The sequence below is a fragment of the Peromyscus californicus genome, unplaced genomic scaffold, assembly GCF_007827085.1.
Source record: "Peromyscus californicus insignis strain IS unplaced genomic scaffold, ASM782708v3 Scaffold_19__1_contigs__length_69161282, whole genome shotgun sequence".
Lineage (NCBI taxonomy): Eukaryota > Metazoa > Chordata > Mammalia > Rodentia > Cricetidae > Peromyscus > Peromyscus californicus.
Genome location: NW_026294491.1, coordinates 7,817,076 through 7,920,007, shown reverse-complemented (window position 1 = coordinate 7,920,007; position 102,932 = coordinate 7,817,076). Strand labels below are relative to the sequence as shown.

The 102,932-nt window shown below is 51.2% G+C and overlaps 3 protein-coding genes across 3 annotated transcripts; 2 read left to right on the top strand and 1 right to left on the bottom strand.

The window, feature by feature from the left end:
- The first annotated feature begins 7,105 nt into the window (after nt 1-7,105).
- Nucleotides 7,106-9,716, top strand: LOC128114024 (trefoil factor 2). Its single transcript, XM_052743864.1, has 4 exons — nt 7,106-7,184; nt 7,744-7,893; nt 8,774-8,920; nt 9,581-9,716. The coding sequence occupies exons 1-4, from the start codon at nt 7,106-7,108 to the stop codon at nt 9,592-9,594; spliced, it is 390 nt and encodes a 129-aa protein (XP_052599824.1). The 3' UTR covers nt 9,595-9,716.
- Nucleotides 9,717-24,697: 14,981 nt separating this feature from the next.
- Nucleotides 24,698-28,125, top strand: Tff3 (trefoil factor 3). Its single transcript, XM_052744415.1, has 3 exons — nt 24,698-24,779; nt 26,629-26,775; nt 28,067-28,125. The coding sequence occupies exons 1-3, from the start codon at nt 24,698-24,700 to the stop codon at nt 28,123-28,125; spliced, it is 288 nt and encodes a 95-aa protein (XP_052600375.1).
- Nucleotides 28,126-37,086: 8,961 nt separating this feature from the next.
- Abcg1 (ATP binding cassette subfamily G member 1) lies at nt 37,087-94,589 on the bottom strand. Its single transcript, XM_052744494.1, has 15 exons — nt 94,429-94,589; nt 87,684-87,927; nt 59,020-59,137; nt 57,585-57,717; nt 54,445-54,495; nt 49,809-49,954; nt 48,280-48,403; nt 47,834-47,948; nt 45,981-46,129; nt 45,768-45,869; nt 44,815-44,983; nt 43,464-43,564; nt 43,118-43,276; nt 41,403-41,521; nt 37,087-40,339 (listed from the first exon to the last, which is right to left on the bottom strand). Exons 1-15 carry the CDS (start codon nt 94,468-94,470, stop codon nt 40,111-40,113), a joined length of 2,001 nt encoding a protein of 666 aa, XP_052600454.1. The 5' UTR covers nt 94,471-94,589; the 3' UTR covers nt 37,087-40,110.
- Nucleotides 94,590-102,932: the final 8,343 nt, after the last annotated feature.

The following is a 102,932-nucleotide window of genomic DNA, read 5'->3' as shown; positions in this document are numbered from 1 at the left end:
AACATAGGAACTGTATTAAAGGGTCCCGGCATCAGGGAGGTTGAGAACCACTGCTCTAAGGGCTGTTGATGGTATCCATCTGGGGCCAGGAGGGTGCCAGGATGGCAGAAGGTTGGCGTCTGCTCAGTGTCTCATGAATCTTTCTCCCACCACACTATGCCTTAGCTGACTGTGTGGCATCTTGCAGACTTGAGATTGTGTCAGCCCCTTGCCTTCTTTAGAGGGCCACCAGCAGGCTCCTCCTGTCTCTGGAAAACAGTTACTCTTGATTAAAAAAACAAAAAACCCCAAACAACCAGCCTCTCTCTCCCCCTTGACCCCCGCCCCCTCATTGTTTCCTCTTCCTCATGTCTCAGTCCCCCTAAGATCCCTCAGCGGCTTCTGCCTTCTCTGCCAGTCCTTCTGTGCCATCTGCCTTCACAGGCTTCCACTGTGCCCACAGTCTCATGGGGTACCTCTGAGAAGCCCAAAAGGCAGGGCCTGGTAGGAGGGTCTTGTAGCTGTCAATCTTACAAGAATCAGATGAACAAGGGATTTGGGAGCCTCAATTTATCTGCCCTGGCTCTGTGGGTGGGTTTTGGACTTGCCCATGTGTCCCTTCTCCTTGGTCATAGCACCCTTTGCCCTTCAATACTGTAAGCTGTCACCCTTCCCAACCCCCCCCCCCCCACTCCTCCAAATCCCCTCCCTCAACCCTAGTCCAACCCTCCCACCCCTGCTCCGTGCCTGTGGAAACAACCCTGGGAGGGTGTCCCGGCTGTCCACGGGATAGCTTCGGCTTCCAGGTTAGTCAAATAGATTGGGGAAAGGAGAATCCCGTTGCTCCACAGCCCTGCTGGAAGGGGCACACCCCAAACCCTCTGGGTCTCCTGGAGGCTCTGAGGACAGGACACACAGTTCCTTGGTCACAACTGCCAGGTTTCACCCAAAGGCTAATGGCCAGTAGCCCCCATATTTATATATTTGCTCAGCATTCATTTATTGTTTGATACTCGGGCAGCTCAATAAAAAACGTGCTGAAAAAGGAAGAGCCAGTTCATTTCTCCAGGGTCCTGCCTGGGATTGCCCACTGGGCAGCCACTGTTCTCTGGTGCCCTCTGCTGGCCGACTCAGGGTGCAGTCTACCTCCAAGCTTCTCAGTAGCCAACCAGCTGCCAGCCACCCTGTCAGGTTGGTAACCAACCCAGCACCTTTTCGCTAGTGGAACTCATAAGGGTAATATTTATACCATGGACTTTTATTGAAATCAGATGTATTGATGAGTGAGGGATGTGCATTAAAATTTAAGTAAGTAGTCGGGTGGTGGTGGCGCATGTCTTTAATCCCAGCACTCGGGAGGCAGAGGCAGGCAGATCTCTGAGTTTGAGCCCAGTTTGGTCTACAGATGGAGTTCCAGGACAGCAGGGGCTACCTAGAGAAACCCTGTCTCAAAAGACAAAACTAATAAAAGGGAAGTAAATTCAGCAAGTGTGACAAATGCACACAATTGAGTAAATATTATTTTAGTCAAGTATAGACTATCATTTTGTCCCCTAAGCAGAGCCCTGTGTCTACTACCCTGTGTCCACTGCCTGCCCCTCCAGGAACCAGGTAATCAACTTCCTTTCTCCCTGGCTCCACCTCCTTTAGAGCTTCCTGGAGGTGTATCCTGCAGCCAGTGAATGTGCTTCTCACAGAACCCCACCCTCCTTGCATGTAAGGAAGCTTCATTCTTCACTGTCACTGAGCATCAGGGCATGGTGATGTGTTTGGATGGGCGTTGAGTGGTGTCCAGATCTCAGTTAGGAAAGAAGCTGCCAGGAGCCCCTGGGTCCAAGTCTTTGGACTGACTTTGGTAAATAATTGATCACTAGGATAAAATCCATCATTTTGAGGGCTCTGTTGAACTTGATAAGAGTCAGGACAATTGAGGTCGCACTGGTCTCCAGCCCACCAGCAATGGGTGTGGGGACCAGATGATCTCTGTTTTGATCCAGCCCTCGGCTTTATCAGTGCATGTGATAGGACAGCTCCCTTTCATCATAACTTACTTTTCTCAGTTAATGAATGGTGTTGGGCATCTCATGGGCTTATTTTTTAAGTTGTTTTTTTTTATACTATCCTCTGTCAAAGTGTGTAGATGTAACCAACCGTCTTATTAAATAAGAAACACAGAACCAATGCAAAGAAGAAAGCCAAGAGATCAGGGCTAAGAGCCTTACCTGCTTGCTGCAGCTAGTCTCTTCAGCCCAGAGACCTCTCCGAAAGAGACCTACTTCCTGTCTGTTTGTCTTTATATAGACTTTCTGTTCTGCCTTCTCATTGGTTGTAAAACCAACCACATGACTGCCTTGTCAATGTCTCTTGGCTGTATCCTTGAACACACAGAGATCTACCTAGCTCTGCCTACCAAGTTCTGGTATTAAAGGCATGTGCCACGAACACCTAGCTCTGCTGTGGCTTGCTGTTAGCTCTGACCCCCAGGCAACATATTTATTAACATAAAAATAAAATCACATTTCAGTACAAATAAAATATCACCATAAAAGTGTCTGTCTAGATAGTTCATTTTTACTTTCTTAACATGAAAACATTATTTTTAGTTGGTCATGCAGATACCAACGGCAGGTATGTGGAGTTCAGGGTACCTCTGAGGGGAGTTGGTTCTCTCTCTTACCATCATGTGAGTCCTGGGGATTGAACTCAGGTCCTCAGGCTTCGCAGCAAGTGTCTCTTCCCACTGAGCCATCTTGCCAGTCCCAGCTTATACATTTTTAATCATGTGCTAGAACTCCTCTAGCAGATCCCAGGGTAGTGGTTCACTCTGTAATGTTTGTCCTTGAGAGGCTGAGTGGGGGCAATGGCTGCAGAGTTCCAGACCAGGCCAGGTTTATACTAAACCCACAAACAAGTCCCCTATCACTGTGTGGTGAGCAGATATCTTCTCCTGCTCTGTGATTCATCCTTTTGTTTACATTGAAGTCTCTGGCAAAGAGTAAATCCCTCGAATTTTGACGAAATCCAGGTGTGTGTGTGTGTGTGTGTATGATTCCCTCTCTGCATCTTGTCTAAAAGCATCTTTCTAACACAAGGTGCAACACACTTCCTGTTGCATCTTCTAGTGGGATTGATGTCCTCAATGGCCACATCTCCTATGTGACACTGCTTAGGGAGATCTGTGGGTTTTTCTGTCATTTCCTCCAGGGCAGCCCCTGCAGCAAGGAAGGACTGCTTGGTGTGTGAAACTCTCGGGATTCCCAGACACTCTAAGCATGGAGACCCTGATGCTTGCCTGGCATCCTTCAGCCTCGGACTCTGCTAAACAATTTGGACACGTTCTGCCCATGTCCTAAACAATCAAGTTAATCTGAATTCAAAGACATGGACTAATTTTCTTTGGTGGTGGAAATTTCAAGATAAGATAACACTCAGGCTATGGCGCAGCTGTGGCTTGATACTTTTACCCAAATTTGAGAATCCAGAGCAAAAAGCAAAGCAAAGTGACAAGAACCAGGTGAAGTTTGGCAAGGAAAGAAATGCAATCATATTGAAAGTTGTACACAAAGCAAGGTTGCAGGAAGCATGCAATTGTCAAGGAGTTTAGTGCCATTCAAAAAAGCCCTCACACTCTGCACTGGACCAGGAGAGAAGGTGACTGAAGGGCAGGATTCCCCCCTCCAAATACTCCTGAGTGTATCGTGGTACACTCACTTGAAAGACTTCCATTAGAATGAAGAGTCAATGCAAAGGGAGTCGAGGACAGGAGAGATTCCCCAGGCCCTGCTGTTCAAACGGAGCCATGCAAGAAAAGGGTTCCCAGGTTCAGCTGTGCAGCACTTGGGGGTCGTGGTAGCAGTGGTCCCAGAGATCATGGCTACCTATTAGTCTTGGTCGCTGCTTTTATAAAATGCAGCATGTAAGAGTCATGGGACCATGGAGGCTTGTTCCAAGTTTCCAAGATAAAAATCCTGTGAGGCTAGGCGGGTGTCTCTAAAGAGAGGCAGTTATAATCCACAGAGGGGCAGCCTTGTGAAACCCGGGAAGATGCTGCCTTCTTCCTGTTGAAGAGGGGCCTCACAAGGAACTGATTCTGTGGAAACCTTCATCTTGTGTTTCCAAACTCCAGAAGTCTGAGGACACATGAGCGCTGTGAAATTCCGAGCCTGTGGTCTTTTGTCCTGGCCACCAGAGCAAGCTAACTCGGGCAGCTCATTGACTTGCAGAAGAGCTTGATTCTTTCAACACCTGCTTTGAAGTTCTGCTAGAATGGGCCTGCAGCACCCCCACTCTGGAATGAGTCAGTCAGTTCCTATGCTGTGCCTCTGAGTCTCTAACCCATCCTTGGGTGGCTCATAGACTTCTTCCTCAGGCAGGGCAGAGTCCACGTGATTCTAGACTATAAGAACCACAGCACATGTTCAGCTCAGCCCCCTGGCCACCATTCCTTCCTCAATATCCAATTTGTCTGGCCTTCATGTCAAGGCAGTTAAGAATTTGAATAAGAACTCAGGTGACTCCCATTCATGTTCTGGGGTTGAATTTTCTCCCTTCTCCTACCCAGCAACCCTGGTTCTGGCCCAAGCCTGGTAGCTCCAAATTCTCACATCTCTGCAATTTAACTAGAGAACTGTGCCAAGTTTGGTTTCCCTACTTCCAGGAAGAAATCGGGGAAGTGGGGAAATTTCCTGGTGGCTCTTCTATCATGCATCCTTGTCATTGGACAGTGTTTTAGAATCCAGTACTAGAGAGGTTAGTCTGGATTTCTTTCTATGTGGGCAGAAGGAGATGCCTGGCTAGTACCCAAGGAGCTCCCAGTTGTTAATATATCTGAATGGACAGACACCATCACCCTCAAGGTGTGCAGGGGGATTGGGAGTTGGGAGAAGGTGAAGAGTAGACGTGAGAAGAACCACATCCGTGCAGAATCATGGCTTCTCTAAGAGAATGCATGGAAGTTCTGCATAACCAAGTTCTAGAGTGGGTGTGAACCCCAAGGTAGGAGGCAGCCAGGTGCCGCTGGTGTTGTAGTAGTGTGATGTGAGCCCTGTGGAAGCCTGGCTGGAGGAGAAGGGGTGTGGATATAGGGAGAGCTGAGCGGGTATGGATTAGAGGGTTAGGATTTAGGAAGCAGTTGCTGTGGCAGTCACATAGAAAGAGCTAGAAGTGAGAACATACTGAATAGAAGACACCTGTGTTTTATCCTTGTAGAATTCAAGTTCTAAGTGAGAGGACATGGGCAGTCCTAGAGTGCAGGAGAAGATACAGAAGATAGAGAGCTGGGCATCCATAAGTCTGGATGTGATATGCAGTACTGAAGCCATTTGAGATGGTACCAAGATCAATGACATTGCCAGTGAGTCCATGATGCAGGAGGCAGGTCAGGGAACCCAAGTGGGGCAGGTACAGCTCAGAGCCTGCATCCCACAGGACCCACCAACTTTTGCCCAAGTAGAAACCGAAGCCTTGTGATCACCCTGAGCCTCTGGGTTGGGGCCACGGTATGGTTCTACAGATACGGCTGTCTACTGTTGTACCCTCAGCTCCACATCAAAACTGGTGCAATGGTTATCTGTAGGGCACAGGCCTCTACAGGGGTGTGTGGTGAGGGGTGCCCAAGGGGAGCAGCAGAGTAGGGTGACTGTCTCCTCAGGGGACAGGGGACTTCAGAAGGACCTCTGGCAGGGCAGGAGGAGTTGGGTTGTTATGTGGACCAGAGGGAGGAAGGAATGAGAATGTCTGAGATTATGGGTAATGGATCAGCTCATAAATTTGAAGATTGTCCTAGTTTGCTGCTGAAAGAAGCTTGGACAGCAAAGGGAGTATCTGGCTTCCACAGCTCTATCACAGTCAGTCATTGAGGGAAGTCAGGGCAGGACCTCCAAGCAGGAACCCGGATGTCGGAACTAAAGCAGAGACCATGTAGAAATGCTGCTTGCTGCCTTGCTCCCCATGGCTTGCTGGGCCTGCTTTCTTATAGAAGCAGGACCACGGTTTCCTCTTGCCAGATGACCCTGGCTCGTGTCAAGTTGACAACAAAACCAAACAGCCAACACCTAGCAAGAGTGTGAGAGCATGGCTGGGCTGTGCTGCAGAGAAATGGACTCCTGCTGGGTTTTCAGGACTGAGGGGAAGATCCAGGAGAGTCACTGAGGATTCAGTTCTACCCATAGAGCCTGGGATGAGACCAGGACTTTCAGATTCTGTATCCCAGTCACTGACTCTGTAGCCTGTCACCCACAGCTAGACACATCCCTTCAACCCCAAGGAACACACACAGTCCCTCTCTCCTCTCTACTCTGTCATTTCCCCTTTGAGTTCTCATGAACCCCTGGGTTTTGTTCTCTGTGTCCAGTTTACAAAGCCCTTCTCCAGGGTATCTCACTGTGGACATCTCATTGCTGGGCACCATCTGAGGGAACACAAAGGATCCCTGTGGGACAAAGGATGTCCAACTTCAGGGGTGATAAAAAAGAAAACTGCCTGTCCCAACTGCTCCTTTGGGCCCTGTCATCTGGTCTCTGTGGACACAGTCCTGAGGCTGGCAGGGAAAAAGTTGAGGGAGGGTATGCTTTGCATCAGGCGTGGAAACGAGGTACTGCGAATGTGCCTCCCATAGTCCTGTGATTCCCCAAACCAGGAAGCATCTTGTATGGAATGTCTTTCTCTGTGCTGTTCATTTCCCATATAGCCTCACTACCAATATTTTTTAAAAAAAATCAGACGTTACTATGATAGACACAAACTATATCCAGGCTAACACATGGCTAATCCCTTCCTGGGTGTGACCCTGAGAGAGCCCAGCTCCAACTGCACACGTGCCCCATTCCCCACATCAGTAACCTAGCAGGACCCAGCTTCCTGCCAAGGTCAGGGGGCAGCTATGCTTTTGGAGGCCAGCCTGACCCAGCCTGGAAGCCTTGTGTGACTGAACTCTCAGGATTTTCTCCCACCTCCTCCAGGCCTCCATGTGGAGCTATGTCAGCTCTTCAGCACAAAGGATCCAGAGGGCTGGGCCACTGGTAATGGGCGGTTCTCAGAGCCATTGAGCAAACAGAGAGGAGCCAATAAAACACCAGGCAGTGGGAATTGGACGTTCTGCAGGCTGCCCAGATACAGCAGAGCAGACATGGGACCTCGAGGCGCCCCTCTCCAGGCAGTGGTCCTGGTCTTGGGGCTGTATGCTCTGGTGGAGGGCGAGAAACCCTGTAAGTAAAAGTCCAGGGCTGAACCCTCTGGTGGGAGATGAAACCTGTTTGAGTCAGAGTGAGTGGTGGCTGTGGGTCACCCATCACCTGTACTAGGTGGGGTTTTTCTAGATGTTCCCTCAAAGGACAAAGGCAGGTGACAGCCTGCAAGGTGCTAAACAGCACCCTGCAGTCTGGGTGCTGCTGTGTGGGACTCAACCAGGGACTATATTCAGAAGGGCAAGGTCCACAGGTGTCAGCCTGGTTAGGAGGACAGCAGGGCCTGCTGCCCTGGGCCCATCTTGCTCACCTTCTACCCTGATCTCTGCCCAGGTCCACAGGGACATCTTCTTTACAGAAGGTTTGTGTGGCCTTGTTTCGTATTTTAACAAATGAAGCTGTTTCTATAAAATCCTGTGGTTTCCTCAGGAGCAAGTCACACAGCTCTAACGTGGGCAAAATAAGACCCCATGTCATTCCTGGGGACATGGGACTTTGGGGGTCCCTGAGGGCCAAGAGCAGGATGAGGCAGGCCTATGGCATCCTGGACAGGGTCAACCATGGGTGGATCTATCCACAGCTCCCTGTCAGTGCTCTAGGATGACACCACAGAACAGAAAGAACTGTGGCTTCCCGGGCATCACTACCGACCAGTGCTTCGATCTCGGATGTTGCTTTGACTCCAGCGTTGGTGGGGTCCCCTGGTGTTTCCACCCACTTCCAAAACAAGGTAAACTTTGGAGACCCAGCACCTCCTTCCAGCTATCAGTTTAGGGTCGGGCCCTGGCAAGGTCTAGAGCAAGTTCTTGGAAGCCTGGTTGTCTGTCTAGAGCTAGCCCAAGTTTATGAAAAGGAAGGCTTAGTGCCTCTGCTAGACCTTCCTCGACACCCCCATGCCCTGTATCTACACTTGCCTGTGAGCAGACCTAAATGTTTTCCACCTATATATAAAACCATAATTCCAAAGAAACTTTGGAAAGGAAATAGAGACATTGGGTAAGATGGCATCACCATCCTTGCAAACAGACTTCAGACTTTAAGAAGGGTGTTGAGGCTTCTGGCAACTTTTTTGGGAATGTATTTCAAGCTAGAGCAAACTGTGATTACAGTTTGTGTGTGTGTTCACCCAGGCATGGACCTTGCTGTTGGGACACACTCATCATGGGGAACTTTGTTCCCAAGGTTCAGTGTAGTTAAAAAAACAACAACAACAACAACAACAACAAAACCAAATACCAAAAAAACAGGTAGGTGGGTTACCATGTGTTAGGTCCCTTTAGCAATCAGGTATGTCAGGCCTATTCTGGGCTGGGCACAGTGGGCTACTCCCATTTTACAGAGCTGAGTACTGAGTCAAGAAAGGGTGATATGTTTTTTCCCAAGGTTCCAGTTCTGCAGATATTTCCACCTGTGCTGACCTCCCTACACTCATGTCCTCCGATGGGAAGCACAGCCAGTCCCTAGCTATTACTGTGCTGAGAGATACCAACCCAAGGAGCTCCTTGGGACACACTGAGTCTGCAACTCCAATGTCTCTGGGAAGGTGGGACTGGTGGCCCTCAGTGTGCGGCTAGCCTGACAGTCCTGTATGCTGCTCCCCCAATAACCAGAATCAGAGCAGTGTGTCATGGAAGTGTCAGCCCGAAAGAACTGTGGGTACCCAGGCATCAGCCCCGAGGATTGCGCTGCTCGAAACTGCTGCTTTTCCAACCTGATCTTTGAGGTGCCCTGGTGTTTCTTCCCACAGTCTGTAGAAGGTAAATGGTGGCAGGTGGGGGTCCACCTGGGGCCTGGCATGAGCTGCTCCTATGCCCTCCCACCTGCTGAGGACCCCTCCTGTGTGTGTGTGTGTGTGTGTGTGTGTGTGTGTGTGTGTGTGTGTATGTGTGTGTGTGTGTGTGTGTGTGTGTGTGTGTGTGTGTACATTTACAGGAGTGTGGAGGCTGGGGTTTGATATGGGATGCTTCCCTTAGCCCCTCTCAACCAGGTCCCTCTTTGAACTTAGAGTTCACTGATTGGGTAGGCTGGATGGACAGTGAGCTCCAGGGGTCTGTCTACATCCACCTCAACCCACTCCCAACAGGAAGGTTATAGACATGTCCCACCACACCTGCCTTTTTTTGTGGGTTCAGGGGATCGGAACTCTGACAATCATGTGTGGGCAGCAGGAGTTTTACTGATTGAGTCATCTGCCAGTGGTATGTTCTGTGACCACACACACTGGTCAACAGGCTCCTCTGGGAAATTTCTAGTGTTTGGGGAGAAGAGGCCCTGAGAGAATGCCGAGGCTTGGGTGTCATCCTTTCCCATTTTGTCCTTCCTCGGCACCTGTTGGTTATGAGCGGGACACACATCTGAGTGCAGGCACTTGTGGCTCCTTGGCATGCTTACCAACCACCCTGCTTTTCCACCTCCAGATTGCCATTACTGAGAGGTCGTGCTGTCCAGACGCTGGTTCCCTGGGAGCTGCAAGCCAGAAGAAAAAGGTCTCAGCTGGACTCCATCAATTTCTGAGTTTTCATAAACCATCCTGACCCTCTGCAGTGGCCAGAGACGGCATTTTTCCTAGTAAAAGAAAACTTTAAAACCTGGCAAATTTTATTTTGGTTTCATTGAGGTAGATGAACGATAGCAGTGTGTATGTGAATGTGTGAGTTTGTCTGGGAGTGTGTGTGTGTGTGTGTGTGTGTGTGTGTGTGTGTGTGTGTGTGTGTTTTTGTGCACTTGGGTGTGACTACATTGTGTGTACATGGGTATATGCACAGGTGTGTGAATACGTGCATGTTTGTGAATACATTGGTGTGTGCATGTGTGAACAACAGTGTATGAATGTGTGCATGCACATATGTGTAAGAGGTACATACTCAACACAATTTCATCCCCTCTGAGAGCAGTAAGCCCCTGGAGACACTTCAGGGCATTGCAGCAATGTCAGTGTTCTGCATCTGTGAACTTCAGAACCCACCATCTGTTCACTCAGTTCTTTTTAAAGAACTCAAAGGACTCTGACCTCTGACCTGAGAGGAGCAACACATGATTTGATCACAGTTCACCAAACCTGTCACTTTTACCAAATGCTCCACGAATACTCACTTTTGACATGGGTCCATGTCCACTGGTTGCCTCCCCTTCCTGATGTGAAGAAGAGCAGGGAGGGCCTGGAGCCTGGGCCTGCATCCTGAACAGTGTTTTTTGGCCTGAGAGCATCCTTAATAACAGCTCAAATGGAAGTTACTGAAAGAGGAAACAGTGTTTCCACGGGTCAGCTCTGGGCAGGGAGGCTCCTGCACAACCTTTCCTCACAGCGTTGTGTAAGGCATTGGTCCTAAACCTGTGGGCCGTGACCACATTGACAACGTCTATCTCCAAAGATATTCACATTACGGATCATAACAGTCATAAAATCACTGTTACCAAGTAACATCAACATATTTGGTTGTTGGCGGTCAGCACAACATAGGAACTGTATTAAAGGGTCCCGGCATCAGGGAGGTTGAGAACCACTGCTCTAAGGGCTGTTGATGGTATCCATCTGGGGCCAGGAGGGTGCCAGGATGGCAGAAGGTTGGCTTCTGAGACATTTTTCATCTCCTTTCCTTTCCCCAGCCCAAGGCAACTGGTTAGTACCACCCAGTGGCCGACTTCTGCTGCCTGGGGTAATCTGAAGGCCTGGACCACTGGTTTCCCCACTCCAACCCTCCTCCTTCTTGGGAAACAGCAGAGAAAGGAGGGCTCCCTTTCCGGAGCCCTCATACTCAGCTGTGGCCGTCCAAGAGCGGTGTGAGAGTTTGCTCTTCTGTTCCTATGAGAAAACACTAGCCAAAAACAACTTGGGAGGAAAGGGTTTATTTGTCTTATACATTCCTATAATGGTCCATTATGAAAGGAAGTCAGGACAGGAACTCACACAGGGCAGGAACCTGGAGGCAGGAGTTGATGCAGAGGCCATGGAGGGGTGCTGCTTACTGGCTTGCTCCTCCTGGCTTGCCCAGCCTGCTTCCTTATACCCCCCAGGACCACCTGCCCAGGTGTGGCAGCCCCCAACCCAAGCCGGGTGCCCCCAACACCAATCACCAATCAAGACATGCCCCACAAGCTCGCCCACAGGCAATCTGACAGAGACATCTTGTCAGTTGACCTTCTTCTGCAGAAATGACCCTAGCCTGTGTCAAGGTGACAAACACAGTCCAGCTGTCTCTGCTGGTCACAGGCTTGGCGTCTGCTCAGTCTCTCATGAATCTTTCTCTCACCACACTATGCCTTAGCTAACCGTGTGGCATCTTGCAGACTCAGATTGTGTCAGCCCCTTGCCTTCTTTAGAGGGCCACCACCAGGCTCCTCCTGTCTCTGGAGCAACAGTGACTCTTGATTAAAAAAACAAAAACCCCCAAACAACCAGCCTCTCTCTCCCCCTTGACCCCCGCCCCCTCATTGTTTCCTCTTCCTCATGTCTCAGTCCCCCTAAGATCCCTCAGCGGCTTCTGCCTTCTCTGCCAGTCCTTCTGTGCCATCTGCCTTCACAGGCTTCCACTGTGCCCACAGTCTCATGGGGTACCTCTGAGAAGCCCAAAAGGCAGGGCCTGGTAGGAGGGTCTTGCAGCTGTCAATCTTACAAGAAGCAGATGAACAAGGGATTTGGGAGCCTCAATTTATCTGCCCTGGCTCTGTGGGTGGGTTTTGGACTTGCCCATGTGTCCCTTCTCCTTGGTCATTGCACCCTTTGCCCTTCAGTACTGTAAGCTGCCTCCCTTCCCAACCCTCCCACTTCCCCCAAACCTCCTCCCTTAAACCCCCCTCCAATACCCCCCACACTGGCCCCATGCCTGTGGAAACAACCCTGGGAGGGTGTCCCGGCTGTCCACGGGATAGCTTTGGCTTCCAGGTTAGTCAAATAGATTGGGGAAAGGAGAATCCCGTTGCTCCACAGCCCTGCTGGAAGGGGCACACCCCAAACCCTCTGGGTCTCCTGGAGGCTCTGAGGACAGGACACACAGTCCTCGGTCACAACTGCCAGGTTTCACAAAAAGGCTCATGGCCAGTAGCCCCCATATTTATATATTTGCTCAGCATTCAGTTATTGTTTGATACTCGGGCAGCTCAATAAAAAACGTGCTGAAGAAGGAAGCCCAGTTCATTTCTCCAGAGTCCTGCCTGGGATTGTCCACTGGGCAGCCACTGTTCTCTGGTGCCCTCTGCTGGCCGACTCAGGGTGCAGTCTGCCTCCAAGCTTCTCAGTAGCCAACCAGCTGCCAGCCACCCTGTCAGGTAGGTAACCAATCCAGCCCCTTTTCGCTAGTGGAACTCATAAGGGTAATAGTTATACCATGGACTTTTATTGAAATCAGATGTATTGATGAGTGAGTGGTGTGCACTAAAATTTAAGTAAGTAGTCGGGTGGTGGTGGCACATATCTTTAATCCCAGCACTCGGGAGGCAGAGGCAGGCGGATCTCTGAGTTTGAGCCCAGCCTCCCTATGTCCACTGCCTGCCCCTCCAAGAACCAGGTAATCAACTTCCTTTCTCCCTGGCTCCACCTCCTTTAGAGCTTCCTGGAGGTGTATCCTGCAGCCAGTGAGTGTGCTTTCTCACAGAGCCCCGGCCTCTTTGCATGTAAGGAAGCTTCATTCTTCACTGTCACTGAGCATCAGGGCATGGTGATGTGTTTGGATGGGCGTTGAGTGGTGTCCAGATCTCAGTTAGGAAGGAAGCTGCCAGGAGCCCCTGGGCTCAAGTCTTTGGATGACTTTGGTAAATAATTGATCTCTGGCATAAACACTCATCATTTTGATGGGTCTGTTGAACTTGATAAGAGTCAGGACAATTGAGGTCGCACCGGTCTCCAGCCCACCTGCCATGGGTTAGGGGATCGGATGCTCTCTGTCTTCATCCAGCCCTCGGCTTTATCAGTGCATGTGATAGGACAGCTCCCTTTCATCATAACTTAATTTTCTCAGTTAACGAATGGTGTTGGGCAATCATGGGCTTATTTTTTAATTTTTTTTATAGTAGCCTCTGGCAAAGTGTCTGTCTAGATAGTTCATTTTTACTTTCTTAACATTAAAAAAATTATTTTTGGTTGGTCATGCACATACCAATGGCAGGTACGTGGGGTTTAAGGGACAACTGAGGGGAGTTGGTTCTCTCTCCTACCATCATGTGAGTCCTGGGGATTGAACTCAGGTCCTCAGGCTTGGCAGCAATTGCCGTTTCCCACTGAGCCATCTTGCCAGTGCCAGCGTATACGTTTTTAATTATGTGCTTTGGTTTTTTTGCTGCTCGTGTTTTTACATCCCACATAGAACTCCCTTAGCAGAGCCCAGGGTGGTGGGTCACCCTGTAATCTTTGCCCTTGAGAGTCTGAGGGCGGGTGGTGGCTGCAAGGGTGACGCCAGCCTTGGCTGCAGAGTTCCATGCCAGGCCAGGTTTACACCCAACAAACAAACAAGTCCCCTGTGTGGTGAACAGATATCTTCTCCTGGTCCATGAATCATCCTTTTGTTTACTTTGGCAGTCTCTGGCAAAGAGTAAATCCTTCTAATTTTGATGAAATCCAGGGGTGTGTTTGTGTGTGTGTGTGTGTGTGTGTGTGTGTGTGTGTGTGTGTGTGTGTGTGTGTGTGTGTTTCACTCTCTATGTCCTGTCCAAAAACATCTTTCTAACCCAAGGTGCGAACACTTCCTGTTACATCTTCTGGGGGGATCCATGTCCTCAATGGCCACATCTCCTGTGTAAGAGCTCTTAGGGAGATCTGTGGGTTTTTCTGTCATTTCCTCCAGGGCAGCCCCTGCAGTGTGAGAACTTCTTGGTGTGTGAAACTCTTGGGATTCCCAGATACTCTAAGCATGGAGACCCAATGCTCCTCAGAACTGCTGCTGGCCTGGCATCCTTCAGCCTATGAATCTGCTGGGACAGTCCTGTGGAGATGTCGTCTTCTGAGGGGTTCATCCATCTCACCCAATTTTTTGTTTTCAGGTTTACTGACTATCATGGTATGTGTGTGTGGTCACATGTGCCACATCATGTGCCCAGAGGTCAGAGGGCAAGTCTGTGGAGCCGGGTCTCTCCTTCCACCTTACACAGGGATCCCAGGGATCGAACTCAGACTGCCCAGCTTGAGTGGCAACGGCCTTTATCCCTTGAGTCATCTTGCTGGCCCACTGCTCTATTAAAATGTCAGTATTTCCTGGTTTTGTCAAGCCTGATCATAAAGTGACTATAACATTTCCACGTTATAGAGTTGACTGTTTTCTTTGGGAACAAACACACCATTAAATTCTGGGAATGTAAGAGGTTGTGTTATTTCAGGATTAGAGTTTGATATGCATAACCGTAGGCTCAGCTTCCTGATTACACTCTGTAAATATGTTATGTAAATACATTTTGTCCAGTTAGCTTCTCTTATCTCAGTGTTTTCTCTGCCGATGGTGCTTCTGGACCATTTCTATCCCAACCCCAGCATTCCTGGATTACTGGGCAGATGGGCTTTCTCCAGCCCCCACAGCAGGATGCTTGGTGTTGTCATACCTTGGCTGTAGACGGTCACATACAGCGTCCTTCTTTGTCATGTCCCATACTATGGTTGTTGTCATACCTTGGCTGTAGACGGCCACATACAGCATCCTTCTTTGTCATGTCCCATACTGTGGTTGCCTGACTTCTGCTTTGTCTGATATCAAAATCGCAGCCCCTGCTCCCAGCTCTGAGGCCTGGGAGCTCAATCACCGCTGGTTATTGGGTGTTTTAAAAACCTTGCTTGGTAATCCACTAAATGCTGTTTAATCAGCGTGGCTCTGGCAGAGCAGAGAGGGAATGGATTGCCGGTCAGGAAACACACAAGACCTAGTGAGGAGGAGAATGACAGACAGTAACCCTCATGGAGGTAAAACCGCAGAGGCGCCTAGGATTTTCCAACAGGCCAGTTCTCCGGCAAATTGACTCAAAACTCTTCTACAGCGTAGCAAAGTGTCTCCAAAAAGAAAAACAGGATCCTGATATAGATTATATTTTTGATGAAACGCCTCAACACTCTTTTCGTTCCATTTTATGCCATGCCACAACTCCCTGTCTGTGACTTTAGGTGATTTCTGCAAGGGTTTGAAGGTCTTCAATGGGAGGAGTGTTAGGTCAGGAAGGGTGGGCACCCCTGGCTCCTCATGCTCCCCAACCTTATCACCCAGAAACCTCCTAATGACCCATGAGTTACTTATCAGCTCTTCTGCTTTATAGCTCCATTGTTTGCCATGTAGCTGGGCACACAAGAGTATCAGTTATCATCTAAATAGCCCTCATAGCAGCAGAGGGAGCTGGTCCAGGATACGGCCTGCTGCTGCTTTACCGGGGTCTGTCAAGACAGAGTGCCAAGCAACTGTACAGCCTTGGAGACAATTTTCTAATCCCCTGGGAGCCCCATGGCTGCCCAGATTCAGGCAATCACTGATGACTAATGTCTGCCTTTACAGTACAGGGCTGGGGCACACACTTCCGATGTGTGTGCTGTGGGCCAGGGCATCAATGTTTATTACCCAAGCTTTATTTATTTTGCTCACTGTACCCCCTGCAAAGGCTACTCTCTGTCTTGTGGGTCACTGAGGTGAGCAGGGGGCAGCTCCACCTTCCCCTAGAAGAGGAGGCTCGGGAGAGAAACTCAAAGACAACTGAGGCCAAAGCTCTGCCCAGGGAAGGAAGTCACTGTGGTGTGAAGAGCGGGCCTTGGTCAGCACAGTGGGGTGAGTCTAACTGGCCCCACGGTAAGTGCCGGTGGAGTTGGCTGTATGAGATGGCCATAACCATATGAGTGACAGGGGCATGCTGGTCTCCTGTCCACCGTGTGGCTCTCCCACACATCCGACCACCATTGTGTTTTGTCTGACTATGACAAGTGACCTTGTAAAGCACCAAGCCCAATAAGTCCTTCATCCTTGGAGTCAGAGGTTCTCAACCTGTGGGTCTTGACTCCTCTAGTGACCTTTTCACACAGGTCACCTAAGACCATCAGAAAACGCAGATATTTATCTTACAATTAATAACAGAAGCAAAATTACAGTTAAAGTCATGAAGTAGCAATGAAAATAAGTTTATGGTTGGAGGGTCACCACAACAGGAGCAACTGTATTAAAGGGCCGCAGCACTGGGAAGGTTGAGAACCATTATTTTAAGTTGTTTCAAGGATTTAGACACATGGATGACCCAGTAACTAAACAGAGTTCTTTGCTTTTCCACCTGTCTCAAAGGAGGACGTGAGTCGCCCTTTGAGGGGAAACCCTTCTCGTAGACCCAACCACCTGCTTCACTCTTGGAGGGTTGTTTTTTTTTTTTCTGTGACGTCTTCTATAAATACGAAATTATGATATTGGCATCTAGTGAGATTTGTCTTGCCTTTCTTCTGTCAGTTATCATGATTACCATCTCCTTCTTCCTTTTCTTCCTCCTCCTCCTCCTCCTCTTTTCAAAACATACTTTAAATACAGCAATACAATTCACATACAAAAGGACAATAAATAGAATGATTTGATATAGTTTTAAACAGAAGGAAAAGGGGAATCTTCAGGTTATAAAACTCCTCCTCCTAGAACAAATTTTTTAAAAAATCGCTATTTTTTTTCTAAGTGTGCCAGCCAGTGTGACAAATGTATCCAGCGGCTAGTCGTATCTAATTCCTATCACACTAATGGTCACTGGAATTAAAAAGAAACTTGGCCAGTTACATTCATCAACCCTGGTGGCAGCACCAGGTGGCATAGAGGGGCAGTACCCCGCTAAACAAACGTGAACGGTCCAGGCCGTAACTGCTGGGTCTCGGCTCTTGAGAGGGTGCTTCCAGCCTGGGGCTCTGTCGGCACATAGCTGAGTCTTAGTCCTCTGGATCGCCCCGTGTCCCGTGCCTTAGTACCATCTCCTGTCACTTACTTTTCTTGTCTCTCTATCACACCCCCTCCGCTCAGCAGAGCCAGCTCGGGGCCACCTTAGCTTCTCCCTGATGAAGTGATGTGCTAGTCCCAAGGCCACAGAGCCCCGTTCTTTCCTTTCAACCTACTGCACATGTTGTCAAATGAACGCGTCAACCACCCAATCCTTCCCAATAGATCAAGCTACCCGAGGGCGGGGACCCTGTGGGTGGAATTGCTACCTGGGGTCAGGATTTGAGATGCCCTGCCACAGCCAGCATTTTATCAACAGTGGCCACCAGGTCCTCTTCAGTGTCTTCCACGACACCTGGCTGAAGACTGCACATGGCGATGGCTATAATAAATATTGACTGTTTGTCTTTTGCTCAATAGTATTTCTGCCAGCAGAAACTCAGCAAATATTAACTCACTGGTAAAACTCCCCAAGTCATATAAAAACCAGTTGGCCACGAGGGCTCTGGGTGTGTGGCTAATCTGTGAGGGACCTTGGTGGGCAGGTGTGGAAAACGGGCTATTAGGGCCTAGAGACCATGCAGGTGCAGTTGTGATCAGGAGTGAGTTGACCCCAGGTCTCACAATTGGCTTCAGTTCTGTGGTGGGGTTAGCCAGCAGGTGAGTGAGTACCAGGAGAGAAAGCGTCCTGGAGACACGGGCATTCCAGTGAGTGGGAAGAGATTCAAGGTCATTGTCTCTTAATGAACTAAGAGTCACACAGCAAAGTGGTCAGAGTTCCCAGTGCAGCAGCCTGGGAGGTAGAAGCTGTGAGGCAATCTCCCTCAAGCAGAGGAAGCCAGCAAGCCTGTCCTGAAAGCCAGTACAGAGCTGCCTGACATGAGGCCCTGTGGTCACTGAAGGACTTAGTCTAGCTGGACACATCCTACCCAAGGTTTACTAAGCCGTTCCTTAGTCCTTGCTCCCCGCCAGCTCAGGAATGCAGCCTGGGCTCTGAGCAGACTTGATGCGTCAGCTAATACAGTCTAAGACAATGTCTTAGAAATACACCGTTGACCAGTTAGTGGCAGCACAAACATCATGCGGGCCACTCTCATACACAGACTAGACGGCACACTCACTCAGTGTGTTCTCGTGATTCCATGGACGCAGTCAACACGCGATGAACCAGCGTAGCACAGCATGCCACAGCAAATGCACTCTAGTTAGCAGAAGGAATACACTTGTACTAGCTTCCTGTCAACTTGACACAAGCTAGAGTCATCAGAGAGGAGGGAGCCTCGGTGGAGAAAACGCCTCCATGAGATCCGGCTGTAAGGCTTGGGTCTCGTCCTGCATCTTAAGAGTTATACCTGAGTTTTTTTAACCTGTTTTCTTCAGCATCCATTAGCGAATGGGACCATTTTCCTTTTGTTTCTGGGCCAAGGAGTGCCTGATGCTGGAGGTCAGGCATCCTGCACTTGATGGCTGAGGAAAGAAGTAGGCTTTACACCAACTTCACCACAAACACGTGGATGGCATGACACCAGGACATTTTCAACTCCATCGGCCTCCCATGCGGCCGGCCGGCCTACTGTCCTGCTGCTGCTGCTGCTGCTGCTGCTGCTGCTGCTGCTGCTGCTGCTGAGTGCATCATTTCCCAGGGCATGGTCATCAGAGGATGACCCGGCTGGTCATTCGAGGCTCCCTGGCTCCACCGCCTCCCACTGTAGTTGGGATTTGTTCAATGTAAACTTTAATTGTTTCAAGTGTATTTCCTCAAACAATGTGGACCGCAGCGGCCATCTACAGGGATCCTGGCTTTTGCTTTAACTGTCTTGATGCCTCGTAATAAAGAAATGGAATTCTGAAAGTGCTTTCTCTGCCACTGTCCTTATTGGCGTCTCCATTGCTGTGACAAAACACGGACTACAAGAGATTTGGGGAAGAAATGACGTCATCTTACACTTTAGAGTCCGTCATCAAGGGAAGCCAAGGCGGGTGGAACTCAAGGCAGGAACTTGCAGGCCTGAGAGATCACAAGGGGACAGAGGCTTCCTGGCTTGCTTCCCTGGCTTGCCCAGCTTGCTTAATTGTATGGCCCAGGCCCACCTGCCTAGGGACAGTACCGCCCACAGTGGACCGGTCCATCCTACATCATTTGCAGTTAAGAAAATGCCTCACAGGCATGCCACAGTCGGGTGGAGGCAATTCTTCAGTTGAGGTTCCCTCTTCCCGGGTCTGTCAGAACAACTGGAGCTAATGATGACAACCATTTTCCTCCTCCCTCCCAGAAGCAGCTCCGAAGATACGGTGTCTCGTTCCCACGCCTATTTATAAGCATCAGATGGTAATGTTTGTGGGGTTTTTTTTTTTTTTGGTTTTTCGAGACAGGGTTTCTCTGTGTAGCTTTGCGCCGTTCCTGGAACTCACTTGGTAGCCCAGGCTGGCCTCGAACTCACAGAGATCCACCTGGCTCTGCCTCCCGAATGCTGGGATTGAAGGCGTGCGCCTCCACCGCCCGGCTCTGCTTTTTTTTTTTTTTTTAAGTGACCAGAAATGATGTGTAATGTTTTCCATTTATACTCATATTTAATTTTTGAAACCCCTGTGTATCAATAAAAGTAGATCTGATACATTCACACGAACATGGGTCTAACATGCCTTGGATTCTCCATCGACAGGCAATTAGGTGTGTTGTTTTCAATTTCTTCCTATGGAAACGCAGGCTTCTTCAGCGTAGATTGTTGTCAACGTGCCTGACACAGTGGGAGTCGATCACACTCTCAACGCACCCACACCCGCGTGCAGGCAAAGGTGTGCCGACTCTAGTGTTGTGACTCTGAACTGCGAACTGAAGCTGGCCTCTTAGCTGTATTTATAGTGTATTTCTCTTTTTGTGTGTGTGTCTTTTAAAAAATCATATTGTGCTTTCCCTATTTTTAATGTAGGTTCTTTACAAATTACCGATCAGCGATCTGGGTTTCAAGTGTTTCCGGTAAAGGTTCAGAATGTCCACGATGGTGTGGAAGCAGACAGCTCCTGAAGCACCGCTCTGTATGCAGTGTTAGAGGTCATGGGGTCGTCCGACTTTTCATCCTGAAAAGTCAGCGTAGTCACCACGGAGGGAGAGACAGACATTTGAGGCTGACCTCCACCAGAGGGTGGGTCAGCAGAGGGGAGGTGAGCAGAGGGCGGGTCAGCAGAGGGGAGGTGAGCAGAGGGGAGGTGAGCAGAGGGGAGCCAGCAGAGGGGAGGTGAGCAGAGGGGAGGTGAGCAGAGGGCGGGTCAGCAGAGCGCGGGTCAGCAGAGGGGAGGTGAGCAGAGGGGAGCCAGCAGAGGGGAGGTCAGCAGAGGGGAGGTCAGCAGAGGGGAGGCCTGCAGAGGGGAGGTCAACAGAGGGGAGGTGAGCAGAGGGGAGGTCAGCAGAGGGCGGGTCAGCAGAGGGGAGGTCAGCAGAGGGGAGGTCAGGAGAAGGCGGGTCAGCAGAGGGGAGGTGAGAAGAGGGGAAGTCAGGAGAGGGCGGGTCAGCAGAGGGGAGGTGAGCAGAGGGGAGGTCAGGAGAGGGCAGGTCAGCAGAGGGGAGGTGAGCAGAGGGGAGGTCTGCAGAGAGGAGGTGAGCAGAGGGGAGGCCTGCAGAGGGGAGGTCAGCAGAGGGGAGGCCTGCAGAGGGGAGGTCAACAGAGGGGAGGTCAGCAGAGGGGAAGTCAGGAGAGGGCGGGTCAGCAGAGGGGAGGTGAGCAGAGGGGAAGTCAGGAGAGGGCGGGTCAGCAGAGGGGAGGTGAGCAGAGGGGAGGTGAGCAGAGGGGAGCCAGCAGAGGGGAGGTGAGCAGAGGGCGGGTCAGCAGAGCGCGGGTCAGCAGAGGGGAGGTGAGCAGAGGGGAGCCAGCAGAGGGGAGGTCAGCAGAGGGGAGGTCAGCAGAGGGGAGGCCTGCAGAGGGGAGGTCAACAGAGGGGAGGTGAGCAGAGGGGAGGTCAGCAGAGGGCGGGTCAGCAGAGGGGAGGTGAGAAGAGGGGAAGTCAGGAGAGGGTGGGTCAGCAGAGGGGAGGTGAGCAGAGGGGAGGTCAGGAGAGGGCAGGTCAGCAGAGGGGAGGTGAGCAGAGGGGAGGTCTGCAGAGAGGAGGTGAGCAGAGGGGAGGCCTGCAGAGGGGAGGTCAGCAGAGGGGAGGCCTGCAGAGGGGAGGTCAACAGAGGGGAGGTCAGCAGAGGGGAGGTCAGGAGAGGGCGGGTCAGCAGAGGGGAGGTGAGCAGAGGGGAAGTCAGGAGAGGGCGGGTCAGCAGAGGGGAGGTCAGCAGAGGGGAGGTCAGCAGAGGGCGGGTCAGCAGAGTGGAGATGAGGAGAGGGCAGGTCAGCAGAGGGGAGGCCAGCAGAGGGCGGGTCAGCAGAGGGGAGGTCAGGAGAGGGCGGATCAGCAGAGGGGAGGCCAGCAGAGGGAAGGTGAGCAGAGGGGAGGCCAGCAGAGATGAGCCATGGAAAGCACCAAATGCTCTGGACCTTCCTGCCAGAAACAGAGGCTGAAGTGGCCTCAGAGCCTCTGGCTGCTGTAGAAAGGACCAGGAGAGATGGTTCACCTGACAGAGTCTTGGCTCTCCAACCTGGACGCCCACGAGTCCAAGACCAAGGTGTTGGCAGAGCACTGACCTCTGCATGGACTCTGGGCAGGAGACTTTGTTTTGTTGAGACCGGGTCTCACTACACAGCTCCGGCTATTCTGGAACTCACTGTGTAGACCAGGCTGGCCTGGAACTCACAGAGATCCACCTGTCTCTGCCTTTCCACTGCTGGGATTAAAGGCGTGCGCCACCATACCCAGCTCAAGGGCAGGGGACATTTTTGCTGCTCTTCACTCCTGGTGGCTGTTTCTTGGCACTCCTTGGCTTGTGAACTTGTCCCTCCTGCCTCTGTCCCATTGTTACATGACCATCTTCTCCCATGTTGCTGCTCACATTGTCCTGTCTCTGTATCTTTTCCTCCTCTTAAAAGGTGTCCATCAGTTGGAGTTATGGCCACCTTTACTCCTGTATCATGCTATCACTGTTCACTGAATTACATCCACAAGAACCTTACTTCTAAACAAAGTCACAGGCCAAGGATACTGACCAACCCAGCACATTTGAAAATCCCCATGACACCACCTTGGTTCACGGAGAGAGGAAGTCTGGTACCCTAGAGAGGCAGTGGCTCATCTGGGTTGCTGGTGGGCAGCCCTCGTGCATAGGGGTTCCCCATGCCATCTGTCCAGGGCTTTGATCCCACACCTGCAGTTTTGCTTTTGTGAACGTCTGAGAAAAGCTGTGTGCCTCCTGGTCTGGTAGGGAAGGGCTCTTGGCTTCCCTGAAGATTCAAGGCCACTGCAAGGCCGCAGACTGGCTCCTCTGAGGTGGCTCCTGTCGCTGGGTGGTAAGAGCTATGAACCTGCAGGGGAAAGGCGGGGCGGTGTGTGTGTGTGTGATGCAGTGCCCTGCTGCTCGGCTGTCAGCTGCTGTGTTTTAGACTTATCTCTGTTCCAGAAGGTGTCCCTGGGAGATGATTCCGATGCCACAGCCCCGCCCACCTACAGACGTCTGGAGCCAGGGATGGCTGTGGGGAGTCCCCTAGGGCGGCCAAAGCCAGGGCCCTGAGTATTCTCTAAGCTGGCCATTGTTTTCCTAGAACACCAGGAACTATGCCTTCCTGACAGTGGTGGGTGGATACTGTCTTCATACTCAAGGCTGGGGACGCAGCCCTTCGGTGGGGCTCACCTTCTGCAGCTAGTACGTCACATTTACATTTATCCCCAAAAGACAAGGGCACCCCCTGAACCCGGCATGGTTGTTTGCTTCCCCCAACATCCACATCTAGGTCCTGATGACTCAGAAGGGCCTGGGAGGCCAGAGAAGAATTCACAGGGAGGGCGGGCCACGCCTAGCGCAGCTGCAGAACGAGTGACAGAGCGAGTGACAGGTGGCCAGCAGGAATTCCTGGTGACGACGACGAAGCTGCCTTCATCCTCCACCTATCTGCTGGCTCCAACAACCAAGAGTGGTAACTTGAGAAAAGGGAGAGGTGGCACCATATTCAGCCTTCACCTGCCTCAAGGACTGTATTGTTGTGGGATGCTGATAAGTGTCCCCAAGCAGGCAGTGCCACTCCCGATGCCCTTCTGACCCTTACTCATCCAGTGAACTCATACCCAGGCCTCAAAACCCAGGTAGATCTCGCCTCATCCTGACAACTCTTACATGTCACAGCTCCCGACTTAGTCCTTTTCACTCCTCTCCAGGCTGTGATGATCCCTGTGGGCTCTGCTGGTTGTCATGAGGTCTCTGGTCTTTGATCCAGACTCTGTGTACTTCATGCTCTCCCCATATGGGAGGCTGCATCTCTGATGCCAGGACCAGCCTTCAGGCTTCCACTGGCCAGTCAGTGAAGGATGACTCCTGGACACCCCTTTAGGGATCCATTCTCATACTGGCTCAATGCAGATGCCAAGTCTGAGCCGTCAGATGGAGCCATTTTACAGGATGATGTACAAATGTGCTAGACGGTTTCTCAGGTGGTCCCTGTGAAAGCACATGGATGTCACAATGCTGGTCGGTGAGGACCAGGCAAAGGAAGATCCCCGTTGAACTAATGGCTAGCCCCAGCTGCTGGAGCAATTTCATGTGAACTCTGTCAGACTTGAGAAACTGTCTTGTTCCTTCAGAAGCCAGGTCTCCTTGTCCCAGCCTCAGCCTCACACGCTGTTCAAGGCTGGTTTCCAATGTCGACCATTTATTGAAAGAAAGGCAAGGCAGACTGGACAAAAATGAAGAGTCTGAACCTGCTTGGGTTAAAAATCTGCTTAGGAGGGGCTGGAGGGGTGACTCAGTGGTGAAGAGCACTGGCTGCTCTTCCAGAGGACCCAAGTTCAAGTCCCAGCACCCACATAGTGCCTCCCAATTGTCTGTAACTCCAGTTCTAGAGGGTCTGATGTCTCTTCTGACCTCTGCATGCCCCTGCATACGTGCAGGTACACACACACACACACACACACACACACACACACACACACACAATTAAGTAAGTAAATTTAAAAAAATCCACTTGACTCTAGAGACCAGAGGTGCTGAAAATAGATGTCTCTAGACAGAAGGGGGGGGGGGCTTTCTACTATTTTATTTAAAAAACCAAATGTATACTATTTTTATTAAAATACATTGAATAAATGCATTTTAGGTATTTATTAAAGCATAGCTAATAATAATAAATGGCTTTTCTGGGGAAAGCGTAGAGCTAGAGTTTCCACCTTTAAGAGTGATAGATGCTGGAGACTCAGGGACCCAACATAGTTGTCATATGCGTTCCAGGTGTCAGTGGTACTGTGAACTAAGTGGCCCAGGGTCCTCTGCATTGCTCCTGTAAGGTGATTGAGACCACGAGACTAAATGTCCCTTGCAGCCTCACAGACCCTTCTTCCAGACTAGGTTCATACAGTGATTGACAGACCCTGCTTCCAGGCTGGACTCTGCAGTGGCTGTCCCACCCCTTCTCATTCCTCCCTCCCCACTCCATCCCCCACCTTAGGATAGGGGAGGAGTCTTCTGGAATTCACAGGACAGAAGGTGGTGGAGCTAGAGGCCAGAGTCCACAGGACCCAGCAAACATATGGGTATAAAAGGGCCTTTCTTGTGACCCTGCACATCCTGTGTGCTGATCCTAAAGCTTGCCTGCTGCCATGGAGACCAGAGCCCTCTGGCTAATGCTGCTGATCTTGCTTGCGGGGTCCTCTGGGGTAGCTTCGGAGTATGTTGGCCTGTGTAAGTACCTATCTGCTACCCTTGGTACTAGGCTGGAACCTCTCAGCAGGGGGAGGGACACAGAAGACCTACCTACCTTCTACATCAATTTAATTTACCAGGCACACACTTTCTTACAGAAATCCTACAGAGTGTCTCTTTGTGTCCCATTTCACAGTCAAGTTAATGGAGGCTCAGAGAAATTGAACATACTTCTCTCCTCTTCAGAGTCTGCAGCGGGGTTGGAGCCAAAGCTGGGGTGGGAGGGCTGGCAGGTGCTCATCCTTTCTCATTTCCTTCTTTGCTGGAGATTTCTGAACAGTGGTGGTCTTTACACACCCTCCCGGCAAGTTACCAGAACAAAAAAAAAGAAAAAGAAACAGTTGAGAAGGCAGTGGAAGCTCCAGATGGTTTACAGAAACCACTGAATCACAGTGCTGGGTGAGAGGTGGCCAAGCTCAGAGACATGGGGTATGACCTTCACCAGGCCACAACTGACCAGGGTGGAGACAGTAGGTCTCCTGGGGAGCTGTGAAACTCTGCGTGTCAGCTGTGTAAGAGCATCTCGGAGCTGGAGCCGGGTTGAAGTTTCAGAAGGTCCCTTAGGGCCCTGGGTCAGGGTCTGGAGTAGCCGAGGAAGGCGTGATGGACCCGCTGCAGTGGGGGAGATGAGGAAGGTTGCTGGGTTTCCATGTTCGTAAGGGAAATCAGTTAGCCGATGAAAGGAGGCAGGCTTTCGGGGCACGTATGCAGAAGCGTACGGTCTTGAAGCAGGAGTGCAGGAGATGGAGAAAGCTCACAGCTCAGACAGGACAAGCTAGCCAGCCTGTGGTGGAGAGCTACAGCAGAGACATTGGAGTAGTTCACATGGCGATCTTCCCCATGGGACGCTTTCCGCTGGGGAGGGGACAGTTCTTTTTTTTCCTTTTTTTTTTCTTCATTTTTCTTTATTAAGAAATTTTCTACTCACTCTACATATCACCCACAGTTCCCACCTCCTCCCTCCTCCCTCCTCCCACCTCCCAGCCCTCCCTCCCAAGCACCCCCACATCCCCACATCCCCCAAATCAAGGTTTCCCATGGGGAGTCAGCAGAGCCCTTCACATTGAGCCTAGGCAGGTCCAAGGAGGGGACAGTTCTTATGGATCAAACAAAGAAGGGACCCTTGTTTTAAGGTTCAGGGGCCCCTGGATTCCTGGGAGCCTGTCAGCTGGAGGGCATTTAGCCCTGTTTATGATTTCCTGACCAGGTGTGATGAATAAGCCAAAAGAGGGACCCTAGGCAAATGGCCAAGTTCTTTGGGTTAGCATTCAGTGGTGCGGGCAGACCACAGTTATCCTTCTAAATCCACGAGTGCACGGCAAGATCAAGGGCCAGCCTGGGCTACATGAGATTCTGTCTCAAAAAAAAAAAAAACAACCCAAGATTTATCCTGAGTCAAATATGAGTGGCTACAGCCAGGAAACTCACCACGCAAGGCATTCCCTGAGTACACTAATGGGGACGTCAGGGCTACAGCAGAGGGGGCGGGGTGCTTCGGGTGCTATCTGATGGCATTCTTAGCTTTGGAGTTGGTGGCAGCTAGGGGTCTGTTAAGGCAACACATCCCAAAGGTCTCACCTGCTAGTCGAAGGATGCTAGGCGTAGCGGTGGTTGGAACCAGCGACAGCCGGGGATGATTTTAGCTCAGTATTCCCACTTTCCACTGTCAGTTCATTTGATAATGAACTGCTTTTCTTTAGACATCCCCCACGGGGCAAGACTGTGGCTATCTTTGAATTCAGGAGGAAGGGTGGAGGGGGTTCCACAGGAAGCAAGAAAGTGGCCCCACACGTGCCGTCTGGCAGCTGACTGGGTTTTGTTTGGACAGCTCCAAGCCAGTGTATGGTCCCGGCAAATGTCAGGGTGGACTGTGGCTACCCCAAAGTCACACAGGAGCAGTGCAACAACCGTGGCTGCTGCTTCGACTCCAGCATCCCGAATGTGCCCTGGTGCTTCAAGCCTCTGCAAGAGACAGGTAAGCTCAGCTGGTGGTACCCAGGGCAGCCCTGTCCTCCCACGTGGCTGGGCCTTAGCAGGAATCAGCATTGTCACTGTGCCTTGGTGGAAGCCTCACATGGGAGACCTCATATCAGGGGCTTTGTGCCCGGGGCAGCTAGTGGCCAGTGGCTGGTCCTTTCTATAAAATATAAACATGCGTTCTGAGGGCCAGGGAGATGATCCAGTCAGTAGAATGCTTCCCACACAAGCATGAGGTCATGAGTTTGATTCACGAAACCATGTTAAAAAGCCTGGTGCGGTGGTCCATGCTTGGACCCTCATCACTGGGGAGGGAGAGGCATACAGATCCCTGGGCCTTGCTGGCCAGCTAGCCTAGCCTAACTGGAGAGTTTCAGGCCAGTGAGGGACCCCCATCTCAATAAGCAAGGTAGGACTAGTGAGGTGGTTCAGCAGATAAAGGTGCTTGCTGCCCAGACTGATGACGTGGATTCAATTCCTGAAACCCCCATGGCGGCCGAAGAGAATTGACGCTCCATCAAGTCGTCTTCTGACGTCCACCTGTGCACTGGCATGCCTCCCCTGCACATATGCACACACACGGAGTAAATAAATGTAGATATACACATACATGAACACACACACACACACACACACACACACACACACCAAAGCAGATAGCTCCTGAGGAACAACACCTGAGAATCTGACATTTGCCCACTCTTCCCCCAACACACACACACACACACACACACACACACACACACACACACACACACACACACACACACACTCGGTGGAAACTGGTGTGAAACATGGACACCATGGAGCTGTGGAAATGGGCTGATGCTGAGCCTGGTTTTAGCAAGCTAGCCATCTCTAGTCCCTATAGGACATGCTCACAGCAGACCAGTAGCCAGGTGACTGTGCTCATGCCCAGGCTCCTCCCCACTCTTGTTCCTGCCTCTCTTATCCCCTCCCTGGGTGGAGCTGGTTGCAGGGCAAGGACCCTGAGAATCCCTGGGTAGGGCCGTGTGCAAACAGCAGATGGCCAGGCACCCGGGTGGCTTGACAACCCTGTTTTACCCAGGCTGCAACCTACCACATCTTGGGGGGGGGGGGAGGCATCTACTGTGAGCCATCTGTCACATCCAAATGCTGGCTCACCTTCTAAGAGGCTGTATCTCTACAAGGCATTGTCCTGGGCTGGCACTTAAAGGAGCCAGATGTGCTCTTTGGCCTGGGTGACAGATGGCTGAGCCCCAGCTGAATGGAAGTGTGCCGTGTACAGGCTCCTTCTCCTTCCGCAGAGCCCAGGAGGACTGAGTATAGTCAGGAGCAGTGGCAGGAGCTGGCCACTGCCCCATGATTGGCAGGTCACTTGCCTCTGGCTCCCTTCCAGGTACCATTTCACATGCCCTCTGCCAGGACCACTGGGGGTCCAGTCATCTGGTTTGGCGGTGCCAGGGAGGATGCACAGTGTCTCTTGCAGGCTTTGGGGGGCACATGTTTCCCCTGTGACCAGGGAAGAAGGCAGCCAGGTGCTGGCCTGACCAGGTAGCCCTGGGTGGGGATGACCGGACTCACCTTGACCCTTTCCTTCCTTCCTTCCCAGAATGCACATTTTGAAGCCACCCAGGCTCTGGGAAGGGGGCTCTGCACCCTGGACACTTGCTGGCGGTGGTGGCCGAGGGCAACACTCATCCCTTCTCTGCTCTCTCTGCTGCTGGCCAATCTAGGAGCCTGGAGTCCTGAAGAATAAAGACCCGAACTCAGCACAAGGCTGCTCTGATTGCTGAGACCTCTGCTCTTGCGTTTATTTCTGCGTGCCACTCTTGGGGTGGGGGTGGGGGGGTGAAGGGTCACACTTCACTGGGGAGAGGGTGTCCCAGGCCCATGGGCAACTGACCCTGAGTTGTCATAACACACTAAGAGCAAGAGCCTCAAGCCAGGAGCCCTCTGTTGTTGTGATGAGACACTCTGACCCAAATCAACTCAGGGGCAGAAGGGTTTATCTGGCTTATACTTCCAGGTCACAGTCCCATCCCTGAGGGAAGTCACAGCAGGAAATTGAATCAGAAACCATAAAGGATGCCTCCCGCTGACACAGTCTTGGGCTCTTGCTTAGTTGACTTGCTTATAAAGCCCAGTCCCTCCCCATCGCAAGGCACAGCCCCCCCCCCCCCCCGCCCCCGTGTCTAGGGATGGTGCCGTCCACAGTTGTCTGGACCACTTTATATCAATTAACAAGTAAGACAATCCCCACCCCACCCCAAGACAGGCCAATCTGATCTGGGCAGGGCCTCAATTGAGACTGCTTTCTCAGGTGACTCTAGGCTGTGTCAAATTGAGGTAGAGCTAACTAGGACAGTAGGCAGGGGGAGCCTTCTACAGCACATTTCCTCTGTAAGATGAGAAAAAGGACAAGGAGAAGATAGAGGAGGACAAGGAGGAGGAGGAGGAGGAGGAGGAGGAGGAGGAGGAGGAGGAGGAGGAAGAAGAAGAAGAAGAAGAAGAAGAAGAAGAAGAAGAAGAAGAAGAAGAAGAAGAAGAAACACCTCTTCTGCAAGATTTACAAATCTTTATGCCTTCCTTGTGAAGAAAGCAAACTAAGAAAGCCATCATATATTCTGGCCTGGTTTGTATTTATCTACAGTCAAATTTAACATTGGCCACACTGTAGGTGGCATTTTTTTTTCTAATAGACAGCAGTGGTCTCACATCCCTGCCCAGTGTCCACAGCCTCTAGGCTGTTGGTCCCCCTCTCTTCATTTCCTGGTGAGGCTTTTCTCTGCACTCACTATGGGAAGGTTTGAAGGTGGAATCCCCTGGATGTGCTGTAAGGCTGATCCTTAGCCCTACTCCCACAGGGGACCCTCGTGAGGCCACACCATTCATGCTACTGTATGCCCCAATTACAGACAACATTGCTTCTCACTAAGCTGAGGTTCCGTGGTTTCTTCTTCTTGGAAAAGACCTTCGTCCCCTGAAATACCACTGCACTGGGAATGATGATTCAAGGTGATTTTGGGCCAGTCACATTGAAAAAATATCAGACTGTTACAGTGACCGTGACACCCAGGATGCCCAGGGGAAAACAGTGGGAACCCACTCCTTATAGGACCATCAGAGTAAACTCTGGAGACACGTTTGAGCCTGTATGGTAGGCAAAGCTCCTGCCTCCTTGGCTCCTACTTGCTTTTATAAATAAAGTTTTATTGGAAGCAGGGCCAGAATTACAGTGTAAAAGTAGGACACTTATCCAAGTGCAGAATTTTGACATTTTGTTCATTGCATATTTCTACATTACTTTTGATTTTTAAAATCTTGATATCTATCTTGATGGCTGATTTTTCTGTGCATTTCCATGCAAAGTGAACACTTTACACCACACTTGACCCTGGTCCCCACCCTGCTTAGTGACCTTGGACTTGGGGCCCTCACCATTAGAGCTCTGGGCACATCAGAAGTGAGATGTCACTGCCCTAAGCTCACATACAACAGGATACAACAGGAAGTCTTCCCACAGGCACTGTGTCCCAAAGCCCCAACATAGAGGGAGGTTGACAGGGTGTCTTTGTTTAGAACCCAAAGGGGCCCCTCTTGCTGTCCACCTGCAAAGCTCGGGAAGGACACTTTTAGGTTCACATCACCCTTAACTACTAAGCCATGTCTCCAGCCTGAATTTCAGTTTTAAATGGGATCTCAAGATATTTTCTTGACCACTGAGCTCTCTGGTGTCCCCTGCACACTGTCATGTGAGGTAAGTGCCTGGCTTCTGTTGCTAGAGTTTTTCTGCCTGGCCCACAGTCAGGGCAAATCTCTCTCACCCGCCAGTCCCAAGCCGCTCAAACCCGATCAAGTAAACACAGAGACTTATATTGGTTACAAACTGTATGGCCGTGGCAGGCTTCTTGCTAACTGTTCTTACAGCTTAAATTAATCCATTTCTATTAATCTATACCTTGCCACGTGGCTTGTGGCTTACCGGTACTTTACATCCTCCTCGTCCTGATGGCGGCTGGCAGTGTCTCCCTCTCCAACTTCCTGTTCTCTCAATTTTCCTCTCTGTTAGTCCCGCCTATACTTCCTGCCTGGCCACTGCCAATCAGTGATTTATTCATTGACCAATCAGCAACACATTTGACATACAGACCATCCCACAGCAGGCTTCCTTCACTCTCGTCCCTGCTCTGCTTGGTGCAGGGAGGGACCCAGGGGAACTGGTCAGTAAACCCAAGCATAGGGGCAAGCTTCTTGAGTGTCCCATTGCAGAGATGTCACCTCAGTGTCAAGAAACCCGAATAAAGAGGTCCCGGAGAATCAGAGAACATGGTCACAGAGGCCCCCATGAGGGAGTCAGCAGTCCCTGGACCTGCTGTGATGAATGGAGAGACAGAGGGAGAAGCCCCAGGCCAGGGTCAACAGCGCAGGGCCTTCCAGGCTGGCAGGATGGGCCAGGTTCTGTCTCCTTACCCACAACTGGTTGACTTTGGAGGTTAAGCACCCCAAGCCTTTAGAAAACCTCTCCAACTTGTAAAGTCCGTGTTTGCATTACACAAATAAAATGCAAAGAGAGCGGCTATTTGTAGCGGTCCACGGGATCTGAACTTCACGGTTCCAGCTTGGCTGAACTAACCAACCTGTCATTGTTCATCCACACTGGCCACCCTCCTGTCCGAAGCTTATAGAAGAAACCCACATCTTGTCACTCTCCGGTCCTTAGTCAAGCCAGGAGGTCGCTGTCACTCTGAGGGGAGCACCCCTTCTCTGTGGGACAGGTGCACTGGACTTGCTTTGCTCTCCTGGGGGTGCAGCAGGCTTGGTCCCCACCTCCCTTTTCTTGCACCACCCACCCGTCTTACCTCTGCCTGGCCCTCCCTGTCCATGGGAACTCAGGATGCTACCCTCCTTCCTCAGGGTCTTGGGGAGGGGAGGAGGTGGGCTCAGCTGAAGACAATCTGGCAACATTCCAGGAGCCTTGGCGCTCACACTAGAATTTCTGGGAGTGTCTTCCAGGCCTAAATGGAACCCGCTGTGAGTCCACCAGGACTGAATCACAACCATGAATAAAACTCACATGGCCTCACACTGCCCTCTGCTGGCAGCCTGGAGTGGCTGCTGCGTCTCACCTAGCTTCCTAAAATTCCCTGCCTCCTGACAGCATCCAACCCGGGGCCAGTCATTTCCTTGGGTGGCTTTGCACTGTGTGGTGTCCTAGGCTTGTTTATATCCTCTGACACTGTCACTTGAGCCAGCGTGGTGCTGAGACCTTCCTGGTTGTGATTGATAAGCCCAGGGTCACCCTACAGCATGCCTGTGATCTCCTGTGGGAGCCGTGGGACACACGTCGGCCAAAGACAGGTATCTCCCATCCAAGCCCATTTTTGTGCTGCTACCTATCTAGGGCTTGGGGTGGATTGGGGCTCAGAGACATAATCTCATTGTATTGCCCTGTGGGTGTTTGGAAACTTGGGGTGCATTTCTGAGTGTCATGGGAACATGGGGACAAGGCTGGCTTTGAGTAGATACAAGGTCAGAGATGGCGGGAGTCTGCAATGTGCCAAGTGTCCTCCCATAGGCTGCTGTCTCTGTCTGCTCATGGTGGCTGCAAACCTGTTGTCATGATTTGAACCCAGGCCTTGCTCTGTGCTGCATCCTGACATAGGTTATGTCCTAATTTGCTCCTCCGTTGCTGTGATAAACACCAGGACCAAAAACAACCTGGGGGGGAAAAGGTTGATTTGGTTTAGACGTTACAGTCCATCACTGAAAGAACTCAAGGCAAGAACCTAGACACAAGAACTGAAGCAGAGGCCATGGAGAGATGCTGTTAATTGGCCTGCTCCGCATGGCTTGCTCAGCCTGCTTTCTTATATAACCCAGGACCACTTGTCTAGGGGTGGCACCACCCACAGTGGGCTGGGCCCTCCCATAGCAATCGGTAATCAATAAAATACCCCACTGATTTGCCCACAGGCCAATCTGAGGGAGGCATTTTCTCAACTGAGGCTCCTGTTCTGGTGGAAGATCCACCCCAACTCCCCTCCCCCATCTCTTTCCCCAAACCCGCCCCCTCAAAGCCCACCAAACACGACTTCTCCCTCAGAGATGCTCAAGACCACTCCTACAGGGTATTTAAACTGCATCCCAGAAAACAGACACGTGGTTTTTCGGTCTCTCGTCCCTGTCTCCTCTCTGGAGAATCACCTGGGAACACTTTACCCATTAAACCGGGGCTTTTTCTGATTTGGTCTGATTTGGATTGCTGTGTCGGCAGAGAGGCTTATAGGGATGCAAAATCCTTTCAGTTTCCTCTTCCCAGACAATTCAACCTCATGTCAAGCTGACAATCAATCAATCAATCAATCAATCAATCAATAAATGAATGAATAAATAAGGAGGAGCCAGGGAAGGCTGTTTTTGTTTTCTGGCTTACTGTGTCCTGTATTTACCTCACATGGAGCTACAGGCAAGGTGTCCATTCCAGTGTAGTGATGCCCACACGACACAGTTGCCCACTCAGCCTGCCAGGGCTCCTGCTTTCAGTGATTTTGTACAGGGGCTCTGGCACCCAGGTCCCTCATTACATCCTCTAGGGTGTGGACATGCCAGTGCATATTCATTAGAGAGCTTACCCTTCACTTCTCGTACTTCATAGGAATGTATGTAGTTTTCAAAAGTTTGTGTGCAGACCTGATTATGGAATGTGATGTGGAGGGGAAGGGGTACCGTGTGTGTGTGTGTGTGTGTGTGTGTGTGTGTGTGTGTGTGTGTGTGTTAGCTGGGGTTCTCTAGAGGAACAGAATGCATGTATATTATAGAAGGGGATTCAGTAAATTGGCTTATACCATGGAGGTACTTGGGAGTCAGGGACAGAAGGGTCACTACAAATTCAAAGCCAACCTGGTCTAGACAATGAGTTATAGGCTGGGCAGGGCTACATAGTGAGACCCTGCTTCAAGCAAGCAAAAAAAAAAAAAAAAAAACCAAACAAACAAAAAACAAAAAAACCCAACAAAATAAAATAAAACAAAACAAAAAACTCAAACCCAAAAAATGAATGGTGTGATTATCAACCACCACCCCCCGCCCCGCCCCCAACACACACACACACTATCAGTTTCCCACTCAGGCAGAATCTGAGTTTCTGCTCTGAGATTTGAGTGTGCGCTGCCAGAGGTCCTGCCCATCGCTTCTGAGGTGGCTCGTGCCCTTCCAGGCTGCCCGTGTTCTATTTCTAGCCTTGCCTCTGGGCACAGCGATTACTAGCTGCTTTTCTCTGCAGCTGTCCTTGCCCGCATTGGCCTGGTCACAGCAGCCTTTCCAACTTGTGGTCCCACCTCCCTAACCCTGCCCCAACCCTAATCTGCTCCACACACTGTGAGTGTGCGGCCCCAGTGACCACTAGAGGGCACCCTTGAGCACTCACATGCATTTGTCATTGTCCTTTCAAAGCAGGATGCATCTCACCCAGCAAAGGATGTGGCACTCAGGTCCCCTAGGAGGGGAGACTGTGCTGGTGACACCCCAGAACAGTTTACCGGGAGCTTTCAGAGCTGCTGTGTGTGCTTGGGGGAGGAAGGTTTAGACCTTCCTAATGGTCCTCAACCTTCCTAATCTGCGACCCTTTAATACAGTTCCTCATGTGGTGGTGACCCCCAACCATAAAATTATTTTCATTGCTACTTTATAACCGTAATTTTGCTACTTTGATGAATCATATGTAAATACCTGTGTTTTCCAATGGCCTTAAGCGATGACCCACAGGTTGAGAAACACCATTTTTGACCAGCACTGCTGCATTGAGAGAGATCTCACTGCAGGAGCTGTGGGTTCATGCCAAGGTTTACTGTTCTGTCTTTGGTGTTGTGTTGGATAATCTTATGTCAGCTTGACATAAACTAAAGTCATTTGAGAGGAGGGAGCCTCAATTAAGAAAATGCCTCCATAAGATTGGGCTGTAGGCAAGCCTGTAGGGTATTTTCTTAATTAGTGAGAGGGGAAGGCCCAGCTCACTGTGGGTGGTGCCATCCCTGGGCTGGTGGTCCTGGGTGCTGTAAGAAAGCAGGTTGAGCAAGCCATGAGGAGCAAGCCAGGAAACAGCACCCTCCACGGCCTCTGCGTCAGCTCCTGCCTCCAGGATCCTGCCCTGTTTGAGTTCCTGTCCTGACTTCCTTCAGTGAGGAACAGTGATGTGGAAGTGTAAGCCAGATGAACCATTTCTTCCTAAGTTGCTTTGTTCATGGTGTTTCATCACAGCGACAGAAACCCTAAGACAGGAGTGGACTTGTGCCCTTTGCAAGATCTCAGGGTGGAAAGGCTGTTCCAGAATGAGTCTCGGTGACATTACTCCTGAGCCATGTCAGTGGACCTGAAAGACACAGTGGTGGGAGTGTCTTGGTAGCATCTTAGGCACAACTCTGAGTTTGAGAGCCCCAGAGTGTACCTGTGCCTCCCTGACACCTGAAGCCTTACAGAGCAGGGCACAGGCTTGTGTAGCTCTGCATTTATATCCAACACGGGGACCTTTCTGCTTGTTCTCCTGGCTCTCAGCTTTGCAGTGATCATCTGAGCTGGAGGGACCTGGGGCTGCATCCAATGATGACCAGGAGGGAGGAGACATGTGGCTAGACTATTGTCTCCCTTTGATGCTAGGAGATAGTCCTGAGGATACAAAGGCATCAGGGTCCAGGCTTTCTTACAGCACCCAGGACCATCAGCCCAGGGATGGCACCACCCACAGTGAGCTGGGCCTTCCCCTCTCACTAATTAAGAAAATACCCTACAGGCTTGCCTACAGCCCAATCTTATGGAGGCATTTTCTTAATTGAGGCTCCCTCCTCTCAAATGACTTTAGTTTATGTCAAGTTGACATAAGATTATCCAACACAACACCAAAGACAGAACAGGGCCTAGCCTGTGTCCCTTGGAATCAATCATGCAAACTGCACATAGAATTGGCTTCCTCGCTGGCCTCTAGCACCCTGCAAAGGCTGCAAATACCTGCTAGAGGAAGGGTCTGTGTTGGCATAGAGACAATGGGAAGTGGAGCTCAAGACCAACTCTCTTCTCTCCAGGATGCAAGCAGGAAAGGGAAGGGCACTGAATGGTCACTGGGAAGCTTAAGACTCACACGTCAGGAGTGTGGCATCTCCGCATGGAATCTCGGGTACCTACACTCAACTGGTCCAGTTGCGATTATCCATGGCCAACCACGATCAGAAAATATTGAAGCTACTTTTGGAGGGCAAACCATATTTGCCCCACTTTAATTACAGCATATTGTCAAGACCACTCTAATTATGGCTAATGCGGTTAATCTCTTGCTGTCTTTAATTGAGAAATAACCTTATCATGGGTACATCAGAGTACGTCTGGGGGCATCTGCAGCAGCCCTGAGATGCAGGCATCCCCTAAGGGTCTGAGTGTATTCCCTCAGAGGGTTTATTTCAGAACTACCACAGAAGGCTCAACCCTGTAGTGTGAGGTGACCTCAGGAGAACAGGTGGCCTGGTGAAGCAAGAGGATGCAGGGAGAAATGAACAGAAGCACAGAACCAGGAGGGCATGCTTATGCCCGGGCCACACTCAACAATGAATAGGACCGCACACCCTCACCAGGCCACACTCACCATGCTCACTTGGCACCCTTCCTCCCATGTTGTAGGACACCGCAGGAGCCACTGGCCTGTACCTTTCTGACCTACCTATCAGGGTCTCTGTTCTGTGTCCTAGAGGTGGGCGCAAGGTGTAGGTGGAGACCTTGGCCATAGGCCACAGCTGCTCTTTAAAGATGAATTCCAGCAGATCACCTGGCTAAGAACTGAGGGAGCCCAGATCTCAAGCAGCCCACCCTCGGCCACGTGAGGCCTGCCTGACTGGCTAGCAGCTGCTTCCCAGAACCCGAGCCTAAGCCTGAAACCTCTCTCTTGCAGAAGCAGAGCCCTGAGCAGGGCACTCCCTGATGTAGCTGCCCCAATCCTGGGACATGAGGAGAAACGGGCAGTGCTGTCTTGGCTATGCCTGTGGGGTTGCGGTGGTGGCGGCCTTCATGCTCCAGTGGCTTGAGTCTCACCTGGTGCTGCTGGAGACCATGGCCACATGATCAGAGCAGAGGACACGGGTCAGGCATCGAGGGGAACACAACCTAAGGAGAGATGCCTAGAAAGTGCTGGAGAGAGCAGGCCGACTCTACAGTGAGTGGGTCCCACCATGCAGCCAATCAGAACTCCGACCAGGCAGACGCATGCATCTTCAGACAGTGCACCCCATGGATTTGACTCAGGGAGACACAAACCACTAGGAGCATTTGACACCGAATGCATGTAAAAATTTTATATAAAATATTTTATTAGCAGTCTTTATTTCTTCCAAGTATCTAACTTTGTATCGACACAATCCGCTCCTCAAGCTCCCCTGCTGGGTTCTGCTGGCCTTTCCATCACACTCTCATTTAGCTGGTGTTTGTCAACAGCCTCGATGGGTTTTCCATTGGCCTTCCGTCTCCTGTGCCACAGGCATGGATGAATTTTCTCTTTCCTCCTTGGAGTAAAGGTAATGGGGAAAGGCTCAGAGGCTGGTGTGCTACTGACACGAAGCGGGGGAAAAAAATCACAGAATAATACTATCTATCACGTGTGGGAGCAGGCCTGCGCGTGTGCACATACGAGCGTGCCCATGAGCGTACGTGCAAATTCATGTGTAGACACCCGAGCACAAGTACGTGGACACCAGTGTCTCTGACCTGAGGGGAGGGTCTAGCACCTACGGTGTGCAGCGCTCATGGGCTCACCTCCTCTCTGGAAGAACCCCTGGAGAGTTCAACTCTCTCATGACAAAGGGTAGACGAGGAAGCAGGAGAGGCTGGGGGAGGAGGCAGGATGGGATGGACAGCGGAGGGGGCTGGACAGAGGACAGCAGCACCACCCATGCACCCAGCCTTTTCTGAACCTCAGCCCGGCAGGGCCCCGCAGGCCTCCCTCTCTGACGAGGTCCCTGCAAATGCTGTCTCTGGACTTCGGTTCTTACCTCTGCTAACATGAGGAGGTGGTATAGCCTTTAACCTGATGGAATCCTTCAATTGAGGGCACTCAACTGGGGATAAAAGGAAGGCCTGGGTCCTTAGAGTCACATGGAACCCAATTGCAAGGGAAGTCTGACTTTAACATCAGTGTCAGGAAGGGTGCACACTGTCGGATACCTCCTACCATGACGGAGACAAACGGACAGAGGAAGAAAAGGGAATGCTCTAGAAATCCAGACCGCATCTCTGGAATCCAAGCTATATGTGGTGGTAAGCAGAGCCACACTCCAGGGCACCTGCGGACACTGGATGAGGGACAAGAATGTAGCATCCCCTAATATGGTTGTTAGCCCTCCTCAAGTCTGCAGAACAAGTGAGCAATGCTGTCCTGTGGGGTGACTTCTGACCCCTTGCCTGTTCTGGCCAGTATTCTTTAACAACTGCCCTCGTCACCCTGCCCGTCAGCAGCCTACCAGCTCTTGTATCATGAGCTCAGACTCCACCCAATGGAAGGACCCCATCGCACCCTCATTTACTTAGGGATGGCGATAAGCTGTTCACAGTAGCCAGGAGAAACCTGGACAGGAAAGAACTCCTCCAGAGGATGAGGCACTCTCCCAGATTTGAAACATGGCCCACTCTGCCTCTTTGACTGACAGCAGAACAGTCTCAATGGAGAAAGTCAGCCCCTGGCAGATCCTGCTGAGCATGACCCAGTACACTAACCCATACTCGCCCAGCGTGAGTCTCAGATCTGACCACCCAACTCCCATTCCTTTTAATGCACACTTTCCCCTCGGTCAGTAGGCATCCTCTCTGGATGCAATGTAATGCCTAACATCTTGAAATTAAATGAACACTTTTTTTTTTTAATGAAGACTTTTTATAAAGGCGAATCGTGTCCCTGGTTAAAAGCTGAATCTAGAAGGCAATGCCATGTTTGTATAGAACAAGCAAACCGAAAATTACATTGTAATATGCATTTCAATTGTGTTCTCTATAAAAGATCTAGGAGTGAAAAAAATAAAAAGAATCTCTAAATATTTTCAAAGCACATCCATGCGTTAAGTAAAATTCGGACCCTTATCGTTCCCTACAAGTAAGATATGAAAGCTTCAAGGCCACGACCGAGGGATCTCAGGACCTGTCAGAACATGATCTAGTGCAGTTTCTTACTGGTGTGGAAACCGGGGCTCACAGGGGTAAACGGACCTACCCATACAAATACATAGGCTTTCACAGGAGACTCCATCCCAGAGTGGTAGTGCTCCAGAAGCAAGCAGCTGCGTTTTCCTAAAGGGGACATCCATGGCACCTCCCCTTCCTATTAGCCGGCCTGCCCCTCGCCGATGCCCCACGGCCCCCCCCCTTCTTATTTCAAGGGACACACCCAATGTGTCCCCCAGGCCGGCTTCCCAGGCTCAATGGAGGTAGTTAATGTGATTCATGAAGAAAGGGGGAAAATGTTCTTTAAAAACTGACAAAGTTAATCTACGTATTTCTTGGGCAAAATGAAAGTGGCCAGAAAACTAGGAAGAAATCATCTATTTTGCTTAAAATTGAAGCACATGAAAAAGGAAGGTCCGGAAAGGGCCTGCCAGCATCTCCCTCAGCCCCGTCGGCATCCTTCTCAGGCCCTGCTGGCCCAGCGCAGCTGCTGTGGTGCTCTCCCTCGCCTGGAGCCCACGTCTGCCCATCTGTGGCTGTGTCTGTGAGTCCCACTCGGTGACTATATGGGACTCTTCTGTTTCTAAGCAAACACACCTCTCACACCCTGAATCAGTCCTCAAGAAGTACTGGAAAGATACAATCTCTCAAAATGAGTGAAATTTATCGACTTTGGCTCGGAAGGTGACTTCATCAGAAATGAACTTTAGCTCATCAGAGACGAATTTTAGAAAGATGAGACCATAAGAAATGACAGTCATCCAGCGGAGTCCCGCCATGTGTGGACTTTTCCCCACCAAGATATCCACCTCTCCGGGGGACCAACATGGCCAACACTCCTCATCCAGGAGGAGTCTGCTGAGGAAGCCTCTTGTCCCCAGCTGGATCGCAGGATGACACTCTGTGCCAGCTGGATTTTAAATCCTGCATGTAAAAAACCCCAACCGTCCTACATCTTCCTAGTTAAAGCTAGAAAAGGAAAAGAACAGTTCCAACCCGGCGGGCAGAGGTGCTGAACACTGGTCACCATCGACCTGCGACCTGCGTGGCCTCCAGGTTGGGTTGGGAGAGTCTGTGTCACCAGGAGCAGGCACACCGCTGCCTCCCAGCAGTGCCCTTGGGCACAATGTCTGCTTTGCCTCCTTGCTGGCCTGCGGGTGTTTTACCTCTCGGCCCGGATTTTGTATCTCAGGACAAAATAGGCAATGAGCCGCAGGGAGACGAAGAAAATGCCTAAGACGATGAAGTCCAGGTACAGTTTGGCATTCTCCACATCCAGCTCCCGCAGGATGGCCTCTGACTTCTGGAAGTGGCATGTCTCGGCAATGTCACAGTGCAGATCCTCCCGGTCCAAGCCATAGATGGAGAGGATGACCCCCTCGAAGCCATATCTAGGGAGAGGAGCGCCGGGTGTGAAGGGCATCCGTTGGGGAAGGTCACTCTGCTGGCTCTCCACCCTCAGGGGCCCCCTTCCCTGAACTGCTTCCTGACCTCATAGTCATCTTCCTAAGACAACTCTCTAGAACCCTCCTACCCTTGTCCCCAACCCTGTTTCTTCCAAGGCCACCAGGGAAAATGTAAAATGGAATGAACCGTGTTTTATCCATTCGGGCAATAAAAAAAAAAAAAAATATTTGGCTTCCTTCCAGTCCTGCACACCTTTTCACTGCTATGTCTAGCTATGGGTTGGATATCCTGGCAAGAACACCGGAGCATTTAAATCCAGCCCTTTTGGTCCAGTCTTGTCTTGCAGGACAAAAGCACCAATCTTCAGAAGAAAGGCGCTGGTCTCCGGTTTCCCAGGCTTGGCAAGCGCGCGGGCAGCTGAAACTCTGTACAAGGGCTTTGTGTCTGTCTTGTTCTCCTGAACAATGTAGCGGGGGCCTATGCTGACACTCCAGGAAAGCAGCACTTGTTCCCAGGGCGGACCTTCGTGATCAGGGAAAGGGCTGCAGCTGGGGGTGGGGGTGAGGACACAGGCCCAAGTCCTAAGGATGGACACTGACCGCCCAGGGAATGGCTGGCCAGTGTGCAGGGCCACTCAGCAGAGGGGTGGGATTTTGGTAGACCCTGTACCCAAAGAGCCAGAAAACACCAGTTGGAAGGCACTGGGATGTGTCAGCGAGGGCACAGTGCACCTTGTTGTGCCTTGTTTACATTTTATAATCAGGATCTCATTGTGGCATTTTTTTTTTTTTACATAAAATATGGGCACACCCTTGGAAATGCCCAGAATGTGAGGGCATGCCAAAGCATCTTCAGAATAGGAGTCTATATGCACTTGTGTGTACTGGAAGGATGAGGGACAAAACTAAGGAAAACACAAAGGCATATTCTTGGAGTCAGGATGCAGATTCAGTGGACAGCCAAGTGGTGGTTGTTCTGAGTCCCTCCTCCAACACCACTCACTCGGTTCGGGGGGCTGCCCTTCCCACCACCACTGCCCACACGTACCTGACATAGGAGATATAGGACATCCACTGTAGGTAGGCTGGGATCGTGTCAAAACTGACGAAGAATCCCGAGAAGAGCAGGACGGGGATGGCCGTCACAGGACCCACGAACGTTGCGACCTGGAAGCGAGACAGGGACATGAAGAGTACTCACTAGATGGGACAGAGGATATCCCACCCAACCCCGTGACCCTGAGGACATCCCCTGTGGTTGGAGAGGAGGAATCTCAAAGGGCTAGAGTCTCACTGGGCTGGCCAAGACCAGGATGGTGGCCGAGAATGTCCCCTGGCAGGGCCAGAAGTCAATCTCCTGAAGAGGGGCCCTGAAACCCGAGCCGAGGAAGGGGACTGAAGAAAATGAACATTATTTCCTGAGGGCAGAGGCCAACACTTTCTGGGAATGGTCTCTGAGGGGCTGTAGTGAGAATTTATAGCTGTCACCGATGCTGACAATCAGGTAGGGCCACCTCTTTAGGGTTTCCACCTAGAGGTAGAGATACTGTCACCAACCTACAGTGACACCAAATGCCAGAGCCAGGTTTCAAGGACCCCATGGGACCCACTGGAAGGCCCCTCCTCTTGAGTCTTGCTGTCCCTGAGAGTGAAGAGCAGCACCTGGCAGGCTGGTAAGCAGATGTTCCCACTGGCCAGACTCTGAGGGAAAGATTCTAGGGTGAAGGTGTGATGTGCATGTTGTGTGTGGTGTGCATTTTGTATGTACATGAGCTTGAAGGACATCCATCACCCAGTCAGATATACCCTCTGGGGTCCACAGCTCTTGGGGGAGAGGCAGAGAAGGGTCTGAGAAGGTGAGATGGGGGGGTCAACACAGGGGATAAAGCCATCTATGAAAACAGTATGGTTCTGATGTCTGGGTGGCACTGGCTGGGTATATGGGCTATACTGAGATAGGAGGTCTACATGGGGGTGACATGTTATTCTGTGGGCCTGATTTGGGACTGGTATGTCCCAGGCCGTTCTTCGGAGTGTTGTCTTCTTGTGACAACGCCATGAGGCAGATACCATGGCTGCTCCCACCTCTTAGTGAGGACTCTGGACCCTGGAGGCCAGGAAGCCATTGTTGAGGACACCGGAGATGAACTGGGAAGTATATGGCACCCAGAAGCCCTTGGAACATGGCTTGGAACCTCAAGAGCCTAAAGTAGCTTTGGCTTGTTAAGGATAGGGAGGCAACTGGAGTTGGAGATGAGACCAGGTTTCCAAGAGACAGAGAAGGGCTATATGAAGCTCAGGGTGAGGTACCCACCACTGGCGTGCCAAAGAGTGGTCCAGTGGACCTACAGGGGCCAGCAGAGAGGGATGGAGAGCTTGGCCTCTAAGACAGCTGTATAATGCCAACCAAGTAAGGCATCTCTGGTCCTTAGTCTTCCCTACCTGGAAAATGGGGTCCTGGGGTATACTTGGTACTAGATATGCTGACACTCAGAAAGCACTGTAGGGTACTCATGTCTAGGTATGTGCAGGGTGTAGGCACGGCCACTCGGCACGTCTCCTACTTCTCAGTAAGAATGCCATCCTGACCACTGGGGGCAATGTCATTTTATCTCCCCTGTGAGTGGCAGCTTTGTGAAAAGTTCTGGAAGTTCAAGACAGAATCGAGGGCATGGGGATCACTGAGCCTCAGAGGGGAGTGGTCTCCTTAGACCGAGGAGGCCGAGGGAAGCCCAGTGCTGTTCAACACCTCCTTGGCTGTACCTGCAGAGATGTGGAGGCAGCTCCAATCAGCAGGCCCAAGGACTGGGCCACCAGGGAGGTCATGGTGCCAAGGGCAGCGAACAGCACGAAGCGAACAGCGTCTGACGGCTGTGACGTCATCCAGTACACGATGCTGCAGTAGGCCACGGGAAACATGATCTGAAAGGACAGAGCCGGCGTCCCTGGGTGCTCCGCTTGTCCCGCCAGCGGACAGTGGCAGACCCCACAGATCCCACCAAATTCTGCTTTGCCTCTCGGCAGAACACTAGTGGAAACCAGTCCTACCCAGCTCTGTGGGTGTGGAGAATTCCGGTCCCCCAGTGCCAGTCACTAGTGGCTCACATACCTGGAAGGGGACATCAGCCATGGTCTTGGCCAGGTAGTAGGCCTTCAGGCTGTACCAGTAGTTCAGGTGCTCTCGGAGGAAGACACTCATCTCGAGGGGAACTAGGAGATGAAGGTAGAAGAGAATGGTAGGGTGGGCACAGCCAAAGAGTCAGATGTGCATATGAATGGCCTTGGGCTGAGTCCTAGCGGTTCTGACCTATGTCACAGTGTGGGCCAACACTCCAGTACTCAGACTTTAAACAAAAGATGGAACCAGATTCATTGGTTTGGAAAAAGAAAATCACTAGCCATTTTTCTAATCTCAAGAGTTATGCAGTGGGCTGAATGAGAAATGTCCCACATGGGCTCATGTATGTGAACACTTGGTCCCCAGTTGGTGGTGCTGTTTGGGGAGGTTATGGAATTTTTAGGAGACGGAGCCTTGCTGGAGGAAGTGCATCACTGGAGGGTGGGATTTAAGGATTTATAGCCTCAACCTACTTCCTGTTTTTGCTCCCTGCTTCATGTGGCCAGATGCCGTGCCTTCCCCGCCATTATGGATGCTGGCTCTGGAACTGTACACCCAAATCAAGGCTTTCTTCCTTCATTTGCTTTTGGTTGTGATATTTTTATCACAGTGGCAAAAAAGAAACTGATTCAAGTGGTCACATGAAGATCCAGAGTGGACCATGTCCCTGAGAACACCAAGTGTCCCCGTGGTGGCTAGCAGGACCGTTCTGACCAGCCCTATCCCTGCTGGGTTCATCAGATCTGTAACCCTTAGCTTTCTGCTTTTGTACCTAGCAGCCCAGAGTGGCCACAGCTGGCCACCCTCGGCTGCCTGAATAGCTGAACTCCACTGGTCAGGTGGGGACAGCCAGCAAGCCCGATCTGAGGGTCTCTTGAGGAGCAAACTTTGGGGAATTTCTCTCCATTGCCTTCCACCGTGCCCAGCTGCCTTTCATTGAAATTTGATCATTTGTACTAAACACGGTATTTTCATGAGTATGTGTGAGTGTGAGTATATGCCATATGTGGGCAAGGACCCACAGAGACCAGAGGCATTGGATCCCCTGGAGATAAAGTTTATAGGTGGTTGTGAGTCATTCGACATAGGTGATAGGAATCAAGTCCTGGTCCTATGAAAGGGCAGGCAGTATGTGCTCCTAACCACTCAGCCATCTCCTTAACTCATTATACAATATCTTCTTATCCAATAGCAAATACAAGACAACATGTTTTGTCAACATACAAAGGTTGAGTTTGAAGCATCAAGGCACTGTATGCCACAGAAGTCATGCCTGGTCAAGACAAGGCCCCAGCCCCCACGCCTCGGTAGGCATCCCAGCAAGAAGGGAAGGGACACTCACAAGTCAGGACCGTGGGCATGAGGGCTGCAAACATGAGGAAGAGCATGGAGAAGAAGAGGAAGCCGGAGTTGCTCAGGACCTTCTTGGCTTCGTTCCCGATCCCCAGGTACAGCAGGCCAATGAGCAGGCCGATCCCGATGTGCGAGGTGATTCGCAGGTGGGTCAGGACCTAAGGGCAGGCACAGCTCTCATCCAGGGCACAGGCGTGAGCGAACAAGCCCAAGACCACTGGAGGCATCGGTTGTGACTCCCATGACGGCAGATCATATGAGCCACCTTCCCTTTCCTTCAGGGAAATAATCATAGGTGCACACGCACACACGTCCGCATGTACACCCACCCCCGCCCCCCACCATGTCAAGTCATGTACCACAGAAACAGATCACTATGCTTTGTTGCTTTTCCTCAAAGCTGGCAAACAAGGCTGGTCTCCCTCCAGAGGAGACAAAGCCATGGTGGGGATGACTCTGCTGGAGCCTCTCATCCTGAGCTGTGGCTTGGGCTGCGATAAGCATGGGCCCATGCCTGGTAAGTTACAGATATCCCAGATCAGGGCCCTGAGGCTACACTGGACTTCAGCCTCCCCAGGCAGGCTGCCTCGTGCCCACTGGACAGGTGGTACAAGCAAACTTGCGTCATCCCCTGCCTCCCTCTCTGCATGATCCCAATCCTCTGCCTTTCCTCTAGCACTTCTATGCATGCCCATATTGGGGTTATCCTTTGTTTGGGGTTTGGAGTAAGAAGATAGATGGGGGCCACGCCCACCTCGACCCACAGCACATACATGACACCAGCAAGACACACACTGGGTCTTGTGGACACAGGTACCTTGGGGCCTTTTGTTAACTGCAGCGCAACAGTGAGAGCTGACTGATACAAACTGAGGAACAGCAACCTCAAAGTGTGTTTGGGGTGCGTGTGTGAGGAAACAGACCTATCGAGGACATGCTTACCGAGTCCCGCATGATGCTGAGGAAGGTCCTCTTGAAGAGGATGCAGAATTGGGTGAGGCAGCTGGCCGAGAAGCTGTGGCAGCCTTCCATGGAGGCCGAGTCCTGAGGACACACAGCGAAGGGGGTGAGTGAGCCTCCTGCCCATCCTCCTTATTCAGGAAGAACCCTGCAGGACCCGTCTCCAGACCACTCCCATCCCTTCACCTGCTTTACCTCCTCAGCAGGCCGGTGCCAAAGAAATGGGTTCACGTCTGTGTCGCCCCCGAGATCCCTCTTATAGTCAGAGTCACACATGCCCTCCCGCACGGCTCTCACCAGGCGGCTGTTCTGATCACCATACTCGCCTGACGCCACTTCCATGACTGCAGGAGACACAGAAAAGGTGACGTGAGACAGGGACTCCTGGGAAGAAGCACGGCAGTGCTGATGGGAACCGAGGGTCTCGGTCACTTAGTGCTAGCAAGGTCTATACGGTAATGAGAGTGCTTTACAATGAGTTATGGTGGTTCCTGAGAGCCACGGCAGTGGGTTGCTGATTAACTAATCTTTGTTCACAACCCCCCCGCCCCAGTAAGCCATGCATGGTGTCAGGAGACCAGAAATGCAAACACACAAATGTGCATCATGCTGTCGGCTCACCCAGGATGCAAGGAACTCATGCATCTATGCCATGACCATGGGTACAGCGTACACTGAATGCCTGCTCTGGACCAGCATGGGCTAGAGTGTGAGGAAGCTGGGCTCCTTGCTCATGTGCTAATAAAAGGGGCAATGAATGGTCCATGGGGAAGGACTGCCCACAGCCCACAGGGTCCACTGCTCTGAGGCTGGGGACCATGGGCCACACCCCTCACCTCCAAGCAAGCAGCTTCTCCCCTGGTTTTCCTTACTTGCTTCCTCTGTCCATCCTGGACCCCGTCAACGTTCCCTCTGCCTAGACTACTTCTGTGGCTGCTGACTGGTCCCCACTCACCCCATGGTAACGACAGCTTGTTGCTGTCTAGAGACCTCTGTGACCGGTTCCTTCCTCCACCACCTCCCCACATAGCACAGCCCTCATCTCTAGACCCTGCTGCTGATGTCCAAAGACCCCTCCTCTCCTGGATCCTGCAGCAAACTAGCAACTCCTTTTCTAAGTGGCATAATAGGCTGAAGCCAGGACACATCGGGCCCCTCCGGAAAAGCGTCACTTGCGACACCAAGTAAGTCCCCAGCACTGCCGGTCCATCTCTGGACTCCGTGGGGGTATTCACACTACTTCTAAGTGCTGCAGGTCCCGCCTTTCCTTCAGAGGCCCGTCGGAGGAGAGAAACCCCTGGGAAAGGGCCTCCTCAAATCACCAGACACCTGCCATCTTCCCACGACCCATGGCATCCTCCCTCCTGCTTGTCCTCTCTGGCTTCCACTCCCTTCCCCTGCTCAGCAGGACTGCCTGCCTGCTCTCCTCTCCTACTCTCTCGGGAGGGAATAAGCCAGCTACAAACAAGATCTTTCTCTTGGCTTTTAAATATGCCCAGTTCTTCCCTTTACGCAGCATTTTGCCTCACCTGTCTCCTCCTGTCTTCCTCCCCCACCTTGTAGCAGTATGCTTCTTGGGGGTGAGGAACATTCCCAGGATCAAGGACCCCTGAACACAATTTGGGAAATGACATATGGAGCCCTGGGAGCTGAGTGGCCAGATGTTTGAAAGAAATACAGCTGTGGGAGAAAAGCCACACAGGAGGGTTGTCCAGCTGGGGTCTCTGAGTGGCCCTGAGAAGCAAGGTGCTTACAGAGAAGTAGTCATGGATGTAGCGTTGGTCCTAAGTCTAGTGGCCAGCGTCCCCATAGAGGGGATGCCTAAGAGGCAGAGGGCGAGGCCAAGCGAAGACAGGGCAGAGCCTGGTCACTGGACAAGTCCTCCTGGGAGAGAGGCCTGCCTGAGGTTCTCACAGGTACCACCACAGGACGGCCCCGTCCCATTGGTGAGACACGGCAGTAACTCCAGACTCAGGCATCAGACCTCAGTGGAACACACAAGACTGGGAGAGATTCCCTTTCCTTCCAGCTGGGTGGGCTCTACTCACCAAAGTCAGCAGGGTTGTGGTAGGTAGGGCAGTTCAGACCCAAATCCCTCAAATATGGCACGAGATTCGAGACCTTCCCCCGGTATACACACTGTCCTTGACTTAGGACATAAAGCTGAGGGGGAGGAAGAGAGAAAGGCATCATTCGCAGCCTCCCCCTGTGTAAATCAATGGAGGCTCTCACTTCGTCAATCATCCGTCAGCCAGTCTGCCCATTGGCCAGCCAGCTTGTCAGTCAACCGGTCAGCAAGTTATTCAACCAGTCAGTCAGTCAACCAGCTAGTTAACCAGCCAGTCAGCTAATTACCCTGAAAACCGGTAGAAAGAATAAGGATCCAGGATCTAATTTTCCCAGGCTACCTCAGTCCCATGAGAGATCTTGGGATGGAATCTGGGATGGAGACTGAGGTCAAGTACATGGACAAGGGTGGGGCCCATGGACCTACCTGGTCAAAGAGCTCAAAGAGCTTGGCGCTGGGCTGGTGGATGGTGCAGACGATGGACCGGCCGCCCTGGGCCAGCCCTTTCATCAGGGACACCACCTGGAAGCAGGAGGCGCTGTCCAGGCCACTGTAAGTCAAAGACACCACGAGATGCTGAGCACGTGAGGGACAAGCCTAGTGCCCCGGGTCTTGGGGGGGGAACTGGGCAGTCTCTGCTGAGGGAGGGCATGTCGTAGGACCTGTGGCTGCACCCCAAGGTCATGCTCTTCTCAGCCTGGGTCACTGTTCAAGGGTGGCGGCACTTTGGTGGGAGCTGTGTGCGCTGTATGTCACCCCTGGCAAGAACGCGGAAGCCCAGCAGATTCCCGAAGGACTGGTGGTGGAATGGGGGAGGGGATTCCCCACCTGCCTTGGCAAGAGATATCAGAACTGTCTGGGTAAATACTGGGCTCCAAACTAAGCAGTGAGGCCTGGCAGTCAGTCGTCGCAATCCCACACCCTTTGGCCCACTTGGGGGCTGTTAGAGGGAGTGGGCTGGGCTGTGGCTGGGCTCCTTCTGAGGTTTTATTGACTATATTGATGCCTTTGGTGCGGAGGCGGCATCTTGAGGCGTGCAGGGTTTAGCCAGGATCTGGCACTCCTGGGTGAATTCTCCTCTCTCCTGCTTGCACACTCCCAACCCGTCTTGTTTCTACTACGGAGCTCCCAACAAGGGGAAGAGAGTCACAGTGGGGACCCCTGAGCACTCGCTGTGCCCCAGGGCAGGGAGCCTGTGAGAGGCAATTTGCAGGGTTCTTGCAGCTGTCTTTTGGGCTCTCCTAATTACCATCCACTGTGGCCCAGGCACTCAGCGGGGCTGAGGTGGAGGTGAACCCTCCCTGGGATGCTGGAGAAGGCTCTCAAGTTCAGTGGGCATCCACGAGATGAGCACACAGTGGGGAGGAGATGACCAAGTCTGGATAAAGTCAGTCAGGACAAACCCCGTGCGGCCAGCCTACTCTGTTGGGAATGCCCAAATACAACATGCTTGGAAGAAAGGTGGGCTGACTAACTAGTGACCAGTGTGCTCTGGAGTCAGGACTGGAGACCAGCATCTCCCCAGATGTAAGCAGCTGTGTCCAGGACAGAAGTCAGGAATCCCATGGTCACACAAAGGCAGTGAGCCACTCAAAATGGAAGCGGGTACTTAAAACACAACACAGCAGGCCCCTTCCTCAGAACACGCCACCACACTAGCCTTCAGGGTACTATACCACCGGTGACTCGGGAACAAGCGGGAGAGGGACACTATGGGGGGCTGTTTCCAAACTCCAACCATCTCTCCACATTCAGTACCCCACGATCCACGCACACACAAGCCTCTGAGCCAGTGGCCTTGTCCTGCCATCCCACAGATGGGGCAGTGTCTTGTAGCTCCTCCAAGGCCATACCAAGATGGCAGGGCTGCCGCTAAGAACCCCAGAACAGACTCTAGAAGGGACTCTTGCCTGTCCTTCCCTGGTCACCAGTGCAGACACCAGACACAGGCTTACCTGGTGGGCTCATCGAAGAACATGACAGGAGGGTTGTTGACCAGCTCCAGTGCGATGGCCAGCCGCTTCCGCTGGCCCCCCGAGAGGCTCCCCGTCCGTGTATTGGCACAGGGCAGCAAGCCCAATGCCGTCAGGATCTCCTTGACCTGTGGGCAACAAAACCACATCTCTATTAGGAAACACCCTTCCAACCTCATGGCTATAAGGAACACATGCTGAGCTCTGTGGGATACCCTGCCCTGCTGGGCACCACCTCACTAGTCCATACACAGATGTCTACACTGCTGGGCTGTCCCAGGCCATCCCAAGTGAGTGGCAGGTGCTGTCTCTAAACCTGTGGTCCTGACTGGAGAGACAGGCAGAATTGTCGAGAGGCAAGAAGTAGCATTGGGAGTTCAAGTCAGGGGTTGGAGTCTTTACTCAGCCTCCGGCTGGTGACTCAATGTCATCCTTTACTTCTAAGCCGAGCCTAACATCTGGTGTAAAAAAAAAAATGTCCTATAAATATCTGATCAATGGATAGATTAATAAACACAAAAGTGGATGGATGATCGGGTCACTGACCATCAAATGCAGTTAACGACGGCAAAGTGCCCTGTTGGAACACTTGGCACACAGTAAGTACCCCCCAACAGTTATCACCCATGTTTCTCGTCTCACATGGAGCACGTGAGCAAATTCCCTCCAAGCTCCCTAACACACCCCCCCCCCCCCCGAACTAGTCCTGTCAGGAGGCCACTTGAGACTGTGAGCAGGTGAGTGGCTCAAGGCAGCAAACGGATCTGTGTTGTAAGTGACACAGTGGCCACCCTGTGCTCAGGGCCCTGGGAGGAAGGCTGGGAATAGAGACAGGCAGTTAGTTGTGTGCAGGGTCCTCTGCTTGTCCCGGGACGGTGACCTAGTGTTGTCTCCGGGAACAAAGAGGTCAGCAGGCTCTGGGGAAGTAGAGGCTCATCCATTTGCCACATCCCTGCCAGGCTTCTCTCCAGGGGGTTCAGTGATTCCCTCCAGAGTTTGCCCAGAGGCAGGACAGCTCTGAAGCATCCAGTCCCTGGTGGCCACAGCAGAAGGACCTTGGCCAGTGGCTTCTCGGGGGAGATGAGGTCATCCAAGAGGGGGAGAACTCATAAAGAAGAAAAATTTCCACTCTGGACTTCTGAATTATTTATGCGTGGCCAGGACAGACTGAAACTCGGGTGGCGGAACCACCTGGAGCGGGTGCAGTGTGGGGCTAGGGACCCGGGATCAAGTCCTGTTCTGCCTCTTCTTGCCGATGCCTTCAACCCGGCACTGCTGTCTCCTGGAATGCCATGCCTCCGAGAGATGGATGTCAGCCTGGGAACAGCTTCCGTGTGGCTGTCCGGGAAGGACCAGAGAGGCAGCACCACAGTGGACCGGCCTTTCTTGTTGGCATTTTTGCCTCTTGCCACAATGTCTGCTGGTCTTCCAACACAAGGCTTCCAGGCTCTTGCAGACAGCTGGCTGAGCCGGCAGCGTGGCTGGGGTCATTTCCTCTGTGGGGACATTCCATACACTAAGCGCACCCCCTTTTCTTCACTGTCATGGAAGGGAAGTGGAAATAGAGGCCACCAGCTGGTGGCTGTCCTTCTGACCACATGACCATACCACCATCAGGCCTGGCCCATTCTCTCCAGCCTTTTCTCAGAAGTAATACTATCCAGGTTGGTTTTGGTTTAAAAGTAGTCAGAAAGAAAAAAAAAAAAAACCAACAACAGGGTCATTTTTTAAAAATATGTTTCCCTAAATAAGCAAACAAAAAACAAAGCAAAACATCCCCATGGTCACTTGTAATTCAAGTCCTCCTGGGACCTCACTGTCTAGGGATGGTCTCAGCAGCCCGAGACTGGCCCATGGCAACCTCCCTCTCGAGGAAGCAGCTGTACCAGAGAGCTCCTCAGAGCCAAGGTGCCTTTTCTGGGAAACAAGGGAGTCTGTGAACAACATACTCCATGATGTACTAGAACACTCCATTCCATTGTTCTTCCACGTGCTATACACGGCATTCACCGAGGTACTGCCGGGGCTGCTGGGAAATGAGTCAGGGGAGCCTCCCACTGCAAATCTGTCCTTGAAATGTCTGTTACTGGCTCTTGGAAGAGGCACATTTCTTGGACCAGGATGATGGAGGCTGTGTACATGTAAGAGTCCTGTCAGTCCGAGGCCTCGCTATAACTTTTCCCAGAAGGCTCCAGGCTTCTCCAAAGGATGCAGCAGCAGAACGGGCTCCTGAGGCCTGACCAGCACCCAGAAGAGGGACCGGCAGGTAGACTCTGGCAGTACCAAACAGCATCACAGGGAAAGATGGCACTGGAGGCCAAGTGCCTGCCTCACTGTGGTCATCCGCTCAGAAGCCTGAGTCATATGACGTCTACATAGGGCAAGGCTGGCCACAGAGCCACAGCTGTGGAGAAATAGCCCTGCCTCCATCTCTCCATCCTGCATTCACATTGATTTTAGGGGCTTCAAGACTTGAGCCTGAGTGGCTGGTGGATGGGAGTGACCAAGGATGGGAGGTGGTCCAGGAACAACCACAGTCATCTGATCAGTCGCCAGGAGCCACAAGGATGCTCCCAAGGAAAGAGCTCCACCTGGACTCGCTTCTGGCTTCTGCCAATCCCACCGCTGTTCCAGCCGGTGGCCTTCCTTCTCAGCAGCGGAAGTTGGGATGCAGGGGCAGGGAGTGCTGGGGCAGGCTCAGATAAAGGATGGAGGACCCTGTCCGTTGGTGCAAGTCATCTCAGGCTCAGCTTGGCACACCGTGTTCTGACGCTTGGTTTCCTCTCTTTCCTTTCTAGAGCTTTCTTTCGTCATCCCAATAGTTGCTTGACTTGAGTCAGCTCAGGCTGCCATGACAGAGTATCCCAAACTGTGGGCATAGACACTGGAAATGCCACCTCGGGGTCTGACAGCTGGTTGGTCAAGCTCAAGGCATGGTGGCGCTGGTTCTTCCCCGCTCCTCCTGACTCCTTCCTCCCGGGCTTGCAGATGGTGTTTTCTCCCTGGAGTATGCTTGTATGCTGACCTCCTCTTCTTGTAAGGACACAGTGAGATTGGATCAGAGCCATCCCAATGACCTCTGAGTTATCTTAATCATTTCTGCAAACAGCCTGTTAATTCTGAAGTACTGGGGTTAGAATTTCAGCACATCCTCGTGTGTGTGTGTGTGTGTGTGTGTGTGTGTGTGTGTGTGTGTGTGTGTGTGTGTGTCTGTGTGTGTGTGTTTGTGTGTGTATGTGTGTGTGTGTGTGTGTGTGTGTGTGTGTGGTGTCAGCTCCTGAGCTGTCTCTTCTTGTGTTCTTCTCAGGGACAGTGGAGGTGTGGGGGATGGGTGGTGGTGTCCCTCTAAGTCACATTATTCAGAAAAGACTGGCAACTACAGAGGCTCTGGAGCTCGCCCTCACGACAAGGTCACAAGCCCCATTCTGCTGCCCACATGTCGTCCCTGAACTTTCCACATCGTCTCTGTGTCGGGTACAAATGGTCAGTTTCCTCCCCTCAATCTCAGAATAAGAGAATTCCGCAGGAAACGTTTTCGGTAGTTCCAGTGAGCTGTTTTCGCTTCAGAAGTAAGTTCTTTCTCTCTGCACTGCCCACCCTACCACCACGCTAGAGAATCCCAAGACTGTGAGGGTCTTGTGAGAAAGGGGAAGAGGAACCCCCACGCTGTCCGGAGCTGCTTTTCCACAGCCGGCCTTAAATCTACATTCTAGGCAGTAAAAGGAGGAAGCATGTGAACAGAATTATAAAAAAAAACAAAAAACCAAACACTTCCTTACGTAAGTATTTAATGATGTCCAACTAAATGATGTATCTCACATCATGCTATCGATGTCCCTGGCAACTCCCTGGCATCTGCACTACCCCCATTTCCTGGCCTTGGAACGTGCCAGGAGGTAGAGATAACATCATGTAAGGGGGAGGGGCTTCTGCTACATTCATCTACGGAGTATCCCAGGAACGCTAGCACCAGAAAGGAGGAGGATGGCTGAGCTTCTCTAGGGTAGCCTGTGAACAAGGTTGATCTGCATGACCTCCTGGGGCTCCTGGTGGGTCCTGCTTGCTTTCTTCCCCGTTCCTTAAGGGTTCAGGGAGCCAGGAAAACTGGTAAAGGGGAGGAGAAGAGTCTCAGATAGGCTGGGAATGTTTTTATCTTCTTTTTGAAAAGCTGCTTAATAACACATAAGAGTTCAATTTCTCCTTGCAAAGGTATGTGGGTGGAGGGGGTTATTTTTAAACCAATGACTAAACCATCTCCATTGTCAGCATTTCACAAAAATTTATTTTAATCTAAAACGTATTAAACACCCAAGGGGGTGGAGCCCTTGGCCAGGCCCTGAGGCTGGCATCTTCTGGCCATAGGGGGCGGGGCTAAGGCTGCATACTGCTGGATTTACACGTCAATCTAGCCCCAGAACCATCTCTCCTGGACTCCAGCCATTGCACCAAGCCACACACTTTCTGATGCCCCCATCTCCCACATACACACCCAAGGAGAGGCAAAGAACATCGACAGAGAAAAATCTAGAAGAGAGGAATAGGTAGGTCCTCCCCGCCGGTCTCCACATGTGCTCCCATCACACTCTGGACCACATGTGACTTGGAGCATCATACTCACCATCTCCCGTCTGCCTTCATCCTTCTCCTGCAGCTTCAGATGTGCAGACACCTGTAGGCAATAAGGGCAACAGTGAGGTGGCTTCTGGAAGGAGGCGTCTCATGGGATCCGAGCCAGGTCCAGGGGTCAAACCATGGTTCAAAGCCACACCATGGTGCAAAGACACACCACGGTCCAGGACCCCATTAACTTTTTAAGCTGCTTGATGGAATCACAAGACCCAAGAGAGATGAGCATCCCACTCCTGGGAGAGCTCTGTGGGTCTGCTAGGCTTCTTGGTATCTTCGGTGTCCCCATGAGATGTCTCTGTTCCAGCACAGAGACAAGGAAACCCTAGGCAGCGGGGTTTGAAGACAGTCTGGGAGGGGACCAGTAGAGCATTCAGGACCTCCACAAATCAAGTGATAAACCATTGCTGACTTGAAGTTGCCACTTTGGGAGGATCTGCATATAGTAGGTGTGGGATGGCGGGATGAACTTCCTGGTTGTTTTACTCAGATCCTGTTTACCAGTATAGAATGGGGTCCCCAGCCTTGCCTGGTGAAACCCCGAGACAGAATCACCTAACCCAGGTTCAGCCCTGTTTCAGTTATATCAGACTCTGTGTTCTTGGGCACATCTGGGCCTCAGTTTCTTCACCAGCACAAAAATAAGCTTAAAATCTACCTCATTAATTGGTGAAGTTGCTGAAGGGGTCAGATCAGAGACTGAGAGGCAAGAGAGGGGACTGAGGAGGAGGTCTCAGGCTTCAGAGTGGGTCAAGGGTGGGCCTACATCACCTCTACAAGGCCAGCTGCCTGTCTTGTGACACTAAGTGTCACCACGACCTGTCAGGATGGACATGAGGGCGCGCGCGCGTGCGCGCACACACACACACACACACACACACACACACACACACACACACACACAAGCACATAAAAATGTACAATTGCTGTAGGTCAGTAGCCAATGGCCAGGAAGTAGGATCCATGGAAGACAGGATCTCGAGGGGTAGAAAGTTTAAAGAGAAACATCCTCAAAGGTGCTGTGAACGCCCCCGACTGGGGATCTAACTGTATGTGATTCTGAAAATGGATGTATTTCACAGCAAGACCTAGAGGAGTCACAATCACCACAGAGGAGAAATCGGTGGAGCTGGAGAGTCCAGAGATGGTTCTCACACCGGCAACCACACGGTCCACCAGGGACTCACCAAGAGCTACAATCAGGCCACCCAACACACAGAGGGCCACTTGGGACTCACAGAGCAGGCAAGCACATGAAGGCTGAGACTTGAGGCGAGGGAAACCTTCTCAGTAGGTTGCCCACCTTGGTCTGGGTGTAAACCCTTCTGCATCCTCTTAGCCCGCTAAGGCCCCACTGGAAGCCAGGTAGGCAGGCAGATCTCCCTAAAGTGACTATTCATGGGCTGGGTGGTGGTGTCCCCTTACCAGGGCAGAAGAGCTAAAGTAACCATTACTGCCGGGCTCTCTCCTTCTGTTTCCCTACAAAGCAGGTCGAGGGGCAGATCCCAGATCTGAAATCGTAACCCACTTTCCTTTATTGAGCTAAGACTCCTTTGAAATCACACAATGTGCTGTGTGGTGGCCACTGTCTGGGCTTTGCCCATTCCAAGTCATGAATGTGAGGGCAAGACCTCTCCATGTAAGGCCACCAATATGAACATCTCATCTGCTAAGTGACGTGCAGAGTCTCTGACAATGTCCTCTTCAGGACCAGGGGAGGCACAACCCGACAGAGACTCCAGGCAGTGTCACCGAGAAAGCAGAGAAACGGTGTCAGCTAGGCACAATGTGCCATCACAAGCAGAGGCTACCAACCAGAGCTGAGCGTTGGTTTGTAAATTACCCTTTAATGAGAGACAGTCTAGAGGCTTCTCCTACCCACAATGAGATCACGTGGGCTGTCACTGACTGTGGGGTAGGCCTCTATAAAAAAAAAAAAAAAATGATCGCAGAAGCCCAGAGTTCTTGCATTGGTGGGGACACCGTGCAAAGAACACAGCCTGGCTGTTCTGGAAACCTAGGATACTGGCATCATCTGGACACTTGCATGGCCCCAGAGGGAAAGGTATTTTTAAACTCCTCCTGGACTTACGCACTGGAGTCTCCTGTGAAGATACGGTGAGCAGATATAGTAGGAGTGGAAAGAACCATGCAGACCCAGAAGGACAACACGGATGAGCCTCGAGGTCAAGGTTCGACCCCGCCTTCCTGTGCTACTCATTCCCTATTCCGGCAACAGACAGGAATAGTCTCATAGACGAGGAAGCCATGGCCAAGGCACTAACACTACATCACGGAGGGAGGTAGAGTTCGGTGGTGAAGCTCGGAGACCCTGGAGCTGCTTCAGAGTTCCCACATGGTGCCGGAAAGCCTGCAGCCCCGACTCACGGCTTAACTCCCAGAGGCTCCTTACAGACGGCATAGCCTAGACCCTGTGGGTGCCCAGCAATGGCTGACTCTGTCTTTCACCTGGCATATGGGTGAGTCTGAGGAAGCTCTCAGAGAACTAGCAATCCGCCAAAGACAGAACTCTTCAAGGACAGTGATGGAGGCTATGGCTGCTAGGTTATATGATCTAGACATAGGCTAGAGGCATCGGGAAAGAGGGGGCCTCAATTGAGAAAACAGCCCTATCAGATTGGCTTGTGGGCAAGCTCCACCCCTGGGCTGGTGGTCCTGGGTTCTATAAGAAAGCAGTCTGAGCAAGCCATGAGGAGTAAGACTGTAAGCAGCACCCCTCCATGGCCTCTGCATCAGCTCCTGCTTCCAGGTTCCTGCCCCACCCTAGATGATGGACTACAATTATAAGCTGACATAAACTGCCCCCCCACCATGCTTTTGGTCATGGCATTTTATTAGAACAATAGAAACCCTAATTAAGCAGAAGGAAAGTTGGGGAAATAGGAAGGCGGTTTCCATGAAAACAGTCATTCAACTTAGTGATTAATAATCTCAGAAACTTGATTGTGACTTTGCCAAAGGAGAGCCATTAAAATTCCTAGTCTCCGGGATTATGTTCCACACAGCTGTGTAAGCAGCCAGCCTGGGGAGGCCGCTCTGAGAGAGGGAGTGAACCCCGTATGTGGCCAGGAGCAGCAAGTCTGCGCTGTGCCGAAGGCAGGGGTGGCTCACCATCATGGCCTCCTGAACGGTGAGGTGAGGCAGCAGCATGTCATCCTGCATGATGTAGCAAGAGACCTTCCGGAAGCAGCGCAAGTCCCGGGGCATGCCATTGATGAGGACTGCCCCCTTCATGCCTGTCTCCCTGCAAAGACAAGGAGAGGTGGCTGGTTATCAGCCAGATCCTTCGGTATCCCATCTTCGGGTGGCTCGGAGAAGCAGTGCCAGGAAATGAGAAGGCCTCCCTGTGGAAGCCCTCCAGCTTCCACAAACCAAGCTGCTTCAGCTGCCATGCTTTTTCCCATGACTGTGCCCTCCGAGACTGTGAGCCAAACAGACCCTTGCTCCCTCAAGTTGCTTCTGCAACAGGGATTTGGCCACAGGAACAGGAAAGTAAGCGACACGTTCTAGGTAGATACTGAAGCCACACAGAGTTTTGTACATTATATGGACCATGACTTTTCTATGCCACGTGTATTAAAGCTTAATTTATAAATGAAGCATGGCAAGAAATTAATAATAACAACTAATAAAACAATTATAATGTGTCATAATAAAATTGTCAACATTTTCATCTTTGTGCTTTGGGGACATGATTAAGAAAAACAAGGGTCCCTTGAACAAAATCCCACATCTCTCCAGCCAATCTCATAGCCTAGACAGTTAACAGGCATAGAGTGTGGCTACACTGATCCATGTCCTAGATGGGACAAAAGTGGCATCAGATTTGTTTTAAAAAGATGTATGCAAGTAAAGTATGAATTGTTTAGAATGGAATTTGAATTCTTTTGGTCCATGGTTAACTATGGATTATTGTTGCTGCCACTCCTTGCTCTGTGAGAACAGAAGAACAAGATTTCAGAAGACCATTCTTAAGCACTTCAAAAGCTTCCATTTTAGAATCATTCACAGATGAATGATTTTGGTGTGACCTTGGCAAGGGTGATCCCTAATGTCCTGAACAACCATACAGACTACAGGCCTTGGACATGGCAGCTCCTCATTCTTTCCTGTCACGCCTTGTCGAACTGTCCAGTATGCCTCCCTACTGGCTCTCTGTCTTCCGATTATTGCTCTTCCAGATCTTGACCTTGGTACATTTTCCTGTCCAGAGGGTAAACTGAGGGAGGAGCTAATTAGGAAGCTGCCTTGTCCCCCCGCCCTGTGCTCTCTTCTTCATGGCCTGTGCAGCCACCAGCAGGTGCAGGCTTTCGGCACTGTCTTCTCTGCCCTGTTTCCCTCCTGGATTCTCAAGCTCTGGACACACACAACATGCACCGTACACACACACGGAGGCACATATGCACACATGTGCTCTGTTTCTCAGGATCCCATGTGAACAGAGCTTCTGGTAGCAAATGCTGTACATGACAGAATGCTCCTTGTGACGACTTACCCTGAAGTGGCTCCACCCCTCACACAGCTTTCTCCGCTGGCATCTGCTCACCTGTATCCCGCCAGAATGTTCATGAGCGTGGATTTCCCAGCTCCAGAAGGACCCATGATGGCCACCAGCTCTCCACTGTTGAATTTCCCAGAGATCCCTTTCAAAAGGGTCTTGTATCCTGCAAAATGCAGATTGGATTCATTTTTCTAGTTGTTGCATGCTTTGTTAGGCCTCAGTCCTGAACTGCTTGGCTGAAGCCAAAGGCAGGGTCTCCCACAGTGCAGTATGAAAGACTTAGGGTGGCGTTCTAGGCCAGAAGCAGACCTTGTGTCTGTTTTACACTACTGTCTGCTTCCCAGAATGACCTCACACCGTATATCCACGATTACAGCACATGCATATTGCTTAGGGTTTGTAGAGCACTTGCCCAAGTGCCATCTAAGTTTAGGAAGATCCACCATTCCTGTCTCAAAAGGAGGACAGGTGGACAGAGCCCACTCAACACTGGACCAATGGCCATTTTCTCAGCCCGATGTGGTGCACAGGTGCCTGTACGGACAGGCAATTATCTCAGCATTTCATCTGCGAGCTTTTTACTTACCCCTTCTAGGCTTACACAAACATAAGTAATTTGTATACAATTCACAAGCAATTGCTTTATGATTAAATAATATAATCAATGCATTGTTAATTCCTCTATGAATGATTGAAAGGGCTTATTGTCACAGAGTCACATCAAATATCTAGGGAATGTCTGCCAAGTGTCTTCTGCCAGGATCTTTAGAAAAGGGGGGGAAGCGGGGGGGGGGGGTACACATCCGAAACGAAGTCAGAACACTGCAGTTTTCAAGTAGATGGTGGAAATGTGCTATAAATGATAAATGGAAGCCATTGGTTCGGAGATAAAGATGCCAACTCAGACATGTCCCTTAGCATGGTGCCAGGTAAGAGTCCACCCTAGCGTGTCAGGCAAACACTACATTTTAGCTCCTGTGCATAATCTCTAAAGAGACTTCATGAGCCACAGACATGTGGAGAACTTGCCTGGTCTTCCCAAGTCTCCAGCGAGCACCCAAATTCACAGATCTGAGAAAGCTCCACCCCAAAGGAACATTCTACCCACAGTCTTACTGTCTCTCACAGATGGGACACTTGGACATTCCCAACCTGTCACCAGGTGCCACCTTAATTTGGACAAGGAGTCCCTGGAGCCTTGTTTAAGCGAGGCAGAGAGAAGCGGAAGCTAGAGCCAGGAAGCCTGAGGCTCTGAGACTGAATCATTAAGCAGAGGAGGCTGGCTGTCAGCTGTCGCCCCAGAGGGCTGAGAATCATCCCAGTGGGAAAAGGGGCCCAGGAACAAAAGGGAGGGGCACCGAGGGAAGCTCTGAGCTGTGGAGGAACCCAGTTTCCCTATATAATGGCATGGGAGAGCAGGAGATGAGTAAGTGGGAAAGGGCAGGAACTGTGTGTCTTCAGTGGACAGACAGACGAGCAGGTGGGCAGACAGAAGTACAGAAGAATCAGGCAGACACTCTTTCTACACAAAGCCAAGCTCCCTGACCTGCAGGCTCATCAGACAGAGTTCTGCCACCTGGGGACAGATGTGGACCTCCAGGGGCCCCGAGTGACATCACCAAGGGAGCAGTAAATGCCCAGGCGCCTGCTCATTACTATACTTATCTATCTAGGCTGGAGTTGGGGTTACTGTCGAGCAAAGGAGCAGCTTCAGGCTGCCTCTACTCCAAGACGAACACTCAGCCCCTGCTGAGCCCCCATGAGCTGGAAGCTGCTCAAAGCTGGAGATGGGTCACTGAGATGGCCACCAGCTGAGGGAAAGCCAAATATGGTGCAAGTTCCCTCTGGATAGCTCACATGAGAAAAACACATAGATGGCTGGACACAGCTGGGCTCCCAGCCTCCTGATCAACAGATGACCAGGTCTAGAAGCCACTTCACACTTCTCCTAACATGGCAGGCAGCTGTTTTCACACAGCCAGGGCAGAAGCAGATAGTTTCTTCTCTTAGGAATCAAGACCACAGTCCTTTGCCCATGAACAAATCAGTCCTTCCTCTTTTTCCCCCTTATCCATTTTCGTGTGCATGTGTATATGCGTGTTTGCACGTATGTGGAGGACAGAGGTGGATGCTGGGAATCATTCTCCTTCACTCTTGCACCTTACTGAGGCAGGATCTATCTGTCAATCAAACCCAGACATCATGGGCATGGCTAGTCTTGCTCTACCTAGCTTGCACAGGGGATCCCCTCTCTCGGCCTCCCTAGACAGAGATTACAAGGGAGCCAGCCATGTCCACCCAGCATTTACGTGACTTCTGAGGTTCCAAACTCTGTCCTTCAGAGGAAGTCCTTGGACCACTGAGCCACTTCCCTAGCCCAAGCCCTTCCTCTTTCGCCAGGAAACCACTCCCTAATAATCCCATGAGCCTCTGCTGGCCACGTGAGACTCTCCCCAGCTAAGGTACACTTCTCACAGGACAGAACCTCCAGGATGAGCTAATGCTATGCCGGAAAGCAGAAGCTGTGCTCAAGTGGAATGCAAGCGCTGTTTCCAACCCCTGTGCTAACAGCGCTTCACAAACTGCACCTTCTCCGTCCACCAACTAAGGGGACGCGGGTGGTGTAACTCAGGATCGGGACTACCTTTCTCGTTTTTGTGACCTGTGGCCTGTGGCCTGCTGAGTGTTCCAGAAGGCAGCTTGGCTCACCTGGGTTGGACCTGGCGCCAGCTTTGCCCAAACTATTCAGTTTGCCGGCGGTATTCTATTCTTCTGTGCATTTTGCACACATAGAAGGATTCAAAGAGGGCTGACGATGGCCAACTCTACCCAGCAGCGCAGCCAAGGAAACAAGGTACCACCGCTTCAGGCAGCCTGAGTTAGTTCGCAGACCTGGGGCCGCCTGCCTCTGTGCCAGCCTGGGCAGAGCAACCTGCAGGTCTCAGCAGCCATTCCTCTCCTGACTCCCCCCACCTGTGAGCAGACAGACTCAGTGCTCACCGAGTGCAGCTGCTCAATGCAGTCATAAAACATGCCGGGTGTGTTATTCCCTTACTGGTGCCTGTGGTCCAAGACCACGCTATGGCACTGAATGTCAAAGGCCTCTTTTCACTTCAAGTAAAGGGCGCAATCCACATAGACATCGTTCCACATAGACATCCTGTGGATGACATTACAATATGTCCATGTGGATTAAGGATCCTGACTGTGTCCGGGGTACATGCAGGGCACCAGCTCCAACCAAGAAGCACTCACGAGATTAGACAGTTCCAACCAGCTGCTTAGAGCTGTGATCATTTTCAAGGAATTAAAACCATTCCTGGGAAGCCTGGGAGTCACAAGGGCTTCTCTGTACAGGAGGCTGTCAGTCTGGAAGAAATCCTGTCCCCAGTATCTGCCCCAAGGTTGGCTTGTAGCTGTGAGAACCTGCCACCACCACGGTGATGGATGGACACTCCCAGCAGGCAGTCTCTGCCAACTGGCACTCCCAGGGCCCAGCACAGAGGTCACCCCATGAGTGGCAGCTGGAAAACCCACCCCCCGAGGAAGGGAAGGGAGATGTGTGTCTTGACAGCATGCTATCAGCATCTTTGCAGGTGGGGTACCATTGTAGACTTCTGGGGAGCAAGCTGTCCCCAGATGGAATGCAATCCCCTTCTATGACCTTAGCACCCCCAAAGAATGGGGCAGCACTTGGCCGTTTCGGGGTAAGAGAGAAGCTTCAGAGGCCCAGACCTTCCAGGGGCCTCAGAGGAGTGTCCAACACTGCCTCTAGGTCCAACTACCTCACAGCCCAGGCCACTTAGTTCCACCCACTCGTCCTGGGACATGAGAGAGACAGGTTAGGAAGTGGATGCCTGACAGATGACAAAAGCTCGCAGCCAGACTCCCTGTGGAGCCGGACAGTGCTAAGAGGCCAGTTCCCAGTGTGTGGACCCCTGAGTCTCAGGGGCTGGAGCTGGGAGAACCCGAATGTGGTCGGGAAAGCAGGACCACTCCCAACCTAGGCAGAAGTGTGGCCAAGCCCTGAATAAAGAAAAACAATGCAAATAAGACAAATAAAGACCATCTGATAGGCCCTGGGAGGCTGAGTGTTTCTTCCTATCTATATAACTGAGCCTCAGGCAGGACAGAGAAGACCAGCAAACCTCAATGCTAACAGCATGCCAGCCTACTGGGGCCCTCTTCCCGTCACACCCACCAGAAAGAGCTCTTGGCGAGTCTGCCCTATGTCCATGTACACACACACGTACACACACTCTGTGTACACGCTGCCAGCACGTGCACAGGGACATTCTCCGTCTGTACATGAACACACCATGTGCACTCACGTGCCTGCAGCTTATTATAAACATCATGGATGCAACCTCTCCCCCTCCACTGTGTTCGCACTCATCCATCACAGACACACACACACACACACCTAAAGCACACAGGCTGAGTACAGACAGGCTGGGTCCTCAGACCACAGCCTGGCCATCCCTGACCCAGCATGGAGGAAGCTGGCAGTCACTCGCATCCGCCCACACGAAGCAGCTTTCCATTATACAGAATTTGTATGCTTCTGAAAGCGAAGATAGCCTCTCTCCAAGCTTCTAAGCCTGGCTTGAACAATCTGAAACACAGTTCTTATGGTCCAAATGATGCCACAGCACCAGTGAGGACTCCAGATAGTCTCTAAATGCCACATCAACCTTAACCTGAAGGCTATCTAGCTGTCCTGGCCTCCACACCTAAGGACCAAACTGCCTCTGCTTAAGCCAGCGGTCCCTAGAACGAGCCTAATCTCACTTCCGGCTTCCCTGCTCATCTCCCCACCCTCTCAGCTCCTACCTGGAGGGATCTGGCTCCAGAACAGACTGTCTGCCTTTCCTGACTTTCACACTCCCTCCTCAAGAGTAAATACAATACCCAAAAGACAAAGGTACACATTCTTTTGTTCTTCTTCTTCTTATTTCATCATTTTATATGTGTGAGTGTTTTGCCTGCAAGTATGTCTGTACATCACGTGTATGCCTGGTGCCCATGGAAGCCAGAAGAGGGAGGGATTCAGATCCCTTGGAACGGGTGGTTGTGAATCACCATATGGGTGCTCGGAATAGAACTCAAGTCCTCTGGAAGGGCAGCCAGTGCTCCTAATTGCTGAGCTGTCTTTCCAGCCCCGAGGTACATAATCTTGCAATACCTGGTGGCATTCCTTTCTTACCCTCTTTTGGGGGCTTCTCCCCCAGTGCCCAAGGACCTTCTGAACTGCTGATCAGCCGGAGCATGAGACACACCTAACTCTGCCAATCAAATTGACGCTCTTGGCATTCTGTGCTTTCTGAAGGACAAAGGGGCTTTGGAGCAATGGCAGTGGTGGACATGGGATCTGGAACATTGTCTTGGTAACAGAAATGTGGTCCTCAAGGTGTACAGGGTCCTAGTTGTCAAAGTCACAGGGAACCAGTGCCAGAGGAAAACACTGTGATCTGTGCCCAGATGTGCAAACAACACACTGGTCCATTGGCTGTCCTCTCTTTGGAAGAGGAGTAGGTCCTCTGTCGGCCTGTGGAAATCCACCAGGGGCTGAAGCCAGCGCCGTACTCCAGAAAGCAGTGGGGTAACTACAGAGCAGGGAGCCCTGTGCCCCTCTGTCCCCAGCTCTACTTTACAGGCTTAACAGTGGTCACCTGAGCCCTCCAACTGGCTGTCCTGACCAATGGTTCCCGTTTCCTGCCCCTCACCATCTGCTGCTGTGGATTCCTTGGGCCCTAGGTATATGCAGAAGCCCTTCCCCATCTACCTCCTAGCCTGGACCCAGTATTTCTAGTTGCACTATGCACAGGGTAACACCAAGAAGTGAAAGAGCATAAAATATATTAGTAAACATGGAGAAAATGGCCTCGAGTCTCCCTACACCCTCATGAGGCGAGCACTCCCTCCTCGCTTCAAACTTTCCTCTATCTCCATTGCCAACAGCTGGCCAACCCACTAGGCAGCTTCCATTTTGGGTCCGAGGAAACAGGCAGAGAGGCCCTCCAAACACCTCTTTCCCTGTGAGGCTCCACACTGGATGCCTGAGGTACACAATAGCATCTGCCAGGTGGGTGTGCTCCAATGACATCATCGCTCTCCAATGGGATTCAAGGGCTCTTTGTGTAGAAGGTTCATGGACGAACAGGAAGTCACAGAGTTACTGGTGAGGTCACATAATTGCTGATGAGGTCACATAGTTGTGGTGATAATTTGTTTGTGCTCTCACAAATAAAGCCTGCCTGAAGATCAGAGTGAGGAGCTAACCACTAGAGGCCAGGCAGTGGTGGCACACACCTTTACTCCCAGCACTTGGGAGGAGGAAACAGGAAGTGATATGGCGGGGCAGAGAGAGGGAGTGATAAGGTGGGGTGGAGACAGGAGCGTGGCCCCTTTCAGGCTGAGGACTCGGTAGAGGTAAGAAGTCTCTCTAGTGGCTGGCTCCTTTACTGATCTTTCAGCATTTACCTGATATCTGGCTCTGGGTTTTTATTATTGAGACCAATTAGGATTCATGCTACACATAGTTATAGTACCTCATTCTGGACCTAGCTTAACTCAGCCCAGTTTTTCAACTTCCAGTTTAACAAGGTAACTAAAGGATGTGCTGGTTCACCTAGTCTGGGCCTTTGGTTTGTCCCTTGCTCAGCATGTTCTGCCAAACAACCCTTTCCACACTGCAAGGCCTGCTGGGAAAGCCTCCCTTGATTCAGACCAGGACCCATGTATGCCCTCAGAGGAGCCTATGAACATGCACACGCCTTGCCCTCTGCACGTTGAGGCTCTGACGGCATCTGATATGGCGTGCCAGGACATGGAAGGTGCCCTGCAGAACTGTGGTGGTGGCTGCTGGCACAAGTCTCCCTTCCATGGCAACACCGGACACTGGTTTCCCTGTCCTATCCCAACACACTTGGCTTGCAATGACATCAGGAGCCCCCCCAGATGTGACACGAAAACAGGGTTAAAATCTGAATGGCGAGCCAGGCCAGGCAGCACACGCCTAAAATCCCAACAACTCAGGATGTTGAGGATGGAAGACCATAAGTTCAAGGCCTTGCAAGGGCATCTTTTGTTTGTTCGTTTGTTTTCGAGATAGGGTTTCTCTGTGCAGTTTCGGTGCCTGTCCTGGATCTCGCTCTGTAGACCAGGCTGGCCTTGAACTCACAGAGATCCGCCTGGCTCTGCCTCCCGAATGCTGGGATTAAAGGCGTGTGCCACCACCGGCCCGCTTGCATGGGCACCTTAATGAGACTCTGACTCAAGACAGAAATTAGTAAAAAGAAAAGAATGTGGCCAGGGATGTGGCTCAGTGCAAGAGTGTCTGTCCAGTAAGCGTGAAGCCCTAGGTTCAAAACCCAGTGCTACAAAGGAAGCAGTAAACTAGAACCCAGGTTCCAAACTTCAGAACTCAGAGGAAGGGCCTAGGGAGAAAGGCCAGGCAGGACTAGGCTGACCTCCACCCTGCAGTCACCAAGTCAATCAGATTCTTGTGCTTCCACGCACCTCTGCTGTGAATAAAGGTTTGTCTTGCGACACATGTCAGAGTCGAGTGACATCAGAGCCACGCTCCACTGGAGCGCAAATACGGTACAGCTTCTAGAAGCCAGTCTGGGCTGGTAAGCACTGGGCCTGAGTGTTTACATTGTGAGGTTTCCCAGCAGAAAGCATCAGCCCACCACTCACTGCTCTCCACCTCCCCGCAGCCACAGACAGCTAGATACCCAGGTAAGCTGTATGTGGGTCATGTCTGCAATTCAGGGACAGGTGCAGAAATGGCCGCTTGAAGTGCCGCTTCCAGACCTGGTTTCAACAACCTGCCATCAGGGTGGAGGTGGGGGTTTCCTGGGCCCACCCCCTGGACCACCCTCCCCTTGCTGCTCCGAGTGAGGCAGACATAGGGAGAAGACATTATAAGATTAAGCAGCCACCCTGAGAGAAGCATCCCTCAGAAGGCCCGCTCACCTGGGGAGCTCCGTGTGGCCCATCTAGGAGCCCAGGCTCCATGGTGGACTCAGCATCTTCCACTGCCGCTCTCTTCCTGGAATCCCACGATCTTTCCACAGAACCAACTCTACCTGCTTCAGCCCGTGGCTCTGCGCCTACTTTTCATCCATCATTCCTTAATATCCCCTCAGTTTTCCATCTGGTCACAGTCTCCCTAACATGTGTTGGCCAGAACTAGTTTTATGCCCCCCAGGAAGCACATGGATTTGATAAGGTGACCGGCCACGCTCCCAGCCTCGCTTACACATTCATAAGACCTGGGACAGCTCCATGTGTTTCTACTGTCCGTGCTTTTTCCTTTGTCGTTTGGAGACAGGGATGCCTACTTTGCACCTGGTGCTACTGAGACACAGTGGGAGAGTTACAAAGCATTTGACATATGGCTGGGTCCCACAGACCTTTTCTGTCACCACGCACACCTTCACCCACAACAGCCCCTTTCCTCTAGGCTAATGGTCCACGACACCCATCTGTCCCCTTAGAGTCTTGGCCATTTCACTCCCCTAGGGAGTCTAACTAGTAAGTCACACAGATGGGCCAGGTCCTAATCTCACCTCTCACCCCAGAAAAGGACAAGAGTAAGTTCGTGGGACTGTGTTTGGGGTTAGGTAAGTCAAGACACACAAGATGGCCTGTGTTTGGGATCCACTATCGCCTTGTGTCTCGATCCCTCCTCTTGCGGCTGAAAATATAACTCAGTTACTATGGATATTCCCGATCCAACTCACGTTCATTCCTGAGATAGCCTTCAGCTACCGCAGGAAAAGGCCTAATTGCAAGGGAGATAAAAATAGCTAGTAGTGTCTGAAGCTCGGTGACAGTGGCTGAGAGGTGACTCGTGTTAGTGGAACCACGGAAGTGTCACTGATGAACATTAGCACCAACAGTAAGTATGACCCAATCACTGAACTGTAACAGTCAACACGTAGCTGCAGGGAGAGCTGTGGCTGGGCTGAAAGGACGTCCTCAGGTTGTTCTTGGCCAGTTCTCCCTGGGATGCCCCTGAGCCATCTTTAGAACACTTTCATGAGCCAGTGAGCTAGTGTGCACACCATAACTGCCAGACCCAGGAGTCTGAGCCTCCTCAGGCAGGAAGAAAACTGAGTCCAGCAAGACATTGGGCATCTTAGGATAGCAAGACACTGGGCATCTCAGGATAGTGAGATGCAATGGGCAGGGGCGAGGGAGTGAGCTCAGTAAGATGCTTGCAGGCAAGCATGAGGACATGAGTTCAAGTACTAGAACCCACACCAAAAAGTGCAGTGGTATGCACTTATAATCCCAGTGCTGGGGAAAGCTCAAGGCAGGCAGATTCCTGGGGCTTGCCAGGTAGTCAGCCAGCTGAGCGTACTGGGAAAGCCCCAGGACAGTGAAAGATAGGCTGAGCCTTACAAAGGAAGTGGGTGGTATATGAGAAAGGCACTAAAAGTTCATCTCTGGTCTCTGTATTTACACACACACACACACACACACACACACACACACACACACACACACACACATATGCACGCACACACTTGCATACACATGCACACACACATGTACGCACCTCCCTCCGCCCAGGTCAATGGGTATCAAGGCTATGCTATTCCCAGAAAACATGACTTTAATAGGTTTTACCCCGAGTTAGCAGGACAATGGAGTTTATCTCAGGTATCATCAACATGCCTAACTAGAAGCCACCAGCTTCTCCATCATCAGCCCTTCTCCTGTCTCAGACCTAAAACTCAAAGTCTCTTTGAGCCTCCGCTGCCTGGAGGGTCAAAGGTGAACAAATACATTGCCTTATTTCATTCTTGATGCACGCTACAAGGACACGTTCAATACGCTGACGTCAGAGTGGAGAAAGGCTGAAGTGAGTTTCTCTAAGCACCACACCACGTCCCTAGGAAAGCCCGAACCCAGACAGAGTTACCTCTGTGAGAGACCAGGAGAGAACAGCCGATGTGCTTCATACTGAGGGATGAAGGGGATAAGGGTCTCAGGAAAACTGGCAAGAAAAAGAAGTCCTGAGAAACTTACAAGGCTCAAGAGGCCTCTCCCTGAGGCTATAACAGCAGTGAACTGCTGGGGGGAAGAGGGACTCTTAGGTAGATGTTCAGGAGCCTCCAGAGAGGCACCCTCTGTGACTTGTCACACAGAATGGGGTGAATGTTGAACGACACTACTGTCTGAATCGCCTATATGCCTACATAACTCCTTACACACGTTCTCATCACTAACCACAATAAACTCAGTTCACCAAGCCAATGTGTGTCATCATCGGTTCATTCTGTCAGTGCCCTATCTGAGGCAGCTAGTTAGTTAGCTTTAACTGCCAACTTGACACAACCTAGAGTCCTCTGAGAAGGGAGTCTCCATGGAGAGACTGCTCAGATCAGACTGGTCTGTGGGTATTATCTGTGGGGACTGTCTTGTTAATTGATGTAGGAGGATCCTGCCCACCATGGGTGGTTCCATTCCCTAGTCGGGTAGTCCTGGGCTGTATAAGAAAGCAGGCTGAGTGTGGATCTGCAATCAACTATCCAAGCAGTGTTTCTCAGTGGTTTCTGCTTCCGTTCCTGCCCTGACTTCCCTCAGTGATGACCTACGACCTGGAAGTGTAAGCAGTCAAACAAACACTTTCCTAAGTTGCTCTTGTCAGAGTGTTTTTAGCACAGCCACAGGAAGGAAACCAGAACACAGGGCGAACAGTGTTTGATCGCATCTCCTCAGTTAAACTCAAGTGACAACCAGCCCGTCTCCAGTCTGAGGCGCATACCCCAGTTCTTCCTGAGCCTCAATCACTCCTCACTGCAGTCTCCAACCCTGCCCCACACATAACCTCTACTGAATTCTTTATTCTCCTGTTTTTTTCCTCTTTTTCCTGTTTAACTCTATTCATCCTTAAAGAGTTTAAGTCATTTGTGCATATTTCTGGAATTTATATAAATGGCGCCGTATAGTCGGTCCCTGGGGTGGTTTCTCACAATGTACGTACAATCTCAGTGCTGGGGAAATCTTAAGACAGGCAGATTCCTGGGGCTTGCCAGGTAGTCAGTCAGTCTAGCCTACTGGGAAAACCCAGGACAGTGAAAGAAAAAAAATACATACATACACACACACATACACACACACACACACACACACACACACACACACACACACATACACACACACACACACACACACACACACACACACACACACACACACACACATTCCAAGAGATTAGGCTCTGCTTCTTTACACAATTCTAGAATATTCCATGGTGAGGGTATCTGTAGTTTGCTAACTAATGCTTCTTTTTAGTGATAACACATGGTGTTCAGCGTGGACAGTGCTCACCTCAGTCTGGGGCGCTTCAGTAGCTGAAGGGACCTTCAGTGTTGAGCACTGACTGCTAGGTCACTCATCATGGGCCTCAACCACAAGAGTCACCACAGCAAAGGACTCCATCTTCCTGTATCTGGGCTGTAGCCCCATTTCTCCTGCCTGTGACACATGGCCTATTTCAGGCTAATGCTGGAAGCCCCGTCGTCACCAGGTCCTGCATATGCCACACTGTGCCTCAACAGCTCTGAACCTGCTGTGTGTTAAGCCTTCACCTGGTCCCTGTGGAGACCCTCCTTGCATCTGAACCAGCCATCTGCCTCCACATTTAGGATAACATCTCTATAGTTGTGTGAAGTCTACTGTACGCCTCAAGAATTAATATTAGTAATTAAAACTGGACTAAAGGGGGTGGGCTAAAGAAATGGCCCAATAGTTAGGAGCATTTGCTGCTCCTGCACAGACCAGGAGTTTGGTTCCCAGCACCTAGGTTGGAAAACCCCTAACTACCTGTACCTCCAGCTCCAGGGGACCAATGCCTTCCTCTGGCCTCTGTGGGTACCAACACACAGACACATACATGAAAATAGAAACATATAATTAAAAGCATTGGAATAAAGGAACTAGAGAATGTCAAAGCTCATAAAAGTCAAATTCTGCAGTACCTGGCGAATTCAAAGGGCACAAAGGTCATGTTACTTGTCATTTATTGTAACTCAATCAGTTCTGACGCCGAAGAAAGATACAAACATGCCCACCTATGTTCCTGACAGTGGATTCACAGCCCTCTGCAATCTACAAAATAAGCATGGCTAAACAAGGGTCTTTACTAACTTAAAGAAATGTTTACATTATAAATACGCGGCATGTGCGCACACACACACACACACACACACACATCACTGTATTATAAGATGACGCTTTTCACTTTCTGCAGGTCAAAATTACAAAGAAAGCGAAATCCTCATGTAGTTGTTTTTCATGACTTCAGGGAGTTGAAGCTCTGACTGTAATCAATCCCTTCCCCCCCTCCCTCCCCCTCCCTCCCCCTCCCTCCCCCCTCTCCCTCTCTCTTCTATCTCCCTCTCCTCTCTCTTTGCCCTGGAGCAGACCTGCTTTGGTTATTGCTTGTGCACATGGACCGAGATTGATTTATGAAATATTTATTAACAAGTGAATTACTAGAGCAGCTTGGCTGTTCCACCAGGATCTCAGAGAACTGAAATGCCTCACTAATAATTCCTCCCAGGGTTATTCTAGACCCACGGAAGATTCTAAGAAGCTGCTTCCCACAGACACCCCCTGTAGGAGTCCTCCAGTTCAGTTCTTTGAAGCGTTTGCATGGCTGATTCACAAATCGAGAGGCCCCGCATCTAGAACGGGAAGAAACCCCCACGTTGGCCCTAATTCAGGAGAAGGGGCCCCCTTCCACTGCCTCTTCACTTCAGCCATCCACACCTGCACAGAGTACGGTCCCTGCCCTGCCCTGCCCTCTCCGGGATGTTCCTGCTGGGACACAGATCTTGATCAACTTCGAGGCCATCCCAAGAAGAGGCAGACGGAGGGTTGTGTATTGTTGAACCAGCCCTTTGGCTGGCTTTATCCTGTCCCTTCCGTCATCACACCCCCACCACACTTCCCTGTGAAGACAGTCTCCAGAAAGCGGAAGTCTCAGGAACAGACAGGGAAATGCAGGTTGCCCCCATCTCAGGGCTGCTCCCTCTGGCTCTGGTGGGACTCCCACATGTATATCCAGGCTCTGGGCTTCCCCGTGCCTCCTTCTCAGGAATAGCATGCTAGCTTCAGTCTTGTTTCTGGGCTGTTAGCTGCCCTGTCCTCCTCCTGTCCCCACGGTTGGCCAGGGAGGCCACCTGGCCTGTGCTTCATTGCAAGTACCAAGAGCTATCCACATACAGAAGGCCCAGGTGGCCCAGGAAGCGTCCCTGGGGCAGCCTCTGGAGTATACAGACGGGGTCAGGACTCTCCCTTTCCCCAGTGGTCCCAGCTGAGAAGACAGGAGCTTTCCAGTTCCTTAAGCATTTGTATAGCTGCAGCCCTTACTCCTCCAGTCACCTGACGGACTGAAGGGCGGTTCACGGGGAGGTTCATCTCCCAAAGCAAACTGTCCTTCCTTTGGTTGCTTGATCTGCCACCTTTCAGAGGTTCTGTGACCCAGGCACTTATTTCATCCCACCCACTCCCTGCTACAGAGCATGGCCATGGAGACGTTTTTTAGGAGGCCTGGGGTTGCACCAAGGGACACAGGGTTCATCAAACAGCCACATTCCCTCTGGGTACCTGACGCCGTCTCAGGGCCCTTTGGACAGCGATGGGCCAGCGACTGAGGAGTACCCTTGCCAGGCATGGGGTGTTCACACCCGTTTCTCACCCACCCCTCTGAGTCACCTTCTGGGACCTCCATCAGGCCCTGAGCTGGCTCTGTATGTGAAGGTACTTCCCCTATGATAAAGGGCACCGGGAGCCTCCAAGGGGTGTTTTCCACACTTTTCTTCGTAGGGACATGGGTTGCTTTGTAAACAGCCCCAGCTCTCCATCAGCAGGAATAAGAAGAAGCCTCCATTGTCGTCTACCCCCCCCTCACCCCACCCCTCCGGCACACTAGGACCAGAGTGGCCATATCTATGGTCCAAGTACACTCTCTAAAATTCAGGGATTATGATCCTTACACATTAGAATCTGCCATTATGTAAATAAGGAAAAACTGAAGTTCACTGCCCAAGAGTGAGAACTGCAAAGTTAGACAATATGGAAATCAGGTTGCAGGAGAGCCCGCCCGTCCGGGGCTTCTGCTGCAGCATTTTGCTGGCAGGGCACTGGCTGTGCTATCTGCAAGCTTTCGTTTGGGTTCTGTTTTTCTTTCGTGCTAGGCGCTGAACTCGGTGCCTGATAAGGAAGTGTTCTACCTCTGACCCATTCCCCAACTCTGCCTGTTTCTTATCTGATCCAATGAGTCTAGAACAGAGGACTGCGGGGATGTCTACTGCCCTGTCCTGATGTGTTACAGACAAGTTCTGAGAAGCTGGCTTAGTAGAGCTGGGCACTGAGAGAGACTGGTGAGGGCATGGGGTCTGGATGGCATCTTCTCAACACTAGCCTGCCCCTGCCTGCCCGCCATGACACATTCCCACCCTGGGGCCACCTGAGGCTCTGCAAAGGGTTCTGACACTTGCAACAGAGGGTGAGTTTTCTTCCAGCCAAAGATCGAGAGGGTTTAGAGATGAAAACCAAGAACTCCCCAGTCGGAATGGTCCTCTAGGCTTCCCTCCTGCTCCTTCTGACGGGACAGGGCCCTGGAATTCTACGAGAGATGAGTCTCCTCCACTCACAGAGCATCCTCTGTGGCCGTTCTCAGTGCTAGTTGGCAGGCAGGGACGGAGATCATCTGGAGCTTCGGCAACATGCTTCCCAAACCGGTAGATGGAACCCCATCCCCTTTTCCCGTCCCCCTCCCCACCAAGGGGCACTACAACTGCTCATTCAAGTCCACACAAGGGGGAGTTAGAATGCACCTCTGGTCTCAGTGAGACAGAAACAAAATCTACACTCTCTTAAATAACAGCAACAGGAACTGCTGAACCATGTGTTTTGTCCCACCAAGATGCCCTGGGGACAACTGATCCTCAGCCCAAGTCACCAGGAAGGAATAGGGCTGAGCAGGTCCTTGGCTTCTCAGTGAGTCAGCACTGGGCCCTCCCCTCCCTTGGAGGGCAGCTTCTGCATCTCTCTCTCTGATCCTCTTGTGTCTTCCAGGGCTGGAGGAGCTGCTGACATGGAGGGGCTGCCTGGACCACTGTGAGTAAGGCCCCATCCTCCCCTGACTCCAGGGGAGTGATGAGCAGGGACACTCCCTGACTGTTTCTCAAAGGATCAAGTGTGGCTCCCAAGTGGCCATGCACTCCTCACTGATGTGACGGAGTTCCCCACCGACAGGGTCTGCATCGCCAGGGGGATGGGAATTCCCACTGCTGCGTGTTCCGTAACTCAGACGCGCTGGAGTAGCACAAAGTCAACTGCATTCCAAGTCCTGGAGACACCACACCAGCAAAAGAAATTCACAACACACAAACAGCTTCATGGGTCACTGCTTTGCTGTGTCCACTCTGAAGGGCTATGGGTGTGGGACTGTGGAGCAAAACGGATGCGCTCCTGGGGGCCATGAGCCCTCTCTGGAGGAAGTCACACTGTTTGTCTGTTATTATTTATGCTGCTTACCTTCACTGTTTCATGCCAGGGTCAAGTTCTATCTAGATGGGTCTTACCTCAGCCATGGCCTCATGCAATCCCGGATAGCTATGCAAACAGCCCAGCAGAAAACTGTAAACTTACTTAGAACATTGTAAACGTTTGGGAAAAAAAAAAATTCAAACTTGGTTGTGGAATTCTCAAGCATGAACTCTACAGATGACCATGTCCAAAGGTTGGACACATGCCTGTGAAGGGCTTCAGTGTCTTCTCTCGGGGTCCAGGTTTGAAAAGCCACTTTTCCCTAAGGGAATCTCAAAAAGTCAAAGTATAGGGTGAGAACTACATATGCCTCTAGAACTTTCTACCTCAGCCCTGGCCTCCCAAGTCCCAGCACTTTTCTTCCTCTTCTACACTGTCCTTGACAGGCCGGTCTGTGAAGCAAACACAGCGCTGTGGCATTGATTCCCTAGGGAACACACAGGCCTCTGGGTCTGACCTCCCCATGGAACGTGTCTTAGTACACTACCACCCCACTCCCACCTGTGGCAAGCTTGCTGCTGTCCTGGGGGTAGGAGGGGATCTATTGCACCTGAATGTCTTGATCAGTGGGTGCTGAGAGCTGGTAAGTCAGCCTGGGCTCCATTAGCATCTTAGGTGGCAAGATGCATTACCCATGCTCAATGCTCTACCCATGCTCAATGCTCTACCCATGCTCAATGCTCTCACCACATACCTATGAAATCTAGAATGTAAGGTTTTCAAAGACCCATATACTCCTTGCCAGACCTAAAGAGTGCTAGGACAGAGGCCACAGACACCCATGCCAGTCAAATTCCTTCTAAGCCTGCCCACAGCCTGATGCCCTCTTCCATCTGCCCCTGTGCCCTCAGTCCTGTGGGTGGAGCTGAAGGTCATGCCGGCCATGTGTGAGTAAATGTGGAATGTTCTGGCCTCAGTTGTTTGTTCTCCCCAAGCGTGGCTTCCAGGTGTCACCTGGGGAGACCTGCTGGGAGCCTCCACCCTTTGAAACATCCAAAACTCGCCAAACTTGTCTCCAGGTTCACTACTTCCTCCTTACTGAACGCTACTGTAAGCACCAAGCCCATGAGTGTTCGAGGTTACTGGTGGCCATGATCCTAGGTGGTCAGTGACTGTTTCACATGACCTCAAGGGGCAAATAGGAGGAATTTAGGAGTTATATCATGCTGGGCTTTGCCTTGGGGTCTCTCCTGTCATTAGCAGGGTCTCTGAAACTTCATACTGTGATCTCTTCTTTGATTGGGTAGAGATGGTGCTTTATCAGGTTGCTGGGGAACAGCCTGGCAGGCATCCTCTCCTGCCCGAACACTATATCACCATCCTCAGCTGCTTTCTTTTCCTACAAAACCCAGCTCCCTTCACAGCCCACGATGAGCACACACAGGGTGATCATAAGAGGGTACTACTTATGATCTGGTGTCATGGGGTGTCATCATCACACACTGCTTCTCTAGGTCTGATTTGAGGGATGAGGTGCTGGAAGTCTGGACATCACCAGACACTCCCAAACGACAAAAAGAACGTTCTAGAACTTTCATGTCCCTCTCCTTGACTCTGAAAGTACCATTGAACCAAGGCTCCTTACTTGAGTGCCACGAACATCTGCCTGTGGGGGCTGCATGGTAGGCTGTTCCAACAACGGAGCCTACTCTAGAAGAACATGTTACACGTAGACATATTGAGATAAGGTCAGAGTAGAGATTGGTCCAGGGCTTGGCAGGTAGCAGCCCCCATCACTTTGGCTCTACCCCATACAGACGTGTGACCTCGGTCAGGTCTTGAACACACCTCTGGTGACAGATGAAGTGGTGGCACACGGGGCTTTGAGGACACATGGCCCATGAAAGGCTGAGCCATGATCTGCCAGCAATCATGCATGGGCTCCTTAGCTTCTAACACCTGAAATCGCAGCAAACTTGCTTTCAGAATGACTAGAGGGCTTTGACTCCATTGTATTGATCCTATCATTATTGGTTTCTGATGTCACACACAATACTGTTTATTCACTTCATCCTGTAGAACACAATAGTCTGGAGGTGTCAAGCTGTTTGACCCACTAAGATATGGCTTATTGCTGCTCTGATTCCCTGTCTTATAGAGAATTTTAAACTCACCCAGTGTCCTGCTGGTGAGTTGAGGAGTGAGTTTCAATACCTACATTCCCAACCACTGGCCTCCTCATTTGGCCTTTTCCTTGACTTCCTGGGAGGGCGTTAAATGGTGTTAAGACTTGGAGCCATTTTATTAAGAAAAGAGACAGAGAAGTGATATTCAAAATGTAGTTTAATTTATTTTAGTCTTTGTTAAAAAGAACTGCATTTTCTATAAATTTTGTAAGGTTGCAGAACTTTCTGTAAACATTCGCAAACCCTGGCCTTGGGTGTTGCGGCTGCCTCTCGGCCAGCACCACTGCTGTTCCCATTGCAGCTGCCAGTTAGAGAGTGGGTACAGCTCTCTCATGTTCACTCATGAAGATCCAGCCACAAGACAAAAATACACAGGGCCTGAGAGTCTCACATCCTCCCCAAGATGACCTACATTAACCTCTCTCAGGAGGCAGATTCTGAAGTGTAATGTTGCTTACCCAGCTCCGTTTCTACGGTGGAAATTTCCACCCAGCCACTCACAAATGCCGATGCTTAATATAAATAGTCTCCAAGATGCAAAACTCATCATTCAATGACCTGAAAGTTCTCAGAGGGCCCCTCAGGTGTGACACAGCTATGACCTGTCCCGTGTAGGGCAGTGCCAACTCCCAAGTAAGACGTGTTTATCAATGCTCTGAAAGGAAGGCTGATTCGATTCTGATATTCGCCACCAGGAAGCCACCAGCCTAAGTCTCAGAAAAGGCAGCTGTGAATCTCTGAGAAGAGTGTGACTGGAGTTGGTAGGGACAGAGACCCATCCCTGGTGGTCCTAATGAGCCATGCTCAGCCACCTGCCCCCAATATGCGGATTAAAGAGACAAAATAATAGTGTAAAGCAGAGATTATATTAGTCAATATAGCCTCATCGAGAGAAACAAACAAAGAGGCCCTGTGACCCCCCAAGTCCCCCTTCAGGGCTCTGACAAGAGGCTCAGATGTAAGTAGAGGGTAAGGGGTATGACTTTAAGCAGTCCTGGTCAATGTGTCTTGCCACCCATCACTGTCTGGGCTCTGGGCTCTCCTGCACGGTGGTCTGATACATCAGAACTCTATGAAATGCAGCCCTGGGGGACAAGTTCCTCTTTGGCGTTTCCCTTCCCCCAGTCTGAGATTCTTGGGGGGGGGGTTCCAATGTCTTGGGGACCACAGTTAAAGTCTGATGGCCATAGGGAAGGGCATAAGGTCTCCAGGAAGCTCCCTCAGTCTACTCAGGGAACAGAGGGCTCAGAGTCCTGTGTGGCACAAGGCTCCCAGCCCAGCCTCTCTGTCCCTCACTGGATGGAGCTAAGGACACCTCCACACAGGGTTCCGGACATGAGCTCACGTTATTACCACGTGTGCCAGTGTCTTCAGCAACGCTGCAGTTATCACAAACCCACACTTCCTTCTTTTGACAGGGGTTTCCGCCCACCTCCCCCCCACAAACCCCCAGGAAACAGAAGGGGGTTCAGTATGTCACTGCTACTCTCCACATCAAACTCCAGCTTCCTTTAGTCCGCTGTCAGTTCAGAGAATTTACACTTCGGGGCTATCGTCTCTCTTGCAAAAGGTTAACTCTACAACCACAAAAAAACCGAAGTGGAGATGCAAGCGAGGAAAACACAAGCCAGAGAAAGTCACCAGCCCCAAGGGGTCGCCTTGCATTTGGGCATGCGCCCCAAAGGTTGAGCAGACCATATGTAAAACAGTGTTTAGCACTTCACAAGGTGCCGAAATTAAGCCCAAAGGAGCCATCAGGCTGGTGTCTCAAGAAGGCCTTGGTCCCCAGGGAGGGCATGACATGGCTCCTCCTATTCCACCCATGTCCTGGGCCTTCCATGTACCCAAATGAGAGAAACCGTGCTTTTCTTACATCTGTGGGTTCACAGACAGAGCCACAGACGCTACAAAAACACATGCACTCCTGGAGTTCAGCTACTGTTCATTCTCTGCCGTGCCCAGGATGGAAGTGACTCAGCTGGGGCAGGGAAGCCCTCCGGATTCCAGCTGGCTTTGCAGATCCACAAACCAGTCTCAAAGGGAAATTCCAAGATTTGGGGACCCACCCTGGTCCTTTCCCAGAGCTGGTCATAGAGAGGAGGTCTGCCTCTTAGGCCTTCCCCTGCTCTGAACTTGAAGCAAATCAGACCATTTCCAAGGAGTCCCAGACCAGCAGTGTCTCTTGGAAAAAGGGTCCCGTGGAGCTATAAGCTCTCTTTGACTTTGAACAGCAGTTTGGAAGCCCCCCCCCCTCACCCTCCCCTCAGCCCCTGCCCACACTTGCAAGTCTGATCAAAACTTCAAGGGCACAGCCAGCACGCAGAAAAGCCTGAAGCAATCTGGTATCTGCTGTGTTATTCCCACCCAGCCACATGCCCCCAATTAAGCTTAAACAGGAAACAACCCTGTATATCAAAATATTCATCCAGAAATAAGTCCTGCTTCATCTGCTTCAGCGCCTTCCTGTTGGAAGAGTTCTCGGTTCCGGGTGCCTTTTGGACCTGGGGTGGAGCGTGTGACCAGGGGCTTTGCTCTCTGCAGGAAGGCCTAGCATCAGGACCACTTGAGCCCCCTAGAGCGGCAATATTGTCTTCTTAGCAACAGCGCCGGGTGCGCGCAGCCAATCGCGCAGCTCCTCGCTGCTTCCAGCTGGAGGTTACTAGCGAGCGTTGACCGATAGTAACCCCAACGCTGGCGTCGGTGGCAGGCAGGCGCGCCTTGCGCCTGCGCAGCAGCTCACACCTGCCCCGCCTGCACCTGAACACTGGAGGAGGCAGCAGCGCCTTGCTGTGTCTCCTTCCAGTCATTGAGAATTCAGTTTCCTAAGAATTCAAAAATCCTGCAGGCAGCCTCCACTGAGCCTGCAGCTAGGGTTACTTGCGAGCTATGGAGCCGGTGTGTCCTGGCCGCCTGTTGGATGCGCGCGGAACCACAGAAGGAAGGGAAGGGTGTTCTAAGTAATAAAACCCGGTGATAGTGCTGTCACTTGGCCAGTGCCTCCATTACTGGGTCATGTAGATGACAGTCGGCTGGAATGAACTATTCTCTCATTCATATTCATATTCTCCCTCTCTCTCTCTCATCTTGGGATCAAGCAGAGATCCAACATGTCCCGCAGGCAGTGATGGGGGTTCTGGACTCTGGGCAGACGTTAAAGCTGCTGCCTGCCCAAACCGGAATTTTTTTTTTTTTTTTTCCAGGACCTCCATTGACAGTAGGTAAAGAGACCTTCGTGTGGACACCTGGAAGTGTTTATCTCCTGAGCAAGAACATGACACGGGCCATCTTATGTGGGTCTGGGCCTCCCGAAACATTTTGAAGCAGAGAGTTTAAGCTCTGGGGTAATGAGACAATGTGGGAAAGCAAACAGTAAATAAACATCAGCTATTTTTAATTGCAAGCAAGCACGACTCCCTGAAAAGTGGGAGAAGAGGCGCAAGACTGAGCTCTCCCACAATCCGTGCTGGGATGCCTGGCCCGGGCACTTCTGGGCAGAGCCCCCAGTTGCCACATGACAGACACAGAGCAGGTGACTCATGCTGCTTCTCCACTGAGCGCCACCCTTGCCAGTTACAGAGAGCAAGAACCTTCTGGGAGGAGTGCTGGTCTCTGCCCTGCGACCCACAAGTGTCACTGTGCTGTGGGATCACAAAGCCAACTGGGACCTCCTTTCTCCACCGGCCACATGTTCCTCTATCGTGTGGCTGACCGCCCTGAGGCACTCGGTTACTGTTTTGTCCCTGGTCCGTTTCTTTCTTTCTTTTTTTTTTTCTTTTTGGTTTTTCGAGACAGGGTTTCTCTGTGTAGCTTTGCACCTTTCCTGGAACTCACTTGGTAGCCCAGGCTGGCCTCGAACTCAGAGATCCGCCTGCCTCTGCCTCCCGAGTGCCGGGATTAAAGGCGTGCGCCACCACCGCCCGGCCGCTGGTCCGTTTCTTACACTGTCCAGTTTGTGAGCCCATTTCAAGACCAAGATGACTTGTTCCACGGGGTTCCAGAGGCAGGACCTGGGGCAACTCAGGAGCTAAGGCTGATTTTTAGCTCACAAGCATTTTCTAAGAATGAGCCTTGTGCAAGCACGTCCATGCTGTCCAGGAGTCTCAGTTCCTGGTGACTGAAGTGATCCAACAGGTTGACTCATGGGGAGGGATGATGCAGATAGCTTGCCCCCACACATGGGAGTTCAGACTCGGGCAGGCCCAAGGCTGCGGTTGGCTCCAAGATCTAGATTCTAAACATAGGTCTTGACTGGATATAATCATAGCCTTGACAGTCCTTCTAGCATATCTGACTTTTGACACCGAGTGCCATTTTCCCCACTGCCACAGAGGTGGCTCACAACGCAGCTGGTTCAGTGGGAAGTGAAACTCCTGGTTCTGAGTCAGCCATCAGCCATCCTGGACTCTGAAAAGCCCTCTGACACCCTTTTTCTCACGGGGGCAAAGCACCAGCATCAGACATACCTGATTTGAAGATGCATTTTCCTCTACACAGTAGGGATTTTCCTCTGCATTGTCTCATGAGGAACGTGCCTCGTGACCATTACCTCGATTGTTTAATCTGACCCACATGGTTACCTCTTTTCCTTAAATAAGGGAATCTGTTGACGCTAGAAATGAACTCAAAGGGAGCAGGTGTGCGGTTACTAAACATTATTTTCCTGCCAGTTCATAAACAAAAGAAACGGTTTTATGTTCAGCCAAGCTGTCAGCTGTGGTTATTTCTTGAACCAGGAGACCCGGCTTCAGTTTAAAAGGACTTTCGTCTCAGAAGGTGGAGGTTTCTGGAGACAAGCCCACACTGAAGTGCTAAATGCAAGCAGGCCATAGGGTAAGCATGGCAAGAATGTCCTTGGAAAATGAAATGGTGACACCAACACCGTCGTCAAGCAGTGGTGCACAAGCCTGCAAAGCCACCCTGCAGAGGCCAGATGGCTCAAGAACAGGGACATTCTTGGGAAAGTGACAACGAGGTCGCATGCCCAAATAAAGAAACTGCCAAACAGAGCACTCAGGAAAATAAGAACTCCGGGCCAATGTCATCGGGGCGTCTGATCCATGTCCAGAGGTGTCAGCCCTGACCACACAATGCTTTGGAAACACATACCTCTCACTCCAGATCTCAGCTGGAGACAGCTAGCGTCTCACGTGGGGAACTAAAGGGAAAGCTGTGCCAGCCAGAAGACCCTGGATGCTGAGACTAAAACCTAGCAAGTCAATGGCACTCAGCACTTACCACTCTTGAGTCTGTCCTGAGAGTCGCCCATTATTAACAGTTCCTCAAATTCTATTTGTACCACTAAAGAAGTTCCTTATCACCAAGGGTGCTGCCCTCAGGACCTGGAACAGATGGCCCACCCATCTGTCCCCAGGAGTTACCAAATCCTGAAGAGCTAAGAACTGGCCTCTGGGTTCACCAAGGCAACAGATGGCTTTTGGGGTACTCTCTGAAACCCTTAAGCCACAACAAGGCTCTCTACAAGCAGTCTGGGACTATACACTGCCTGAGAGGGTTAGCTAGGACTCCAAATAAAGCAGTGTGTTAAAAACAATTTCCTTTTGGACCCAAAAGAAAGCCTAGCACAAGACAGGCCACGAGGCTCAAAAGAATTCTCCCATGCTAGGGGACTGTGAATCCCCCTTGAAACCTGAGCAACCTATCCCTGTCTTGGGGCTCTCTGGAACCTTCCCTTTTGGGGCTGGGCTCCCCTTCCCATCCCCAGTCTTGGGCACTTGGTTCAAGTCCAAGCTTCCTAATGGAATTCCTGAAAGGGGTTTATTAATGGCACATTCCACTCATTTCAGCCAGCCTGTAATGACAAGCCTTGTGAAATGGTGATGGAAATTAAGAGAAAGCAAACCTTCATTTGAGAAGGGTGTTTAAAGGCCTTTTATAACTCAGAAGCAAACCAATACAGATAATCAGGCTTGGAGCTGCCCAGACTGCTTAACTCCTTCCTAGTTTTTCTGGCAGGGTTGAAACTGGAGGACTCAGTTGCAGCATAGACTGTGGTGTATTCTCCTCTGTCCACAGAGTGGGGCATGTGGAGACATGGCCTGGCCAGGCCAGGCTGAAGGACAGTAAAGAAAATGTGCCAAAGCCCCAGGTGTGATTGCGTTTGTTCCCAACCTAAACTTCACCAGGTGATCTTTGCAGGTGAATTCAATTCCGAAGAGCCATGTCATTTGCTGGGGAGAGCATGTTCCCTACCATCAGCTCCCTTCACTGGCAAGGGCACAGAACAGGCACATCTCTCCAGAGGAGGATGGAATTGCAAAGCCCTCCAGATAGCTTTATCAATGGTGCATCTAAACAGGACCATGAGACAGGAACCAAGGCAGCCACTAATAACTCCATCTGTACGGTAGTTATCCAGGGCGAATCCCCCATGAGGGGCAACACCTAGGAGGTTCCTTGTGGGTCACCAATCTTAGTTTGAAATCCCACAGGTATGGTTTCAGGTTGGTCTTTTCCTACAGTCATGACCTTGAGATGGGTAGAGGGGTCAGAACCCCTCCTGAAACAGCCTCATGAGCCACACAAGCTGAGGAAGTTCCCGCATTCAGCCAGCTATGACGTCCTTGGGTGGCAGAGGGGACAGTCCACAGGGCACTCCCGCCATTCTATCTGCAACATTAGCCAATCACGCCCTAATGAAAAGGAGACCACTGTGTGGGTGGCGTGAGCCTCCATCACTCCCACTGTTTCTGTTTTACCATGTGTATTCTCTGTAGTGGGACCCTTGGCCTGGGCTGCCTTCCGGAGTCACTCTGGCCTGAGGGGTAGACTGCTCGCATCAGGCCCCTACCACAACAGCCAGTGTGATGGCACCAAAGGCGAGATTGTTCCGAGTCATTTGTCCCATCAGCCCACACTACGTGAGTGGGTTCCTTGAGGGAGAGTAATTACCCGATCAGAAGCCGGTGAGATGCTCCTCAGGGTGTGCTGCGTCCTCCCGAGACTAGCTCCTTTCACAATTATGTTCCCTACCAGGAATCTATTACATGATCTAGTTTTTCCTCCAAAGACATCATTAATCATAAGATGAAAACCTACGTACAATTGAAAATACATGTTTGGTTAAGGACCACTGTCAGTGCTTAGCAGTCTGTCAAGCTCCCAGATGTTAGAGAGTTAGAATGACCTCCCCCCCAAAGCTACGGATACATCCCTTCCCAAATCCCTTTCCTCCCAGCAGAACAAATTTTACATCCTCTCACCCTGCCTGCTTTCTTTAAGATGACAATGTATTTATAGTGCTATTGTCTTCAGAAGGCCCAGTGTGGTAGCACCCCATTCTGGGAGAACTCGTGGAAGGAAGTGGTTTCCGTGGGGGTCTACAGAGGGCTCCAGCATCTATCTGGGTAACGGAAGAGAACAGCTGGGTCCCCTCTCTGGCTTTGACTTTGGACAAAGAGCCTCTGCTCCTGGACTCCTGTCGCCTTTACCGATCTACAAATCTGACAGGCTCGAGGCTCTCAGAGCTCCTCATTCTTACAAGTCGGGAGCTGTCCCTCCAGCAGGGCTGTGGCAGCCAGCCCCAGAGTTCCAGACAGTCCCAGCATATCAGGGTGAATTCTAAAAGCCAACAACCAATCAGCTTGATATACAGACAGCAAAACTAATCAGGTGGCAGCATAGGAGAGATGGCTTCTACTCTGAAGGTCACCTTGGAGCCACACAGAGCAGATGACAGATCCAAAATCACGATGCTGGAGGAGGAGAAATGGAAAAGAGTAGCCAGGATATGACCCCACAGCTCCAGTTACTGCTGGAACCTGTGAGGGTCCCCAGCCATCAGAGGGACAAAACAGCAAAGGGCCCTCATGAGGGACAAGGGAAGCAGAATTTGTGGGCATTCAGGAGCAGAGGTATGGAGTGGGGAGGGGAGGGGATGTGGGGAAGGGGAGGGAGTCCAGAGGTATGTGGAGCATGTCAGCCAGCCAGATGCCTGGTCCTAGGTAAAATGTCCACTTTATGGATTCCTGCTACTGTGGCTGTTCCGAGTTGAGGAAACTGAACCCCTAGGTTCAGAGTCACCAGGGTGTAGCACTGACTGGTGCGGAGAGAGAAGTTACAGTGGTGTTTGCAGCACATGCCGCTCACAGCTGGTGGGACAAATGACTGGACTTCCTTCCTGCAGTCCAATGGACTATTTCCCAGGGCACCCGAGCCTCCAGGAAGAGCCCATTTCCCTGCTAACTGCAGGAAGATGACCCATATGGCTCAGAACTAGGCAAGGCCCGGCCACCATGCTGGGCTTCACAGAGTTGGCCATCACCACCGTGGTCTCAGGATCTCCTCTCTCTAGGTCAGGAGTATGGCCAAGCCCCATAACCACTCTTTGCCTTAGTTGCCCCTGATTTCAGTGAGAAGAAGGCGGGCACTTCTCTTTACTTTCTTCTTAACTTCATACTGACACGGTCAAGCATATAGACTCCGAGTTGTAGGTCTAGCGACTAGGGAAGGACAAGGCACACAGTGGGGAGGGCAGGCACCTCAGAGATGCCACTGCCGAGGAGGAAAAGAACTGGGGAAGAGGTCAGTGATCCACACCTCGCCGGTTGAGAATCCCCAAAACAGGAACACACCAGACTGAGCATGTCTGTCATCCCCTCTGACTCACGGGTAAGTCCCGCAGGGTTCCTGTTCGACTCCTCCCGTGCCTGAACCCACAGAGGTTACTACAGGGCAAGTGGCCACCTGGCTGAATGTCCGTCCACCGAGGCACTGAGAAGGGACACTTGTTGGCTGACTCTGATGGTGAATGGGGCCTGTTGACTCTCAGAGGACGTGAGGTGGGCACAGCACCTGGAGGGCTGCCCCTCCTGGGCCAAGACTGGTGTGCTGGGTTTCAACTCAAGCTGCTGTGACGGTTCCTCGGATGCCAGCTTGACAGGGTTTAGAATGGCCACGGAAACAAGTATCCAGGCATTTCCGTGAGTGATTACCCAGATGATGTTCATGGAAGTGGGGAGACCTACCCTAAACGTGGTCAGCACTGTTCCACAGGCTGGGGTCCCGGACTTCATAAAAAGGAGAGCTACACACCCACATTCCCCTCTCTGCTTCCTGACTGTGACTGCAGCTGACCAGCTGCCTCACACTCCGGCTGCTGTCCTTCCCTGCCAGGATGAGCTGGACCCTGGACCTGGGAGCCCAAACAGACCCTTCTTCCTTAAGTTCTTCCTGTCAGGTATTTCGTTGCAGCAAATGAGAAAAGAAGCTAACACACGAGGTTTCCGACATCTGAGCCCCCACATGGCACACCACCTTCACCTACAGCATGGGGTTTTCAAACCCCCTCACAACAACACCTCCAAGGCCACACACAACGCACGTGCAGAGATCGCTGTGTGCCTCACAGGTCTGCCACGACTTACCCACATCAACCAGAGAGGCCCACTTGGTACATCTTTCTGTAAAATCTGTATATGCCTACCTTGCCGTTCTAGCAGGCTCCACAGAACGGGCCTGCGGCTGAGCCTGGTGCACTTTCCTTCTTAACAAAACAGGCTGCCATCTGGGAATGTGAGTATCAGGTAACAGTGCCCTACAATCAGCCCTTGAGAGGGGATAGGGCCTGTTCCTGGTTGTGCAAACCCAGACATAATCGTTCACAACCACCAGGCTCAGAGGTCCTAGGGACTGGCTTCTCAAGTTTCCAAAATTTTGTTTACCGCCAAGACCAGATTGGCCCTGCAAATGATCTCACAGGCTTAGCTTCAAGAGGCAGAAAAAACAAAACAAAGAGAAGAAAAGAGAAGATGAAAACCAAAAGGATTTAACTTAGTCCTCTTAAAAAGAAAGGCTGTACCCAATATTTAAGAGCACCCCCACTTAAAAATCCAGTGGCACACGATTCTCTTTGGATGCCCCACATGCCTTTCTGACTTCCGACTTGCACAAGGTGATTCAGTAGACGGCAGGGACTGCCTGGTCTGTTCCACAGCCACCCCACTTCTACAAACAGCAGACTAGACTGGGAACCAAGAACCAGCCAGAAGAGCGTGCGCACTCAAACCTCAGTAAGCCTAGAGAAGGTGGCCAGGCAACTGGGACACTGGGACTGTCAGTCCCAAGACCCTTCAGCCCGTGACAGGGTTCTTCATCACATGGTACTCCAGGGGCCTCCTGTGGCCATGGCTCATTTTATGAAGGGCTGTATTGTTTTTGTTTGTTTGTTTGTTTGTTTGTTTATAGGCCACCAGCAGCACCACCACACACTGAAGAACCCTCCCAAGATCTCAAAAACGGTTGGTTCCCAGAAAGGCCATGCCAGACCCTGGAATGTTCTTGAACAACTGAGACTTGGGAGGCAACACACACTTTCCCTGAAATGGTGGAGAACTATTCCACCTTGAAAGACGGGCGTAAGCTGAGTGTCCTCTAGGGAGGACTCTCAGAGCACAAGCATACACAGTAGCAACAGGCACAACCCGATGCTGGGTGAGCACTGCATAAGTCTTGATCCAGGCCCCAAGACTGGAAATCAAGACACTTTCTGAGCACTACCAGTGGAAATTTCCATATGGCCAAATGTGACAAGTCACAATCAAAATACAGATGCATGAGAAAGGCACATAAAATTACCTTCCGGTGTGTATATCATAAGCTGTCCAAGAAACGGATGAATGTCATGGTTACGTTTGGATCCTGTCCCCAAGGTGCCTCATTATGGATATGTACATATTCTCTAAATCCAAAATATATATATGCAGCCAGAAACATTTCTGGTCCCAAGCATTTCCCACAAGGGACACTTAATCTGTACCAACATCACCCAAGCTTAGAGCCACTTTGAGACTGTCTAATCCAACCTGTGTGTTTCAGGGAAGAGAAGTCAGCTGTGGATCGGCGAGAGAAAACAGCCAAGGCAGGGCTGCACTGGAAGAGAACATATCTCAACTTCCAACTGAAGACCGAGCCTCTCCCAAACGACCTGTGGCTTCCTTCACAGGCTCCCCCAAGCACAACCACCAAGTCGGTGGCCTCCCTCCTTACCTTTCTTCCTCCACCAGGGCCCCTCAGGGACGGAGTAGGAAAGGTCCTTGAATTCAATGTTCACAGCTGCCCTCCGAGGCAAGGAGGAAAAGCGCTGGGCCTCTGTGAAGTTGTTGTCCACCTTCTTCAGATGCCCGTTGAGCAGGTCCGTCTCAACGTCATCCACGTTGCTGGACACGACCTCGTCCACCGACACGCACACGGACTTGGGCTCCGTCATTGCTGCCGAGTAGCTGCTGGCATTCTGGAAGGCAAAGCGGGGGCAGTGAGATGTGCTGTGTGCTCCTTGGAGAGAAGGACCATCAAGGGACTGGCCGCTGGGCTCGGGGTCATCGATTATCCATAGAGATACTTTTTATACTTTGAGAATACCTTTGTCCCCAGAGGGGAGAGAGGCCACCTGCGGGAACTGTCCCAGCTAGTCATCACTTTTGCTTCTAGTAAAAAGACACCAAAGATAAGATGCTAAACACATCTACAGTCTTCTTTCAGAATCACAAAATCCGATCATAAAACTTTAATAAGTGACTCGCTTTCCTCTATAAAGAAGGGATGAGCCACCGTGGAAAGCCACCTCTTTCCAGTCTACTCATAAAAACTTCAGTGAAGAGACATGAGGGTACAACTGAAAACAGCTTATTTAAAGTGAGCTGTAGTCACGTGCTCCTGTGTCATCTCTGACGTGTCTAGGACAGCATTATTAAAGGGCTGGCTTTTGGGGGCTGGCCATATTTTAGTGTCACATTTTCTAGATTCCTGTAATTCACTCCCATTGTATCTTTCCAGTAATATTGGAGGGCTGGAGTAGTTTGTATATTTTCTCTGTTATACAGGCAAAGAAACTGAGGCACAGACGAGTTATAACACAGTGAGGCGCTTCCTGTATTACAAAGGCACCCCGTAGCCAGCATAGGCCATCTATGGACAAGTGCTGCAGCACTATATTATATGCAGAGCCCATAGCTTTAGCTTTAAAGCCTTTCACAAGGAATGAAATGCACGTAGTGGGTGGGCCAAGACCCAGGAGTATTTATGCAAAGCAAGGGGTTTGCTTTTCTAATGACTTGGCAACCATGGCCTGATCAATAAGCTTTAGGAACCTCCAAACAGAGCAGAGCCCTAAGGGGACAAGCTGTACTAAAGTGTTTCTAGCTGTCTCTGAAGCTAGGGGTAACGTCCAAAAGTGTGGGTCTTCTGCAGGCTCAGCTAGTTGCTGATAGCCTATAGGGAAAGCCCACCCATCACCACTTAGCGTCACCAAGGCTACTGCCCACCCCAGGACTGGTGAGGCATGGCTGTGGTCCTCTGTTCTAGAGAGGACACACATGCCATTCTTCTTCTGTTGGTTCATTAACTATTTCTCAAATAGTGCTTATTATTTATTATTATTTCTAAAAAAAATAAAATAAAACTGTAGTGGATTATCTGCAGAAAGTCTCATAAAGGGCTGAGGAGGTGACTTGGTTGGTTGGATATACTTGCCTAGCATGCACAAATCCCTGGGTTTCTCCCAAGCACCCTCAAACTCTAGCTTTGGGGAAGTAGAGGAAGGAGGATCAGAAGTTCAAATTCATCCTCGGCTGCATGGTGAGTTCGAGGCCAGTCTGGCTACACAAGACCCTACCTCAAGGAAAAACAAGCAACCCAACAACAAAATCTTTAAAGTCAAGCCTCTCACCCACCCACCCACCCACCCACCCACCCACCCATCCACCTACCCACCCACTGAGAATGTGCAATTGAATCATAGAAGAGCTGGGTTTACTATCATTGTGGCATTTGCGGGTTCAGAGCCTAATGGTAAACTTGGGGGTGGGCTTTGGATACTTAATACAAATGGGGCATGATGCCGGGCGGTGGTGGCACACGCCCTTAATCCCAGCACTCGGGAGGCAGAGGCAGGCGGATCTTTGTGAGTTCGAGGCCAGCCTGGTCTACAGAGTGAGATCCAGGAAAGGCATAAAGCTACACAGAGAAACCCTGTCTCGAAAAACCAAAACCAAACCAAAACAAACAAACAAAAAAACCAAACCAAAACAAAACAAAAAAACACACACAAAAAAATGGGGCATGAAAGAGGCAGATCCAGATATTCAGAATCTCTTGGTGATGGGAAAAGGAGCTTTCACTTAAGAAAAAGATGTGTGAACTGCAAATACACACCCACCTTCATGAGCATCTCCTAAGTCTCACTGACACTCCTACTGAGTGAATAGAAATAAAGGTACAGAGGGAATTCTTGAAATCCAGCTTAGGGCAGCAGCCATGAAGCATGGGTGCTCTTTCCAGTACCAACGTAAGTGGGTTCATATATGCCCAGAACTACGCCTGTGCTGAGACCAATGGAGAACCCTACGCCCAGCCTCTGTGTACACTCATTGGGTGCCTTCACCGAAAGGCCTCTTGAAGGGGTAGGTCACTCTGTCATAGCTCATTGGTCCCACAGGAATGCACCCATGCAACTCAGAACTTATCCAACAGGCACAGGGACCTTCCCGAGACCCTTTGTGGCTGCCATGGCAGGTTCATAACCACAAGGGTTATGGAGGAGCCTGGGAAGCACCAGGTGCTGGTTTTAGGGTCAGCACCAAGGCAGTCAACTGAGGCCTGGTCCCTCCCACCCCACCCTGCCTTGAAGGGGAGGTACTGCAAGCTTGGCTCCAACCCTAAGAGAGTCAAGCCCTTCTCCATCATGACCTCCTGAGCTCTACCCCTCAGGTTCCAGCTGCTGTTCCTTCTTCCTCTCCACAGGTCCCCACCATAGGTGTCCAACCCCAAGGAAGCCAAGAAGGGATCAATTCCTTCCCTGTTGAAACCCGAAGGAACAAGGGGCCTCCTAGGCATCACCATACTCACTGGCTGTGGCAGATATCAGACAGGCATCAGGCCTTCTCCCCGGACTCCAAACCTATCTATGCACACGTCCATTCCCTTGACAGACTGAACACCAGATAAAGCCAATCAGCGAGCCAGACACAGACATGGACTCTGGCCCTAACACGCTCAAGTTCAAGACTGAGCCCAGGGAAGAAAACAACCATCCCAGCAGGATTAAGTAAAGGCCATGGAGGCGTATTAGATGCAGACCAGACCCTGAGGTGGGGGCCTAGAACAAGGTCTCTGTCTGCAGAAACGGTCCAGGCTGAGATTAGCAAGATGAGGTGGGGGCAGGGCTTTGTATGCCACGCTCTCTGCAGGGGGCCTCTGTGAACAGTGAGTGTGGAATATGGAGACCTAGACCTATAGCAGAATCAACCAGAATGTGGGTTGGGGTTCAGGGTGGGAGAGGAGGGCAGAAAGCAGGGCACTTGGCGTAGATGAGATGAGAGAGGTAAACTTTAGAAAGAGATATGAAGATCAATAGGGACCCAGAGAGGGACCCCGAGACTGGAGCTCCAGGCTCAGAAGACTGTAGCAATCACCTGCAGAGCTAGGGATGGGAGAGCTTAACCGGCAGGTGGTAACGGGGCTGGAACCCATTGCACCAGCCAGCAGACCAAGCTGGGTGACTAAACTGAGTAGCGAGGGAGGAAGAAGCAGCCAGAGTCAGCTACTTAGGATGTGAAGTGTTCAAGAATAAGACCACGTGCGCGTGCTTGCTAGGCAAGTGACTGTCAATAACAGTGACTAAGATTCAGCATGCTTAGTCCCCTCCAGCCTGCAGCCTGTGCTCTTAGCCTTTGCAGAGTACCGGGGGCGGGGGGGGCAAGAAAGCATCAAGGTTCCCCATCTGGCTCAGGACCCTCAGTCAGGACCCTTCAGTCTGAGCTGGCCTCCTCTCGCCCAGCCTTTTGAGCACCGCTCGCTGCGGACAGCCTAGGTGCCGGGTGAACTGTCTTGTAGAGTAACATGCCCAGCAAACAGGAACTCAGGCAGCCTCCCTGCCCCGTCCCCCCCACCTCAGCAAGGACAGCGGGGCCCCACCCTTCCTCCACTGGTGTCCAGTGGCCTCACCCAATTAATAAAATCATGAAAACCTATGTGATGAGACAGTGGCCTGTCACTCCAAAATAGACCAGCTCTCTGGAAACACATCCTCCGATGAGAACTGCTGGCTGGCAATGTAGGTTACAGCGAGCTCTGCCTCAGCCTCCTGAGCTCATTAAAAATAAAACAAATACCTATGCCCTCCTGCTGTCTCCACTGGCTGCGACGTTTCCCTACCTTCCTGTCTGGACACTGTGCCCTCTCCTCATGGGATGTGTTTTGCTGAGAGGACAGATGGTGAAGGCAGGAAGTCCATTTCTGGGGACTTGGTGTGGAGGGGGACCTTGGTGGGACCGTTGCTGGGGGCTGTTCAAGAGAATGCTTCCCTGGCACAGGGGTAGAGTGTCGAGTGAGGGCTGCACAGATGCTGAACATCTGGGGACACTGGAGTAGTGGGGGTAAGGTCACACACAGCCAGCAAGCCTTACCCGCTGGGAGACCCCTTCACTGGGAGGCATTCGGAGACAGGAACTACTCTCAGCACCCTGGAGTGGGGATCGCTCTCTCTTCTCTTTGTGTTTCCTCCCTGCCCAACGAGGATGCTCACCTCAGGACATCCTGGGCCCATCAGAAGAGAACATGCTAACCCATAATCACAGCAAGTCCCCACAGGAAAAGTGTCCAAATGTCACACCCTGCGCTAAGCTTAAAGGGCAGGTTATACTTGAGTGGCCACTCACGATGCCACAAAGCTCTTGGGGGACACATGCCCACCTTGCGTGTCCCTGCAATCTCAGGGACCCTAGTACTGCCGGAGCTCTGGTCACCCTCCAGGGTTTCCTCCAGACTTGAAGCTCACTCAGCCAGCACCGGCAGGATCCCAGCACAGGGGAGACTAAAAAGCAAATCTTGAGGTCTCGTTATAGCTAAGATAGAACATTAAAAATAATTAATCTGGTCTTCGTTTTGTGCCTATAGTACCTGGGATTCCTAGCCGTTGCCACCTCCTACTCCGAGCCAGGTCCCAACCAGCCTGGCCTTGCTTGACAGACAAGATCGGTGGCCCCAGAGTGGTATGACCACAGGCAGGTAGACATTTTTAAATTAAAACAAAGTGCCAAGTTTCCAGGAAGAAAATTCTCTTCATAAATATATCAATAGATTGCCGGGGGGGGGGGGGGGCGGGAGATCAAGCCCAGCCATTATGATATCTGTAACCTCACAGCAGAGGTCCCGGCTGTATCAAGCCATAATGTTATAAATCAGCATAAAAACCTGTATCCTACAACATTCTGGCTCATTTACCCACATATCCAAGCCAGTTCTAAATGATGGCGTGTCCCGTGCAGAGAGAATCCACCAAACTTCCTCTATTTGCAATGATCATCAATTATCTTAATTTTCCGTTGCCAGCATAATCCTCACATTGATAGATAAGTGTGCAAGGGACAATTTTTCAGTGTCACCCAAGCAATCAACTAGATAAAAGCGAATATATATCTTCAGGAGAAGCGATTCCTGTTTTCATTGACTCTAACATGTCAGAACCAGAGCACACCCCAAGGATGGGAATCCACTGGGGGTGGGGGGTGTCTTCCCGCCCACCTCACCCCACCCCCTGCTAACCACCACTCCTGTGCATCTTCGCTCCACTCTGTCGGTTTACACAAAATCATTACATAATGAGTCGGCGGGCTGGGCTCGAGGCGAGTTCTACAGTAACCTGTTTGGAATCACAGGATGCAGTTGTCAGAGCAGAGCATGCGCACAAAGCCTGATGCTTTTTTTTTTTTCCCTCTAGAGCTCAAGGCAAGAGGTAACTGTCGGTCAAATCCTACTGAGCCTTGCTGACTTCAAATACAGGATGCTAAAAATGAAATAAAGGGGAGGGACTGTGCAATGTGGGCAGAGATAGGGACGACTCGGGTGGGAATACGGAGGGCTTGCTCTTTGTACTCCACACAGTCTGAAATCAGCTTAAGAGGAAATTATCCGCAATGTCCGCGTGTTAGGCGGAGCCGGTAGGGCCAAGTGTGAGACCAAGACCAGCGGTGGGCTGTGTGGTTTTACTGTATGTTCGCTTTTTTTCCAGGTGCATTGAGGCACCGCGTAAGAGGAGATGCTTGCCCACCTCTGGGAAACAGCACTTGTCTAGCAATTAATTCAGTAGCACCCGGTTTTTGCCCTAGAACTGGTACCTGGGGTGGGGGTGGGGGAGTTAACTGCCCACACCCTGTCCTCACCCCTGCAGGGATCTGGGCTCGCCCTCTTCTGTCTCCCCTGGGACTCTGCCACCTCACCCCCCCCCCCAGAGTAGCTGTCCCTGGGGAGCGCAGAACAGGCTCCGTTTCGTGGGGCACAGCTCCTCTTTTTGTCCCCCACTATGCCCAGCACTCCGGAGGGTGGCGCAAGAAGTCCCCGCCATCCGCCTGCCCCGCACAACTCCCCACGGAGATCCGACCCTCCCTGCCCTCGGGCTGGGCCTGTAGTCCCTTCCCAGTGCGCTCTCACGTCCCGAACCCCTCACTCAGAGGCGTACGAGTCAAGGCCATCTGTCCACTGGTGAGGCTGCTAGCTGCCTCGCGCCCCACTCCAGGTCCCTCCACCTTCCTGGCGCCCTAAACCAGTGCAAAAAGCATCCTGAGACTCCAGGTGGCCGGGGTGGAGGCGAACGGAGCAGGGCACCTCTCCAGGGCGCCCCGGGTCAGCGCCCAGAGGACGCGCTCCTAGGCGGCTGGTGTGAGCACCAGTGTGCGGGGCTTTGTGTTTCCCTAGAAGATAAAAACCCAGCCCTGAGCGCAAAGGATGTGAGACTCACCATGGCGGTGCCGACCGAGAAAGCCGCCATCAGACAGGCCATGCCCCGGGGGCGGCGGCGGCAGCAGCGGCGGCGGCGGGGAGGAGGCTGCGGGCGGCGGGGACGAGGTTGCAGGAAGGAGGCTGCGCTTGCTCCAGCTCCACCACGGTGCTCTGCTCGGGTTCCGACTGCGCCCCGGCCCCGCCCAGGCCCACGATTGGTCCGCGCGAAAGGGGCGGGGCGCCGACAGGTGCGCGTGCTCTTGTTTTGCTCCTGTTGCAGAGAGGCTGGAGGGTGCCCTAGACTGGGAGCCAACTGCTAGGCCTCTAGCTGGGTCCTACCACCTGGGCATGGCAACCCTGGTACAGGGACCTCCACAGGGGCTGGGCCAGCGCAACTCTAGGCGAGCCAGTGGGGGCACCATACAAACCATGAGGTCCTTGTTTAGGAAACCTCCTGGGGGTAGCTTGAGGAGCTAAGGAACTGGACGAAGGCAGGTCGCTCTTCTTTTGCCTTTGTTATGCACCTGTCTTCCAGGTGGAAGCCCCAGGGAACAAGAGAAAGGGAGAGGCCTGCTTCAAGGCCCACCCAGCAGCTCCAGTGTGGGGTGACCCCTACCGAGCAGCCTGGGCCTTCATACAGGTACCACCTAAGGCTCCATCAGCACCACTCCATCCCCAAATAAGCCACAGGGGTGTTTCCTGTGTCTTACACAGCCATGTTCTTGTACCCAGCATCTACTGAAGGCCGCTATTATTTGTAAGCGGGCCATGTCCTAATGACTGTGATGGCATTCTTTAATCTCAACTGCAGATACTAAGCTAAGGCTTCTGCTGAAGCAATTTTCTGTCACCCTCAGCATCATAGAGCCACCTGCCCCAACATTTGGGTGTGCCAGGACACTTGCTGCTGTCCTAGAAGGGGGCAGGTAAATGGGTGTCACACTATCAGATCCTTGACCTTGGCCAAGGTTTTCCCTAGAAGGGAAAGTGGACATGGCTGAGTTTGGAGGGAAGAGGATAGGCGTCCATACCTGAGGGGCTGATGTCCCTATCTGGTTATCAAGAAGGCTGACAACGCCAGGGCTTTCTGGAAAAGTTATGAAGACAAACCTCCCAGGGGATGAGAAAGGTTTCGGAGGCTTGGGTCTGCTGTTTGCCCTGGTGTCCACCACTGCTCCAGAGGCAGCCCAGATGGACAAGAGGAGATCTGGAACAACGTGCAGCAGAAAGACCGTGATATCAACATGCCTATTCACATGATATATCCACAGATATCTGTTCTCTGCCTGGTCTCTACTCCCCCCATTTCCAGAAGTCTGCTCAGAATTTTCTTCTGGAAATTTTATTTCTCAAGTCCCCGCCCCCTCAACCCTACACCCCCATTTCTATGCCATTTGATTCATGCACAGTTAGTCAACCTTCAATACAAACAGAGGCCATTTGGCTTCAATCACCAAATAGCCTCAATGCAGCCTGGCCCAGAGGATGGTCAGGAGCTGAAGATGGGAGGCAGTGCATTCTGGGCTGCTGAGAAGGAGCTGGAGTCAGCATGGAGCCTGAGGAGGAAGCCAGAGAGGGCAGACATCCATGCATGAGGTCCTCATTGATGTGTCTCAGGCCACTGAACACACGTGTATACATGGGTAGTGATCCTCTTGACCACAATGGAACCAAGTGATGGGTGCTTTCTAGCTACAAACAAGTATCTATTTGCACTGTTTTCTGATGGCATTTCACTCATGTCCAAGCAGGGAATAAGTGAGTGGTAGAGTTGGACAGACTTGTCTTAAGTGATAGAAAGCCAGCTTTGACTGGTGTAGTACGTTGCTTTCTGTAGTGGAAATGTTCAGGGACAACAGTTTCAGGACTGATGGGGCCAAGGACAAGTACACACACACACACACACACACACACACACACACACACACACACACACAACATACACAACACACACACAACACATACACACACGCACACACACATACACACACACACACACACACACACACACACACACACACACACACCTCTCACTTTCTCCATAGCTCCACCTTCATGCAGTGGCTTGTCTCAGGGAATGTCACCTTCCTCCAGTTCCCCCTTCCTTCCAGCAGCACCCAGTCATATGGCCAATGGTGCCCAGTCTGGATGGGCCCTCCCAGCCTGCGCCATACAGAAGGAAAACTCAAGTGGCTGAATCCCGAGGTACCACAGAAGACTCGGCAGCCTGGCTGTTTTGTTTCACTGGAGACCTTCTAACAACAGGTGTGGGTACCAGGCCAGCCAATGTGAAGGGGGCGCAGAGTAGCACTGTCCAGTCCAGACACAACCCCAATGGGGCTTTCTACCAAGACATGACCATAGACGGGCCTGATTAGCCCTGAGGACTTCTGGTAGGAAGCCACTTCCTGTTTCAGTAAGAAGGATGTCCATTATTAAATACTGTCATCCTTGATGTCTTTGGGAGATTGGTTCCCAGACCCCTATCCAATGCCAAAATCTGTGGGAGCTCATATCCCTCATACTCAAGGATGCAGGGTTTGCTTATAACCCACCCATTCCCTCCTGTGTACTCTGGACCATCTCTGACGCACTTCTAACATCATGCAATCACACCTAATAAGATGCAAATGTCATTTTAATGCTGGTAGTACATAGAGGAAGGCTTCTTAAACTGTGGGTCCACACTCCATCTGGAGCTGTATGACTGAATGTGTGGGTCATGGAGAAGTCGGCAAAAGTTAGTTCAAAAATCAAAAACATGCCGGGCGGTGGTGGTGCACGCCTTTAATCCCAGCACTCGGGAGGCAGAGCCAGGCGGATCTCTGTGAGTTCGAGGCCAGCCTGGTCTCCAAAGCGAGTTCCAGGAAAGGCACAAAGCTACACAGAGAAACCCTGTCTCGAAAAACCAAAAAAAAAAAAAAAAAAAAAAAAATCAAAAACATAATAAACCCAAGGTGTGTTTGTCAACAGTCACCTGTGTGGCATCACAGACATCACCACATCTTTGATCCTCAACATACAACACACACACACACACACACACACACACACACACACACACACACACACACTTTGCACTACACAGGCCGTCATACTACCCAGCGCTGCCTGAAACACTTTATTTCAGATTTCAGGATACCGAATGTTGAGTTTTTACCATGCATACACAGTTGTGGGCTCTCATGGAAACATAACGGTTTAATTATGGGAAACAACGTCTCTTAATATTTTCCTGCCCACTGTGGGAGGTGCCATTCCCTAGGTTTGGGTCCTGAACTGATAGGGAGGGGAGAGAGAGAGAGAGAGAGAGAGAGAGAGAGAGAGAGAGAGAGAGAGAGAGCCAGCCAAGCACTAAAAGCATTCATGCATTATGCATCCATTCCTCTCTGCTCTTGACTATGGATGTGATGGTGCTAGCTGATTTAAGTTCCTGCTGCCTTGGCTTTTCTGGTATGAGAAACTGGAACCTGGAATTGGGAGCGGAAGTAGACCTTTTTTCCCTTTGAGTTGTGTTTTGTTTTTATAATAGTGGGAACTGAAATCTGGGCCTCATGAGTGTCGGACAAAGGGTTCTGAGATACACCTCAGCCTCCCCTGAGCTGATTTTTGTCAGTGTGTTTTGTCACAGCCACGGAAATGAGACTGGGACAACATGTAGGTACCAAGTCTGTATACCCTGGGGTTGGATTAAGTGAGAAGCACATTTCTCTCCTTTGTGCCCACATTTGCTTTCCTCTTTAATAAATGGTAAGATGATATATGTAAAGAATTGTTTTAAAATAAAGCTGTCATTTACCATCCATAACTGTTTGATTTATATACCTATTTTATAAAATCACATACCCACCGCCATGGAAAAATGTCTCAGCTGAAAAAGGTGGTGAGTGAAAGAAAAAATCCAGCTTATTTTAAAGAACAGCATACCGATCGCTCTCAGTCACAAGGCTATGTGGTCGGTTGGCTCCTGTCTGGCACCCCAGGCCCCAGTGAGGCAACCAAGCTATGAGCCATCTGTTCAGGCCTCTGTGCCTCAGCTCAGTGTCCACACACCCAGTTCTCCAGCAAGGCTTGGCAGGACATGCCTCCTGCCCCTCCTTCTCTGGACGCGTGCCAGTTTCTCAGCAACCTCTGTGAAATGCTGGGTCCGCTATGAAATGCTATTTAATGTGGTCTGATCAAGACCGGCAGAGCGGCCAGCATAGCCCATTCTAAAATCTGGATGCTCTATTGTGCTAGCACAACCCAATCGGGGTTGATGGTGTGGGCAGCTGCAGCAGTCAGGTGGCCTTGAGCGACTTCCAGCCAGCCAGGGCCAGGTCAAGGCCAAGAACTGCTGCTCTTACTCTCCTCTGTGGCAGACATGTGTCGTGTTGGGGTTTCACAGCCTGAGTTCAGGCCTCACACTTCTGTCTAATAAACGTGTCCCTCCATCTCACACCATCTCCATGCCCAGGCTCCATGATGGTCCATGTATGATAATGACCATGTAGTCATCACAAGCCCAAACCTGTATCCATGGCCACTGCCTTGATACCTGTGGTGCTCATAGTTCAACAGAGCCTCCAATATTTGACTTCAGTCACTCACTGTCCTTCACATATGGACTCCCACTGGTCTGGTGTGCACCTTGTACTACAAACCTCACACTAAGGAACATACGGTTTCTCCATGCTGGACAGGTAGCTGCTGAGAACTGGTGCAATGGTCATCCCTGAGACCTTTCTGGAGGCACACTGGACCTGTTGCTGGGACTCTTCGAGTGTCCCTTTCCTGGAAAGTCCCAGCACCAGTTCTCTTGTCTGTCCTCAACCAGCCAAGGAGAGCTCACATGAGTTGTCTTCCATGACTATAGATAGCCTTCTTTGCAGTCGGGTGATGTGGCTTTCAACACTGAGCCGGAGTTGGCTTTGTGGGGAGCAGGGCATGCTGCTCTGGGTGGATGGGGGAGAACTCCCATGGCCCACTTTCTTCTATTGGCTGTAGAGCTGTCAATCAATGGCCCGCTTTCCTCCGTTGGCTGCAGAGCTGTGTCAATATGAGCAACTCTTCCTGACTAAGATTCTGACTTGGGCTCTACAGATCCAGATGTGCTGGATGCCAGAGTTGTCCCACCCTCAAGGGACAGTAAGGTTTTAAAAGCCAAATGCATATCTCTGATTCCTTCCACGAGCCCAGCACTCTAGGGGCATCTCAACTTAGGGTGGGGGCTGTCCTGTGTGTGTTTGTGTGTGGTTCAGCCAGAGGTAAGGTGAAGATGTGGGTCTCTCATCCCTGGCATCCTTATCCTTTCAAGTCCACCCTCCAGGCATCCATCCTGGGAACTCGATCTCTGGGGCTATCTCCTGCAAGCTGCTTCACCCCTATGCGGTATTCTTGTAACCTGTGTCAGCTGTAGCGGTCATCCTTCCTGGATATAAGCCTCAAGGTACAGACATGTTTATCCATAGCCGGGTTCCCACCATAGGACAGTAATGGATTCTGCCCGGGCTAGAGTGTGTGAATCAAGATTATACCCCAGTCTCTCCCTTAGTCAGGATGGATATGTGCCTGTCAGTGTAGACACTGCATGCCAGTGCAGACACATACCTGTTGATGTAGACACAGGCCTCTCTTTGCAGTATAGACACATCTCTGCCAGTGTGGACACTGTCCATCCATGTGGACACACACCTTCGGGCATGTGTGAGTGTAGACACATGCTGACCAGCATGGACTGGGACCTGTCCTGCTCCTGTGTGTTTCCTTGGGTGCTAGGGACATTTCCTCCCTTGGCCACCCTCCATATTTTGAAGGAAAACACAAAACTGAAGAAAGCCAGCCCCTGTGTGCCCTAAGCATGTTGCACACTGCCCATGGTGGTATTTGGCATGGCAGATTACAAGGCTATCTCCTTTTCTCCAAAGCCTCAAGCCTGGACAGAGCGCTGGTCCTGGGGAAGGTGTTTGCATGGGCACGTCCAAAAGCTCTGGCAGTCACCCTTCACTCCCACTCCCTACCACACCTCACAAATATCCAGATGAATCCCTTTTGTCCCCAGCACAGATAGGCAGCTCGAAGGTCGGGGTGTAAGCTGTGGAGAGGAAAGAGCAGGCACAGGGCACATGGGAAGAGCCTGGAAGGCAGAGATGAATGGGTGTTTTCAGGGAATGAGAACATACATGTAACATATTTTTCAGATAAAGGAAGAGGCAAGCTGCTCTCTGCTAAGAGATTGTTTCTATTCTTCTCGTTAGCCTGGAACTTGGGATGACTGGGAAAGATCCAAAAACTGGAATCTTCAAACAAAGGAAGAGGAAGTACTGACTGGCAATGAGATGACCTTCTGAGAGGAAGATTGGGACAAATATGCCAGGGATGGACCCTGGAAACTTCCTGGAGGCCACTTCCCACACATAATTAGAACCTCCGGTCCTCTATAAAAGGTCCTTGCTCAGAAAGCATTGGTAACCTACATTGGCACACTTCTAACCTAACTCCAGGAACACACTCCACTCAGAGCAGTCAGCATCCCAAGGTTCCAGCATTGCTGGGGCCCATAGATTTATAAAGCCAGGGGATCTTCAGATCTTGAGAGACTAGCCTGGTCCCCAGAAGGAATCTTCATGCCAGATACAGTGGCCCTCTTGTTTGCCCTAAGGACAGTGTGAGCTGAGAACAAGTGAAGTGGGTGGCCCCGTCTCCCCAGGGGACTCCTTGCAAGAGCTCCTTGATGTCTGGAAACATGCACCCTCTCTAGCTGGTGTTCCCTATCCATCATCCTGAGCAAAGTTTAATTTATGAGTTAGGCTCAGTGAGACATAAACAACAGTGACCAGTAATGTCGTTAGAATGCACAGTTGCAGTGATACACGGCCATGAAAGCTATCCATGTGGCCACTTTCCCCCTGAAAGGGTTAACGCAACCAGACTACCACAGTTCCCACAGCCTGCCAGCACAAAGGCCAGGGAGCAGAGACAGAGACTGAATCTTGAAGCTGTGCTTTAGTTAGCCAGCTGGTGATCTGGGAAAGCTGTGGACTGGCACCCTGAAAAGCTGCCTCGTCTAGTCTCCAGCCTGCAGGTTTTAAAAGGGAGGGGGACCAAGGCAGTCAGTCATTCTGGAGCTCCAGCTCCCCATTCTGGTCATGTGGCCAGTCGTTAACCATCTCTGAGACCTGTTGTCTGTGTCTGTCTTGTTATCCACCCCTGTACTCTTCCACCACTCGCCGCATGTCTGAGCTCGGGCCCTCTGTGGCCCACGGGGTCTAGTTAGTGTCGGCTGGTGTCAACCCTGGGCCCTCCAGGCTGGAGAGTTAGCACAGAGCAAGCCAGTCACCATTAGTGTGTATGCTCTGAGCAACCAATGACATTTATGTGTGGATACGGAATGGAATGTGAAAGTACTTCTACCATATCCCTTATCTCCATCATTAAGATGAATCATAAATGTTTTCAGAGCACAGGCAGTGGTGGGTAACTGAAACTTCACAATAGTAAGTTCACAGTTGTCTTTTTCCCCGTGGTTTAAACATCAGCTCTTCTATATTCTCTGACAATGTCATACTTCCATACAGTGTATCTTGCTGCTATCTATCCCAATCCCCGCTTTTACCACTCTTACTCAACAGTGCTAGGGATAGCAGCCAGTGTGACAAAGCAAGAAGAAGAAGTAAAGGGCATGGAGATTGCATCTGTTCTTTCACATAAAGTGCCTGTTTGCACAGGGAATTCACGAAAACACCCCCTGGAGTGATGACTTCACCAGGGTTGTGAGCCACAAGCCAAACACAGGAGGAAAAAAGAAAAAAAAACCAATCTATCTTTATATTCTAGAAAGGAACGCCTGGATGCTGACAGTAAAAATGCTTCAGCATTTACAAAGCTGCATAAGCACAGCTACAACATGTAAACCTCGCAAAACAGACCCAGGCTTCGCTGTGACACTAACTTCAAATTCTGCTTGAAAGTCAGACCGTAAAACGTTTAAGAAAAAAAAAAAACAGGAGAGAAAAAAATTAGGTTCCGGGGCCAGACAAATAATTCTTAATTCAATTCACCAAAGAGAACGATCTGTAAAATGAACCAACTAACTGGGCTCATCCAAACAAAACTGTTGATTCTGAGAAAGGGCTCAGTTAAAGTCGAGAAGGTGAGTCCTAGACCAGCGGAAAGTGTCTACAAACCTCACAGCCCATGAAGGGCTGGGGCTGAGAATAAAGAATCCTCGAAGGCTGGAGGTAAATAGTCACTTAGATTATAAAGTAAGCAAAATGTACCAGCATTTTGTGGAAGGTTGCCAGATACCAATGAGGCTAGAAGTCCAACCTCATTAACCACTCCAGAAACGCACGTCAAAACACAGTGAGATAATAGTCCGCACCTATCCAAATGCTGAAATAAAAAAAACCACTGGGATTCCAAGGGCAACAACCCCGGATGTTAGGATGTGAAAACCCTGTCGCTCAGGCGTTGCTGGAGATGTGCACAGTGCAGCCACTCCAGAAAAGCCTGATGGTCTCTTAAAAAGCTCATACAATTGCC

Bases quoted from the DNA above. Each gene is read 5' to 3' on its own strand.
- LOC128114024 (XM_052743864.1), top strand. From the start codon at position 7,106: ATGGGACCTCGAGGCGCCCCTCTCCAGGCAGTGGTCCTGGTCTTGGGG. The intron at 7,185-7,743 runs GTAAGTAAAAGT...ATCTATCCACAG, and splicing joins GGTGGAGGGCGAGAAACCCT to CTCCCTGTCAGTGCTCTAGG. The intron at 7,894-8,773 runs GTAAACTTTGGA...CCCAATAACCAG, and splicing joins CCACCCACTTCCAAAACAAG to AATCAGAGCAGTGTGTCATG.
- Tff3 (XM_052744415.1), top strand. From the start codon at position 24,698: ATGGAGACCAGAGCCCTCTGGCTAATGCTGCTGATCTTGCTTGCGGGG. The intron at 24,780-26,628 runs GTAAGTACCTAT...TTGTTTGGACAG, and splicing joins TTCGGAGTATGTTGGCCTGT to CTCCAAGCCAGTGTATGGTC. The intron at 26,776-28,066 runs GTAAGCTCAGCT...CTCCTTCCGCAG, and splicing joins CAAGCCTCTGCAAGAGACAG to AGCCCAGGAGGACTGAGTAT.
- Abcg1 (XM_052744494.1), bottom strand. From the start codon at position 94,470: ATGGCCTGTCTGATGGCGGCTTTCTCGGTCGGCACCGCCATG. The intron at 87,928-94,428 runs GTGAGTCTCACA...TTTGCCTTCCAG, and splicing joins TCTCGGTCGGCACCGCCATG to AATGCCAGCAGCTACTCGGC. The intron at 41,522-43,117 runs GTACAGCCAAGG...TCTCGCTTCCAG, and splicing joins CTGCCTCCACATCTCTGCAG to GTCGCAACGTTCGTGGGTCC.